The sequence below is a fragment of the Chelmon rostratus genome, chromosome 12, assembly GCF_017976325.1.
Source record: "Chelmon rostratus isolate fCheRos1 chromosome 12, fCheRos1.pri, whole genome shotgun sequence".
Classification (NCBI taxonomy): Eukaryota; Metazoa; Chordata; class Actinopteri; order Chaetodontiformes; family Chaetodontidae; genus Chelmon; species Chelmon rostratus.
Window position 1 is genome coordinate 16777049 of NC_055669.1, and position 142927 is coordinate 16919975.

The following is a 142927-nucleotide window of genomic DNA, read 5'->3' on the forward strand; positions in this document are numbered from 1 at the left end:
TGTCTTGAATGCATTTCCTTCCCCGTGGAACATCTGAAGCCTGCATTACTCACATGCATGTTTACTTGCTGAGAGGCTTCTTCTTTTCTGCCTTTGCTGGCACACTGCTGCATTTCCTGGTACCACCTGTAGATAAGTAAATAGTGGCAAGAATTTGAATGGCTCATGGACATGCATGTATGTCCTTGTGAAAACCAATCACATACAAACTTTGCTCTATAGCTCCACTAGTGGTGACGAGAGGTATTTTTAAGAAAGACACAGTCATAGCCCCTCGTCTAATAGAGACCCCCTTGCCCTTCTTTGATGTGAGCTTAGAAATGAAGATGTATATTTTCAGAGAGACTTCTAATGAAATGCTTTGACTCTCCAGCAAAAAATGTTAAAGTCACATCACACAGAAAGCCTGCCTTTGGGCCCCCCTGTGCTCTTGGGCTCCTGAACCTGTGTCCAGTGAGCCAAGTCATTCATTTGATGGGACCCGTCCTTTGCTCATGAAGTACAAACTCGGCACAAACAAAAACAAAACTGATTAATTTGTTTATGCCGCTTGTCATGTCAGAGATAGGAAACAGTTACATGTGGCCACCAAGACAATTAAATTTATAGTTATTGACTCATCTTTGGCAAAGTTGGCTGACATGTGTTTACTGAGGCTAGTCAAGGTCAAAAACATGCAGTGGCAAGCATCCGGCTTCTATAGCCGAGCATCTTCCAGGACGCACACCCCATGCCTTCACCCCTGACTGACTTCTCAGTTTTTACTCCAGCCACCCATTAGAGCACCCATCTGCTTCATTATCTCCATTAACGATGTTTCTTCCCGCTCTGTCACATCAGAGGTTTTCGCTTGCGGTTCTGGTGATACTGCCGGTCATTAGGAGAGCTCATAGTGTGGGATTCCATCTGGAGTGTCTCACGCAAAAGACTGTCAGGCCACAGAGGCGGATGAGGCTCCAGCAAACTTTCAACAGTTGTCTCAACCAGCTCCCCGCGTTGTGGAATACGGGGCTTAGAGAGACAGAAAGTCTGTGGGTTGGGTAATTCTCCATACGGATGGCTCGCTGAGTGCACAGGAAAAACTGGTCATATTATTTGGAAGAGCCTTGAAGGGGAAAACTAATGAATATTCACAGTGGATGTAGGGGACAGAGACAGGCGTAGAGAATTGATTTCGATGGAATGAGCTTCTCGTCTCATCAGAGAAAGAATTCCCAAAGCATGATAAAATTGTGCGTGCCCTTCCAGCTTTTCATCATTTAGACATCTCAAACTGAAATCACTTACAAAAAAAAAAGAAGGAAAAATCCAGTTGTTACTGATTAGCATAAATAAATGAGAAGTAAATGTTAGTATTAGAAGCCTTGACAGAGGTGGAGGGCTGCAAAATTTCCATTTGCAGTCACGCACAGTAATGTCATCAGTTAAAGGGAATTTTACCCCCCTGTAGATTAACAATCCCACAAAGCTTTGCAGAGCAGGTTCAGGCACCTGACGTCACGTGCCGGGGTGGGAGCAGGGTCTGCAATATCGAGTGGCAAGGGTGTGGCGCTCTGAGCTCGGAGACTATTAAACTGTCACCACTCTATTTCTGTGGTGGGACTACAGAGGGTTCGCTCTCGTCCCCTGAAGCACTGGTAATGATGAGATTTGAGGTCGGTCAGCCACTTTGCTGTGTGTGCAATCAAAAGTCGAGATTGCATTTGCAGCTACTGTTGAGCGTCAGCGAGTATGTGCACGTGGAGGTGTTGCAGGCACATGTTGTCCCTGTGTGTGCTGGATGAGGTCAAACGCACGGCGCATACAGTAATGCAAAAGAAAGAAAGTTCACCAGACCGAACTGTTCAAATGACTGATTGTAAATCCACAACTCTTTAATAAAGCAGAATTATAGCCCTTCACAAAGAACAATTAAAACAGATTGAGCATAATTGCCAGGTATGTCTGCACCATAACACAGACATCTCTGTTACACCGAGCGCTGATCGGTTACTATAGCAGCAAATGTTTTTGTGCTAATCACTGTCAACTCACAGTTTACAGCTTACTCAAATCAAGGGTTTCACTGCAAAGTGCAGTTTCGCTCTTATTACCGTCTTATTTTAAGACCGGGGCGTTGTTCACTAACCTTTAATTTTGTCGCATGGAAGGAAATATCAGTTTAATTATGAAATTGAAACATTTTCCATGCTATGCCTTTATGAGAGAAAGCTTTGCGGTGGGTAAAGATCAAGAGTGATTGAATCAGCCGTAGCTGGGAGTGCATTGCCCCACAGGCAGTGTAGTCAGAGTACAGGATGGCTTTCTTAATCGTTCCCCACTCACAGGAAGCCAATTCGGATGCTGAGATTATAAAACAGTCCTGACCCTAAACACACGGCCTTTACCCCGCTCGCCTGTTTGGCTGTGCTGCAGGCGGCATAGCAACAGAACAGGAAGATACAGTAGCACCACCTTGTGTTGTGGCACAGTCAAAGGTTAAAAGGTCTACAAAAATAACCTTTTTCAGATCCTTTTTTAATTTAACGGGGAAACTAAAACACCAACAATCTAACATTAAAGAATAAATAAAAAGCTCACCAGCGATGGAAGGAAAGACCAGAGATGCATCACATACTCTCATGATCACTCCTGAGGATCTTTTTGCATAAGGTGACTTTTGCTCCTGAGAATTTCTCACACAGCCGATGACGAAGCTGGGCGGTATGAGGGCATCCCCTTGGCCTTTATGTCTTACGCACAGAGAAGAGTAGAATGGCTTGTGTTGGCTATTCCTCTAGCCAAACGCAGCCAGACACTGAGTTGTTCTGGCATAATTAGAACCTGCTGCAGATGTCTGAGGTATTACCTCACTGCAAAGAACACGGCTTCCCCAGCTAACAGCCCCAGCTGGCTGGATCTGGATTCTGTTCCACTACTGATCAATGGGGAGCTCCCTGCACTTACAGCCGCCACTGGTGCTGTATATTGACCGAATCGAATGGGAGGAGGGGCGCCGGGGGTAAGATTTGCTCTTCCATCAAGCTCTTTGCTGAGTGGGAGCCAGTTTTCCCAGTATGAAACTGGCTGTCGTGCATCCATAAGGGCCTGATGGTCATCCAGAAGAAACTGTTTCCTCAACACAGATTGTTCACTGGGAGGACTGGACTAGCCTCTACTTTCTCCATTATGCTTGTGCTGAAAATGTGCTCCTATAGACGCCAGGGGAGCCAGAAAAGTGAGTGCATGCTCCGTAGTTTGAGAAATGAAAACTGTATTTTTCCACCGCTGTTCAGTAAGTACTCAGAATTCATTAAGAAAGGAATTATTACAGTACTTATATCATATACGGCCTTGTGCTGTCATTGCACAGTCTCAAAGTATAAGCATGTGAGGGACAGCCTGGGGATCGAGGCTGTCTCCAAGGTCTCCTAACTGCCCGAATCTAAACTTAAGGTCATTCCTCTGCTGCTCGACCAATTACTCTAGCACGCAGCTCTGCGGAGTCTCAGCCAGACGCTTTGGCTGAATTGTTCCAGGACATCCTCCTGTGGGTTTACATTGGAAGTATGGGCTGCCATTGACTGACATTTTTTCATCAACTAACCAATGCACAGAGGACGCGAGGGATTGATTTTGTTACTGCCAGTTGCAGTAAGTGGCTGGCAGACATAAATTTGCATTGTGGCAATGATTATTTCCTCATTTCTTTTCTTGCCTTTTTGTAATCACCGACGGGGCATTCAGTGACACATCACTGCTAGTACGTCTGAAACATATTTTAATAATTTTCATATCTCAAAGGAAATGTGTAATTACTCGCTGATATTTTCTCAGGGATGTGAATGCTTTTAGTGTCCGAGACATAGTGTCATTGACATCAGGCACATATTTCTAGACGCTGTTTGGTGGGGTGAGTCATGTCATGACTCGTCTGTATGTGTGTTCCATAACCCCTGGTCCCAGCAGAGAATCTCATTACAAGGAAAATGGTGGTAATTGTTTTTTGTGATGGGAGGAGGAATCTAGATATGTCAAAGCACAGACGAACGCCGTGCTGGAAAAGTCTGCGGAGTGGAAGTAATATTAACGGCCAGACGAAACCACAAGGCTTGCTGTGACTACTGGCCTGATAAAAAAAAATCCCCCAAGCTATACTATAATCAATATTTTTATTTTCACGGATGATCAATCAACTGTGTAGAGCAAAAGGTGTTGCTCGGAGTGACAAACCCACTCAGATTACAACAACTCTGCAGAGCTCTACAGAATGTTTTAGCATATTTTAGCCTATTGTTCTGGTTACATGGCCCACAAATGGAGTCTTGTTGCATTTTCGCTGCACTTTTCAGTATATTTCAGCAGAAAAAGCAAAAAAAAAAAAAAAAAAACATTGTACACTACTTACCCAGCACCAAACGGCAGACAAACAAAGTTAGCGACAAGCTAACAAGGTAAGACTCGAGTACAAATGAATGCTACTCTCTGCTGGATATGTAAATAGGTAGCTGCTTGCTAACATATTCCCTAACAGGTGAAAATACGTCATTGTGCAGGTTTGAGCAGCACTCTTTTTGTTAAACATTATGAGGACTTTTTAAACAGATTCTTGTTGTTCCACGCACTCTTACTCCCTATTCTACATGTTTGTTCTTTCCCAGAATCTCCCTACGGCTTTCTCTGGTGACTAAAGCTTTCAATGAAATATTTGACCATCGTCTTCTTTAAAAATAAGTAAAGTAAACACACGCTATATGCAAGCTATGGGTATGTGTCAGTCCAAATTCAGTGCAGCACATTAAAAGTTAATTTCAGCCTTTTTTCATTTTAAAAATGAACATGCTCTGTTCCTATTGAAAGCCCCCAGACAGAGCGTGTCCGTTTTGATTTATGGAGAGGAAATAGTTGCGTTCTGCTTGCGGGTGGGCCTGTAAAACCCATGTCCCCCCTCGCTCTGGTGCGGCGGCCTTGTGTAAGCTGCAGCGTAAGCCCAAATCACAAGAGGTCATCATCTCCAATAGTCAGTTGCAAGTCTTAAATTACGGCTTGGTCACTGTAGAGAAATATTCGCAGATGTAGCTTTAGTTTCAGGGGTGAACCAGAGAGATGATACTTGATCACCCCAAATGCTCTGCGGAGGAAGGGCTGTCCTTTTTGCTCCTTAGGAGCACAGAACGGAGTGAATCCCTCGGCCACTGAGGAGGCAAGAGAAGATGGCTCTGATTCAAGCAAGAAAATCCACTGGAAGAGGAAATGTGATGCATTGCAGTTACTTTGAATTATGTGCAAGACAATGAGCACAGAGTATTCACTTGTTATGAGGGAGTAATGTGTGAACTGACATATGAGGGTAATAATAAAACCAGACATGGTGTCATAGTTGAACACTCATTTACTGCTTCTCTGGTTCTCAGTACCTTTTCAATGGACTGTAAAAATGCAGGATGTGTCCCATGAATTCACATTATCGATGGTGGTTATTACCTCCCCAAAGACCTCAAGGAGAATGTATCGAGAGCAGGTGTGCACATATAAAAACCATAGCAAAATCGTGGCATATGACTTTGCAAAATGAAGAGATTAAATAGCTTTATTCAACACCTGGAAATTTTTAAAATAATACTGCGCAGTGGGCATATGAAACTAAAACAATCATCCAAGGAGGTTAATAGGAGTCTATAGCCGTGAAGGGAAATATTATCGTAAAGCAGTGCAAAACAGTTCAGATATCGTGCGGATCTACAACAAAGTAAGTCATTTTCTTGAGGATGGTCAGCTCCAATTTACTGCTTACGCAAAGCTGTGACATCTATGTTGGCCCACCGGTTGGGGAGACGTGATGTTATTGCGGTTAAGTGGTTGCTTTTGGTATCACCGCGGCGTGATGTTCCCATGTCGTCACTGAGTGACGTGTTTCTGTGCTCCGAGGATTGTAGACCCTGACGGCCCTGGCTGCTCCATAACTCTGCAGCTCATCTAACTAACGCAAAACTTACTTCTTCATCCTCTCTCAGAGGGCCATTATGTCTCTCCGGAAGACAATTTGGGAGCAAATAACTAATAAATTCCAGCTCTAATTCATCGTGAAATGTTAGACCACTATAAATCAAGTTAAGGATCTTGACAACAATGGGTGTGAGCAAGTGAGTGACCCACCGAACTTTCACTCACTGGAGTTTCATAAGGATGAATTAGAGCACAACATGCATTACATACAGTAGATGTTCTGCAATACGATGTCAACTAATTGGACTTTAAAGCTGATTTTTGCTGTTTCTTGCATTATGATGATAATCTCATCTGTCTGATCTTCTACTTAAAAAAAAAACAAACCTACAAATAATTTCGATTAATGAAATGGATTGAAATGAACCATTTACTGTAGCATGGTAAGATAAATCTTTTGTTATAATAGAAATGCCCAACTGAATTATTTTAGATTTCAAGAGACTCATTTTAAAGGCATGATAGTACAATTACTGATGCTGATGGGTTCATTCAGACTTTTACTTTGAAACTGAAAGTACCCGACTGCTTAATGAATGTCCTTCACATAATATGAGTTTATACCCAGATGTGCACTTTAAACAGATGTTTGTAACCAAAGAGCTGAATAAATGCCTTATACACACAGATAATGATGAGAGGCATTGTTTTTCCTGACTGTTCTTTGCAATAACGCGACTGTAAAAGTAATATGCTCATATCAGAATGGTCGTAAGTCATTTAGCAGCCAGCGCAACACGTGGGCCACATGTCAGCCAGCTGCTTTATTAAAAGGTAAGCTCTCATCAGATGTGTTCCTGTTTGCAGATGCAAGCGACATTTAATGATTTAGCTTCTAATTTGGAGATTAAAGCTCACCACTAATGACAGAACACTACAGTAGCTTATAGATCTCCTTCTAGTCTTGAAAACCACAGAGGAGGAGAGGAGGGCGGAGAGTGACGCACTTTGTTGTATATATAGACACGGTGATTCCACCTCTCTCTCTCACCAGAATGGAAGGAATGTCTTCATAGGTCTGCCCGCACGTACATACACGCATACCGAAGGACCTAAAATGAATGTGCAGCCATTCTTGTAAATATAATGCTTATTAAATACATGCACAGTTTTTAAGTGTGTATGTACAGAGCTGATATTTGCTGTCTCGACTCTGAAATTGTCCCTCCCTGCGAGCATAAAGCAACTCCAGCGTAGCAGAGATTGGGGAGAATAGAAAAATGTCCTCCTGGTGGTAGGTGTTAGATTATACCTTAAAAAAAACGAACAGCCAGCAGACAGCAAAATATTACCACTAGAAGATCTCTTACAGGAGAGCAATAAAACAGCCGGCAGCCACGCCACATTGCCAACCGTCAAAAGAGCCAAGACATCAACTGAATCATCTTATCTGATCAAGCAGAAAAGACTTCGGTAAAGTGAAGCAGTGATTCTCATCATTTCAGCAGAGTTGGCCAGGATTGTCATGATCCAAAGCTTTGACAGCGCAGACAGGAAAACTCCGGCTTCAAGCTTGTGGCGGACTGACAGCTTATATGACCAGAGTCTCCGAACGCTGGCAGGAGCTAGAGTGCAGACATGATGATTTCCCCCACAGAACCATCCCGAAGCAACATGACTGGGCTGATAGGCAGCAGCAAACAGGCAGCCTCACTGTGAATAGTGTGTTGGACGTAGGTTGCAGGGTATCGTGTGAGTGTAGCAGTGCAAATCACACAGACTTCACTCCATTAGTGCTATGACATAATACAGGATGTGTCAAAAAGGGTTGACGTGTGCTGCAAAAACAATGACATAATATATGTTAGCACTCAATTCTGACAGGATACGGTTGAATCAAAGTACAAGGCATCACTATTAACTATTACTACCACCGGTGCAAAACCACCAGTATGATCCTTTACATCTATTAAGAGCTGAATCAAAGAGTCTGGTATCAAAGTTTTCTTATGTTTGCTTTAGAAGCCGGTCTCTCGCAGCAAGTGAATGATTAAATGGTTTGTAAATGGCCACGATGAATGACAAATTGTTCTGCACTGTGAAGTCGAAGCTCGAAAAAAACATGTAAATGTATTGTTCCAGACAATCTTACACATCAGATCCAGTCTGGAATTGTTTTGGGGATAAAGTTGGCCTCCTTCTCACAAGAAAAGAACGCAAATATTCAGTGTTTCTGACACTCAAAACATTGGTCTACCACAGGTGCAAGTTTTCCATACCAATTAGCAAGTGCTCCACCCACAAATTTTCCATCAAAATAAACTGGGAACACATGAAAAAAAAAAGCACATTAAAATGGGAGTGATTGTCTTTGATATTCAATGCTTTAATTGAAACCAGGCAGCAGAATGACAGAGCCCTGTTTTGACGGCTCCATGGTTTCCATCAGTAAAAGGGGATTCCTGAGTGATATCCTGAGGAACACTAGATTTCCTTTTAGAGGAAAACCAAACAGGGTAGCACGTCATTGTTTTGCATTGGCTTCATGGTCAATTGGCATTACAGCTTTTTTTCTGTACCTGTAATGGACACTGGGTCAAAGGTTCACACTCCTTCTGTCTGCCACTCACACATTTTGCACATAAGTTCAGTAACCACCTCACATATGGCAGGGCTGGGTAAACATCTGGTAATCTTTGTTTCAGCTTCCCAACAGCTCACCAGGCTATGGTCTCTCTGTGTGTACTCAATCTTCTCCAATTACATAGTTGCTGGCTGCTCCCCTGAGGTTACGTGGACAACCGTTTGGGATTGCGGAAGGAGTTTCCACAAAATAGGTGTTGTCCAAAAATTCCTTGCAGTTATGGAAATAAACCCACAAAAAGGGAAAGTGATACAGAGACTGAGAAGAGTAGAGAAAATGAGCTTGTGGGCACGCTTCTGGGCACATTCAACCAGGACTTTCTGTCTTTTCATCTCCAAAATCTGCGATGAAGTGGAAGAATTTAAGAGGCAAAATCTTTCAACAGACGTTCAAGTAAAAACAGACAAATATTTTTATACTGTTTTCAGTTGCACTGAAGAAGAGAGGACATGCATGAATTGTTGGACCGAGAGCATTACAGAAGTTTCACTTTATTTCTAAATCAAACCCATTCTCAAGCCAAAGATGGTTACAATTATTCTTTCCGTTTGTGGTTCTATTGACTTCAAAAGCCGCAGCCCATGGTATTAGGCTGGCTGGCGGCTTCCTTTTGGAAGTTCTTCAAAGACCACGTCACAATAATTCCAACCTGAACTTAATGGTCCACACCCTCATCACAGGCCCAATCTAATGTCCTGGCGCGGCTTTATTTTGTCAAACATGCTCGGTGCCTCGTGCTGATGCAAAGATGCAGCGTAACCAACGCTCTCCATTCATTCGTTTGCATTCATAAACTGGTGCATCTGGACAATGACTTCACAGGTCCCACTGTCAAGGCTGTTCTTACCATGCTGGCCCCCTGCCAGACGAGGCTGCCGGCCCAGGCCCCTTTTCCCAAGTTCCACCCAGACGCTGCGTGCGCCGTCATCCTGCTGAAATGTAAACCCCCGATTCAGCTGTGTTTGTTATGGTTGCGCCGGCCCTCAGTGAACACACAACGCTGTCACAACGTAGCTATAACAGCGGGGCAATATTTCAACAACAATCTATTTGGTCAGCTGCAATTACATCACTAGGTGGTCAAACACTCTAGTTTGCTGGAATGATAATTAGGATTATTTCACGGGCAGCCTTAGCAAGGGTCCTAAATGCTGCTCTTATGTCCTAACGCTCCTCGACATTTAATACAGAAGTTTATGTCAAGTGCTTTTAAGTATGTTTTCACAGTGTCTGAACTTGACCCCACTGGACTGTGTTCACAGCAGCACCATCATTACTGTTTTTGCTGGGGATGCTCTATTTAACAGCAGGGCCTGCTATACCCTGTTGTCTCTTTTAATCATCCGGCCGCAGTATAAACAATAGTTTAGACTGAACGCTAGTGTTGCCCTCGAGATCACTGGCCTGCTGCACTGATGGCTATTTACTTTCCAGGGAAAATAAGTAACTAAGAAAGTCTATTTTTATCCTGAAATGACCCCAGTGTCAACCCCACTGAGGTGAGGGGGGGACACATCCTTAACTTTAATCAAACCGCCGGCCCTGCAGGCTGCACGCTAGTGCAACAGCCTTCGCGTGATTAATTTTTTTCCTGTCCTCTTGTCAGCTCATGTGACCCAAAGTCACTACAACGTAGCAGATTCCAAGAGGATTTAATGTTAAAATATAAATCCATAGTCTGTCTGCGGCTAGCTGGGGGTCTATGCAGTATGGCATAAGTCGGGTGGGTAATTTATTGTGGGAGCTAAGTGTTTCCATTTGCAGTAAGAGCCACTAAAAACAGACTCGCTGAAGGTTTCTGGGGGGCCCGCTTGTAAAAGTACTGATGCAGTGTGAGCTGGCTCAGGGCCTGACAACCTGTTTGCAGAGCTGTATAGATGGGGTTTTAATGAGTATATAATCCAGTCATCACAAAAAGGACTCGTCGCATATGCCAAAGTTGCAACTCTGGGCTGTTGTGTTCTTATTCACCTTGTGCAGAGAAGTGGGATGCAAAGGGGCTCCCAAAGAAAATAAACAAGACCTGCAAAGAAATGTCTGTTGTTGGTTACTGTTACTGTGCTTATGCACCCGCAAAGATTAAAATGCAGAGCAGCCATTAGTTTTAACCACTAAGATCAAATATATGACCAATGAATGAATCCAATGAAAGGGAGGAAATAAAGAAATATGCTTTTGGGAAAAAATGTTTTGGATGGTAGTCCCTCCAAATATGCTTAGAGACAAGTATTTGCATGTGTACAGCACAGTATCCCACCTGACCACACACAGTTACAGTACAGTAAAACTGTCCTCACATCAAGTGCAAAGGTCATAATGCATTGAATTTTTGTTGCTAATGAGTTGAAACTCAACATCAACAACTCACTGCTGCCCTCTACTGAATCCAGTGATGACACAGTCATTATTGTTGAAATAATCTCTTTTATAGAATATTTTAGCACCTCATGGCCAGCAGGATGGTTGAGTTAAATAAGTTAACCGTGTGTTTTGGTGGGTGGAGGTGATGGGCTGTCATTACAGAACAAGAGATCTGGTTTAAGTTAACGCCCCATATGCTACAATGTCAAGATGATTAGAGTTCAGTTTTCTGATAAACTGTTCCTTACACTTGCAGTTATAAAAATGATATCAATTAAATTATCATTTGTTAAAATAGCAAGACTGAACAAAGTAACAAGTAATACGGTGCGTACATGCTAGAAAGGCAAGCACTTCAACGGAGTTCAGGTTGTAATATGGGATTTCACCTGGAGTTGATTTGAGACTGATACTACTGTATAAAACCACAGCCAAGTTTGGTTTGGCTGCCTAGCTGTTAACTCTGTCGCACAGAAATGAGAAAAGTTTGTGAAACACAAACCAGAAAACCAAAGTGCGCCTCAAAGACCAAGGAAAATATAACAATAAGTGCAAGAGCACATGATATCATCATGCAGCTCAGCATCTGGGAAAGTACCATATGAGCAGCCATGCAGAATGCGTTTATGGTTTGACTAAACCAAAGACGGATCCGAATCCAAACAACGTATGTGCGAAGAATGCATATTCACAGGGAATAAGGTCAAATGTAAATCCAAAGGTTATCTTATTGCCTGTGTAATGTCTATCGAAAACAGAAGAGCAATGTTACCACGGTGATAGCCAGAGACGAGAGGATGATGTTGATGTTGAGTGTCAGATCGCTTTCTGCTGTAGACTACATATACACCCCCTGGTTGGACTCAAGCACCTTCTTTCCAGGAATGTTTTCTCCCAGTTCTAACATTAACCAACAGGCCCGACTTCCTGAAACCAGAGACTCCCTCAGCAAAAGGAAACCCAGCAACACCTGCATTAGTAAGAAGCCGGCCAGGACGTGAGTCAAAAATCAGGCCATTAGACTGAGACACAGTCTAATAGTGCGCTGGAAGTGAAACTTCTCTAATATTTTCTTAATATATTCTAGGTCTGCTCAATATCAACAGTTACTCATGATTGTAATTGATGACAGACACTGTGCATTGCTAAAATGCCTTATATAAATAAAAGCATGTGACTCCGAAAGAGAATTGCTGCATTATTCAAAGAAAAAATGAAATAAAACAAGAAATAGGAGCAAAGTGCTTTAATTTTACAAATCTGTTACAAACAGACACTGAAAAACATATTCCTGTGGACGATGACTCCAGTCTGTTTGTACTGCAGTCACACGGCTCCATATTTTGGAGCGCAGTGCAGCCCACATGTGCCCTCGTAGCCCACAATCTTGGTGCTGCTTTTTCCCAGCAAGAGTTGATTGATTGGCCATCAATGGAGACACGCTCCTCGAATGAGAGCGCTCGCCGCAGAACTATCGAGTAAACAGGCTTGGAAGTCAAGGCCAGCAAAATCCCTTGTGTCTCCATACCATCCGTTAGGAAGGCAAAGCCGGATCTCATGTATCTGTGGTCAGACAAGACCGCCACCACTTCCTCGTATTGCAAGGCTGCTGCAAAACCACGCCAGTGTGTGCTCTATTTCCCTAACCTTTTTTAAGGGTTGGAATTCACATAACCATGTGGTGTGCTTCTGGAGTTTGGGACCTCTAAAATCTCACTGTTTATCACTCAAATCAACAAAAATAAACAGTTCACAGTGAAAACATTTTCAACTGTGCTGGAAGGACTTTTCATGTCATAACTAGGCATCGCTTTAGTGTTAACATCGCTTGTGCTTTCAGTCTCACATCTTTCATGGTGGGCTTTGTTTAATGGAAGTGATGAGTTCATGCTAACTGGGACCAGACTGTTGAGTGAGGCTGTCGGTCTCCTTTCAAACCCTTTTGTGTCAGGCGTCTTCCTGATTCATAATTGAGCACTCAGCCACTTGCCAAATCAAATCTGGTCCACTGTTGACATGAAGTAGTCCCCCCGTTCAGCGAAAGCAGCCCGACGGAGGTGGTCAGCTGATGCCAACAGTCTCGCTGCCAACAGGATGTTATAATAGCAGAGCATATAAAGTGAGCCACTTCCACACGACAGCATGCACAGCGGCTGAAACCGTAATTAACATCCGTTTCTAGTTTGCACGTGTTTTGATATTCTCTGTTGCAATTTGTCACATGGGCGCCGACTATGAGGGGCGTCGCCTGTTGACTTTTTGTTAAGAATTGGAGCCTGGTTAAAATTCAGGAGACTCATTTCACTGCCTCTGAGTTCCTCCAAACTAACTCAACCTAAATTTGCTTCCCAGTTAATAAATTATGCTGTTTCTTTGGCTTTAATGGTCATTTCATGCCAGGATACTATTCACAAGTGTCCTGCTGGTTTCTGCTGCTGGTTGTTCAAAACCTTTGCCTTTAAAAATATATTTCCAAGGCACTGATATTGAAAGGAGATAAAACTCCACATTTCACGGTTTGCAAAAGCTAAAAATTCTCAACAAGCTCCATATATATAGTTCAGAATTATATTCTGTATGCATGTCTGATTATTTTATAATGGCCTGTAAATGGCCTGGTTGTTGAGCTTTGTTTCTTTATAGAGAGACTATAAGGATGCTTGCAGTGTTTCCCTCAGACTAAGGCCTGTTGATGCTATTTACCACTTACCCCTTAGATTCAGGGGATAAATATACACTTTAAAACACAGTTTGTGCATATTTTAGAGTGCATACTTACATAAGAATACTTACAAGACTTTTTTTCTGTCATTCTACACTGTTAATTTTGAGCCAAAAATCATATAGAGTTCAATAGTAGCTGTCCTTTTAGCTCTGTTTTAGACTCCTGATGGAAATACAGCTGGAAAATGCTCCACTATGTTCACCAGTTAGTCACAATGTGTGCCTGCTGTTCAGTGCTGTGCTGCTCGCGCACAGTGGACTCATCAGAGCTTTCTTGCGGAAAACAGCTGCATAGAAGCAAAACAATGAGCTCAAAGACGCTAAAAGGCTCTGCAGACATGAGGGGAACTGCAGTCGGGACACCTTTCAAATACATAATAATTTGACCCATTATTAATACTTTAAAAATTCCAATACCAGCTGTGTTGCTTCATTTATTAGTGTGTTCGGTATAAGAGAGATGCAGGTGTACTTTTTCCCTTTATATTTAGAGTGAACCGTTTACATATATCCAGTGTCCAGATAAATTTGGTATCATTGGCAAAAAGAACCCTCGATACAGCACTGAAGTCATCATTCTAAAAACACGGTCGATATTTCAAGTGAAACCGACAGCTAATTGTAAGTTCACCGTGATAACAGACCACAATAAAATCACAGAATAACAATACACAGTCAGTCATTCACAGATTATACAGATTTAGAATAGTATCAATCTTTAGCGAGACATATACAGTAGATGTGGACCTTAACATGGAGTATTTCATGTGTAATATTTCCAAACAAACACAGAGAGTGTGTGTTTTCTGTTGTTTTCAAGAGTCCAATGACTTCTTACAGTCTTCTGCTATATATTGATGGGACATTTTACTTGATGCAATACAAAGCAGTAATATTGAGACATGCAACATTAAGCCACAGGGAAACTGTGTCCGGGGAGGATAAGTGACAGCTATGACCTGAGAGTGACAAGTCAAACGGTTATAAAAAGGAAGAATGGTAGAAGATCAACAGAAACACAGATATTACTGTGATGACACTGGAAAACTTTACCTGTCAGTCGATTACTCGCCCATTATTTCATTTATTGGAAAACCTGTTCACCCAAGTTACGTAAAGAAGATTAAGTCAAGGTTATCCTTCGCTCTTACAAATTCTGTTATTTCACAACATCTGTCTTGCAAATAACAACAATGGAAACAACATGCAGTTTGTTTTAAATTTGTGCTGTGAGAATAAATAGACTAGTTGTTTTCTTTTTCAAATTGTCCATTTCGCCCTCCTCTGCAGTCATTGCCGTCTCCCACTGGGCCCGGGAAGGACGTGTCTCCTCTGATATTTACGGGGTCATCAACTCCTTTTTTCACCTGCCCGCCTCACTGGGAGGGCAGTGGGATGCAATGAGGATTCATGCTATTCCCCCAAATCCCACTCAGATGCCATGACCGACCAGTAGGAGTGCACAGATGAGGAAGTGATCCCTCACCGGCTTCCCACCACGAACACCTATGGAGTTCAATCGGCTAAGCCGAGCCGTAAGCACCACTACCAGGCACTGAATCAGGTGTCCATTTTGGTTATAAACCAAAACTACTGGTCAGTTTTTCTTTCTTTCTTTCCACAGGATTTGAACCAAGTGGTGTACAAGTATTTTGCTTCCTCATGGCAACTCCTGAAAGTAAGAACACTGAAAAATGTGTTTTCACCCAACCGACAAACCAAATGTAATGCTAACAAAGCTAGCTACAGCTGCAAAGTGCTGCAGGACGCACATTCACAGGGCTCCTTTATCTCAGTCACGCATGTCTGAATTGTTTGAAATAAAATGGTGACATAATAATAATTAAACATAAATATATTTAGAAATGCACTTCCCAGAAATCACTGACACTTGAACCCATGTGATTATATGATTACTCCATCAAAAGCAACAAAAATCTTATGAACCATTTAGACTACGTGCAAGACCCTCCTGCTGTATTCCAGTGTTCTCACACTGTACCGATCCCGTGAGGACAATGAGGAAGCTTACAGTGCGTTTCTCAGGAAGGACCTGGTGACTGCATTATGTCTGCTGGACTGTCAGAGCTACAGCAGTCTCTTCATGCGGCAGGTGTGCTTCTCTATGTGCATGGTGGCTCGGTCAGTGGAGCTGGTCAGGACGTCCAGAACTTCGTCCTGCCGTTCCAGCTCTGTCTCTGCCTCCAGGGCGAGATTCTTCAGCTGCATCAGCATCTGCAAACACACGATCCAACGCTTACACACACTCATTTGTTTGAGTAATTACAAACCAGCCCTCGGTGAACGCGGACAACCAAGGAGCTAGACACAAATAAAAGAAGATTAAATACCTACAGAAAATTGGTGAGCAGTTACACGGTGGAACATGTGGACCATATGTGGAGAGGTGTAAAGACGGGGTCAGGGAGTTAGAAAGCGAGTGTGTTCGAGAAAGAGGAGTAGATGAGAGTGAAACTTTCATTTAATTCAGTTAGTTTTTTCTTCCCTCTTCCCTTTGGCTACAAAGACAATCGCCTGCTGCTTAATGTCTGCGGATGAGAGAGAAACTTTACAATTCAACACCAGCCATGATTCAATAACAGCCACTCACATAGCAGATATGATAATAGTTCATATTATGCAGTATATGAAGTCTTGGCTTATCTCCTGGGATCGCTGATATCATACAATTCTGTTTTCTGCTCTCTGTGGGTTTAAGGAATACTGTGACTACATCTCCATAGTCCAACAACTGTGTATGTTATGGTTGATGGAACAACTTAAATATACGATGATGTGCCAAGCAAAACCTAATAAACACTCCTCCAAACCCCACCACCATGGTTTCTAAACTAATATTATGTTATGCTACACATACTACACACACCCACGGACATTATGTCAGTTTTCACTGGCGGGTACACGCGGACATTGCAACTGAGCACAGAAACAGCTCCAGACAGCAGTTTGAAAAACAGATAGTATGTCAATACGCGCCGTGGAACAACTGTATTCACTCACTCGGGTCTGTGACTTTATAGTTTCATCTGGGGGAGAAGGGGACTGAATCACACCTTGCAGTTAACATTCACGGGAGTTTTGGTGTGTCATAGGAAAACACAGAAAATGAGTATTTTTAGCTGCTGCTTATACGATGGTTGGAGGACTTAAGTCATGTAGAAACCCCTGAAATTAAACATTTAGGCTGGAGCTAATAGAAAAAAAATATACATGAGCTAAAATGCCTAGAGTGTGCATGCATGGGGTCATTTCTGGCCTGTGAATAAACAGAAAACACTGTGCGTGACGTCGAAAAAAATGCTTTGTCATCCTTCTGAGTTTGTGCTGTGAACAAGCAGGAATTTCCAGCCTCAAACAACAATACTCCTATAAAAATGCTGCCACAAAGGGCAATATTTGCTGAAGCACTTAAGGCAGGACGTGAAACTGAGTGACCCTCAGTGGAAGTTGCCCCACTGTAGATTCTAATCTGGACATGAATTACATTCGGAGCAGGGTGTGTACAGAAGCGTAGCATTAAGTCCAAATTGGCAGCTTTGAAGTTTCATTATCAGCTGCAGACAATACGCCATTTCTAAACACAAAAGACAAGCCAACCAAGTATGACTGGTCCAATGCTGTTCCTGTTATGATAAATGTGTTTGGAAAATGATTATATAGACAAAAAACAACTGTGAAACACTGTTATTATGTACAATAATTAACTAAACATTTGGTTTAAAGTGTTAAGAATGTCTTGTTAGAGATATATATCATATCTCAGTGGTAGACAAAACATTCTATTACGTTTTTAAAGTGACTAAGTGGCTGCAAGCAAGTGCTCAATATTTGTCAGCCACAATATATGGCGCTCCACGTCCACCATATCCTGACTGCTGTTCCTCTTTGTCAGTTTGGCAAACATAACCTTTATTTGTTAAAGGTTTAGTTCAGGTTGTCTGACGTGGGGTTGTATGAGGTTCTTATCCGCAGCCAGTGCACTACCTGGGGTTGATGACGGTCGTTACACCCCCAGTTTGGAGAAGCAGAGATTGGTGCTGGCAGGGAAGTAAAGCTACGTACTGCTGTAGACCGACCAACCTAAAAGGCTGATATATCAGCTCCCTTAATGCAAATAAACTGGTGTCTATGTTATGTGTCGGCTGATAAGCTACAAGAAATGGCATTACAGAGATGCCACAGATGGGTTTGAAGTTGTTTAGAAAATTCAAATATTGTGTCAAGCAGAGAGCAGTGGCAAGCTTATCTTTTTAACTGTAATTTGTCCCGCTCGGCACATATTTCGATTACAATTCTTTAAAAAATGAATTTGAGGGATGCTTATCGCAAGTAAAGTAAAAAAAGGTAAAAACAGATGATCAAGAAGAAGAGCAATATCCTTTTTTTTTTTTTTTACTTATTAATATTTATCTGTATTGGCCTCAGAACCCCACTGTCTGTGAAGCTATGGTTCTAACTGGCCTTCACCCTGATATGCCTCACCTGTGCAGCAGTGATTGCAATGATGGTTTTGTTACTTCTGGAATGGAGGTGTTTATTTATTTTGTCTGCCCTCTACATCAAGAAGTTTTAATATAATCTCTGCACCAGTTAGTGGAGCCATGGTGCCATCTCACAGAGTACACTCTCATTCATTATGCTAAAGACCATATATGATGTGTATCTATGTGATATAACAAAAACAAGTCGTTTCCTGAAAAGCTTGTACATGAAACACTGTATCTAATCCAAAGCTACTGAATTGTCTGAATCATAGGTTTGGATTTGTGTCACTGTGTAGGTCTTGCCACCACACACCATGTCGGCAGCATTTCTGAGTGTAGCGAGGTTCTGAATGGAAAGACGCTGTAAAGTCTGACCAAATGACTGAACAGGTTTCTTTCCCTCTCTTAAAACCAGGATGGATTTTGGTTTGTGGTCTCACTAAATAACATTTTAAACATACAGTATGAAAAATAAAAATCATTATGGTGAATTGTGGCTTTGAATGGAACTATCAAAATACATGTTACTAAAACCAAAGGGTTATTTATTATAATATATATGAATATATACACAAATCTGAAAAATATACATGTCACAATGGGGCAAGTCATATATTTACACAGGTCTCACCTGTTTGAGTTCCTGGGCCTCAGCCTGACTGACAGATGGCTGCAGGACATGCACCTGCAACTGGGACAGATCTCCTGCTGGGACCTCCAGCGGGAGCTCCGTCTCTTGGCACCTCTGCTGCAAACCTGACTCCATGGGTGGAGATGGTGAAAAAGTGCAAAGTGCATATATTGTTTATGAGGAAACCAGACAGTAAACTCAAAGTGCTGCAACTGAGGCAATCAGGATGAAGTGACTCATCAAAAGGAGAGACACCAATAATCGTGTCTAGAAGTCATGTGGATGAAATGTTTTTACATGTGGCTGCACACCTATAAATACACAGAGGTGGAAACATAGACCTTTACTGCCACTTAGTGGTCAATTTTAAATAAGACATGGAAACAGTGAAATAACTGAGCCTTAATATATATCATCCCTGCCTTACCTTCATTCCAGTTTGGCCCCTCTGTGTCACATGGAGATGAAACTGGAGTTGCCCTGAACGCAGCATATTCACCAGTGAACTCCACCTTCTTTTTGTACTGCATCTCCAATACTGACATTGCTTCTGGCATCTTGGCAGACAAGAACCTGTAGCATATATCTGGCTTTCCAATGAACCTCTGTCTAACAGTGATCTCATAAGGACTGTGCACCCTTATTTCATCGATTTCATTTCGTTCAAAGCGGTGAAGGAGTTGGCAGTTTGTGTCTCGCACCTCTAGTGAGGACACCAGCACCAACAAGCATCCGGGTTTCAAGTCCGAGTCCCCGCCTTTGGTCAGCACAGCTGGGATGCTTGTGATCACCTTATTTCTACCAGACCCTTTGCTAGCAGCAGCAGCAGCTGCGGCCCTTGCAGCGTCCTCAGCTTTGGCTTCCTGCTGAGTCTTCCAGGGGAGTTTACCAAAAGGCCACCAGGAGGGAGACTCCAGCTCTGACAAAAGTCTGCACAGAGGACAAAAGGAGAGGAAGAAATCATGAAAGTTGTTGCACTATTATATTAGGGCTGTTTTTGTATTGCAACTACTTAGTTGTAGCAGTCAACAGCATCAGAATAAAACATGAACAAGACCTTCAAATAAAAAAAAGTGTATAATATCAACCCGTTCTCATTCCCAACTCAGCACGAACAAATGCTTGGTCAGGACACCTTAGTGTTACTTTTAAGGCACTGGGTACCCCATTTTTTAACATGCAGGAAAGTTCAACAGACAGCCCATTCTCATTCCCAATGTGTCAAATGATGTAGTATAAAGAGCAAGAAAAGTCTGGTAGTGGGGTGGTTGGATGCGTCAAGACAAGGACTTTCACCCAGAGGACTGGGTATGATACCAAAACTAAAGGATATTTTAAAAGTAAATTGTTTTGAAAGTGAGGTAACGTACATAAGTTAATGTAGTCAACTAATGTACGTAACTAACATATTTATTTGGAAGCAGCTTATCGTTCTAAGGAAGCTTTATTTTGAGAGTGTAACTGGAGGTTGTGTATTTATTATTGCTAACTGGACCGCAGAGCCCTACACGTCTGACAGTGACACTAAAGAGATAGCTAGTGCCTAAAAATGTGACGCCAAGGGGGTCCTGACAAGGCGTCCAAGTGTGACAAGCTGGGATTGATCACTGAGGCAGGAGATATTTAGATCATTACTTGTCAGCCACGCCCAGATCGGAGTCAATCTTCTCCAGTCCCTGCATCATACTGTCAAACTGCTCTCCTTGGTGGCTGAGGACTCTGCCGGTGTCCTCCAGTCTTCTCTGGGCCCCGGCCACCAGGCTGATCAGCTCCCTGCCTTTAGAAGGTTGACATTCGGCCCCCCGGGCTTCCGAGCTGGGGGACAGAAGGCGTTCTCTCCAGAAATGCTCTAACACGTTGTAAACCACCACCCTGTTGGGCTTAAGGGAGCCAAACCAGTGTTTCACATTGCCCTCTTCAAGCACTGTGAGGGTGCTGAAGATGAAACTGGACGACTCCATCTTGATCTCCATGATCCTGGAGAGCCTGAAGCTGGCAAGGCTCTCCTTACTCTGGTTCGAGACGAAGCGCACCATGGTCCTGGTGAGGGACAGGGTGCCGTTTTCCCACCGCTTCTCGCTGTTGATGTAATAGGAACCAGGCCAGCTGTGGATAGGGACGTCCCGGCTCATTTTGGATGGAGTTGCACTGATTCACCTGGAGGGACAAATAAGCTCCAGTATTTCATATGTATCAGACACATACATACACTCTAGCTGTGTTAATCTACAATTACACCATAAAGACACTGTACTGAGTGATGTCTCTGTCGTGATAGTGAACATACTTCCTTCAGAGAGCCAAGCAGAGGATGAGCTGAGCTGAAGCGTTCGCACTGGCAGCTTCAGCTGTGGACGACCTTTCTATCCGACTGACCGCATTACGAATGCGTCATTATGATGTTATAAACCCTCTTAGCTTGTGTCACTTCCTCGTAGAAAAAATATATTCGTCCCACATCGCAGTAAACAATAACATTATCCTGCTGAGCTAGGCATTACGTTATCCCACTCTGGTGTCTGCATCGGCGATGTTTATTACGGAAGTGACGTCACACACTAGCACGGCCTTATTTACTGTCCGAGTCGAAAATTCTGCTGTGAGAAAGGGCAATCACGACTAGGTTTTTGGGGAACAAAATTATGTTTGCAAGGGATGCGGTTTCTAGATTAGCTAAAATACCGTGTAGTATGAGCATTAAATAAACTGAAACGTTAACACAGGCAGTGGTGACTATAAATAAGCAACGGTAGTATACGTGCGTCGTTCAGGACCTGCAATCGTCGGGATGGATCATATACAGGGACCTGTTGTCAAAATAGAAAAAAACACGTTTTAGCATAATGCTAATTATCAGTCTTAAGTTTGACAGCGACGGTGAAAAGATGTTCGCTGTATAATGTCAAACCAGTCGACCCGCTAGCTTTTCCTCACCGTTTCTTGCTGTCCAAAGGCTGACAGCTGGGCTCGCTAGCTGGCTAGCCGAGGTCTTGTTTACCATCATGGACAGGGAGGCGTACCGTAACTGCTGCAGCCTGGTCAAAATACCAAGACAGTCGTATGAACAGTTTTGGTCTTCACATTTTGTCGATTATATCGACAAGGAGCTGAGCTATTCGAAGTTTTTCAAGAAATACTTGCTTCCCAATCACCCATGCATGTTTTCAAGAAGGTTCACGGAGGACTGGAAGTGCAGAAAACAGTGGGTGTCTGAGGAGGGGAAACCTAATTTCCAGAAATTGCTGCAAGAGTTTGGTAAACAAGATTATTCCTAATGCGTTTATTAACTACCGTACATCATTATGCAACTGCTGCAATGACTGCTATCTTGTACTGTAATTTATCTGTTCTGTGTCACAGATGAGACTCCTGTGCCTGTTGCCAACTGCAATGCAAAGGAGTACAATGCTAACCCTAAGCAAGTTATGCCTTTCAAAGAATTTATACACTACTGGAAGGAATACATCCAGAATGGACACTCATCGCCTAAAGGATGTCTCTATCTTAAAGACTGGCACATGTCGAGGTATCAGTTAATTCTGAACACTTTGTTTCATACAGCACAGTGTGCAAAATATGTAACCATTCATGATGAGGTTTATATTACTGTTCTACAGGGACTTTCCAGAACACAATGTTTACACCACACCAGTCTTTTTTACTTCTGATTGGCTTAATGAATACTGGGATACACTTGAAGTGGATGACTACCGCTTTGTCTACATGGGACCCAAAGGCTCATGGTATGAAATATTTAAAAGACAGATTATAGCTTAATTTTTCATTTTTGTCAGATAAAGTAATTGTCTCCATATATATATATATATGTATATATTTATAATTTTTTTCTAATATAGTGCACTTTCTCGTCACCAGGACCCCGTTCCATGCTGATGTGTTCCGCTCCTACAGTTGGTCTGCAAACATCTGTGGCAGGAAGAAATGGCTCCTGTATCCTCCAGGTCAGGAGGAGTTTTTACGGGACACTCACGGAAACCTCCCTTATGATGTAACGTCAGCTGAACTTCAAGACAGAGGCCTTTTTCCACGCTCTGAAGAAGCCTGTCAACCTCTTGAAATTATTCAAGAGGCAGGGGAAATCATTTTCGTGCCCAGCGGCTGGCACCATCAAGTTTATAATCTGGTAAGAATTGCAAAGGTTAGAGTAAATCATCTTCCAAATGACATAAACCTTCTGGCCTGTTATCTAATTGTAACAATGGAATTCTGTCTAATATTTGTCTTACAGGAGGACACCATCTCTATTAATCATAACTGGTTGAATGGCTGCAACATAGACATCATGTGGCAGTTCCTTCAGAATGAGCTGTCGTCTGTTCAAAAAGAGATAAATGAGTGGAGAAACACGATGGACTCGTGGCATCAACACTGCCAGGTACTGCATGGATAAGACTGTTGCATTTAAGAAACATGCCATTACCGTGAATGTTTGCATAATCATGCGTAAAGTCATATTTGCTTGTTACTTTTCAGGTCATCATGAAGGCATGCTCTGGTATTGACTATGGAGAATTTGCCTCGTTTCTGAAAATCATTGCAAGCAACCGGATGACTTTCCTCAACGCTTGTTCCTCTGGGGATTCCTCCGATTACCCACGGCATCTCTCAGAGACCCTCACCACACTTGGACCTTACCACGCTGCCTTTGACCTGCAAAGAGTGGCCCACATAATTGAATGCCTTCTCTGCAATGAAGACTTTAAGCGACTCGATCATTCAACTTTGACTTTGCAGCCAGAAACCATGTTACAGCAAATTCGGGACACTATACAATCCACAAGGGGGCAGCATCTCCTTTATCAGGAGTGAGATGTTCAGTGGTGTCCCAGTAATGTAATGATCACCTGGAAATAGCTTGACCGCCAATTTGTACGGTGCGATAAAGGTGTCGCTATGCCTTTTGTTTGAGATGGACAGCAGTCTCAAGTGTTGCTTGTGGATGTTTGGAATTTTTTTTTGCACTGAAATAGGAAATGGATAAATACATTACAAAAATTACACAGGTTGTTTTGAGTTTTTGTTTGGATATTTTGCATATTTATTCAACAACCACCAATATCACATCACAGCTGGTACATCCTGTTGTGCAGTGCTGCAATAAATCTGTTAAATAGCATAATTCTGTGGTAAGTAATACTTAACAACTTGGGAAAATAATCACTCTAAAAGTAGGTTTTATTGCAAACAAAAATACTCACAGGTATGAATTAGTGCCACACAGCTGCTAAGCAATGACAGTGTAACATGCTGTCTATGAGAAGTCTGTCAGATGTGATGCATGTCACATTTGAGGGATCTCTGAAACGTCCTCTTCAATTGATTTTCACGTCTTTAGGCCACCACTCTGGCACAGAAGCCTCCAGTGTTACTGTAGTGTCGTCAGAAGATTTGAGTGTCAACACCTCTTTGGCATGAGCCATGCGGATTAGGCTCAGACCCAGCTCTCCCACCCCTGCTCGGTGCTTCCCAGCTGGCTTGCCCGACTGTGTTTGCAGCGCAACTCCTTCCTCGAGGTCTTGGACTGGAGCTGACAAGTGTACTGGCATCAGGCGTTTCCGAATCACCCCAGTGTGATGAGTCCTGGCTGTGAGCTCCTGGCCAATGTAGCAGCCCTTGCTGAAGCTAATACCCTGCATGTAAACAAGGTTTGACTCTAGTGGTAGCGCCACCCCAGGGGGAAGGTCCTTCACTCCCTCAGGAAGTCCTAGGCAGCAATGACAGCAGTAAAAAGAAACAAAACTTGTCAAACAGGTGCCCTGTTTGTCTTATAATACAAATACAAACTGTACTGCATGTATTCTCGTCTTACCTATTGCGTAACGATGTCTGTGATACTCCTCTGTGTCACCTTTCCGACATGACGCAATGATATCCAAAGGGTCCACTTCACTATCCAAGACCAATCTCCAGCCCATTTCCTGAGTTCGAGGATCAGTCTCCCATACCAGAGCTTTGTCAGGGCAGGACAGCTCTGGTTTACTGGCCTCTTGACCTGCATTCTTCTGCTTGGGAAGCACTGCCCATACAGAGAGCTCTGGACAGGGGTTTATGTTGACCTTTCTGCGAAGTTTGTACACCTTTAAATGTTTTAAAACTGAGTCCTTAATCGTGCAATCACACTCCAGGAAAACACCGTGTCCTTCATCAGCATCTTTCAGACTGAAAGGAAATAGAGCAAGTTTAGTGACTTGTTGAAAAAAAAAAGAAGAAAAAAAAAAGAAAACCAACTACAAAAACTCCATAATCAGGAGGGTTTTTTTTGATGGTATTACAACATCCTTTTAATGGAAGCATTTTTTCCTCAGTCTACCTCAGTTAATGGTTTTGATAAACCTTTGATTAGTATCAAAACATGTGCATATCGATCAGTAGCAAAATCTGGCATAATACTGTATGTCTTTCTGTAATTGCAGCATTTATTTACCAGGCACACAAGTGTTTTTCACTTATTTTGTCTGATTAGGTGATCTTGGGCAGAACTATGATGGGAAATACACGATGTCACTGAAGTCCAAATGATAAAGGCGCAACTTGTCCCGCCTTAACAGGTGCAGAAAAACCAACAGGAGGTTGAGGAGCTGTCAATCAAACAGTCTGTACACATATTTACCATGAATCTTAGATGGGCTTTATTATAACCAACTTGATATTACTTGCATCATGAAACCAGTGATATCTGTAAAGTGATTTTAGAATGAAGATGTTCTTTGATTCTGAGGAAATAACTAAAATCTCCTATTTTACAAACTTCAGCAGTCTGGTACAAATTGAATAACTACATAAATACACTGAATAAAAACATATCTATAACTGGATTAGAGGTGTAGCTTGCCAGGCAGAGTTCACACTAAACATTTGTACCAGTCGCATACTATTATCTATTGACTTGTTAATTAAAACATGTATTTGCTGAAACTGAGACAAGCTTGTGAGCAAACATAACGGCCAAATAAAATGTGTACATGTATCCTTCAAATGCTCATTTTTTGCGAGGCTGGGTTACAATATATAATGCTCTGTGTATTGCCATGTATCTATCAAAAGAGAGGTTTCACTGAATTACATAATAATTACACATTATCCTTTTTATCATATCACAGGTGCTCAAAAAACATCACTGTATTATGTTGGAAGCATCTCAATTTGTGATTACTTGAGTTTGGCCACTTTTCCTGCCAATAAGTAAATATACACCACCCATATGGGATGCTAGGTAAGTTTAATCACAAATAGCTAGCAATGACACTTTTTTTAAAGCTTCGATGGAATAGCATTTTTGACAGCATCTCACTTCCTTTTTTTTGGTGAAGGCTATTTCCTGTTGAAAAGTATGTCAGGTTGAAGGATAAGTGAGGGGTATAGAGCTGTTCGGCACAGGGACATCATTACTTACGAATCTGTTATCCCTGTGTTATCAGGGATCTAAAATGTAGGTTTGCAAGAAGAGGTAGAAATCGAGGGCATATTTCTCCAGAAGATTAAATTAAGTAAGACAAAACTATAAGATCTGACAGCTAATAGGAAGTGAATACAATTTTTGTATCTAATGTAAAACAGGTCCATGTTTTCAGAGTATAACACATTAGCTGGCAAAGTGAGACACTTTTTCAATTTGGCTTAGTTGAAAGACACTCAGCTCAAACAAAGCTTAAACTCTGGGGGGTTTGTATAGACTGTCTGAGCCAGACTGCACCTCCAGCAACTGCGTTACAAGATAAGCAGCCACACCCTGCTTACTGAAAACATGTACAAGTGTTTCAACGGTATAATGAAGCTTCACTGTACCTGTACAACATGATGTCATATAGTGTCCTTCCTTGTACATTTAGCATATGTGAGTACATGGCTGTGTGCCCTGGCTCATCCAGCAGCCCCATGTCGTTGGTTATAATCCCCTGAAGAAACGGGCTTGTGTCTTGTCCCTGGAGCTTCAGTAAAGTCCTGTGGGGAAGGTGATAGCACACAAATTGTCCAGGGGCATCTCTACCGTTACCCGTCTCCTGGCTGTACCTCCTGACAGGGATCCCTGCTGGTGCTGAACTACCAGAGAGAAATGTTACGCACAAATACCGACCGGTGTATTTTCTGGCATGAACACCGAGACAACCGGCGGACTTGAACGCTCCCCTGGCCAAACACAAAACCCCCATAGTTTATATTTTTATAAGACTGTATTACGCGTGCAAATTGAGTGACTACTCCGTCTATTACCGAGAGAAATTGGCTACATGACACAGGACATGGCAGTTGACTCCCGGAGGAAGGACTTCATTTTGAAACCCCACAATGCTTTGCTCGATAATATTGGCACACGTGTGTGTGACGCATTTATAGTGTTGGCCTATGAATAGCGTGTCAACTTCTTCTTTCTTCACTTCTAGCTATAAAGTTTCACCTAACTCCGTTGTCATTGAGTATGACATGCTTAAACAGAATAAATAATAATTCAGTGAAAATGCTGGAGAAATGTGACGTTTGCCAGACAATTACCGCACGTTGGCTCCCGCTAGCAAATGTTAACAGTTAATGCCAATCAATGAATGTCTTAATAGGTTGTTTGAAGTCACGTGACGCCGATGGAACGTTAAATTCAGCTGGCGGGCAGGAAGTGCAAACCATAATGGAGGAGATGGCGAAAAATTCTTACTGTGCTAGTTTTGATGAAATTACAAGAGAAAGGTATAATTATAAAATCAGAACATATGTTGGATGTGATCCTCCATGAGCTTCCCAAGAAGACATTGCATGGTAAAACTTAACACAAGTTATCACACACAGACAAGATTAACTTCATTGGGCTTTTATTAATCACAGCATATTGTATCGTGTTAGGTATGCATGTACAGAAAAGACAAACTGGTTTTACCTCATAGATGATAGCATGATTCTTATTGATCAGATTGAGTTACCACATGGATACAAGTCCTATTTCTAGATTCATGTACATTATTAGTAGTTGTTTTACTGAAATTTTTCCTGAAAGTTTAAGTAAGCAGTGACAAACCTGATAGAATAACAACTGTATTGCTATGTAACAAACCATGATGTCTCAACAAGCTAAAGGCTAATGTCTAAACTGAAATGCTCAACCATGGCAATATAGTTGTTAGGAATAAGATTTACTTCACTCAACGTATTATATGAAGAGTACAACTGTTATTGTTGGCTAATTATAATGACAAAATGCTGAACAGGCATCATATGCAATGTACCGTGCCTTGCACCAAGGCTTTATAAACATGAACTGCTCAGTAAAACTCCTTAGCAGATGGGAAAATATAAAAAAAAAAAAAAAAAAAAAAAACCTAGCATGTACACATCGTATGTGTTCCAGAGCAAAATGTGCAACTCATTACCAGGTAAAAGATTTGCAGATAGGGATGCTTGGCAAAAAAACTTGTAAATATGTAGAAAAATCCAAAAGGGAAAGGAAGCAACTCTCCAGATGCATTCTCAATACTTCATTTTAAAGAACAAGCTTAGCTAATTCAAGCTCAGTAATTTGTCATGGCGTCTTTCTCTAAAGCTTGGGCACAGATTGCTACCTATCTGTTAATGATTGCTTGATGCACCAGATGTCACTTGTTGCATATGAAGAAACCTAACCTACACTAGCATGTAGATTGTTGGAAATTGTGTTGACTTTAGATATACTACAGTATATTCATTGGTTACCTGTGACCATTGGAATGCAGTGATAATTTGTGATAAACTGATGAGGTTGTTGTAGTATAGGTACGATTCTTCTCAATACAGGTTCAGTGCCCCATTCATTTAAATATTCTTCTTAGAGAACACGCAGTTAAGACAAATTTACTATGGGCAGCAACAAAATAATCTCAACAAGTCTCATCCCATGCATGGAAACAGAGTTGAATCAGTTTGTATAATTTAGGCATTTACAATATGTCTAGTGGCATATGCTTCAACGTCTTTTATGCGTCAACTGGATCTTCTTCTTCTTACAACATATGAAATGTTCTTGCTATAACAACATACTTGTCTCTTAACGTCAGCTCCTGACTTCGAATCGGACTTCGATTAAAAACTTGTTATTTTGCAATTTCAAAAACATACCATTGCTATTAGTGTGATGAAGCAGAGAGGCAGATGTGTATTATAAAGCAAAAACATCAGAGGTTTCAAACAAGTTTATTTCTGCATGAATAAAATACTAGAACAGTCTTTAAAAGTTTGAGGCACTTTGAAGTGACAACAGTGAAGGCAGGATTAAATATTACTCTGAAACCAAATCTAGAAACATACTGCTTCAATGACAAACCTAACACGCCTAAACATAAGATCAAAGTAGAGCTAATTGAATAGCCAAGGATGGGGTTTCTACTGTAGCCTAAGTGTATACTGTATGTTCCCATTTAAAGCATGCATCATCTGCTCCAGATTGCTGAAAATCAGTATTTAGTTTAGAAAATAATCAGATTTTCTCTTCACTTACCTCTTCCCCTTCAGATGTGACTCTGCAAGGCTTTGGAAAATATAGAATAGATAAAGGCTTTGCACGCAATGACTGAAGATCATCACACTGAGCAGATGTTTACCAGAAAAGCCTACGGTGACACATCCCTGTTTCATTATCTTTATCAAAATATTTCACATTTAATCTGCTTCCAGCAGCACTCACGCATACTACATCCAAAAATACCTCCCCAAATACTAAACATGTATCTTTCCAACAACAATCAACGTTCTTCAGAAATGAGTCATTGTGCATTTGTACAGTGTTTTTCCACTGCATTCTCAAATTTGGATTGAGGGTACAATCACACACTTACAAAGTTAAATTTCTTTAAATGAATCCAGTTCAGCGGCAGTCAAGGGTATCAGATAAATAGCTTGAAGCAGTCTGTTTACACTTTGACACTTTAGCTGGAATTAGAGATGTTTAACTAAGTAAGCAAATGTTAATCATGTCCAAAAGATATGGCAAGCACAAAATCACACAACAGTAACAAAGAAGATTCATGATACTGGATTTGATCATTTCATCATGTGTGTTTTCTTTTTTATTCCCACAAACTATGTATTGTACTCCTTCAGCTCGTGTGATTGAAATTCTCAATTGTTATTGTCCGAAGTCGCATCTCTCACACACACATATCCTCCAGCTCTGTTACAGTCCAGTCCCGGAGTCGTAAAAGTTTTTACCGTTAATTTACAAAATTAGATTTATTTCTAGATCCAAACGGAGGTCTTTCCATTTTTTACAATAGTTGCAGCCTTCTCTGTGGCTGATTTCGGCCTTGCTCCTTGTTTCTCCTGGACTGTATTGACTCGATTTTGCTCTGCCATGGTGCCCCCAGATACAGGACTACTGGTTCTGGAGGTTTGCTGGTTGGTTTTGGTTTGATATGTTTGAAAGGCCATATCGAGCTGTTCCTGGGCGACACGTAGGTGCCGATGTAAGCTTGCTAAATCCGATGGGATGTTCTCATCTGGGCTGGTGCACTGCTGCTCCTGGGCCACGTTGGCCACGTTCTGCTCGTGGGCGATGAGACTGTTGGGGATCCTGCTTGGTTTATCTGTCTTCATCACAAGGTTGTACCCCGGAGGGGAGGCTGGGATGTTGCGAGAAAACGGATAGCCGTAGGACATCCGTCGGCCCCGGTTCCTCTTCATGCGAAGGGTGTCCCGAAAAGTGCCAATTCCCAAGTGAAGCATCTCACACACATTTAGCACGAGGCAAAGACAGCTTACCACATACATGATGAGGAGGAAGATTGTTTTCTCTGTGGGCCTGGAGATGAAACAGTCCACTCTGTGTGGGCAGGGGACCCTGTTGCATACATATGAAGGACTAACTCGAAAACCATAGAGGAGATACTGTCCTGCAAGGAAAGCGATTTCAAAAATGGCTCGTGACATCAGCTGAAGAACGTAGATTCTCATCAGGCCTTCTTGCATAATTTTTCGGCGACCATCATATTTTGGTGGGTCTTTGCCAGTGCTGCTCACTTGTTCAGGCTTGGCCTCCTGCACCTCTAGCGTATCCTCATAGATCATCGGTTCAGCATCGTCATCTTCATCCTCCTCTAAGACGTCCTCCAGATGGTGGCTCCCTCTCCATCTGGAGTGAGGAGGAGGCTTTTTGCGGAGCCTGTGGTGCCGCCTACGCTCATCGTCTGAACTACGGGCTATCTTGTGGATGGCGTAACCCATGTACATAATGGAAGGAGTGGAGATCATGATGATCTGGAAGACCCAGAAGCGGACGTGGGAGAGAGGGGCAAAGGCATCGTAGCATACGTTGTCACAACCTGGCTGCTTGGTGTTGCAGGTGAACTTGGTCTGCTCGTCCGAGTAGATGGACTCGCCGCCGACCGCCGTGAGCACGATGCGGAAGATGATGAGCACGGTCAGCCACACTTTCCCCACAAAGGTGGAGTGGTTGTGGATCTCTTCCAGGAGACGAGTGAGGAAGCTCCAGCTCATGTTGCTTTAACAAGCTTTTCAACTAGAATCTATAAAGACAAAAGAATTGATTAAGATCTAAGAAGGGATCTGTTGAAAGCTATCAGTTGCAGATTAAAGTTCTTGAGAATTGTGAAGAATCACTCTATTAATTTGTAGCATGATGTTGTGACTGTCTAGACTTCTTACAGTTATATTCCTTATACCAAATACCTGTGATGTTTGTGTGTAGTTGCCAAACCAAATCCCGACAAGAAGTGCAACTAATTATTTTCATTATTGACTAATCTGCCATTTATTGCCTATAAAATATCCCAGAGCCCAAGGTGACATCTTGAATTGTCTGATCTTATTCGACCACCACTCCAAAAATCCAAAGATATTCAATTTGCTATTATAGAAGGCTAATAAAACCAGCAAGTAATCACATTTGAGAAGGTGGAACTAGATCATTTTTGACAGTTTTCCCTCAAAAAGCGACTTCAACGATTAAGTCATTCTCAAAATAGTTGCCAATTTTCTTTCTGTAAATCAACTCTAATCCAGTGTGAATTTAAGAAATGTAAACAAACAAAGTAAATTAAATACACAATCTCTGTTACTCTCTCATTATTGGGTTAAATTTGAAATCAGTTAAATGACTCATATGCAAATATGTTTGTGAGGATGATGTTTTTTTCGTGAGGATGTTTTTGTTAGCAGAGCAATAAATCTTACTTTGCAAATGTCTCAAGCCTCAGCTATACTGCACAGTAGAACCTGATGTAAAGGAGACATTCATTTTCAACTGATTGCACAGCCAAACACAAGACAATGGCTTGTGTTGATTCATGTCAGTAAGCAGGGTGATGTCATTCAGCCACCCTGTCTAAACACACAGCATGCAGTATATTTAATATTACGGTCTGACGCATTGACATACTTTACGAAAGTGTTGAAAAAATAGCAAAAGGAAGATTAAAACAATCCACCAGCAACAACAATCACTTTGATTAGAGCTTTGACCCAAGAACACGCTGAACACTGCAAGGGGGCGACAGTCCAAAGACACAAAATGAACCTGACAAAGCTCTGAATGTATGAAAAGCCCATTCCGCGACAAGAGTGCGCTGCACTCAGAGCGCCACTTCAGAAACATACTGTACTCGGCATTTCTTCATGCCAAGGGACTCATACGCACGCAGGAAAACAGATGACATGAAACCTCACAGTGTCATCTCCTCACAGTCACGGTCACCACTGACCCTGTGAGGTGAATGAAGCTGCGATGAGGAGACAGCAGCGCGCGTCTGTGCCTTCATTCATGGGGCAGAGCTGCAGAGTACATGTTGATCTCATGACTGCGGCGCTGCGTTCCCTGACGTGGGATGTGTCGTCTCCCCTGCCATCTGAGGGAACAGGAGAGGCTCGTTGCTCTGCCACGAGGCCTCCCCTCCAGATCCAGCACTGCTGACGCATGGGGAGGGGTACAGTCACACGGACACAGATGGCACCTATGGTGGGCGGCTCATGTCTGCCGCAGGATGGCATGACAGGAGGGCCATGACACTGAGGATCTACACTGAAGTTTGAATGAATCTGCTGTGTATCATAGCAACATTACACCTTAACCTTTAATTATATTATATCATTATACTTTAAGTGAGATATCACATTTTTAAATTGATTTATATATATATATATATATATATATATATATATATATATATATATTTAAAATCTATGCAATGCAACGTACTCCAGGTAATAGACATTGTCATGTATTAAAAAAAACAAGAAAACAAAGGCCATGCTTTTCAGGATTTAAATGTTTCAGAAATACATCATATCTGATAATATTAGCTAAAGAGGTATTGCATTTACAGAAATTATTAAAATTTAATAAATATTTTCATTTACATTTTTTCTCACTACAAATTGATATACTGTAAATCAGAGCAACAATGTTTTAGCTGACTTTAGTACAGAAGTCAGCAGATAGTGTATAGTTAAAACACATTGTTCAGTTGTAGGATCTGGTATTTCATCATTAATAAACACAGGTGCAAGCCTGATATACTTTTCATTATTAAACGTGCATCATAATGTTGGATAAAAATATAACAACAGCTTCCTTTAACACTGATTCAGTTACTTTTAAGGCAGAATTTTCCTATTTGAAATGAAATTATCTTTCTACGGGTTCAATTCACACACAGGACCTCACAAACACTGTTTCATCGTAACAAAATGTGCATCTTCAATAATTTGACAAGATAATTGAACAGAAAGTGATTTGAGTTTTTTTTCTTTTTTTTTTAACTGAAACAACCCACCTGGAAAAGTTGCACACACATTTCCCATCCTGAAGGTCTCCTCTGCCCTCTCTAGACATCCCCTGCATAGTCTGATCCATGGAATAACCCTTCCATCCCAATGTCCTGGCCTTTTCTGTCTTATTGACAGCTTCCAGAATGGCAAAAACAAGAAACAATGAAGGAACTTGTTGGTCTAGAATTCCTATTTATCCTGTTTTCCCACTCTGTGAAGAAGTGAGGTCTCGCCGCTGTGAATGCCTCACATTCTGGCTTGTGTCTGGTTTCTATTACACCAGCCTTCTGCCCAAGAAGGAAGTATAAAAAACAGAGAGGCAGAAAAAAAATCCTCCTCTGGCAAGTGACCCTCATCCAAGGGTTCAGACTTGAGGATATCGTACTGCAGATTGAAATGAACACCCAGCTGAGGGAGCGTGTTAATCGCAACACGTTCAACCTCCCCCCAATGCTCATGTGCAACATTTGTGACACAGATGATGAGGGTCTCTCTCTCTCTCTCTCTCTCTGTCTCCCTCCCTCCCTCTCTCTTTCTCTCTGTACATCTCCATCTATGTATCGCAGCTTCCTACAGGTTAATGTCTTCATGCCCTCCAGACATTTACTAAGCATCAGCAATAGCTCACTGTGAGAGAAAGGGTGATGTATAGAGTTATGGCACAGGTCGCACGCATTTGTAAAAATGCAAAAGGTCAATAAAAAAGATAATTAAAATCATTTGCACCTCCTCTCTCTCTCTCTCTCTGTCTGTCTCTCTCACACACACTCACAGTGGTTTGTCCATCACTTTTGCTGACGTTACATAGACTAACAGTTATTTCTTGAAGACTTACCCAACCCATAACCAATACTTGCCTTGCCCTTACCTTAACCTTAACCCGAGTCTTCACCCTAAAATTGTATGATTTATGTTATGGGTACTTGTGTTTTGTCCCCATAAGGAATGCGAGTCCTCACAATGTGACTGTGTAAACAGATTTATGTCATCCACACACACCAACCACAGTAAATGCAGATTAGCAACCTCTACATTATCTGTCAATTACATAACAGTTTACAGTGGGCGACAGTTATGAAAACACAACTTTGGGGAGACAAAGACACAGAGTTTGAGGACAGAAGTGTCACCGAGACATAAGCCACCTTGCCTCAGTGCAGATCCGCTAGAATGTAACCAGCAGGTACGCTCAGTCATATCAAGTGTCATAATATTTAGATCCTCCATCCAGGCAGATGGCCAGATAGCAGAGCCGTGGACGGGTCGCACTCTGCACTCCCGCTACACATCTTTTCCGACTTGGTGTTTATTCTGAAAGCTTTCACCTCGGCCCGCGGAGCGCAGTAGCACACGTTGTTAGCGAAGGCACGTGATAGATTTTTTTTGTCATATGCGAGCAAGAACTGCTGTATGTGGACTCTCTCTCTCTCTGTCTCGCTCTCTTTTCATTACTCCATTACATTTTCTCTCCCGTCATTTCTCTGAAATGACACAACAGAAGTAGGCTACAGATGAGGAGGTGATTCATGCAGGATTTAAAATCGGAAAGGAATTCCTCCATTTCTTTCCACCCCGTGCCAGACCTTGCTGTCAAGTTCGTGAAGGGATCTAAACTGAACTACTTTTAATAGAGGACAGACAAACGGGTTTGCGCCTGGCTTGCATCAGTGAAATGTGTCTGGTCATTGTCACAGTGACCATATTATTATAATGTTACTTTCACAAGGCCCTCAATAACCCTTAGTTATGACCTGTATGCAGCTATAAAGCGAAGAATAACGTTCAACAACATCAGTGAGGCCCCCATAAATCAGATCACAGTTTTAACTTGATCCCGTAAATGATGATGAGGGATTCTTGATTTCCTGAGTCTTAATGTGTTGGAAGAATATTAGATTGTATTTAGTTAGTCAGAGAGCAAAGACAGCGAGACACGAGAATGAGATAATACAATACAAACACATGAGGGGGTCTCTGCATTTAGATCTTATTCTGTTTGAGTAGTTTGTGGTGTGAAGGAAGCTCTGAGAGCCCAGCCATCTGGGCCTGCAGGACCCATCCTCCGCAGGCCTCGCCTGCAAGGCTTTCCTCTCCGTCTGACTGAGGAGATGTGGCGTAGCGAGCACCCCTGGTGCAGCACTGAGGAAAAGGAGACGGGGGATGCTGCTGGAATGACTAGAGCATTTGGGGTTTGGACATGTGCTATCCCTAAGGGACGGATGAGCACGTGTTGTGAAACTGCAGCGCATTCCTCTCCATCCAAAATCTTCCCGTCATCCACAAGACACAGATGGTCCAGTGGAGACGGTTGGTAAGTGAGCATTCAGCCAAAAGTCAGTCAGAGTTTATGTTCCTAGACAGTTGGTAGAACTTGCTGCCCATGGTTGGGATTTATAATTAACACTCAGTGAGGTTTCATTATGCTCTTGAATGAGCTAACTTTGACATATATAGTACTGTATGTACAGTATATAAGATGTTTATCTTTATAAAGTTCTGTGTTTAATATTCATTTGGTTAAAGTTATGTTTGGATTTTACAGATTTTTTACAATTCATGTATTTTTTTTTCAACTGTGGGTAAAATGTATGACAGTACATGGTTAAAATACCCCTTCTAAGGCCATGTACAGTAGCCCAGTTCAAGGTTTACCTTGAAGCGTCTGTACAAATGAAACAAACTTACTTAATGACAGTCTATCCTTGTCTTTTATTTTAATCAGTGAAAAATAGTAAAGAATTATAAGTCAGGGATGGACATGGATAACCATTAAAACATGACTCAACTCTGGGCAGCTAATTTCATCGTTATTTGATGATACAGCAGGACGTATGTAATGATGGCAAGTGCTGCAATTTTGATAAGAAAAAGTTCCTTTTTCCACTAATTAATTTGTCTTCGACACTTTACTGAAGTATTTGAATTGCTCAAAAGAAAAGTGCACAAACGCAGAGAGTCAAACCAATGACTGGACGTGTTTTGAATGTGTCCTCCCTGTGTCCTCAAACAATTCAGGCTATTCTAGCTTTGGGAAACTGTGGTTCACGTTGATAAATATTGATTGGACTGCCCAGAGCCAGGAAAATGTTACAGTATTCCCCTGTAAGACACTGTTTGACATTGCTGTCACACAAGGACTGGCATCACGTGACAGCCAAACTAGAGTGTTTAATATTCATTAGGTTAAAGTTATTTTTAGTGTTCTATGGAAAATAGATCTGATATTTTCCTTGTTTTTTCTATTGTGGTAGCATCTGTGAGATGTGAACAGCTCTGAGAAAACCTAACATGACAGCTGACAAATAAACACAACAGCGAACTTATTTTTAAGTCAAAAATATTTTTGAAAAATAATCATCAAAATGGCTGTGGTGCACCTCTCGATTGAAGCATTTCTGAAATATTTAGCAGGTAATTTGACAGAACGATTGCTTTTATTCCCAGACGGTTTCACCTTTGAGAGGTCACTGGCAGCTGTGAGGGTTTGCAGCGTAGCCGAGCCTTGAAGTGATGCAACATGGAGGAGCGAACATCTCGACAACTCTCCTTGGCCGCCGCCAATGTCATAGCAAGAGTTTTAACCACATGTATCTACTGAACAAAGTTGATGCGAGCCGACTGGGGGCTGTGGAGGTCTGTGTTTATGTAACAGATCAAGCTCCACCATGTGACTTGGACGTGCCCCCGCCCTCAGAGGAAAGAGTGACACAAGACACCGGAGCAAAAACATGCAACTTGGTGCTTGGACGCCTCCTCTCTCCCATCTCTCCTACCACTATCATTAAACTGCTCTTACCAGGCTGCGGGGGGCTATCCCATAGGCAGCCTGAGAGTGGTGGCAGTCCCATCTCATTTGTTCATTTTTCTCCCACTTTCTCAGCCGAGCCTATCCTACCCCCGGGGTGAGTGCATCCCGTGCCAGTTTTACTAAGGCTGGACTCCACTGAAGCGACTGAGATGAAAAGCCTTGAGGTGGATGCCGACAACTTCCCTCAGCCAGGGCTCTGCGTCTCCCACATGTGAGCAAAGCAACTTGTGTTGAGTGTGCGTTACACTGTTTTAGCACTGTACTCACAACTCAATGGCAACTTCGTTTTCATTATTAATGTAGTTTAGTTGCTGGAAATTAGCCGCACCACTACTGTACGAATTAAGAAAACAAACACGATTTATGTGTATTTTTGCAGGTTTTAAATCACATCCCAAAAATATTTAGCATAACAAGTAAAGCCTGCATCTTCATTCCACGTTATACACCTGGAGTCACAAAGACATAATCCGTATGTGAAATTACATCAAGAACTGGGGCAAATGAAGATGTAGAGCAAAATTTGAATGGCCTTAAAGTATAAAAGTTGTTTCCTGTTCCTGAGGTTCATTTTACTGGCCTGATATACAGCACTTCAGTAATTCTGGTGGCAAAGCTACGTGACGCTCTTAATATTCACATCAGTGTAGGTGCTTTACATTAGGTATCGGGCTGGCCGATAGCTCTTGATATGTAGATATCAAGAGCTAAAAGTTCATGTCTAATTTAAATGTTTATATTTATGAGTAGACTTTCTGTACCAGTTATATCTTTCGTAGAAAAGTTGTTAACACTGGAAAAGAGTGCAGATCAGCAGTTTACAGATTCCTCTGTACATGACTGACTGTAGGCTACACAACACAGCGAGGTCAGGTCATCGTTGTCAGAACTAGCTTCACCTACAAAGTGTTTTAATTTTCCACTTTTATCTAGTTTTTGTTCATATTGCTGGCAAGCTATCACCAAATTGTAGCTCAGGTGAAAAAAAGTGAGTAGATGGAGCCAATGTCTTTATTCTGAATTGAAAGGACTGTAGTGGCAATTCTTGAGGAAAAAAAGCTGCATTTCCTGTGGAATGTTCCAAACAGGTGTTTTTGGACCGTTCCACAGTCTTTTGTTGCTCCTGTCCCAACTTGTTTGAAACATGTTGCTGCATCAAATTCAGAATAAGCAGATATCTACAAAAATCAATGAAGGTGAAGGGGTCAAACATTATTGTGTTTGTAGTGTTTTCAGTTGAGTATATGTCAAAAATGAGCAAATTATCTGTTTTATTTGAAGCTTTATGTTTTTTTTCTTCTTGGAATTCAGGGTGTATATGGCTCTGCATTTTGCAATCAGGGTTGTAGATAACACTTGACCAATTTTCTTTTGGATTTTTTTTATTTTTAGGGAAAGCAAGTAAATTTATGCTCTAAAAAAACTACAATGGCTAGTTTGTATAGCTGACATGATGTATTACAATTGAACACTCAAGAGAATCAATAAAACAGTCTTCAGTTCACATTATTTTTACTCACTTTTGTCCATCAGGGCAGTAAAATCCTACACACCACTACCCGTCCAAATAAAACAAAATAACAGTGCTTTGCTTGCAGAGCTGGAGGGCCTTAATCTTTGACATTATCTTGTCTTAACTGGCCATGTCATGGGCTGATCTGGGGCAAGCCCAAAGGAGCGGCAGACCTAGTCAGGGTCATTTGGACTACCAGAGATATGTTTATTGCAGCTCCTTCCTTCCAGATGCCTTTGTGCCGTCGCCCTTCTCCAACTCAGTGAACTCCAGCCACTGGTGGCAACGCTGCAGGACCACTGATAACAGCAATATATCCTCTCTCTCTTTGTTGTACACTTACGCAATGAAAGCTCAGATTAAAGTCTGCATGCGCGCATACTATATAGTGTGCTCATCCACACATGTGACATTTACAGCGTGGCTAATGAAGCTGCTAAAAAAAAGGCAATCTGCTGAGAGAAAGGCAGGAAGGAAGGAACAGACTGAGCAAAAATATTAACCTTTATGGTCATCGAGTGATTACAATGTATGCGGTGAATATTTTCTGTATTCACTACTAATAAATACACATTAATCAGAACAATTAACATGCATGGCTTTTGTCAGTGGATGTTTTTATCCACCAGATGCCAGTCATGTATTGAACTAACTCCTCATGAGCTTTCACTTGGACTCTCCGTCAGGGCTCCTTCACTGACCATGTTTCAGGATTACTCCCCTGATATTGGGAGAAATTACCCAGTTGACGCTGCAGGTAACATCAAATGGAAAACGTGTACATCTCAGTGGTCATTTCCCACAGTGCACTGCACACAAACTTTCACTGCGACTACAACTATCGTATCGACTGCAGGTCACATGCCGGCTATACCAACACGGGAAGTGCTGCAGTCTCATTGTTCCAGCCTTTTGGGACTGCTTTCCTGTTACACTGCTCACACCCCTGTTTTCTTTTTCTGATTAGAAAAATTGTCAAATCAAATGTACAGGACTTAAACCAATAACTGTTTTTGGTAGTCAGTGGTCTACTAGAACCACATATCAGTTTGACCCTCTATGGCAACAAAATCATGGAGCTTGTGGTAGGAAATGAACACATATGCACTTGTTTAACACACACATGTTTAACCCTTGTTAACCCTTGTTACAATTAACCATCATTTGAATACTCAAAATGGATTACATTTTTGGAGAATGTTCAGACTGTCGTACAAATTGAGGAACATTTTGGGGTGTCATGACAGGATGGCTCTCAAGAACCATACATGAACTCCTTGTGGTCTTGTTTTCTCCTATATCTAGACTAATGGGGGAAGGGATTATGAAGCTAAAACCAGAACCATGTGAGAGGACAGCGTAACACAATGGGAAACAATGGTCAGCTGCATTAAAAAGTAACCCCTGTAAGCCTGCTGTTAACCCCCTATTTGGGTCTCTTTAACCAAACTCTATTAAGACTGTATCGATTATGTTTAAGCAAAAATGCAATGAGCAGACCTACTTACAGTGTGTTATGCCACTAAACGTCAAGTTGTATGAACTTGTACATATCCAGTTCAATTCAGAGGCTGGTAAAAATAATTAAAGCATAAAAAAAAACAACAGTTGCATACAATGAGAGCGTTCAGAATAATCCACAGCACCACAGTGAAAAAACAAGAATGAAAGGCTGTGCCTACCTGTCCATGTGGATAAAGCAGGAGCTTTTTCTACTCTTTATGGTAACTCATCCTGGGCGGGCATCCAGAGGCATCGTTTCACTGCTCAGGCTCAGAAGCAGGATGAGAGAGACAATGGGTCATTTTTCTTCAAAACCCCTCACCACCAAGTACAGGCAGGACACTCAGGAGACCAGCATCCTGCCAAAGACCCCATTGTTCCCCCAGCCCGTCCGCCCGCTATGCCATGACCACTGACTGTTTATTTATTTAAATCAGGATGACTCTTACTACCATGCCTTTCATTCACACAGAAACGGACAGTGACGTAGCTCTGGACCTCCGAAACCTTGCATTTCCTGATTTAGCTGTGTGCATATTTATGTGTGCAAAAATTGAGATTATTATCCACATTATTTCCAACATAGACGTCCAGTGCATTTCTGGAAGTTTAAGACATATTCAGCTGTCTTCTGATGCCTGGTTTGAAGAAGACTTGTGTGAGAATTAACAGGTTTTCTTTGCCATTTTCAAAGGTTATTTTCAAGGCCAAGAAAGCTCGTGCAAGGCTTTTCCTCAGCTGGACGCAGAGGGCTGTTTGTTGTTTTTCGTCAAGTGATGGAAATATGGCTTGACAACTCCTTTTCCTGATGAGCCGTGGCATGCCAAAAACATCATGATCACAAAAGATATTCCTTTTTTGGCAAAGTGTTTGAGCTCTTGTCCTCTTTTGGTTTCACAAACTGTATGAAATTAAACTTAAAATGTATTTATACAAGAAATACAACAACTTTATACGGACATAGTCTGTACTATGTCTGAAAGCCAGCTATTTTTTCCGTTTAAACCGCAGTCAGATTTATATTCATAAAAAGACAATATTAAATGGCTTTTTGTCATGTTTATTGCTTTATTCTAACCACAAGTAAAAAGTCCAACCAATAAATCCATTTTTGAATAATTTCACCCCTTTTAAGAAATAAAATTGTTGCAGCACAATGAATATTTATTATCACCACAATCCACATCCACGAAAAGTACTTCCAAAAGAACTGAATATTCTTTTTAGTGAATCTTTTCCACATTGTTTATTCAGCTGCTGCTTCCATTTCAGGACATGCTGTGACTTTCTGCTCGCAACGGGATCGACAGTCGACACATGTGGTTGTGCTCCAAAGGTTTTTCCACTCCTGCCACTTTATACTCCTACTACACTACTATTAAAATTAGTGAGTGAATCATGGAAAGTCATGATTGAAAATATTGTACTTTTTACTCCATTTAGATACAAATTTAGATTATTGCACACAAAACATGGAAATGTGCAATTACATCTGAAACCAGTGGCCAATTAATCGATTGACAGATACAGAATTAGTTTGTTTCAGTCATTTTTCATTCAAAAATATTTCATGGTTCCAATTTCTCAAGATTTGAGATTTGAACTATTTGAAGGTGTAAAGGTGAAGGTGTCACTTTGGGCCTGTGACACAATGTCTCACTCTATTTTCAGTATTTTTACAAACCAAATAATTGGTTGATTAATGGAGAAAATAATCAGCATATTAATCAACAATGACAATGTCACCTACAAAATAGTTCCCCTCAACCAACTAAAACAGTAAAATCCTGTTTTTACATGAATGCACAAGTAATAATAATTGAATGATATAATATATAATACAATATGTCATCAAACAAGAACGGGCGGTCCCAAGTAATGGCCGTGGCCAGCACAAATAAATACAGGCCAGGAGAACAAATCAATGTTCATGCCGACTAAGCATAATGTGCATATCTATTGCTTTAATTTAATCGATTCAACAATGTAATCATACTATTTTCAGCACTTTGTCATTCTGGTTTACTCATCAGAAAGTATTGTCCTGCTTTCGTCCCTGTACTGATGCGCGTGTTAATATGTCAGCCATAGTGTATTTTGTAGTAACGTGCAAGTGCCACAAGATGGCAGAAGCAACATCTGAAATGAACTGCAAGTCACTGAATTTTTCACAACATTTTGCAGCAAATATTTCCTAATAAAAGCCCTATTAAGAAAAGAAGGGATTCTATCAGCTGGATCATTAGAGGGCTTTCAGTTTGAAGGAAGTGTTGTGTTTTTGCTTACAGCATAATATAGTAACAAAAACTTAGCACGACAAGCAGCTCTGAAACAGGGAGCTTTGTACTAAAATATGACTGAAACTATTTATTTAATAGACTGAACAGTAAAAGCACAGTCAGGCCCCATAAAAAATCAGCATGGGTGTCAACCATTAATATATCCTCCACTCATTACAGAAGGAAACGTTTGTGCCAGTTTACTCCTCCACCTGAAACCAACTAAAACATGTAGCAGCTCTACAGACCAGCATGTCTCAGCTTAATCCTGACCTGTTGACCTGCACAGATTTTCTGACACACTGATCACTGAAAATCACCATGCTGAAAGCTTCTATAGCAATGATCTATGTGGAAGAAATGAAGCTGTGAATTGCACAAGATAACTGCAGCAAAGAGTTAGTCACCTTTGCACCGCTTTGCTGAGGTGGGCAGCCAGGTGTCCCCAGGACAGGTGCTCGATGTTCTTTTTTATTGGAAAGGACAAAATTGACTTAACATTCGCCTAACATTAAGAGAATTCTCATCCTTATTTGGTTCCCACTTTCACTATGTTGAAATGACATATGGCAAAAGTTGCAGATGATTTAAACAACATGAATTCTTTATCTATGTCTTATCTGAAAGAAGCACACCACTACAACTGGAACTATGTATACATACATAAATCAGCTAAATCTGGTCAATTTTCAAAGCGCTGTATATCGGCATCGGTCAACATCTGCTGCAATACTGAATTAATAAGTAACTGGGCAAAATGTGCTTATCTAAAGTAAAGGATAAAGTGTTAGAGATCAATGTCTGACTCAGCTGGCAGGGAGCCAACGCTTTCAAAACAGCGGGATTCACTGTCATAAGACGAAAAATCACTAGGTGTTAGCTTGCATTAGTTATTAACTAGGGGTGTGTGGTTTGCCTTTGGTTTACGAGTGAAGAAGAAAACGGTGACGGCACGGACATCAGACTCGACTTGATAAAAATGCGAAAAAGCCTCTCTTGCAGTTCAGACAAACATTAAATTTCCAGCATGTCATTAAGATAAGCAAGGCCATCACCCACTGGATGATATCTTATCAAAAGGCATCAGCGTGGGCTCTGATCACGGCTGCAATATCAATAAACCCACACGAGGGACAGCGTGTCACAGGTGTGAGAGGATGACTGTGATTAGGTCAAAAATGAGCTGACGTTAAAGTGTCTTTCTTAAAATGCATCATCAAAGTGCCTGACAGAGGGGATGTTGTTTCAGCGCTTCATTCCTCCTACCTCGCCGAAAAAACTTTTTCGATTTGTTGGTACACAAAACCGTCTTTATTTTCATCCCCAGCCAGTCAATCCTGCCATATTTATGAAGTAAATAAATTTCAAAGTTTAAGGAATGACTGGCTGAACAAATGGCTGCCCATGCATCTACATTCTGAAAACTAATACGCAGTCTTTTTAAATAATGGATCTAGGTGACCTGTATAAAATTCAACACCAGTCAGCCAAGAAAGTCAGCAAATGGTTGCTCAACTGTTATTTGTTCCTTTTAGCAAAACATGGCATTTCAGTTCCAGGAAGAAAAAAAAAGAAAGTATAAAAAATCTATTTTGCCAGAACTCGTCAATTGATTGTTTTGGCTAATGTTTAATTTATATTCCAATTGTAATTTCATGTTTCAGATGATTTCACTTCAATGTAGCTCAGTTACAGTCATGGATAAATGAATTATATACTTCAAACTGAGAGGCCAAACCAATAAGCTATCTCTGAGCTACCGCACATGAACAAGACAACAGCAAGTGTGTACTCAAGTTGACAGGTGTCTCTAATATTTTGTCCCTCTGTTTTGCAAATGGAGATGACAGCAGGGTTCAAAAAGCACTGCTTTCAATCAGTCTCTTGGCAAAAGGTAGAACTCTATCACCAGGTTTTCCTGTTTCCTGGCCACTTGTGTAATTTGAGATTCAAAGAAACACTTCAGCATCTCCATGCTTGCATCGAGTGTAAGCTGGGGTCAAACAAAATGACCCACCAGACCGTTTATGTAATGTTTCCTTGATGTTTGCTGGAGATGACGCAGAAGTGCAGAAAATGGCTTTCATTACTACCAGATGTGTGACTTTCACCTAACATCAAAGCAGCTGTGCCAGTAAAACACAGTGTGACTGTGGCAGACCGGAGACTTGTTAACTTCTAGTAACAAATTCCCTTTTTCACACCATGCTTTAAGCCACTGCTGCCCAGCGGTGACAGAGGCCGGTTTTCGTTTGCTCTTTTATCTGTTTTTACTTTGCGTTACCTTTCTATATTCTACCATTTGGTAACAGATCGTTTGTTCATTGACCTGCGATGTTAATGTAATGTAATTGAAGCAAAGCCTGTGACAGAAAAATTGGCCGCCGAGCAGACAGACCAGACCAGTTTAATGAATCACAGCATATTTGGTAGAAATGTGATTCACAAGGTAGGTTGTGAAACATCCGTTGTACCGACTTACTGTTAAGTTAAATACAGAGTTAGAATATGAATCAAACTTAAATACCCCATTACCCCATTAATTTCACATCACACCTTACGTGAGAGGAGGAACAGATGATCATGTCACCAGTGGCCATAAACTTTCCACTTGTATAAGGGAAAAGATTCCTGTAAGGGGTCGAGGCATTGAGGGTAAGGAAGTGACAGCACCTTATTTCTTTATTTACTTCTGGATGTAGATGTGGCAGTATGCAACAGTCATGTTGTGTGAAAGCACACAGCGATGTGTTGTTGTTGTTGTTGTTGTTGCATAAAGCTGCAAAGAAATGCATTTGAAAAACTCAACAGCAACGTCTCTGTTTAGAACTCATGACCCAGGTACTCATCATAATCCACTTGTTTCACATACTGGACTACACCCACCAACCGTATCACTGTGCAGAAGGAAGCCATTATCTCCAGAGCTCAGCAACTCACACCAGAACAATCTAGACTAGGCATCTCAAACCGGTTCCATAAAGGGCCGCGTGGCTGTAGGTTTTCATTCCAACCCAGGAGGAGCACATCAGGCCAACCAATCAACATCAAGGGATCACTTAGTTATCAGCTGAAGACTGAGATCACCTGATTAATAAATTCCAGCCTGATGTGCTCCTCCTTGGTTGGAATGAAAACTTGCAGCCACGCGGCCCTTTATGGAATCGATTTGAGAGACGGATGAATAGCACACCCGGTAAGTTTTTGATTTTGAGGTGAACTGTCCCTTTAAGCTTAGGGTTAGGCAAGTAGTGGTTAGGGGTAGGGTTAGGGCAAGTCTCTAGGAAATCAATCTAGGTCAATGTTATTTTCCCATAAGTGATGTAAGTAGGTTTGTGTCTCTGTGTGTGGCAGCTAACCTACATATCACAGCAAATGTTTCAACACACATCAAAATAGCTGTCCCGGTAAACACTCTGACTGAGGGTGACTGAGGGGTGAAAATCTCTCCCGAGAATCTCAAAGGTGCAACATGTAAGAACAGGCCACCTGTGCAATTCATACTCAGTATAACTTATGATGCACCAAATCATTAACTGAAATCAATATGTTCTGGGCCTTCATGTCCCTGACATACATTTTGGATTTCAGAACTGCATTTCTCTTGATAAAGGACACAGATGAATCCTAAACAATACACTGCTCAGCTCTTCTGACAGAAAAATACCTGTTCCCGGGCTTGTTTCTCTAGATCATAACATTATATTTTGTGAAATTGTATGATTGCTGGGATGTAGCAATGAACACAATAACCCACTTCCTGCTACTACTACTACACTACCAACTTGTAGAAATAGTGTAATGTTTAAACAACTTAGGGATACACCCACAATACAGCATGCAGTATGTACGGACGATAACCAGAGCTGGTTTTTAGTTTTTAATCAGGAAGATACATGTAAGGCTTGAAAACCTCAGAGATGGTGACATATTATGTCACACGTTAACATGTTTGTATGTGTATGTGTGTGTGTGTGTGTGTATCATATCATTAGAGCCTAATTCAATTAGTTTTATACAAAACTGCGTAGTGAGCTCAGTAGGACGATATTGAGTACAGGAGACAACTGTTTATATTGTTTAATTGGTGAGAAATGTTTATTTATTGAAACTGGTGAGTTAACTTTCAGTTGCAACAACAGTCATAGGTTATTGAATAATTACATGGTAAAATAATAAAGCTCAGAGACCACAGTCTATCACAAGTTTATCCAGTCAAGGATAAACCTGTTCCAGCCTCATAAAGTCAATAGGCCCTGGCATCATAAAGCATGATCTTTTGTCATTGTTGGTACAATGAAATCTTTATTACAGGTTCAATTATTGCAAAACCATGTTAAGAAGTTTTAATTCTATTAGGGTCACAGGTAAGCCAAATAAAACCTAACCTTGAAACCAGTTCAATGACATTTCGCTCACGCACATGCCCTAAAAACTGAGGTTTATTTCTTGATTAGGATTAGGCATGCAGCATCACACAAACTCAATGTGACACCTGCCCTTTATTTAAAGGTTACACAAACAGAACTAGTTATTCAATCAAATTAATGAATACCTAACAAGCACCACGATAACCATTTAGCAGAAATGCATATCAATATTCCAAATATTCTTTTTTTTGCTGTTTAAAAATAACTTTCAACAAAAGCCTTTTCTAAGCAAAATATTAAATCTGTCAACACTAAATATATCAATGTAAATCATTATGAAATGCAGAACAAATTGCTTCAAGACAATCATCAGTTGTACTGAATCCATAACATTTTTCTTCTCATCTTCTCCAGCATTTGTTGCAGCTTTCTTTCATTCTCTATTAAAATTTCTCACTGGTCGTGTTGTGACCAGAGATGTGACAAGCAATATCAGCTACTTTCTTAGTCATGTTTCAATGTGGGATCTCATGTTTCCTAGAAACGTAATTATCAAATGAAAGCTGATGATCAAACTGTAAATGACATGTTTTATCAGATGATTAAAGGCGACTGACTGGTTTAATATCTGAGTCTGTATCGGAACTGAACATCTCTGTTGGGTTGCATTGTTCCAAAGCCCCATCGCCTGAAGTCGATTTCAGGTATTTTCTCATCAGGATCCTTCAACTCAAAATCAAAATAGACCAACATGAGGAAAACAAACTGTTTCAGCTCATTGGTGGCAAAAAAACGGCCAGGACACATGGAGACCCCGGCCCCCCAGGGCATGTTGTAGTACTTCACCTTGTTCCCAGCTTTGTAGAAATCTGTTTTCTTGCTCCCGTCTGGATTCAGAAAGCGGTTATATTTGAATGACTTTGGGTCAGGGTGGATCTCTGGGTCAATCTGAACGGCACTGTAAGGAAAGACTGCCATTCTGTCGCCCTGGCGGATGAAGTATTCACGTCCATCAGCCATCTTCAGGGTCATGTCCTTGAGCACAGCTCTGGTCAGCAGGGGCGCAGCAGTGAGTCGCAGGGTCTCCTCTACAGTGCTGTCCAGGATCGGTGTTTTCTTCAGCATTTCGAACGTCAGGTTGATTAGAGGGCCACCATCCTGGACTTGCTGCCCAGATTCCTTCACAACTCTGTCAACCTCTTCCTTCACTGCTGCCATGGCTTCGGGGTGCTTCATGAGGTAGAGGAGCAGCCAGAATGAAGACGGCCCTGTGTTGCCCTGAGATGCCCAAAGAAGCACAAACATGTACCTGTCTATCATTGGCTCTTGCATACCTTCGCCCTCTTTAGCCTGCTGCATGTCCCACACCCAGCGACTGACATTGTCCTTGTCTCTCAGGTTCTGCACTGACAGAGCTTTCCAGAAGTATTCCATTAGCCTGTCCGCTTCCCACTTTTTCTTTGGTGGCAGGACCCCATAAGCCAGTTTGGGGAAGAGCTGGTCATATTTGCGAAACTCGGAATATAAGGCATCTGATTCAGCTCTGTCTTTCTCTTTGGCTTTCTCCTCGCTTGCTTTAGACTTGTATGGTTCATTGCCATACAGGGACAAGTAGCCAGCCCTAAAAACAATATTGTAGCAGTATGAAAACACTCCGTCTTCCTTCCAGGTCCTTTGTTCTGCTGATCCAATGTTGTGCAGCATCAGGGTTTGCAAATTTGTCATCATGGCTTGTGTCATTACCTCCAGGCCATCCCCTTTCAGGTGCTTGTTGCTGGCCAGATGGAGAATTTGGTGGTCGGCCTCGATAGGTGTGTAGCCAAACACTCTCTGCACCAGATGTGCTGCAAACTTGTTGAAGTTCAGTTTTTCTCTGCTCTCCTTAACAATTGACCCAAACGACAGAGGGTCCTGAAGGAATGTAATATAAAATCCTCCCAGCTGAATTGTGAACACATTGCCGTGCTTTTGCCTCATCCTGTCAAGGAACTTTAATGTGTCCCTTCGAAACTCCAAGACATGACCCAACCAAGGGATAAGCCCCTTATCCAAAGGGGGTTCTCCTGGTCGGCGTTGTCGAAAAACTCCGAGTAGGTACAGCCCTCCAATGAGAGCGGCAAGAAAGCCAAGAAGGATCGGCAGCAGCAGCCCCATGACTGAGTCCTCTGACAGCCACACGCTCAGTTGGAGTTAAGGTCAACATCCTGCATAATATACACCTGTTTGCCCCTCCTTTTGCTTGTTGGGTAGGCTTCTGCATTCCAGGAACTCCATATCCAGTACTTTTCCATGTAAGCAGGAAACAATGAAATCAAACAGTAGTTGCAGTCATGTGCATGCATATGACATGTAAAACTATTCCCATTTTCTTTTTCTTAAAAAAAAAAACAAAACAGAAATAAGTCCTGTTTTCTGTGTGGATATCTTACATTGAAAACACAAGAGCCTTCATTCCTCTTGAGTTTTTGGGTTTGGAGATGTGTCTGTTTGTGTAATGTCTTCATAAGCTTTATTAAAACAAAGCTTATTATTTTCAGTGACCTACAAACCTAACACTAGTTTTGTAAGGACAGAGGTTATTCTTATGATTTCAGCTCTGAAACAACAGGCAGCATCATGAGAAACTAGGGAATATACTGCTAAAATGGTAAAAGACTGATCTGCGGTCGATTGCACAAACAGACTTGGTCATCTTACTAATCGCTTGAAGTTCAAGAGAAGAGAGGAAACATGACAGGACTTTAAGTGAGTAACATCAACCAACTAACATGAAACAAATAAATCACAAGTATTTTGCAAACATGTCCACCGCATTATATTATAGCTTGTTTCATTCATAGCTGTAGCATTCTAATATTGATGGCGAGAAGTAATATGATTTTTCCTCCCCTAAGTCGACAATTTTTAGCCTGATTTAATTGCTGCAAACACATATTGTATGTTTGTTGCAGATGTTGTAGCTGCCTGCAGACTGAGATGGCCAAAGGCAGCAGAGAGAAATCTTCAGGAAAACAAAAGCTATGTGGAAATATGAGGATTTCTTTTATGTATTGTTTTGTCACACATTTTCATATTTTCCTCTTACATGGTGGAATAATATCAGGCTATTTCAAGGTCAAAATACACAGTTTAATCTCCAACATTAAATATATATTTGGATTTTGTGGTAAAATGGCTCACACCACACGGAAATCTAATGTCTGCTCGGTGGAATTGCACATATTTGTGCAATTGTGCAGCAAAAGCTACAGAAGATAACATCTGCCATATTTCATTTTCACAAAATGTGTATGATCATAAATGTAAAGAGTCATTTATTTCCAAAGTCTGCTCAGCGGAGAGTCATCTGCCTTCTCTGTGTTGCTGCAAGACTGCACAAGTAGATGTGTGGCACCACCTGCTGGAATTTCAATATACAAAAAGTAGCAGCGGCGTGCGTGAAACCACACAGTCTTGCCCATTTGTGAGCTTTATTTATCCAAGATGTGTTTGATTTGTATTTAAGCACACTGCAAAAACTCAGCTCTCAAAAACAAGGAATAAAACGCAATAAAATGTAATAAAATGGGGGACATGTAACTCAAAATAAGCAAAAATTATCTGCCAACAGAACAGGAAAATGTCACTTACTTAAGATTTGTAAAATCAAGTAAAAACATCTATTATAGAACCCCACAATTAAAGTGGTGCGGACAGATTAAAAACAAGTACATTTGCTTGGATATAAAGAAATTCTGTCTTTGACAAAGCAGTTTTGTGATGTTAGTGTTGATCAAACAACTTCACAGTTTAGATTCAACATCACAAACCTACTTTTTTTACACTGCTGTTATTTATGCTAACATGTGCTCATTTCCATTACATCCTGGGCAATATGACATCATTTTTACTGTGTTGTATATTTTTTCTAATGTGCAATAGTACAAACATTGTATTTATCTTCCATATTCAACTCATGTACAGTTCAGTATCTTTTTAGGCAACAGTATTTTGCTCATGTGCAATTCAATATCGGCAACAGTATTCTTATAATTGTGTACAAAAAGGAACATATATATGGTTTCCTTTTTTATCTTGAGCTTTCTATGCCTCTCTTTGTCCCTCTCTTTTTATACTTTGCTGGCTGTAACAATTGAACTTCCCCAATGCGGGAATAAAAAAGTTTTATCTTATCTTAGTTTGAAGCATCAAGTTACTCAGAACCAGTAATACGATTTCAATTTCAGCAACAATTTATATTTAATGAAGACAATCAAGGACAAAAAGCCTGAAACAAGTTAAATGTTCCAACATAGAAACTGCCTGGTAAGAAGATGAATCTTGTCAGAAAACAAATAAGCATATATTGCCTTGATTTAAAGCATTTTATCTTACTTAGATTTAGGTTTTTGTAGCTCTTAAATGTAGCTCTTAAACATTAGGTTAAAAGCGTTGCAGTCGAGATTGTGCTTTATAACCAGAAGGGAGTAGGAGTTATATTGTAAGTAAACTCCTCCAGATATGGAATAATGTGCATTTTTGCAGTCTACAGTGTTTGGAGAATATTATTCTCACTCAGAAATGCAAAGAAAATATTGCATGGTCCACCAAATTTCATAGTGGTACCCATTAAATACTCATTTCCAAATATTTTTAGATTTTAATACACTTTCTGTGGATATATTAGATTAACTTTGTACCCTTAGCTCTGAAGAGCAATAAAGTGTCTGGCTGTCTGATGTAAATGAAGCTTCAAGACATCTTCTCATGGTCCTTTATCATGTGAATGCAACCTCTGTCACTCAACACAAAAGGCATTGATTCTAGTGATTTGCACTTTTTATGTATTCAGTTGTTCTTGTTTATCATATGAGACCAATTTTTCTACTTATCCAAATTAATTAGGTCATTGAAGCTACATTCATTTTGTCCTAATCGTGATATCACTGGTTTTGTAAAGGTGGAGAAAAAAGACAAAAGAGGGCCATGATGGAAAAGGTCAGATTGTCAAGAAAAGGGAAATTTGGTACTTGAAAATCAGGACTAATTAGTGAGGCGCAGAGGACGTCTGAGGAGCAGGGGCCAAAAATATGGCACCAGCTGCATTTGGTGGGGAATCAGTCTGCTGAAACACACTTATTCACACATGCACGGAGTATGTATTAATATGCATTAGTTCAAAAATAATATGCCAAAAGGAATATGTGTGACTAAACTGATATTACTGTGAAGATGACTATATGACTAATTTTAATATCTACCTTCATTCTGCAGTCTGCTTTGGCATCGTTGCAGTAAGTTGGAAAACTCAACAACTACCATGCTTTAGGGCATTCAATCGTTCGCAACTGGACCTCGTCAGTTTGTCTTAGAAGACGTTTCGCCTCTCATCCGAGCAGGCTTCATCAGTTCGTACGCAACCAGACTAGATAGGACAGCTCTAGTCCAATGCAATGGTGTTAGGTTCAAGTATTTATCCCCTGAGTGAGACCAACTTAACTTGTTGTTAAACAAATAGCAAAGCCATTCACACATGGCTCCAGGAGCCTCCCAATGACAACAATGGGACACTAACAAGGCTAACGACTGTCGTTGACACCAAAGGGTTGCACCCCACCCCGCCTTAATGGGGGGATCGTTTGCCTCACAATAGAGTGATACCATTCTTGTTTTTTGTGGGTTGGTCTCACTCAGGGGATAAATACTTGAACCTAACACCATTGCATTGGACTAGAGCTGTCCTATCTAGTCTGGTTGCGTACAAACTGATGAAGCCTGCTCGGATGAGAGGCGAAACGTCTTCTAAGACAAACTGACGAGGTCCAGTTGCGAACGATTGAATGCCCTAAAGCTTACAATGACCTGGATGAATGAGAATATTCACAGGTATGTTTTCAACAACTACCATCTCAACTCACTCCTGATTCACAGACTGACCACTGGGTGGAGATGTTTTCTTTCCTCACAACGTGCCTGCAGCGCTTTGACTTACTGTGTGAAACATACAGGTTGGATCAGCAGAGAGAACAGTATAACAGTATATGACACCACATAACACTACACAACAAAATGGACATAAATATAAAATGTGTATACTGAATGATGTTCTTAAAGGGTGGCTAGAAGATAAGTGGTGGCTGTTTGCAGAACTTCTTCTTTTATCTCTCTGCTTTAATCTGCAGTGTACAGCAGGGCCTGGTGCATGGTAAGTGGCAACTAATTGCATAGAGGAAAAGCCACAGGATCATTAGGGCTTCAAAGCTGTCTTTGATTTCTGTTCACAAGAAGGCTGAACACAGTGCAGACACTCTCGCAAAAACATGGAAAGTTGCTATAGTAAAGACACCAAAAAATGCATCCTGCAGCTTAAGCTTGTTAGAGATGTGATTTTATGTCATGAACAATATAAACAAATAGGCCTACAGAATGTTTAAGTTTATTTTAAGCAGCCACATTGCTTTCAGTTGACTCTGTCACACCAGGATTAGGAAACAATTATGTATTTATTATCATTCGTGTTAATAATAATAATAATAATAATAATAATAATAATAATAATAATAATAATAATAATAATGTAAAGTCAGCAGTTGCTAATGGAACTATTAAACAAATGTATTAGTCAAAGTCAAAGTTGAAAGTGGGTCATATACCGAAAGATCTGTGAGAAGTTTGTTTGACACACTGTTCCGTGCCGGATCCAGCACGTTGCAGAAACGTGCAGCCACGAGCCCCCATGACATGGTCCCACTGTTACATCATCCCAGGGAGCAACATGTGAGGCAAGATGATTCAGTTCCACCCACCGCCACTTTCGTTTACTGTAAATCATACTGTGACACTTTTACCGTAAGATTATAAAATACTGAGGCGGAGAATAGTGTAGGGATGGGTATTTAAAAAAGATGAACTATCGTGTTAATACTTCGGACCAGAGAATGAGTGATCCAGTCCTTCATGGGAGGAACCAGGACTATTAAAGCGGTGTTAGTTGCCCTTGTCTCTCCGACAGGAAACGCAATCCGACATTTACAGCTAAAATTTTAATAGTATGAAATAAAAAGCAGTCGATAGTGTGAAAAAACCTTTTTTGTTCTCATTGCGAAACAGACTAATCGCTCATTGGGCCGGATGTAATATCTCACGTTCGTTTCGCCATCTTTGATTTTGCAAGGGGATTGTACAACTGATGCTGCGTTCAAGACACGTCGGCAGAGTCACACGAAGGCACGAACCTGTTGCACTTTGACATCAGCCACATCCGAGGCCGACGATAACATAATCAGCTGTACTGACTCAGGTTTTGAATTGCTCTCAGTGTTACACACAGTCCCAAGAACAACTTACAGGACGATTGAAATATATCACTAAAGACAAGGACAACAAAGCTGAACAAAGATGGTAAAAGATCGATAAATGACCCACAACATATAATGTTTACAAGCCAAGTGTTTCTGTAATTTCTTAACAAATAGTACAAACATACATGAAGTGGCTGGTCATGTACAGTCAGTGTATGCATGCATGCATGTCTATATAGACAGCGTGTAGGACTGTATTTGTCAGCGATGGATGATATGTGTATGTTAAAGCACTGTAAATATATCGTTTATAAATTGCAAATAAGTAAATGTTTTACTGTTGCAGAGTTACTGACATGATTTAACTGTTCATCATAGTGATGGCCTATGGATAGAACGTGTTACAGCAATGGCACGTGATGACTTTATTGTTTGATGTGCTGACTAGGGTGACATTATTTAATGTTATGTGACGTTTAGCCAACTTGAGAAAATCATAGTTATCAGTTATCACTGAGAACACCCAAAAGTGTTATTAACTTGTTTCTAACATGGGGGTTGCAATGAAAATTTCATTGATATGTCAGGCTCAATGATAATAAAGAATCTCGAATCTTGAAAGTTATGAAGCTGAAAACGTCTCCAAGCGCGTCCTGTGTTTCCCATTTTGTCCTGCGTCATGAACGCAGCACAGGCCTGATATCCTGGTGACGTCGGACCTGCGTGCGGGGGTTGTTACATCACGTAGCCGGCTCCTGACTTCCTCCACACGGTACGTGCGACCTAGGTTTGAAAGATTCACAAAACGTCTCCGGATAGTTTCACTACAGGCGATTCAAACAGCCCCAGACACACCTCAAACAGGTAAGAATTCAGTCCAGACTTTTATGGCGTAATTGGGGTCTTATGTGTTGGTAAAACTGCAATCCTCGCTCTCGATTGTTTTATTTCATTCCCTTGGGGCGGTTTGTGCTATGTGGCCTTTGACCAAAATGAAAGCCACTTCAAAAGATTCTAACTTGGCATTGGACGATGGTTGATGTGTCTCACGCTGTGCAGTATAGTTTTATTTAGGCCCATAAACTGATGCGTCTTCCTGCTGCCCTTCATGTATAACCTCTGAGCAGGTCATGTGTCATTCTGCTCTGACCAGCGAGGTCCAAACCAGCTCGGGGTACGAATTTAATCAGCATTGATCAGCATTTCGTTGGCTAAAACTTCAAGCTTATCCACAAGTGTCTCTTTCCCCCTCTTCCTTTTAGTTTTTTAGTAAGTAATTAACGTGAAATATGGATCCCACCTGAGATGAATGAGCTGGCTTGCTATATAACTTGCTCTAAGATCTAATTTCCCTTTTCTTTCCTATTTAGACAAGATGTCTACTTATGATGAGAGTGAGTCCAAGTTCCTGCGAAAAGCAAAGGAGAATCCATTTGTCCCAGTGGGTGAGTACATCTTGCTTACATCATGACACAAAGACAATTAAATGACCTTGCACTGAATTAAACACTAAAAAGTTGACAGAGTTGTTTGTGTGTGAAACTGTTTAGACGCTTTCTGGCTAAACAGTTATTACACCTACTATATTGTAGCAACCATCTATGTAAATTGACCTGCCTTTTTGCTGATTGCAGGAATGGCTGGATTCTTTGCCATCGTTGGATACAGACTGCTGAAGATGAAAAGTCGGGGAGATACAAAAATGTCGGTTCACCTGATCCACATGCGTGTAGCTGCCCAAGGCTTTGTGGTTGGAGCCATGACTGTCGGTATGTAGCTGGAAGTGTCGCATTTCTGATTAGAATTCAACACATGATGACCATTTTTACTTGTCAGCGATAAAGTCTGCTCTTTTCTTTCATTCTAGCTGTCATTTTTAAGTAGGTATAAAGGCCGTCATGTAACGTATGCCTCTGTTTCTTTGTTTTTAGGGGTCCTATATTCAATGTACAAAGACTACATTGTAAAACCCAGAGAGGAACAGAAAGCAATGCAACAGAAGTGAACATGGACTCTTACACTGATGTTTTATGTCCCTTAATATTACCTCATATTAAGGTGTGTAGAACGTTTATTTTTAGAGATGTGTCATCATTTTTGTATGCACGCATCACTTCTGCACCTCACCTCCACTGTAAATAGTCGTAAGTTATTGATCATGCTTCCTGTCCTCTAAATAGTATACCTGAGAGTCAGGCTGTCACTTCTGGATTGAGAAGGAGATGTATTGATCTCAGCTGTCTTAACACTGGTGTGTTTGCAGTTTTAAATCCAGCTGGTTTGATATCTGTGTGAACATTACTGACAGAGTTTTGAATGATGTGTGAGTGAATTATCAAAAACTAGAAGATTTAGCAAATCAGTTAAAAACAGTATGACTAGGCTAAGCCTAGATTTTAAAAATAACCACCAATGGCAGGTACCCTGTCCTTTTTGTTGTTGTTGTTGTTGTTGTTTTATTGTCTCATACAGTTGTATTCTTTCATGTACAAATGTACACTTGCCAAATTGAAAATGCTTGCACCTTAGCCCAGTTTTTTGTAAAATGGGCATCCCAGTGCATTAGGGCATGTTATGGAAGGCTTTGACACCTGGTCTACAGACAAGGCCCGTGCTTTCAAAATATTTACCAACAAGGAGACAAATGGTTTTGACTCAACACAGTATCAGATTATCCTAAAAAAGAAATGTATAAATCATTCACACGTAAATCAGAAAAGGCACAAAAACCATAAAAGTCTCTTCGCTCAGCGGCCCCATACGGATTGATTTAAAGGGTTTTTTCCCCCCATATTTTTAGCGTTCGGTTATAAAACACAGGTGTCCAATATTTCACTTTAGCAGCTTCATGAGACACACGAGCTAAATTAGCTGAGGTACACCTACAGACTTTGCAGTAACTTGTAAAATATATTCGTATAGCCAATTTGGTGATATGCATAAATAGATGCCTTTTAAGTTATTCACAAAGTTGTGTTTGATGTTGTGTACAAATACAATGTACAAATACAAAAAGTTATTTTTTTGGTAATCTGCAAATAAAAATGACCAGTCTTGTTATGTTATGTTGTTGTGTTTTGAAGACCCCCAGTGTCACTGAAAATGTGTTTTTACTGTTTTACTTATTTGTAACAGAAGCGAACATATACTCAGTTTATCATGTACACCAAGCTAAAACTAATGCAGTCTTTGTATGTTTTAATAGTCAGCTGTTTAGTCTGTGATGGAGAGACAGCTCAGAATAAAACAATACTATTTAAGCTTCCAAAGTGGCCCTTAAGTAAGTCTCTCAAACAGTTGTAACAAAAAAGTGAACACTAAAACATTCATGATGATAGGATTCACTGAGGACTGCATTATCATACTGGCAATTAAGCGTGCAGTTTATTACAAATTATGTCATTCTATGTTTGGTCGGACTTTCTTACTTGTAACTCCTGTTGTCGAGTGCTCACTTGATCGTGCACCAGTTGATTTTTGAACATTACCCTACCCCTCCCATCAAACAACCCTGCTGTGTGCTGCCGCACCCTGTGATCCAATCTGAACAGGAAATGCATTACATTAAATTAGCAAGATGCTCTAAAATGCGACGTCATTGTGACTTTGGAACTACCGCAATGGTGAGTATTACTCACACTAAAGAGAACAATGAGTCTACCTGATATCCAGTAAATGTTATGCAACTGCATCAGGCCACTCTGTGCACTATGCTAACCCTGTAGCCTTCATCACTTTCGTGCACAGTTTTTTCAGCATCATTGAAGTTGTCCCTTACCTCCAAACCTGTGTCGAGGCATGACAGAGGTACCTGTTAAGCCTGTGGGATTTGCTTTTGGATAAGAAATAGTATTTAACTTTTCTGTTTCTGTAGTGCGTCATAACTAAGAACATATATGGATGAGTGTTATGAACATGGAGTAGACGTTCCTAGAGCCACTATCGTCCAACCTCACATAATAAAATAAATGTGCTATTGTGTATGTGCTCATTTGGTTTGGAGACTAAGCATCATATGCTGAGCACTCCCCTCACTGATAACCTTTGGCAGTTCTACAAAGCTGCTTTATAGCGTATCTCACCCCCTTGTGGTCATGAAGGATATAACACAATGACTATAGTTTTCTAATTTCCTTAGGATTAATACTATTACTCACAATTTACCACTGGGTCTTAGCAAGTATTTGAACACTTGTTTTGCCGTGTAGTGACCTGCTCACCTGCTAAACAAATGTCTCCTTCGCTGAGATTTTTGTGATAAAATTTTTTCCACTGCAATGTCAAGATTTCTCGAAACTACTAATAAAACAAGAGCAGACCCGAAGGTGTCAGCACGTGGGAACAACTGGGCAACATTGATTTATTCAAATAATAAGGAATAATTCCTGTCTTCTTCTTCTTCAGTCCAGAGATTCTCTTACAGTTAACCATTCTAATTTATCTCCTTACCACTCTTCATTCGCCAAGTCCCGCCCTACTCTGCTTCTGATTGGTTGTCGTCTTTGGTTGGGTTGGCTTCGTTGAGATATGAGGAGTACGATTGGTTAAAATTAGAGTAAAATATCATGGTAAGCCAATCAACGGCAAAGTATGGCGGGTCTTGCCAAGAAAAGCTCTTGAACCATCAAGCAGTTAGCGACCTCGCGTTCCCGTGATGACTCCATTCTTGCTCCCGCGAGACCTTGTCATGTCTCGAGTGCCGTTGCTATGGATACAGATTCTTCACTTACCATACAAAATGCTGTTGCCTGCAAGTGCAAAACAGCCTGTGACTTGTTTAGAAGTGAGGCACTTGAATAAATGACAGGTGAGCTATTGTCTTTTCATTCAACTTTTATCGTGCAGCCACTTAGTGAGGATTTGGAAGACAAAGGTTAAAGTTTTAGCATTTGCGTTCGCTTAAACTACCATAAACATCATGTTATCTCGTTACGTTACCTAGCTAACGCTGCTTTTTTTTTGCTAACAAGACCGGATTAGTCAGTTTCAGGGTGTTTGAGGGACTCTTGTTTTGCTGCTACTTTCACAGGATGAACACAAATTTAGGGCGTTTATTTAGGCAAGTGATTGCAGATAACAACCAAGTGCTACAAACTTTGCTGCGTTGCAACCTTCAAGTCCAAATGAAGGAAATGTATATCCAAGTTCTAAGATATTGATACAGTATAATCGAATTCCCTCACAGTTTTTAGTCACAATATTGATTTCCACGATCATTTCCTGTCTTTATAAATTGATTATTTTCTCCATCATAGGTCATGGAGCATGATGATGAACTGAACGATCTGCGCCTTCAGTTCGAAGCGCTACAAAAACAGCAGGAGAAAAGAAAACTGGATAGAAAAAAGGAGAAAGAACCGGATAAGCTTAACGTCTGTGTTGCCCAGGATGATTTGGATCTATCTAAGCAAGGTATTCAGGCAGACAATCTCGAAGGCAGGTGAGTCTTGCAGAGGCTGAAATAAATGTTAAACGTTAACCAAGGTTGTTTTCCTCAGTGCCAATAGTTTTGAAAGAAAAAACACACATTATAATTTTTAATTTTTTTAATCGATATGAAGAAGCATGTTCATAACTTGTAATTGCTCTCTTTCATATATTTATTGTTTATTTCAATAACCTCCCCATAGACTGCCACAGGATGAGAACTTGCTGGACCAGCTGAGGGAGCTTAAGGATGAAAATGGTCGCCTTTTCAAACTTCTGAGTGAAAAGGATTTTGAGATTAAACACCTGAAGAGAAAGAGAGAAGAAGAGCGACTGGTTTTAGCAGGTGCCACAATTTCCACTTATTTTGCTTTATTTGCTACAGATACAAAACAGCTTCCTCATGACTCATGCATGTTTAGGCACATCAGGCTTGGCAGGGGATGTAGCAGCCACCAAGATCGTCGAGCTGTCCAAGAAGAATAGAGAGCTAACTGCTGAAATTGAGCGAGAAAAGATTAAATCCAAGCAAAACAGCAACAGAATCAAAGAGCTTGAGAAAGAGGTAACAAAGTTTTTTGTTTGTTGTATCATTTCATTTGATTTGTTGGCTGGATACAGCTGTTTACAATTTGTTTGAACTAAACAAAGAAATGTTGTCTTTAATGTTATTTGTGCAACAATTTAGGGAGTAAATAAATAATTGTAATGTTATGCTCCTTGCTATAGCTGCAGGCTGCTTTGGTGCACTCTCCACCTGGGCAAAAGATAGATACAAAGTCACAGGATAAGAGGTCATCTGAAGGCTGTGAGGTATTCACCATGAGGGAATTTTTAGGTCATTCTAACTTTGATGATTGCAACCCATTTTGAATCATCTATCATTTGTTCACAAAAAACAGGAAAATCCAATGGTGAAATCACTGCAGGAAAAATTAGCTGCTGCCCAGCTGAAAGTGACAGAGTATCGCAACCAGGTTCAATCTGTCAAACAGGAGTTGAAAGTAGCTCAGAAGGTAATATTGTTTTTTTTTTAAATTTATCTTACCTGAAGTCTATCTGCTCAAGAAGAAGTCACATATTCCTATGATTAAATAAATAGGTTCTGATCAGTGAGGTTGGAGAGGAGGTCAACCTTCAGCAGTTGCTAAGCTGCCCAGGCAGCTTTAGAGGTCGGTCTCAGCAGATACTGGTTCTTCAGACAAGGGTAAGCCAAAAACGACATTACAATTTGAGTCATAATGCCATTCTCACATTAAACTTAGAAAGTTCTTTACAGAGTTAAAAACGGAATTGTAAAATCGTAAAATGGTCTGGCTGATAAGTTAACAGCTTAACCCAGCATCGATTTGAAACAACGTTGACTTCCTTCTGGATCGAGGTTTTTAGTCCCAAGGTGTAGAACAAAGTGGTATAAGAATAGCTTTGTCCCAGCAGCAATTATTCAGATGAACAGCAACATTGCACCGATGCTACAGAAGCAATGTTTATTTATTTATTTGTCTTTACCTCTTTTTTACCTTGTTTATTCTAGCGTTTATCTGTTTTAGTTTTTCTTATTGATATTTTATGAGTCCTGATTATTGCAGCATGCAGGACCTTGAGCGGCAACTGAACCAGCATAGACAGCAGAGTGTCCTGAGTGTAGAGGAAGAGTTTCTGGGTGTGGGGGTCCTTCAGAGAACCCCTCCTCAAGAAAGGAACCTCAGCTACATCCGCTCCATCGAGAAGGAGAAGAGGGAGGCATTTGAGGTGCGTATGCTGTAAGGTAACTGTAAATGAATTGAAATATAACTGCTAGTGTTCCAAGGCCCTTCTCTCCCTCCACACTCACAAAGAGGATCTTAGTGGACTACGAGGCCCTGCTGAAAGACCACGAGGATATGAAGAAAAAGTTGGAAGCCTCTAAGGCCAGGAACAAATCTCTGTCTGCCGAAATGAAAACTCTAAAGGTTCAGATCTCCACCCTCCTGGAGAAGGGTAAACATGATGATGAGCTTGTGGACGCTCTGCTGGTAAGGATTAGATCAGGGAAAATATCTGATTATATTTATATACTTGGTGTTTGTTCTTTCATTGTCTGTGTATAGTCAGGTTGTAGTGGCATGAGATTTTCATGGTACGATAAATGTCTAGCAGTTTCACAGTATATGGCATTACACAGTTAATATCAGTTACAATGACCCTTGAAAGAATGAAAAGAGAAGGGATTTTTTTTGTTTGCGCAAACACTATTAAATTTTTTTTTTATAACACTAACTTGGTGGAATTCAATACTGTAGATCAACAAATGTACATGATATATGATCTGATAACTGTCATTTTTCATACCACGCTGTGCCCCTAGTGTACACACACACACAACGTGTTTTTATCAGTTTTACAGTAGGTATTGGGAGATGCTATAGAGCATGTTTGACTACATTTTCAGTTATAATGTGGAAAATTTCTTTCAGCAAGGATAGCTATGAACTGGAGTTTTTTTTTTTGTGACAGCAGGAATACATTTAATGTTGTAGCTCTGTTCGTGAGTTAAGTATGGTTGAGTGTGTCACATTAGCAAAGCCCATATGTCGAGTTGTGGTTTTAGCAGCAAATTCTCCACAAAATAAACAATCAGGGAGTTAAAATAAGGCACAGGCTGCAGACAGAGGACTCCTCTGTGATAGGACCATACTTTACTACATAATCATCCCTTCTACCTCTGGCAGAAGCAGCAGACGCAGATGCAGGAGGTGCTTCGACAGCTCAGTCAACAGCAGAAGGCACAGAGCAAGGAGACGCAGCAGAGCCTGAGACAACAGCTGAGCAGTGAGACTTCCGAGCACAGCACTCTCATCCAGAAGCTTAAGGCCAAGATCAAAGAACTGGAAGAGCAAATCCAGCAGCTCTCTGTCAAGGTAATCAAAACAGAGACAGCAAAATCATGGAAACGACATCTAAACTCACCTCAGAAAAAAACAATTTCGTGCTTGGCTGACAGCACAAAATTGAGTCAAAACATTTTTTCAAATGCTTGGTTATTCACATTTAATGCTTGGCCATCTTTACATGTATACATCTGTTGCAGGAAGAAGACGTAGAAAGACAGTCCAACCTCATTACAACAGTGTGCAGTTCAAAATCTCCCCCTGAAGAGGGAGACATTAACAAGAGAATAGCATCTTCAGGGTATGTGTGCTAATAGTAATCATGCTGAATGATCAATGGAGAATGGTAGAGTCAGTTTACTTTAATGGAATTTGTTGCTGACTGTCATTAAGACTGTTGATGTTGTATGTGCATCTCCTCTGCTGTTACAGACATTTGGTTTAGCAATATATGGGTTCATAATTCACTGTGGCTAATGTTAGACTTCTCTAATCAGGCTATTGATTTTGTTTGATGCCTTACACCTTTGTCAGTGTATTCTGTTGGGACTTTCAGTCAATATGCCTGTCTGTCAACTGCTTTTTCCCAGCTCTGTTTCTAAATTTGGTCACAAACTGGTGCTGCCTGCTGTGGGAAGTAGTATAGAATTCAAGTAAGTGGACATACTGTGATGTTACTTGTCAATTTATGTACAGTAGCACTGTGACGCAAATTAACAGCAAAAGTGATGTTTTAATGTTCTATACTTTTTGTTGTCAGCAGTCCAAATTCTTCAAAATGTCCACAGTGTTCAGCTGATGTAAGCACACTGATGACCCGCTCTAATGAATACAGAATACTCCGCGTGGAGAAGGACAGACTGCTTGAGCCGGTGAACGTCTTACAGACAAAGTAATATATACTGTAGACAGGTTTTTTTTCACTTTATTGCTCTTCAAATCAGCGGTACATGATGTTTGTAAAAATACATATCTTGGAGAAACATAGATCTAAAAATCAATAGTCAGTCAATACCAGTGCTAGCCTGTCTAACTCAAAGATTAATATGATAATAATTGCAATAAAGGGTAATATAATGAAATGTCAGACACAGCGCATAACAGCATGCTAGCCCCAGAGGTGGCAGTATCCTGAGAGTTTGTATGCAGTTCTGCATCAGTTCAATGATTCACTTAAAATCTCTGAAATGTTATTTTTCAGATTTTATTTTTAATTTGCAATATTGATATTTTCGTGCACAAGAATAAAAAATAATGTTTTCTATTAAGGGGTGAGGGAATGTTGCAACACTACACCACTGCAATAGTCTATTAATTAGTAGACCATAGTGAGTGCCCATTTAAAGGCCATGGCACTTATTGCTTTCTGAGCACTGCAAAGCATTACAGTTTCCATGACGTCTTCTGGAGTTCATTTTATTTATTGAATCTTTTGGCTCTGAAACCAAAAGTTTTACAGTTTCTTGGACAACCTTCAGGCTAAAGTCAGTATTAGAATATTTTGCTAAAAGTGTCACATGTAGCACAGGTCGAACCAAAGCAGCTTAACTTTTTACCTTTTCATTCATTAGAATCACATTACATTGCATTACTAAACCTTAAAATGTGTTCTGTCATTAATAAATAATTATAAAAAATCATATAGTCGATTCAATATTTACCAACTTTACTAATAAATCAATAAGTAAATGTATCTATGTCTGCCTGAAGATTCATAGTTCCATGTTTACTGTCACCACCAAGAGGAATGGCATTATGTTTAACACATTTGCTTAAATCTTCCAGAGAGAAAGAGATGAATCAGAAATTTTTGGAGGCAGAACAGAAGTACTGGGAGGAACGCCACAGGGTGGCAACCCTGAAACAACAGCTGGAGAAGACAAACTTGGGTTCACAGTGAGGAGTGTAAAAGTAGCAAGGCTACAACTTGTATACTAAGACTGAGTGACAGCATGATGCAACAACGTCAATCAGATTTTCATTTATTTAATGCTCTGACTCATCAAATCCTCCCTTGTCTGTCTCACTCGTGGCTATCACGACTCTGTCCCTCAGGAGAAGCGTCCCTCTGCTCCAGGGTGGCAGAAGTCTCTAAATGACAGGAACTGTCCACAGGCAAGCTGAATAGACTGTCCAACAAGTCTACTGGCATTTGTAAACATTTCATTTCTAACTGTTACAACACTGTAGATGTCGAGAGAGACAGTGATGCATGGCAATTGACGCGCTTCCTGTGGACCGCGGTCATTGTAACCCTCATGTTTGGGCTGCAGAGATGTTCATATTGCTCTCATATGTTTTCTCCTGGCTGGTCATCCAGCTGGAGGAAGCAGAGGCGCTGAGGGCATCGCTAAAGAGCACTCTCCACCGTGACCTGCAGCTCTGCAGTGACGTGATGAGACAAGTCAAGCATGTTTTCCTGCAGGCTCTGTGACAGCCCAGACAAGACACTAACCAGGGGAAGTGGCTGGTCCCTGCTCAACCTCACATCCAGCTGAGCCCTACCTTCTCCTGTCACATGTGACAAACAGCAGCCTGCAGAAAACAGGCTCTCCTCTTCTGCCACACAGACATCATACGGATCTCCTTTTTCCTCATTGAACCCTCAAAGACGGTTGGTGATGGTTCCTTTGTGCAGGTGACCTCAGTTTAACCACTTGAGTACCTTGAGGAGCGGGGCTTTCAACTTATTCCTGATGGCACCCGACAAGTGTTCTTAGTGGTTGCAGAAATGGTTGACGCTGATAGGATGTCTCCCCATGGTTTCATGTCTTGTGTGCTTGCTGTTTTAGAAATGTCACTGTCACGTTTTATTAAATCTACGTATGTCTTTTCCTCCATTGTGCATTACAGCTATTAAGAGCAGCAGTGTCTGTCGTTAAAGCATTTTTGTAATCTGATAAGACATCCAATTTAATCATTAAAAAAGGGAGCTAAATTTTCACCACACTTTTAGAAAATGTTGTTTTCCTTCCTGGTTGTGACATTTGTACCATTTTTTTAAGGGTTTTTTTTTTTTTTTGGCTCAGACAGTTTTAGAAAATATACTAAACACCCCAGTTAAGTTCCAAAAAACTTCAATATTCCTTTTAATTTTACTGCTAATCATTTCTGACTTGAAACTAGCTGTGTGGGAATAGTGGTTGAAAATTAATGCAGACTCAAGCTGCACAAACTCCCACTGTAGTCCCCCATACAGTCCCCAGAGCATGTCACACATATGTACAGCATGTGATCTTAAGCTTCTTAATCGAAAGGTTGTCTGGAGTCGCCGGGAGTGGCCTCTACATTCACACTAACGTGCGAGTTATTTTCTTCCGATGTAGCCAAAAGGATTTCAGCAGAAGCCCCCTCCTCCTTCTCCTCTCCCTCCACATCACGCTTAATTTAAAACCATGGCTGAGTTAGTGTGCTGCTTCAAATACCGCACTATTTCTTCCAGGACCCTGTGGGAGATTGGCAGGTCCCCATTGGACTGAGCGAGAAAGTGCCACAAGACAAAAATATCAGAGTTTGGATGTGATGAAGAAAGCCTTTATGCTCAGAGTAACAAAAAACAGCTTGTGTTGAATACCTCCTGGATAGACGGTGAGGCACCCTTTAATGTTGAAGAGTGAGATGTGTCACTGGAGGAACAGATGAGATACCGTAAGCTTTACAACTACAGGCCCTGCAGCATTGCCAAGTATGTATCAAATGTAGCAATGTGCGTCAGAAAGGGTGTTGATGGAGCAAATACTTGTCATGGTCCCTAACTGCATCCGATTCCAGGGAAAATGTTGAACTTTATAAATTCTTGTTTGGTTGTTTTTTGTTAAAAAAAAAAAAAATGCATTAACACAAGTCAGTGTTCGTGAGCCTGGTAGAATATTTTCCCAACATGTAATCTAAAGCTGTTATTTTGAACATGTGGTAGTTGATAGGAAGAAGGCCAATCTTACCAGCTTTTTGTTTTTACGCTTATTGCTGCTCAATGCTCATTTTACTGTTTTATTTCAGTGAAAAAACAAATATTGTCATAGATTAATATGACTACTCTTGTTGACTTCAGTCATTAAGAGTGTCATCACTTTCAAATAAATTACACTTCACCAAACAATTTTAATATTGTTTTATGTAGCTGTATTACGCAGAAAGGTGTAGATTTATTCCAAAATGCCCAATAACCCACCAAACCAAACACAAACTTATGTAAACACAGCATACGTAAACAGCCTCACCTATTTGTCATTCCAGGTTTGAATGACTCCTTTCTCCATCCTTCTCCTCAGAGGTATTCCCTCGTTCTGGACCAATGCTTCCTGCAGACCATTGACTGCATCCAGAAACTAAAGTAAATAGTGGAGCTGTGAACGCAGAGGTTAAAGTTAGCCATCAGTATATGAGGGATCTGTGAACTTTACTCAGGCCAGAAAACGGTTTGTGCCTCTATGAGTCCATTCATCTCCCAGTGCCTCTCATTTACATGTAATGGAAAGAAAATAAACAGCAGAGACCTAATGTGCTCATTTACAGTAAGTAGAAATAAAGTAATGAGCTGTTATCTTTACTAAGACAGTGGTGAGGCAGTCATAAGCACTTTTTAAAAAAAAATTTACAAGTGAGATGTTGATCAAAACCTGCATGATGAGTGAAATTGTTGCTGACACTGATATCCAGAAGTGTTGACGAGATGAGTTCTGTCAGTAGATTATCTGATTGTTAACTTTTCTTTAGAGTTTTAGTTTGGCTTTGCTTGCAGATCTCCAAAAGACAGATACTGGTGCAGCAATGTCAATACGGCACTCTCCTATTTTAGTAATTTTTGTTTATTTAATGGAAAAGTGAGCTTCCTGCTTCTGGAAGTAGTGTGAATGAATCTGATAAACAGAATACTGACAGGAAGCTCTGTGCTTGTTTGCGACTGTATTGTCAAATTTAAATTGGACAGGCAGAAATAAAAACACATTGTTCAGTATAGCAAAAATACAGCAATGTATCTCAGTGGTGACATTAATGGAGAATATACCAGCTGTATTTTTGCTGCTGAGAGACTTTGTCGGACAACTGTGCAAAGGCATGGAGAGCAAACTGACGCTAAAACGCAGCGACTCGGAAATGGTGACAGCATTGCAACTATAGGATCTTTTGACAAACTGTAGCTTGTCATATTTTGCGCCGTGCAAGCTCTGCTGCTGAGGGCTGCTTTCCTCTCCCTAAAGCCACCTAGCTGTCACTGTTGCAACCCCCCAACACACACACACACACTCATCCACATTCTGTCAAATGCAGAAATAATCAGTCTATTCACTCCACCTCACATCTGATGACACATGGCCAAAAAACGAAAGAAAAGGTTAAAAAGCTGCTTTCTTTTAATTCAACATCAAGCACTATCAATATTATTACATTTAATATACCCCAAAAAAACACTGTCAAAGAAGAAGGACATACAGTGTGTGCATTTAGGTAGTATTTATTTATAGCCAGAATGAGAAGGAAGGATGTTTGAATCACTGGCTGTGTCATGTGAGTCCATCATCACTGATGCAGATATCCGTAATGCCTCCAGAAGGCCAAGTCGCTAACTGAAAAGTTGTTTAGCAGGTCCCTTAAAGCTTCAGTAGGTAATTATAGGCTTTTTTTTGTTGTATTTGTTTAAATTCACTGGATGGACCCTCATCCTGTGCACTCAATGAGCATGACTGGAGTCAAGGCGATGCAGACATATTGCTAAATTGTGTGTGTGTTCACGTGTTTTTGCACCGTGGCTTTGAAAGTAGGGGAAGGGATTTTTTTGGGAGCCTACTTTCAAAAAAGCGTTGGTGATGGCATTGGTATTTTGCTCAAAAGCGTGATCACGAGATCCTGATTATACTTTTATCTGATAGTTCACAGCAGAGAGACACAGAAATAATTGGGAGAGACAAAAGGGGACGACATGCCAGCTGAGCCACCTCGACGCCCCAGGTGGCTGCTTACTGTTCAGTGAGATACTGCCTGTGTATGCTTTATGAATATAAATGTGTGAAGCTTTGTTTTGACACCACAATCACATTCACTCATTAACACTTAATGGGTCCTCATTGTGTCTGCACAGGCTCACATGCAGTCGCTCTTCATGTCGTGCACCATGTAAAGGTGGTATGCAATCAAGTATCATTGCAGCAGCAGAGAAAAAAGAAGCTGTGTGATATTTCAAGATGTTGATGATGTTTTGAGGTTTCCCTACATGACTTGCATTATGAAAATAGAACTACTCACTTTAAAAATGTGCATATTTTCTGTTAATTCTGTTGGCTGCTGCATGTTTTGCCTCTTTTTTTCATGTAAAGGTAGTTTGTGATTTTGTTAAAAAAGACATATTTCCAGGCCTTACTTGTCCTCTACCCCTTCATACCAGGCATTAATAGCTCCAAGCATGCTCAGCGTCTGCTGAGCTAGATTCTATCACATAGAATCTAGCTCAGCAGACAGCCATAGGATGAAAATGTCGAACACTCAGAATTTGTCCCACTGGAGGAGGATTTTTGACCTCTATTGCAGTCCGTGCAGTAAAATCCTTTAGTCTTTTGTTGCTCCTGTCCTAACTTGTTTGACACAGGTTGATGCATCAAATTCACAATAGGTAGATATTTAAACATTAAATATATTGTCTTTGTACTGTTTTCAATTGAGTATATGTCAGATAGGATTAGCAAATTGTAACATTCTGTTTCATTTACGTTTTAAACAGCGTCCCAACTATTTTGGAAACAGTTCATTTAGCCTAGAATTACAGTATACATCCATTTTTCCGTATGTGAAGCATGAGTGCATCTACCAAATAGAATATTTATGGGGGAGTACCCTGGTACCTCACCTGGTGGAGCGTGCACCACATATCAAGGTTGAGTCCCCGCTGCACGGGCCCTGGCTTGACCCCAGCCCAGGCCCCTCACTGCATGCCACCCTGTCCTCAGGCCTGCCGTCCATTTCATAATAATGCAAATGTGCCCAAACAATCTTAAATCTTAAAAAACAAAACAGAATATGCATGGTCACCGTTAGAATAAGGGCTTCAGAGATACTAATAGACAACTAATGCTATTTTAGGCAATTCTTGTGAATAAAATTCATGAAATTGAAATGTTGTTACTAAAAAGAGGAACAACTTTTTGGAGATCATTGTTTTATGTTTGTTTGATTTTTCAGATAATGCTGATATGTTGACAAAGTTGAATCGATTATTGGTGAATTGTTTTTTAGCATTCTTTGTGTTTTATCATTTCATGTTTTTGAGCATTTTCTCTTCAAGCAGACACCCAGACCGCACAGTGGGAATCATAAGTGCTGCGTTATAACGGCAATGATAATGAATTAAACAAGGTGGTGTACTCATTTATGCATTTGAATGAGGGAGTGGGTTCATGATGTGCTTCACATCTGAAATACTGCATTTAGCCAAGCTTCTGCATCATTTTGAATACTTTGACCTTGGTTAAAAGTGGATGATAAATTTAATAATGTGATGTAATAACAATTATCAGTGGGATAAAGTGGCTGTTTCCTGTCCTCAAATTTACACTGATTACAAATGAAATGTCAGAACAAAACATGCTCACCACATGGTGTTTCCTGACACCCCTCTTTATTGCGCTGCTAACTATAACTAAAACACAAAAAATTTAACACAGCAGGCTTTTTTAATCTGCCACCAGTTGGACTTGATGTGGCTGATTTGATTGCATTCAACACCTCTGACAAAAGCCAATCACTGGGAGGGATTTCTGATGAAGGCTGAGGACAAGAGCTGTCATTATCCCCAAACCCCCTCAGGATGGGGCCATAGGCTGCTGGCATGCATTTCCTATTAATCATCATCAGGGACATCAGATTCAAGTGTGCTACAAACTGCAAGTATCCGTCTCGATCGATACACATATTGCGTGGTGCTCCAGCTTCTATGGTGATTAATGGGTGAGTCATAGTGTATTTTACTGCAAAGAAAGTCTTTGAAAATAGGCTTTTTCATCTCTGTTAATTAGTTAGTTAGTCTGTTAAGACAAGGTTGTGCAAATGGACTGCAATGACAAAGAATGTATTTCGAGTAATGGCGTTTCTTGTTAAAAAGCCTTTTTGAACTGTCATGAGACATGAGGATGATCTTTGAATCCATATGAAAGCATCTCTCTGCAGGATGATTCAGTCAGTCTCTTCAGTCAACAACCTGCCATTTATCTGACACCTTAACCGCTGGCTGTTATAGCAGAAGGTGTAAAAGTGGGTATTATATTCGCAGTAGAGATGAGATGAGATAAGATGAGATTGAATATCTGACCCAAAAAGAAATGCTGGCAATTTGCTCTGAACAAATAAAATTATGGGCCTACAATGAAAAACTGATACCGGAAACATCTGGAGGTGGACAGCACAGACACTTAAACCTGCTCTAATCACTATAATAACCAAAAAAAAAAAAAAAAACGAGATTTAGTTGCTTCCTTGCTGAGAGTTTTAAAGAGAGGATTGGTACCACACTCATATCTGTCTGTTAAATATAAGGCTACAGCCAGGACTTGGTTAGCTTAGCTTTGCATCAAAACAGGAAACAGAGGAAAGCAGCTAGCCAGGCTAACCAAAGGTAACAAACTGCACATAAGCTATGAAATGTAATTGGATTAATCTTTACAAAAAAATATTGTCTAAAAAAGACAACTCACTGTTTTACAATTTTTTACATGCATTTGGCTATTTCTCAGCTCTGAGCAGTTGCCAGGCAACCGCCAAACACTGTGGCCACATAACATAACCACATAACCCCTGTAACATTTCGTTTTTACACTTTGGTTTTTGCTCTGATTAAACAAAGAAGATATAATGTGAGCTTTAGAGGTGCTGGTAGACAGTTTTTTTAAAAACTGAAATAGTCTAATTTCTTCCTGTTCCAGTCTCTGTGCTAAGCTAAACAGCTGCTTGCTATCCTTATATTTAACGAGGAGTGGTATCAATCTACTCATCAAACTCTCCTCCAAAAAGTCAATGAGTGTGGAGATCTGCAGTCCCTCCTCCGTCTCTCCCTTAACCGGGGAACAGGTGGGCCAGCCTCTCCTCTGATTGAGCACAGGTGTGCTCAATCACACAATCAGGCCCACATGGCCACACAGTATAAAAACCCCAGACAAACAACCACTATTTTTTGAATTGACTGCTACTCCTGGTCTGTCTAGAAGAGTTAAGTGCTCAGTTTCCTGACCTGTTCATGTTTTTATGTTCAGGTAATTCCAGTTATCCTCTCTCGAATGTGCTCTGCCTTTCTGCTCTCCTTGGGAGATTTAATTGGGAAACCTATCACTCCAGCCCTCATCTGGATCTTGTCTGTTTGGACTTTTCATGGAGGCATTGGATCATCCTGCTCCAGAGAATTTTCGCCAGGTGGCCTTGAAGGCAGCTTTAAATGAATGCTAATGTTGCTACGTACTATATATGTTGGATGTACAGTATATGAAGCAACTGCATTGGACAAGTGCGAACACATTGGACATATCAAATGAATGAGTTGATATGTAAAAAGTAAAACATAAAGAAAGCTGTTAGAAAATGATGCACTGCTATAGTTTAAACCACTGACTGCATATCCTGGACCATCTGTAACATTTATACACATTTAAGATTTAACAGACTGAAAGTGACAATTTCTTTGGTTGCACTATTATTTGTCGTATCTAAGGATATTTTGATGCCGTTTCTTTATTTATGCACATGAGGTATGAATGAAGCACTTTTATGTTCGAGTGATTACTTTTTACATTGTCGTATGGCTTCTTGTACTAAAACAGGACTTCTGCCATCACTGGAAAGGTCGCAGAAAGGGATCCTACAGATTTAGAACATACCATACAAACCCAAAAACACTGAAAAAAAACATTCATTTCACCTCTGAGTTCAACACAAATGACAGCAGCCAAAGCGATTTGCCTCAAACTTTTCTGCTCTTTCTTTAGGCGGGTGCATGCTGAAAGCGCTGGGTTCCGCAGGACCTTGGCTCTTCACATTGTGCCGCACCGAGAGGACGAGGCAGGGGGGATTTTTACACTCCAGATTCTGAGGCCGTAAACGTGATGACGCCCACAGTCTTTTGCCTCACTGTCCTGCGCAGGCCAACCTCATGGTTAACTGTACTGCCCATCCCCCCACCACACTGTGTGAACTGGCTGTCCCCTGCAGAATGATATGGCTGTAAACCACACCAGGTCTATTAATTAATTAATGTACCCTAACAGCAGGGTTGGCTCCCTCCATTGTGGTGGAGCAGTTTTGAGCTGCCTGCAGTGGTGGCTGTCGGTGTGTCTTTTGGGTTCCTGCATGTGTTATGGGAGAAGGGCAAGAGATAGAGGAGCGGAGCAGCAGACGAATGTGGATGGGAGGAAACCGTCAGCACCATAGTAACCATTAATCACCCAGGGCCATTGTGGTCCTGTCCTGTACACGGCGCCAGTGCAGGCAGACAGCGAGAAAGAAGAAGAGAGGAAGAGGCAGAGGAAGAGGGAGAGAGGGGGCAGGGTGGCCGCAGGGAGAACCAGGGGGAGAGAATGGTTGGGGATCAGCCTGTATGTCCACCTCAGCTCCTGCTGCGGGGCTGGGGAGCAGTGCTGCTGTCTCAGTGCTTGTCCTCGGTGTTCTCCCAGATCCCGGATCCTGAGGTAAGACCCTGACAAATCACCATGTCCTCCACAGGTCTCTCTCAGGAATATTCTCTGTGACGGGTTGCAGGTGCTCTGCTCTTTCAACGGTAGCTGTGTGTGATGCATACTTGTTGTTTGGTCTCCAGAATTGTTGCTTGCCTCACTTGATGAGGAGCGAGCGAACATATGTTGTAACCTGATACATTACATGGTCTTACATGAACAGCCAAGCCTGTGTTTAAATGGACGCAAGCGGGAAGATCAATATGACGAGTCCTAGTACGACAGGTTGTTTTTGTGCTGTCGGGATGAAGAGAAGAGGATTATATTGCAGAGAATATGACTACTACAATGATCTGACGGCAAAAAGCAGCTGAAATCCATTGTGTTTTCTAAAAACCAAGGTAATAACTTCATTTTGCTTCTGAAAAATAGTCAATTTACTGTTTGTGCAGTACAATGTTGAAACACATCTCATAATATCGCTAAACATAAGAATCATTAGTTGTATAATATAGATGTTAGAAATAAAGTTAGTTATATAAACAAACTAGTCACAACATTACAACAAACTGCATAATGAATACTGATTTTAAAAATTGGGCCATGAGTAATCCCGTAGATTACATTTCTGCATCCAGTTTTATACAGTTAAGAGGCCACAGATGATAGATCCTCGTTATATATATTAACATGTATTCAAATACAACCCGGTCTACACATGTGACATCCACTGAACTTTGCTCTGCAGCAAACAGACACTTGGTCTTGTTATAGCACGTCAGAAAAAGCTCAAGAATCTTCTGGAAACAGGCTTCATGCGGCTGCTCGTGTGACGCGTTCACACCTTTCAGAAAGTGGAAAAAGAGAAGCTCTGGTTGGAGTTAGAAGATGCTTAATGAATACTGAAGGCCACATGAATGGTCTCAGTCTCTGCAGGTGTCAGACAGTGAAGGTCTTTCAGGAAAAAGACACAATACAATAAGTACAAATTTAAAAACTTAGCTCAGGAAATGGGATCTTAACACTTCAGGCATGGCACACGTTTGAACACATCCTTTATACAGGATTTCCTTTCTGAGTCATTATGTAGTAATTTGTCCTTTGCCTCCTTTCCCACTGCTGATTTTTCTATTTTTAGATGTTAATCCTCTTTTCAGTTATACTAATCTTCCTTGATTAGTCCCTAAAGATTTTTTTTTAAAAGAAAAAACTAAACACATATTGAGGAAGAATATCCAAACATGCCACTTAATATATAATAAGCAAACCAACCATCCAACAAACTGCATTGATGCAATAAGTTTGGGTATGCAATGATTAACATAAGGAAACTTAAGGTCAATATGCTTCTTTGAGTTTGTGTTGTTTGTTCCACCAAAAGAAAACTTGAGGCTTACAGCCACTAATCCTGCCACATGGAACGCCCCGCCAGGGAAAAGGACTTAGCATGACATAATCACTCTTGAAGCGAAAATTTTCTTTTTAAAGAGCAGCGCTAAATATCCCCATCAAGGCTAATCCTGCAATGGGAGGTGTTAAACTTGTTCAGATCACTTTCTGTGCAGCTTCTTTGTTTGAGTTCGGCAGCCCCTCTGGTGTCCTCCTCAGCAGACAAACGGTACAGAGCCCCAAGAGAGCTTGTACTGTCAAATTTTGACACGTTGGCTTGACGAAGCCTTTCAGGTCTGTCAAAAAGCATGTGATGATGCAAGTGATGCTTTCCATCCTTCATTGTGATCAAATGCCTATGGAAGTGTTTTGGTTCATTTCCACCACAGCAAACTTATGCCACTTTGTTTTTTCATCCTCTGCAGAGCCTCAGTCGGTTGGTATTTGCAGTATCACTGTCTTGGAGCATTTTTCTGTTTCACCACATGACGGTGTTATCAGCAAAGAAAACCAATGTAATACGTATCCATTTTCTGATCCATCGCTTGTTGGTTTACGGACTTAAGTGTAGAGTTTCCAAAACAACCTTGTATCATCCAAGTGATCGATATACTGTATACAAGGAGAAATCCTCCCGATGATTCTGTGAGGGGACTGATGCTCCGCTGGCAAGGCGGTGATCCAAGCTATTGATCTAACGCATGAACATACACTTGTTTTTATTTAATTATTCCCCAATCCCCGGCTCTGGAAAGAGATGCTTCGAAATGTGAAAAGGGTTTGTTTTTGGACGCTATCGACCGCACTTTGTGCAGCGGAGGATTACAACATCTAAGAGCATTGTGAGAAGAGAAGAGAAAATGAAGAGACAGTGGCAGGTTATGTGGCTGCTAGAAATGCTGAAGACCTTTTCGCATGTTTAGTAACAAGTTGCCGATGCTTTGAAAAGAGTCAGCTCTGTGGTTTTCTGTCAGGAACTGTTAGGTAATTGGAAATTCTTCCATCAGTCATGCCAATCCTGTGTGTACACAAGTTTGACACCTCAGAGTTCCCACTGAAAGGTGAGGATGTATAAAGACGTTAGACGCTGTGGGACACTGGTGTGATTAAGGATCCATGTTCAAAGTTTATCATCAATTCAAGTCAGACCTTGACCTAATTACTTTACTGACACACTCCATTACCTAAAGATCAATGCATGACACATAAAACTGATCAGAGTCCTTAGATGATGCTCTTGTTCACTCCTTCAAGTAAAATCCATCAGTGGAAGTGTATTGGTGGTGGTGTGCTAATCAATTAAAAAAACATCAATGTCGTCTCTTTTTTTCCGCAGCTTTTACCCACAGATCCCCCAAAGAAGCCGGACCCCGTCAACTCAGAGACCGTTGTTTTCTGGGGGCTGCGGTTATGGCAGGTCATCGGCATCTTCTCGGTGTTTGTTTTAGCAGTTGGTCTGTATATCTCGTGAAATTCTTTCGTTAACACCATCGCAAACCAAATAGGCAGCTATTTCTAGAAATAACTTCAGGCCGAAGATGTCCCTGCAGTCAATTATGCGTTCACTGTGTGATTAGCGGTAATGTCACGGATTTGATCCTGTCAGGAAAGAGGCGTTTCCAGAAGTGAGTCATCCAAGTAATAACAGCAATTGTAGATGGTGAAGCAGAAACTGCCACTCAGCTTTTTATCCTAATGGCTCTAATGTTGGTTTAGACAAAATGGGTCAAAATGCAGATGTTGTTTCTAAATTTGAACCAACAAACTGTGCAATTACGTAAGCATATGGTATTACTGAGAGATTTGATAGGATCAGGATCTCTGGCCTAGTTCACCCAAATTAGGAAATTACTATCTCACTTGTCTCTCGTGATATCCAGCCATGCAGAATTTTGAGAGATACATCTGTGAGTTTTCTGGCTCAACCTCAATAGAGGTGAATCCTTTTTTTTTTTTTTTTTGGCTCTCAAAGGACTTAAAAAGTGCATTTTAATGAGACAACTCTGAAGCCATGCAGCTACGTGTGTCTGCGCAGCCGTGCTTTGAGCTACCTGCTAACGTTAGCATGCTAACATAGTGACAGTGCTAGCATGCTGATGTATAATGTTTACCATGCACTTAATCTTAGTTTATCTTTTAGCAAGCTAACATTTGCAAATTAGCAGCACACACAAAGTATTGCTGCGGATGATGGGAATGTCATTTGTTTTGCGGGTCTCAGAGTTGAAGAAATTCAGATAAAAAGTCCAATCAAGTCATCAAGATGAATCATTGGGGGAACACCCCATGGTGGTGTTAAAGGAAAAGTCAGTCAATCCATCCAGCAGTTGTAGACTGACTGACTGGCCGACCAAGGCTGAAAAAATCAACGGGGACATCTCTTCCACGAACAACATCTTCGTTACTGTGGATAATCCACAGCCCTCACTGTCAGCAAGTGCGGCTCCAAAAAGCACTGTCCACAGTGACGTGTGTGGATTATCCAGAGTAACAGGAACATTGTTTCTGTAAAGAAGTGGTGCTGTTCATTTCAGTTTGTCAGTGACATTCCTCAATGATGCAAGCACCGCAAGCGGGTAGAAATCTCAGACACAAGCCAGACAATCTCAAAAATTTGCCAAGTATATAAATCATAGTTTGAGTATGTGACACTTGAAAACACTTGGATCCATCCTAACTGCGATGCAAGACGATGAAGATAAAAAATGTTGCTGTTGTTGGTCCACTCAAACAGACTCACAGTGTCCATGTTTTTTCCCCGTCTCACTCAGTTATCACTCTGTGCTGCATATTCAAATGTCGAATCCCGAGGACCAAAAAGGAAATCGAGGCACGGCACATGCAAAGACAGGCCGCCAAGAAATACGCCAACACATTAGAGACGGTGCCACCCCTGAATGAGCTGACTGAGATCCCAGGATGTAAGTACCTCTAATGTCTTTCTAAAGTTAATACGACTATATTAAAACTGGTAATATTAACAAGCTGAGATACACAAGCTCTGATGCCCGATGTCGACTGTGGCGCTTTCCATTTCTTTTGATGCTCCGTTCGAAGCTGCGCAGGGATCCTTCTAATTCTGGTGGTTCTAGACAGATAAATTTGACATTGAAGTCCTGTAAGATCAATAAACTGCACAGAGAACATGATGCCACCCAATCTGCGATTACTTTGCAAAAAAGCACATCCTGGAGATCCGAACAGCAGGAGAGATAACTATGTGTCTGTGGATGGATGGAGAGCTACATTTGGATTTGGGTCTCCACATGTGTATTAAATACCAGAATTACGGTTTTTGCAAATCGGACTTACAAGACTCTTCGCTGTTGCAGTCCTACTTTATGATCAGGACTAAGAGGACAGCTGTCATTTTACATAACATCTTTTCTAGGGCAGCTTTAATTTCCCAAATTTTTACTGTCTCTTCTTTTCATCTCACAAAGTGTGCAGCACTCGTTTCAGTTATTCTGCTCTGTTTTCTGCCCTGTTACACTAAATGTCCTCTTCTCTTCTCTTCTCTTCTCTTCTCTTCTCTTCTCTTCTCTTCTCTTCTCTTCTCTTCTCTTCTCTTCTCTTCTCTTCTCTTCTCTTCTCTTCTCTTCTCTTCTCTTCTCTTCTCTTCTCTTCCTCCAGCTACCCCAGATGCGTCTGCAGTACAGACAGTCTCTGAGCAGGTCCAAAGTCAAAGTGCTAACAATAGCCAGCTCTCAGTAGTTAGGGTCAGCGAGGAGCACCCCAGCTCCCTCACTTTGTCAGAGACGGGATGACTTTTCTTCTTCCTGACCTTTCCTGTTCTTTCTCGTTGTGAATTTATAAGAATAGTGTATACATTGGTAGCCACTCTAAAAGTCCTCTAATGCCTACATATCTATCCTACAGTCAGTCTTTCTTGCCTGCCTGAAAAAATCCAAGCAGATAAAAACACATCTCTTATTCAAATGCTTTCCACATCCCTTTTGAAATGTATAGCCAGAAAATAAAGTACCATTTGAATTTTTAGATGTAAAAACATTTCAAATCTTGCCCGGTGATGGGTTTGTAGTGCAGCTGTAACTATGTGCAGTAAACAGTGAACCTTTTAGCGTGGCTACAAAATGCAGATTGTGCTGCTTCTGCAAGTATGGTTTCTTTAGAGCAGCAGGACTTTTGTAGTTTCCACTTTTGTATTTTTTTGAGGCTCTTTCTCAGCGGCTAGATCTTTTTAGTGTAAATTTGCCTCATGCATATGTGCATGAAAATGTCAAGAGCATATCGTTTTGAAAATGTTGAGGAAAACATGAGACAGAGAATTGCTATCATTGTAAGCAGTGAAAATGGTAATGCATGCAGAATGCCTGCTTGTACTCTGTTTGTATCTGTCTGCTCTCCTACGATTACCTTTGAATAACGCCAATCATACACACTGTCTCCTGCTAGTGCAAATTAAATATGATCACTGATGTCAACGACGCTGGTCTCATCTGTGATTAAATGTTCTCGTTTTTAGTCATTCTAACTGCCTTGTGTGTATCTAAGCCACTTTAGCTGCGTAGCTGTGGCTTTTTCAGGTTAAAAAATATGACAAATAGGGACTGACATCTGTCTTCTCCTGTTCATCTCGATGATGTGCACAAATACAGTCATTGCTTATTGTGTAATTAATTATTGGAGAAAAAAAGCATTGAGCTGTCAATAAGCTTTTCTTGCATGATTACTGTGTCAAATAAGATCACATGGTTAACCTACTGTGGTGAGAGCATCCATATCCCTTCAGTCTCTAGTGTCATCACACAGAGTTGATCTCATGTGCACTGGGGTAAATGCTCTTCTGTGACTACGAAACTAATCGACCATGTGGCTGGAGAGGGGCTGAAGGAGAACCGTCAGAGAGAGCGAGGTCAGCTGCTCTCAACCATGACCTGAAAACAAACCATACTGTAATGTTTGCTTCTGGATTAACTAATTGTTCAAGCAAATATGCAAATTGCTGCTTCTGTCCAGTCGCGCTTAGCATATGCTGAGATGAAACATGCATTGGACAAACCAAACGACCGCATAGAGAATGTGGAGTGAATGTAGTGTCGTTGAACGTTGAGGAGTAAAAATCAGAATTTCACAATCAGAACTTCCTTATTTCAAAATGCGGGCCTTCCACGGCAGCCAGTAAAATCAGCACCGAGCACAACTTAGCAGTCAGTTAAATGTTGCAAATGGAGCTCAAGAAATGCCTGCTCTTATCTTTTGAATGAGAGCATGAATATGTTTCCCACACATAACAGAAGCTTTCAAAATATATTCATGTGCTTGCAGAAAAACATTCTTTGGTGCTTATTAACATGCATATAAGCAGTCTATTGGTTCTGTATTAGTCTTTATAAGGCACTTATTAATGCCTTATTCTGCATGACTGTATTCTACAACTACAAGGCCATTAATAAAGTCAGTAACCTCCCAATTACTGCTTATTGCTAATAAATAAGAAAGTTGTTGTACATGAATTAAATCTTAATAACCCAACCCTTAATAATCCATCCATTTACACATATGCACTGCACTGCATATATACCAAGCTGTTAAAAACATCTGCGACAAATATGAGAAAAGAAAGCAGAGAGCCTTTCTAGCAGAAAGAGAAGGAGGCTCCTGTCATCCCTCTCCGTCCATCTAACACCCACATAACCCTTGAATACGAGACCGAAGACACCTTTGAAAATGAAGAACGTCTCAGTGTCACCAAACAGTTGCAGCTGTTGTTTTAACAACTCCAACACATTTCTCACACATCTGTCCCCAGTAGCTCTGAAAGGGCAGCGAGGAAAAGGTCATTTGAGGTTCACAGCACGCCGGCTGATGAGTGACGGACTTGCGGAAAGGAATTTGCTCTGGTTACAAGTTCCGTTCTGTTCTTCGAGAGGCATTCTTTGTGATGTCAGTGAAACACTTTCTTTCTAAAAGAAGCATCACTTCTGACATTATTTTAAATTCTGACAATAATACTGACAAACTAAACTGTCATTTTATTAAATGCCACATTACTGAAATGCCGTCAAAGTTTTACTAAAAATAACATTTCTTCGTGGTGTGAAGGTGAAGACGTTGTGTAGAAGGTGATGTTAACCTTTAATTAACCACCACCGTACACAGTATGTAAACGACAGGAGCAAAAAGGCACCATGTTTGAACAAAAACATGTCTGAGTCAGAGACACAAAATCTGACATTTAACCACCAGCCCAAACTTTAAGCCATTATAATGAGGCCGTTCGTCCAAGTTTTGTCAAAATGTGACAGGTAATAAAGAAACAAGAAGAAAGGTGCAGCACACAAGAGTAGAGTATAAAGGAAGGAGACATGGATGAGGGTGGACCACGGTTTCGGAATTCAGTCAAAACACAAAGAAATCTATTCACAAACCTCTGATGGTTGGTTGATTATTTTAAGTAAGCTGGATTCAGCCAGCACAGTATGACACAGGCCTAAAATAATTGGTTTCTTGGCCTTTGTTTGTGTATCCAGTGTCTCTGCAGCATGTGCTACTGGGAAAACCAATACCAAAAAAAAAAAAAGAAAAAATCAATGAATCTCTGTTTGACCTGAAGTGGAATCTGAGACATTTTCACCGCTTTTAAGTGATTGTTGCTGAAGTGTAAAATCACATCAATGTTTCTCGCTGATTTATAGGTGGAATTTAGAGTCAGCTTTGATTTAGGCGTGTATCAGACATGCAAGGCTGTCTGTCAAATCTGACACCTAAAAGAAAATGCTGTGGGGTGAAATGTCCACGAAGAGAAGGACATCAATTAAAAGAATGCACAAAAAAAAAAAAAAATGAAATGAGGCATGCTTAAATGTATAAAAGCAAAAGGCTGCAGGGTTTAATCTGCATCTGCTGTAAAGGTTAACAGCTTTTGAACATTTACTGCTTCAAAATCTCTGCATGCAGGTGGTCCCTGTTTAAAGATTATCTGCGTATGTATAATTTTAGCCATTAAGGTCAATACTTAAACATGTACAGCCAGCAGCAAGTCATCTTGGATAAGCAGACTGGAAACGGGGGGGAAACAGCTAGCAGCTAGCTTGGTAAACAAACCCACCTACTAATGCCTCTTTCACACTAGACACAAAACCCACAAACACACACTAACATCTGGCTTTTGTTTTCAGTGGGAAAAGGTTCATTAATTCCCAGGTCAAGTGAGTCTGCAGTATTCACGGCTCCACCTTATCGGCAGTGACAGAACATGACAGGTGGACACGCTGATGTCCAGCACGATGATGCTGAGCGTTGAAGTTCTGGACGTTGACGTGTAAATATTGATATAGACAGAACTGTCAACTCTTTACAGTAACTTTCCATCCCATTATCATCATCATCATGTCACGAAAGGCGCCTGTAACACCAAATTTCCCCAGCTCTGGATTAATAAAGCTGATCTTATCTTATAAAAAAGTAGCCGCCATAAGTTTGTCAATGGCCGCCATGCTGCTTTCTGTTGTTCGCTGTTTTCTGGCACATGTGTGGCATCAAATTTTGTATTTGCTGATTAGATATACCTAAAGGGAGATTCTTCCTCGTAACCTCTGTTAGCTGTGTACAGCCTCACGGTGTCACCTCCCAATTAATAATGACAAAGACATCTCATGTCTCTGTCAACACACACTGTAAACTTTTGTTCTCCATTTCTCACCCAGAGAGCACTTCAAACAACTCCATTAAAATAATAAATAGACCATGCTTATTAGAACAGATAGAAACAGATGTTCCTTTCTTATGCAACCTACTTAATCTGGCATTCTGTTGGATTACATTCTCCCTTCCAATTAGCATTAGACGCAGGACCCTGATGATGCCAGATGCTGCCATGAAGCTGTTAACCTTTTTCTTATTTTCTTGTTTTCCTGCAGCTGCAAAGGCAGAAGAAAATGAGGAGGTGACAACAGTCTCTGGGAAAGTGGACGCCGATAAAGGAGAGAAGAAGAGCAAGGAGGGCAAGAAAGAGGGCAAGGGTGCCAAAGAGGGGAAAGGAGATGAAAAGAATGCATCAACAAAGAAGAAGGGCGAAAAGGGTGAAAAGGAAGCGACCAAGAAAGAAGCTGGTGAAGGGAAAGGGAAGAGATCTGGAGAGAAGGGAGACAAAGGAGAAAAGGGAGAAAAAGGAGGCAAATCAGGGGCAAAAGGGGGAGGCAGAAAAGCTCAAAAGTGAACTCTGCCTTTCATGGACAAACTGCATGCTTTCGTATTTTTCCAATGCGAGCATTTTGTGCACTTTTCTATTCTAAGATGAAATTTGTATCATATTTAAAATAAACAAAAACACTCATATATGAGAACATGCGTCGTTTCTCTCGCTCAGAATCAGGAAAGTTGCAAGAATATCAGTACAGTAAAATTATAAATTTATTGTCTTATTCACAATTCACTGATGAACATTAGAGACCAGAACACGTCATCTGATTTTACTCCAAGCTTACACAGATATCTACAGCTGGCCTGCATCACCATGGAGCGACGAGAAGGTGAAGACGTGTCTTCGGCAAACACTGCCCACAAACCATATCGAAAGCATGAATGTTGACTCCACTGAGCACATTTCGGCACGAGATAAATAAAAGACAACGACACACATTTTATACTTCTATGAGAGGTATTTGAAAACAAAGAAATACAACATTAGCTCTATGATTATTGGCCTTACTGTACACTTGATTCCAAAACACAATCATTTTACATGATACAATCAGAACAAAATACTGTATTATAGCATATTAAAGTGCTCAAAATATAATTTTCCAAGTGTTTTATTTTGATAAAAGGTTTTTTTTTAATACCAGCCGCCATTTTCAATGAAAAACTATCTGGATTATACAACAGCAATGTTTACTTGCCCAGTTGAAAATTTTGGAAATTGAACACGAAGAGCAACCACCTCCATCAGCTGCATTTTTAAATATTGTACGAACTGCAGCTGTACTCCTGAATGGGGTACAAATTCATGATAAAGTTTCCAGAGAATGCTGAGAAATGCACTAAATACCAGCTTAAAGAAGCCGGTTACATATAAAAAAAACTCTTACGTGACAGTAAGATACTGTGTTATCAAGCGACAGAAGTTTCCTCAACCTCGCTCATTTCTTTTTTCTATCGCTGTGGGCTGAAGCCACCTGTAATCAGTGTTGTAGCCAATCCGCTTCAACCTCGTGTTGCAATAAAGACCGATCCCCTTGGAAATGTTAAAGTCGGGTCCAATTGCTGTGAACATTTATTTATTATTGCAAGGTTGGATTTTTTTTTTCTTATTGCCAAGCAATGCCATGAAAACACCAAAACCATCAGTGTGTTTGTCCAACTCTCAGTACTTTCCTACCATGTTTTTTTTCTCTCTCTCTCGCTTCTCCAAATCCAATTTTTCCAAATCTTTTAAAAACAAGTCACATATATTTTATTTCATAAAAAAAGGATACATAATTTCCAAAAACAGCAGGTTCACTGTAGTTATTAGCAAACGTTACTCAAACATGAGTAAATGGCGCTTTTGTTGGGGACTATTTTCAGATGCGGATTATCACACATTTGGTATCAATGCCAAATAAGCTACAGTGCCCACATTCATCGTGATGAAGAAACATTTCACCCAGTTAAGAGTGTGCCTTCTTGATTGTGTTTTTAATATTTTTTGACAACAATGGAGGCCTATGACAAAGAGGAAGATCTATTTGATAATATAATTAAGACTTTTAAGTCAGTTCATTGTTGGCTTAAGGGATTTGTTGACAATGAGAAAAACACAGAAAACCAGATGTATCCCTTAGACATCTGCCTCATGGGAAACAAGTGCCGACGGTTTGTACAGTTGTCTGATTTATTCAAACGCAATGTGAAGTATAAATCTGCTGGATGCAGGCAGCACAAGCTGGAACAGACCAGGCTTTAACCTTTCAAGACCGAGTCAAAGCACACACCTTAAACAGTCCAGCATCAGGTGCATTCAGCCGGAGTGTGAAGTCACCCAAAGAACACAAGAGGCTCAGCAAGAGGGCTGAAAGAGCTTGCCATCAAATGGTTGCCACTAGAAAATATGGGATGACAGATGAGCATAAGGGCGAATAATAGCTGAAATGAATGTGAGGTAAAACTCCATTCAGTTGATTTAAATCACAACTCCAGCAGACATATTAGTCCAAACCAAATAACGACTAATTTAGCTCTTGAGACCAAGATAAGTCAAAAATCCAAGTGGAGTATTAAGAGCAACAAAACTGCCTTTAATATTAATGGCCTCAGCTCATTGTTACTTAGCTGCTGAGTGTTGTGAATGGTTTTCTCATTAGCTTCACGTCTGTTTACATCAGACTGGGTGCTCTATTTCATACTTTTATCATGACACTTTCCAACACTGACTACCAGTAGCAATTACTCTTTTTTTGAGGGTGATTTTACTGCAATTTTAAGACTTTTTGGTCACTGTAAACACGATGACGAGTGAAAATACAAAGGAATACTGCAAAATAACCTTTTCTCTCACAGCATTCCATGCCTTTTCTCTTTGGTATAGTACATGATGTGACCTAACCTGCAACCCACGCGGCGTAACCGTGGTAAATAAAAAATTGTTTAAGTTTAAAACATATTGTGGAACACTTCATTAAATGCTAGTCTGAATGCCCTCTGTCACCTGTAAATACTGTATATTCACCACTTTTGTTTAAGACTATATACATAATCAATATCGCAAACATTCCGTAAACAAACACATGAAATATATGTATATATGCACATTGAGACATAACTTTATAACATATCCATACACATGAACACTATTAGCTCACAATTAGAATGTATTTCTGATCTTTGTAAACATTGTGACTTGTATATATACACATCAAAAAGCAGCATAACACTGGACTGTCTGTAAAAATTACTGTGTGTTATTCACGTCTGGGTTTTCCTTCATGTCCACCACAAATGTCACTCTTTGGAATTCCAGCGGAATTTGAGATTTTCTTGGATTCCACATTTAATTAACATTCCGCTGGAATATATGAGCGTTTCCTGCACCCTGTGTTTTCAAATGGGGTCTCTTGCTTCGAAAAATGTGTGCGAGTGTGTCAGATTTTCGTAAAGTTCTGAACCCAAAGAGAGAGAGAGTGAGAGAAAGAGAGAGAGAGAGAGAGAGACAGTCTTCAAAGACATATTCTTACTTTGGCATCATATTGTGTTTGTGTGTGTGTATGTGTGTGTGTCAGGGTATGTTTGGAGAAAATCTGAATACGCAACATTCATTTGAACTCTTCGACTGCTGTTGTAATTAAGAGAGATGAATACTGGGTTCTTCTAAACAGCAAGAACTGTACAACATCTTGGTAAAAAAAACGATTTAACACAGCCTTATATAACACACCAACATCCTCGGAGAAATGCTGACCATGCTAAAACACCACTTTAAAAGTATAAAAAAAAAGGTGTGCAACAACAGAGGACTTCAATTACCTGAGTACCTTCCCTCCCTTTTACACTGAAGTGGATTTAAGTCAATGCAGAGCAAATGAGATACCATGCCGTGAAAGCATGAACAGACGCCTCGAAATAGTAGCATGAATGCTTTTTTAAGCCGAGCCTACATTTAGTCTACTCACACTGACTTAATCTGAAACCTTGCTGATGGCTCAAAAGCCATGTGGCTTTTCCATCGGTGGTTAAGGCTGTTCCTGGGAACTACTGGAACAAAGTCCGGTTTGTATGCACAAAAGCTGAGCACAAGACATTTGCTAAAAAAAAAAGCAACAAGATAACAACACTTATGGCAGTGGAAAAGAAAGAGGAAACGGCAGTCTGTTTTCATCCTTTTACACATTCATTGTGGCAGGTGTTTGGTGAAAGAGTTGAGAGTGTTTGCCACGACTGTGAGGGTCACCATCCCTCAAACGAAGGCGGCCCAGCTCGCGGGAGCGACGCCCCCTTTTTGCCTCGAGCCACATCACTCAGCAACGTTCTGGCTCAATTCACAGGAGAAAAAACTGGCAGTGTTGATGCATGCAGCCATCCCCTTCAGACCATCCTGAGACTGTTTCATGGTTTGTCCCCCACCGCCCCTTCACCCCCTGGCTTTCATCCCTGTACGCAGCCGACCTGGAGGTCACATGACTGTCTCCCTCTCCTCCTCCACCACAGGTGAGGGCTTCTCGTCCTCGCAGGGCCGAGTGTGAGCCGAATGCTCCTCGTCAGGGATGTGGAGCTCCTGTCCCGATGAAGGTATGGAGTTCTCAGACACAGAGCCGTTCTTCACGTACCCGGGGAGGTTCCGGTGGCCGTTGACCGGCACCGGCCCCAGCCTCGTGGTGAGGTGGAGGGCCAGCGGTCCTCTGGCCGTGACGTTGGTGACGCTGGTGTGTGACACCATCGGTCCATAGCTGTAAGTGTTACTGCCGCTCCGAGCTTTTCTTTTGAAGTCCAGGGCAAGATTCCTCCTGCTCCAGGACTTCTTGATCTCAGCTTGCACCTTTGGAGAGAAGAAGTTATTTAATCGGAAAAGAGCTTAAATATCATAGAGTTTTTGGTTAAAATGCAAAACTTTCAGAGTTCTTACCTCTCCGTTGCAAAAACAGTATATAATTGCCACTAAGAATCCCTGGAAAAGAAAAGAGAATGATTTGACTCACATCATCCATGAATTTACAGGCTGGCTATCTTTAGTGTGCAAAATGACAGTTCATCTGCATAATTTCATATGATCAGCCACCCGCCTCTTCCTCTCTATCCTAAGATCTAACCACAACCAAATATCTCAACAAGAAGCTGATTTTAAGTGTTTTCCTGAGACGTTGGCAGTGTTTACGCTGATGAAGACAAAGCCCCGAGGACATCTAAAATCCTGATAAGGCCAATCAGATTTGTTCAAATTGAAAGGGTATATTTCTATTCATTGAGACTGTGAGAGCATGTTCTGGAATTTTCCACCACAGCAGCCTTACCTGGAAGGAGTTGAACAGCATCTCATAGTGCATCTGGATCAGCCAGGGAACTCCAGACACCTCTGTGTACGGCATGGCGTTGAAAATGATGTAGTGGACGCCGAAGAGCGGCATCAGCACCAGCGTGGACTTCAGCAGTTTTCTGTAACAGCAACAGAGCGGAACGTTTCATTATTGTGGCAAAATAATACACATTACTTTGCCAAACCCTTTGCATGTTACAGTGCAAAAACATTCACTGAAAAGAACAAATCTGAGTCATTTAAGCCATTTATCAAAAAAAGTACAAAACTTTCTCTGTTTCCAGCTCGTCACATGTGAGGATTTGCTGCGTTTATCTGTTTTATATCAGTCTAAACTGAATATCTTAGAGTTTTAGTTGTTACGATGGCCATTTTTCACCATCTTCCAACAGTTTAGTTTGCTTGGCAGGTGTATGTATCTACAAATTGACAAAATGTGCTACTAAATTCTTCTAATTCAAAAATTTGTGTATATGCTCAACGTTTGTGGAGCATGAAGGGGACAACTTTCATGGCATTGTGTTGCAAGACAACAATAAATGAACGTTAATGCATTCATTTATGGTCTTTTTATTAGCTTTGTACCCAGGCAATATCGTTTCAGTCTAGTTTTAGTTCAGGGCATTGTTTTAGTTTCAGTTTCAGTTTATGATAATAACCCTGCTAATTAATCAGTAATAACAATAATGATGAAAATTGCAGCCTTGCTTTGGTTCATGCCAGTTGAGGGATTATGTACCATTTACAATCCCAATTTTAGAACCTGCCTCATGATGCAAATGTAATCAGAGTAAATTCATGGTTTATCACGCAGGCTGTGATGCAGGTTACAAGTCTGTCGTGTGATGATTGAATCAGGAGGAGCAGCTGGTCTTGTGGGCTTCAGAAATGAAAATGATAATTCTGCACAAAGCTCAGTACCTGTACTGTTGTCTTGTGTCGCACCTTCCAGCATTTGTTTCTCGTAGTTTAGTTGCCAAGACTCTGATGATGTTCAGAAATAACACAAAATTAACCTGAGGAGGAGAAAATAGAAACGCAATGGTAAAATAAATTGCAAAGATAATAAGGGGTTTTATCCAGGAGCTTTAATGTCACAGGTGCTGTAAAACACTGTCCTTTCCTGCACAGCAGGGGAAAGGTGCAAGCATGTACTCACCACTACAGCTGCCAGAATAGGCACTTGATATATCCATTTCAAATTGCCTGCACTTAAGTCCCAGCACCTGCAGTAGATAAACAACAACAAAATGGATCAGCAGGAGACAAATAAGGATCAAGCTCCTAGATGTGACAACCCAGGATCCCTCTGCTTCACTAAGAGGTCTGTAATAATTGATTCTTTCTGTATCTATAGATCAATCCATCGTTTTCAGACACAAATATATGAAACCGTTCAGAAATGAATTCAATTTATCAAAATACTGTAAATATTTATAAGATGTTTCCAGCCTTAATTCCTCGTGAAAGGATTCATCCCTCCTCCGGGATCCAGGGCTTTCGCAGCTCTGAGGACTTTTCTGGTTTGCATCAACATCAAGGAATAACAAAATCTGTGCTTTTTTTTTTACATGGTATCAAAACAGTTCTCTCAGCACAAACTGTCACATGTCATTAACTACGACTGTGGCTACCAGTGAGGACACTCAGGACATCTTCTCTGTTTTTTTCCACCCTCTATTATTGTGGTCTTTTGCAATAAGATTCACAGATCTGTGGACAAAAATAGCATTGATAGTGTGTTGATATTAACCAGTGGGGCATCCATCGTACATAGATTTGATTTTTAGCCACATGCCACCACTACCTCCAATAAGCTGCGCTTATTATCATATTTGGTTTGTTTTCCTGTGCAAAGAAAGAAGATGCGAGGGTAGCACAGAACTATTCTCCTTTCCTACTGACTGAGAAGTGAAATATGTGGTTTAGTTCCACTGGACAGCTGCTGGATACCAGCTGAGCTGTAAGCTCTCAGCTCCAGAGTCCTCAGTGTTGAACCATGGTGCAGGACCAGTGTGGTGATGCAGATAGTGCCCGTAAGAGGGGGTTCAGGGTCCCTCTGCAAAATGTACTTTACCGTTAACTCTGTTTGCAACTGCCTTTTTTGCTCTACTGAACTCCGGCATTACAGCATAACAGGGATATAATAATGTGTGTATGATTTATACAGATCACTTACTCTGTGTCTGCAAACGTGGCTCTCACAGTTGCCCAAACTGTCACAAACATAGCAGGCACTCCTGTAAAAAAATATAAAAACTTTTAATAAGTACGGCTATGAAAAAACACTCAATGATTCCATAAGAATTCCGTAATTTTCTCATATGGGTAGAACCTGGGTAGCACAGCATCCACATTGTATGCGCTGTGCTTTCATAATTTATACGCACAGTGTGTACAATGCAGGAACTGTAAAGCCCACTTTCATGCAAGACATTTTTACTCACTTTATTAATAATACAATCAGCAAGGTATCAGCAAAAGTTTTTGCATACTAATCGTCCCATCAAAAATTAATTACCTTACATACGATTTCATTTGCATGGTGTTAAGTCTACTAATCATATTGTAATCACATGCATGGCAGCAGAATGTAAACGAAGCAGAACTCACCCCATCCAATCAGAGTAAATCCCCACAGATACTTTCTGTCTGAGAAGAAGGTCATGAAGATGAGGCTGTGGAGGTACAGACCCTCCACGAGGATCCAGTAGTAATTGGTTGCCAGGAAGTACATGAACAAGGTCACTACCACCTTGCAGCCAATCTATACACAAACACAGATAAGGAAAACAAAAATGTCACAATTTTTTAATAATAATGTTTTATATCTTCTTAATTTCTCAGCTCCGCTGCAGATTACTGAAGACGACCAGACAGCTGCAGCTGATTCTGTTGCTAGAGACCCACTAGGTCGAGAAAGAACAAGAAAGTGGATCAGGTCCCTCTAGTTTTCAGATGTCTGCTCTGGCTTCCTGCATGTCAAAAGGGGTGATTTCAAAACACTATTGGTTTAAAAATAACTGAATGGCACTGAGCATTTTCTGACCTGCTGCTACATTATGAATGCTGCATCTGGGACAGGTTTGCTCTTTGTCCCCAGGGGTCATGCCATTGACTTTTATTCAATTTTTCACCATTCAGTCATTGCTTTGTGTGTCCTTTACATCTGGTCTTAATGCCTGTTATGTGCTATAAAGCACTTTGAATTGCCTTGTTGTTAAAAGGTGTTGCCTTGCCTTATATTACTCAAGGTCAATGTAACATTAACTAATTACGATTAATCACTGTTTAACAACAACCTGCTAATTCTGCAAAGCCCCTCATAAGGTTCAACATTTTCAGCCACACAAGCATAAACGGTCTAAGGACAGCAATGTCAGTCTGTTGGTGTGTTGATCCACCACTTTTAATGGACTGACATGAAATTTTGTACAGACATTCTCGGTCCCCAGAGGACTTTGTCAATCCATTGACTTTTCTGCTGCTTTTCCTTCTGCTTTTCTGAAAAACATCAGATGAAAGGCCATATCTGAAGAGGATCTGCAGCTTCCAGGGAGACTGAACTGAGGTCAACCAATTCCCTCCACCTGGTTGTGACACCACCCTTCAGCGTGCTGCTTGTATTGATGTATCAATCCATGTCAATTACCTTACTACTTCACCACTAAACACCTCCGTCTTTTCCGGCTTCAACCTCCTCTCTAGTTCTGCCATATATGACACTGTGTGTGCAGGAGACGTCACGACAGAACGAGAGAAGCATCTTTTTAATGTGATATTACATTGCTGCAAATAAATATAGAGAGCGTTCTGATTTGTAAAGATGCAAAACAGAACGCTGATTTGCAGAGTACTGACTATTGTACTGGCCTGCATGTAAGCATGCAAGTCATATTGATTTGCAACATTTGTACTGATATGTGAGACGTATATGCAACATGTGTTAACATTTGTATGCGGAAACAGGAATACTTTTTTTTATTTTATTTAGAATATGAAAACAATTATTTCTGTGCCTGTTCTCCCTTTAAACAAAGTCGTATAACCAATCTGTTAAATTCCAACGTTTTTTAATTAGGCCTGTAACACTAATTATGAAAAATTTTTGTAGCCTAGTTATTTGTTTCAAACTAGGAAGTAATCAAGAGCTCGATGAGAGAGGCATTTTGGGGAGGTGGCCGTAAATCACAACATTAGCTTTAGCTTAACAGAGCAGCTGGAGATTAAAGGAGAGTTTGCATGCAGTCTTAGAGGCATGCTGACACTGGGCTGATCCAGAACCAGCAAAGACCTGTCATACTGCCGGTTCAGGAATGAATTTTAACTGTAACACATCGGACAAGCTGTCACACAGGCAGGTATTTCTTCCTAGCCGTTCAAAACTCAAAGCATTTGTTTGAGAACGGGACACACGTTTCTTGTGTGTGAGAATCATCCTGCAGTACACTCACACAGCTGAAAAGGCGTTTGTGTCTGTGTAATTGGCAGCCCGTTAGCTCTCTCTAATGAGGTGTCTTGATTCATTATCTACACTTGTGGAAGCCCGAGTGTTTTCTAAATGTTTTAGTTTCATTTTTACACAAGTGAAACTGAAAGTATGCTGTTAATGTATGATGCAGCCCTTGTTTGATGCTTCAAAAGAAAGAAAGAAAGAAAACAAATAGAATTGAAGGTTGACGCGGATGTTTTGTTCAAGCCGACTGGCTTCAAAAAGGGAAAAGACGTCAACACTTCATCTGAGTACAGAAACCTTCGACAAGCCAAGTATGTCATGATTGTTAAGACAATAAGTAGAACCAACAATATATATAATGAACTCAGGAATCAGAGAATATTGTCTTAATTGGTTTCTGGACCATGTAGATTTCCCCTGGGTCCCGCTGGCTTGTATTGGACTGCGGTGAAAATCGATAGATGCATCAGTGAATCAAAGTCAGTGATTGGGTTAATTGAAAATAAATTCATGAATCAATTGAGTAATAAATGTCCAGGTTCAAAATGAGCGTGCTTTAAGAAAAAAATAAAAATAAAAGTGACATTTATTGTACTATGAATTATTTCTGTTTGGACATAACGCAGTTAGTATTATTGCTGTGGTATTGACAGTATTGTGCAAGTCACAGAAGGTCACACTAATTTTGCCGGCCATTGATTTAGTCAGCCTCCAGCTGCAGCTGCTGCATTGTTGTGCCGTGATTATTGTTATTTTTCTTGTCAGTTTGTGTTCTAACAAGCGTTGAGCTACAGCAGGGTTTTTGCCATGGGGCATTTTTTAATTTGAGTTTTGCACCTTTAACGCAGGCGCAGGTCTGTGATTTTATTTTTTTTTCTACGAACATTATCTTTTCTTCATTCGGGAAGAAAATTGAAGCCATTGAAGCTTTGCTGCAAATCCTGTGCAGTGTAACTTCCCAGAATAGACAAACTACAATAGGCCGAGACTTAAAAGAAAAAGGTGTAGGAGTCCGACGAGGTTGATCAAATATAATGAATAAGAATGAGTCAACAAGTGAAACATGTGAATAAAACGTCAAAAATGAAAACCTAATTTTAGCAGCCTGGTTATATAATGTCATTTTCGTCTAGATTTACAAAGACTTCACATTTTTATTGGCACAGGGCAAAGCCCAAAAACTCCTGAAAAAGTCCTACTTTTACGAACACAGTGTACAGCATGCACAGACACAAACACCTATCTTCCTTCATACTTTAACAAAGCAGTTTAAATCCAGTATGTCTCAATCTGGAGGAGCCCAGGATAAAAGTGTCAGCATAGCATATTGCGCAAACTGTTTGTTTGCGTATTAAAGCATGCATGAAAAGTACTCAGTCTTTACCCATGTTTTAAACCCGACTCTGAAAGGGAAAGCCAAGCGCTGGCCTAGTAAAAGCTTGGCATGGTGACAAAAAGTACAGTTTATTTGCTCCAGCGCTGGAAAAGCAGGTGAGACTTCTGCAAAATACCACTTCCTCTTTGGAAGCAAAACGTTTAACACCCAACTACACATCGGGTCAAATTAGCTGCACATGTAATGCAATCAAGCAAGGACGATTTCTAGTATATTTTGTTTGGAGATAAACAAAACAATCCATGATTGGCCATATCCTACCGTGCACAAATACCGTATGTTACATGAAAGCAGCAACTTATATGTGTCTTGTTCCTTGTTATTGCATGTAGTGTTGAAATTGAAATTCCCCTTAAAGAAGATGCTCAGTGAGTGTTTTTCCATCCCTTTGTATATCTTCAAGGACAGAATCCTTTATGCTGAGCCCACCTATGGCTGTTTATTTAGCTGTGCTGTTGTACTTACAAACTGTGTTTTGTTGGCTGGCGGCGCTTCAGTGATGGACTTGAGATCTTCCACTGTGACTCTTTCCATGTTCTCTAAGGCTGATCCAGAGTAGAGGACAACATCTTTCACGAAAATACTTATTGCCCTCAGCATGTAAGACACGAATAGGTGCATGTGGATGTAGTTCCTGGTGCAGTGCAGTCGTCTAGGGAGAAAACAAACAAGAGTGACAAGGTCAAAAGGTGGATCTGTTGAAAACGGTGTCTGTGTGTGTTTGTGTGGGCTGCCACACCTTCATGTGAGCGCTTTCACACACACACAAACAATACTCATCCTAATTAGAGCCAGCTGAATTCCACGCTGACTATAACACATTCTTGAGATTTAGGGGCTCGAAACGCACAAATATTGAATTGCTCGGCTCAAAGCGAGCTGTAAAAGCGAAATTGCAAGCATGTGTCGAGAAGAGTGTGCAAATTTCCTCCCAGACGAGCACAAGTTTATCTGTCAAAATTTCTTCCAAAACATCCTGTTTGAGCGTGCACTGAGGAGTGGGCCTTTGAGGTCATGCTCCAGTATTGGCATCAGGCTGCTAGATCAATTGCCATAAAGATTACATCATTACAAACTCAAGTCAAAAAAGTTGATATTTATGAATATTCTTAGCGTTTTAATGAATCCTAAAAGCCAACTTGAACTCGAATATTCTTCTAAATCTTCCACAACAACTGGACACTGAAATTACCAGGCTGTTATGCATTAACTCTTTCTTTCTATATAGCCTTGTTAATGTGCTGAACGTTTCACAAGCTAGCCTCAGAGAACCATTGATTTAGGAGTGGTGGGCAAAAACTAATCTATGTGTACATTTCCCAGGTGAAAAAGACTGAACACAACTGCTGATGTGAAATATCCCTTTTCTCCCCCTGGAAAACATTTATGAGCTCTCCCGTCTACAAGCTGACATGCTGAAGGGGAGACATGGCTGGAGTGCTCCGAAGCACGGAGCCAGAATGTCAGATGGGCCCCTGGGATAACTTATTAAACTCATTTGGCCCATAGATTTCCTGGTGCCAGTTGGGAGCGTTCCTGAAGCCTTCTGACTGACTGCCTGTATGGTAAGTCACGCTGGTGGGAACATTGGTAAACAGCGCCTTCACATTGATTCCTGATACTCCCTATGCTAAACAAAATAAGCAAATAATGACACATCTGCCCTGCATTAATCAGCCGTGAAAAAAATAATCAGACCGCTGCACAAAAAAATGAATTCAACCTTGTTTTAGGGTGGGTTGCACTTTAAGCGCTGCTGCCAACAAGGCAAGCAGGGCAAGATAAGACGGGTGTAAAGAGCATCTGTAGCAAATCCTTTTATTCCTTACATTTCTACAGTAGGCGAAGCAACACTGTTCAAACGCTCTCATCTTTGTTTTACTGGAGGGAAAAAGGGAAAGAAGCACACACTTTTTTTGTCTTAACAGCGATAATCTTTGTAAGAATTACAAAATCAATGCCCAAGCTTTGGTTGTTTAACCTAAAATCAGCATGAAAATAACAAGGAACCTAAATGTCGGACAATGAAGAATGCATTGCTGTTAGCCTGGAGGCAGACTCCTCTTCAAAGGTAGACATATCACATTCACGTTAAAAGTCAAAGTCAAACTGACACAGTTTGCATGCTTCATGTTGCTGCCGTGATAGAAGATAAACTGCTTTGCATGGCTCTGCAGCTGTGGCGAATTGCATGATTTCATGATAAAGCGTCTTTTTTTTTCCCATGGAGTCATCATGAAATGAATACGCTCTTTGCTTCACCGTACGCGCGGTGAGAAACTGTGCCATCATACAATTCAGCATTTAAACTCTCTGTTTTGATCCCTTTTGCAGTTGCTCTAACCTTGATTTCTGACCCCACATCAAAATCCCTCTCTTGGGAGCATCTGTGGTCGATTGAAAATGTTGTATTGATGGCGTCCACTCACCGGAAATATCCCAAGATGACGACGGCCACCATGAGTGACCCCAGAGAGATGGAGTATCCCACAGTGTAGATGAGATACAGACGGTGAAAGACCTCCTGTTGAAAGAAGATAACTAGAATGTTAGAGCAGCAGAAAATGGATAAAAACACTCAGACTGAAAGCACTACAGCATATCCTCCCTTCACTGGAGTGTAAGTTTTAGTTGCATTACTGCCATTTTTTGTGTTAAAAAATATATTTTCTTCTCTTTTCAGCCACCATGACAGTAAAAAAATAATCTTATCAGCAACTATTGATTTGTATCTACAGTTGCAGAAAAACGATAAAATGTAGTAACAATGGCATCAGTAAGCAGTAAAAAATGTCATTTTGTATGTTTGTACATAACTACAAATAATCAAAAATACCTCTGATTTATACAGAAAGCATATGCAGTATAGGTACACTTCATTTTTTTTTTTAAGTTTGGCAGTTTGTTGATGTATTTCCTTATTTATGAAGAAACTGTGGGTAATATCATATCATAGGACAGCAGTGAGCACCAAACTTTGGAAAGACTCATACTTATTATTTTGAATGTACATAATAACCTGTATTTGTATGCTCATGCACAATAGAAAGCCTCAGGCAAAAAGAAAACATTCACATAGCATCTTTTTCAGCAGAAATTCATAAAATGTACATTTATTTCAACATGGAAAATCACCTGTATATTGCAGGTTTTTATTCAGTGTTAGAGATGAAATGATGGTTTACTAAGCTCAGTGATCTTATTACAGAAAGCATGTTTCTGAAAATGAATATACAGGCAAAGGGGAATGTTCTCAAATATTCACACTCTATTGGCGTTTCCCTCCCAAAACTTAGCTTCAAAATGTGTTAACTTCAGTCTGTTTGAACATGCGTTGCCACTTGGTGACAGGAATGTCTCAAGCACCCGGAGATTGCTGACGGAAACGCTGTTTGACACGGGTGGCGAGGCCGAGAAAGGCTGGGCGGGGCAGTCAGATCTTCCGGCAGCGAGCTGGCAGCCAGAGGACACTGTAAGGGGAGCCGCTAACCAGACCCTGTGTGAGCCAACATGCTGAAGGGGCCAACAGCCCCGTGTGACGCAACCAGATACTCCACTGCTGTTATCATTTAGCATGGCGATCCTTTGCCAAAAAATGGGTGTCTAAGTTGTGGTGGTGGTCCGCGGTATGGCAGTTGTGCTGTGTGGGGCATATGTATTTGTCATTAACTGCTGCATCCGCCCATAAGCACAAACATCTAAAGTGAGAAAGAAATTGAAGGGCGCCATGATGCCCACATCCTCTGCACCACACTGAAGCATGGGAGGGGGAAATGTGGGTGGGACGGCCCTTGTTTGTGTCGTTTCATGGCAAGAATGGGTCAAAATCAAACTATGACAGCTTCCTGAGTGAGCTTTGAATGTTTTTATCAATGAGTGACCCATCGCTCTATCACTCTATGCTCCCTTTTAACTGGCAAAGGCCAAAACAGAGCCACTTAACACTAAACTCTAATAAAACAACACACCTCAGCCATTTAATGGCTATGGATGTTTATATATGAGATCGTTGAAATGCTTCATAAGCCATGCCAGTATCATCACTGTGCGTAATGCAGACTTGTTCATATATACGCAATAATAGCTGAGTAAGTGCTACGTTTCCATTTATAGCCAGGTTACAGCTGTTTTCCACCCTTCTTACAATACCCAGTGGTCCTACTCGCTGGCAGCATTATGTTCTGACTTTCAACCATCGCACAAGAGAGATAAAGAGAGAGAGCAGTGCAGGAGTAGCTGCGGTCAGGGTCACATCCAGGCTAGCTTTGTTGGTCACACGGGGATGATGGTAGTAAAAGCTGCCGTCGTTCTCATGCGCTGTGGTGTGATGGTGATGTCAGTGCTTGTGGTATTTATGGTGCCAGGTTTGACTCTCACATGCTGATGTCTAGATTTTATTTTATGGATGGTTCAGCTTAATTGTATTGTTTAGGTTGTGTTAGAAATGTGTGGTTTTATGCTAAAAAAATGTGACAGGTAGAGATATTAAAACTGCAAGGGTCTAATGGTTGTTAAGAGTAGGGATGTGGGAGAAAGGTTACACACTGACAAGCATGTGACCCTCATTATACAGTATTTTTCACAGGAGTCTCTCCCACAATGATGCTGCTGTGTTTAGGTTGTGTGTGCAGCAAATGTCTGCTTGTCTTAAATATACAGCTGGTGTACAGCATAATGTACAACAACTACAGATGGCACACGTATGATTTGTTCATCCCCATGCTGGCTCTGTATCTGTGCAATAGCTGCTTTATTCAGTAATAAAAACAGCAAATGACAAAAATTAACAAAAACTTAACAAACCACATAAAACACAATTTGGTCAAAAATGCTTGCATATTTATCCTGTAGCTGCTTTTCAAGGTTTTGTTCCAAGTGATATTACAGTGACAATAGTGCACTTCCATCACTGTGGCCTTCCTTTCCTGCTTCAATGTAACAATGCCCCCGGTGGTCAAAGCGAGGTCCACAAAGAAACAGCTGTCTGAGTTTAGAGGACCTCGATCGGCCTGAGCAAATCTCATCAAACACCTTGAGGACACTCAACACTCGCCAGTCATCTGTGACCACATTCAGTGATGCTCTTGTTTCTGAATGGAAGCAGATTTTCTGCACTAGAATGGCCTCTGCCTCACTAGCTGCCGGCTACCATTCACTTATCACCGCCACGCTACTGAACATACACTCGAATGCACTATTTATGCTCTCTCATACCAATACATAGTGTACCACTGTCTATACTGTACGTACCTGCACCTATAGTGTATACACCGTATTCATGTCCAGGTGTTTATTCAGTATATGTCTACTAGCGTTACTCTGTACTGTATTGTATATTGTATATATCTTTGCATATTCACAATATACCCCCCGCTGTTATTTATGTATCTCTATATACGTGCATTAGCTGCCGTTTTGCTCTTGCGGTTAGATGCTAAACTGCATTTTGTTGTCTCAGTGCTTGTACTCTTGTGTTCTTGGAAGATGTTCAAGAGCAATGTTCAAGCGTCCAGACATTTCTGGCCACGTAGTGCACATTTACAAATAAGCTCAACAATACAAAAAATATGCATATTTAAAGGTGTGTTACGCGACGTTGCACAGCCTAAAATAGCAGTGAGACGCTACCTAACGTAGCTCGATCGCATCCTAACCAGGAAAGCACGACATGAGTCCAAAATGTCTTCTTATCACTGTCCAGTGGATGTGAAGGCGGCTTTCAGGTTTATTAATGAGTGGCGAGTTTTCCCTTAATGGAACACTTTTGCAATTTGCAATTAAGACTAATGTGACACTGTCTCCAGTTTACATTTGAACACAAGACATTTAGCTAATTGCAACCTCATATAATCACAAAGCAACCACATTGCCATCCTGTCATTATCTCCCGCTTCCATCATTCGACATTTCATTAAACATGATTTAAGATTCACTCAGAATCACTGTGCATTACTGAGAAGACATGTTGAAAATGTGTCAGAAAAAGGGATTGTAATTGCGGGGCACAGTGGTCAAATAGTTGCCTAAAAAGCTGCGATCTAAAGAGTGACAACTTTTCTCTCTGCCGATGCATTCACGATGGCTGCCGCTCTTAATCATTGTGGAGGAAAACGCTGTAGCATGTAGATGAGATGAGACGGATCTCACCTTTTCATGGCTGTGGTTGTAATGGTAGAGGAATTTTGCACATTCGTTATAATTGGCCCAGGTCTTGTTGGTTGTGGCCTGCTCCCACGTTCCGTTGTTGTCACACCGACGGTATGCTAGTCCTACACACCAAGCAGAAAAGTCTATTTATAATGACAGATTTAACCAGTTGATCACCAACACAGTCAATTACTCATCCTCAGCTTGTGTCTTAATTAAACCTGGAGAATTGTATGAATTGCAGTAGAGGTTTCAGATGGAGCTCGAGCTATGACTGTACGGTGTGCAGCCTGGTGCTCTTTTATCAACTGAGAACAAGCTGCCTTCATCCAGGGCCAGTCTCACCTTTATGGTTGAAATCGTAGATGTACTCTGGGCAGGCGGTGGATATGAGCTTTCCTGGAGGCCCTTCGGGCCAACAAACAATGCCGTCCCATTCTGGTGAGCAGAAACCATCTGTGGAGACAAAAACAGTGCTGACTTTTAAAAATAGAGCCAAAGAGTGCGGCTCTCCCTTGGTTCAAGCATTACATGGCTGTAGGCGTTCACAACAGCGGCAGCGCTGAATGTTTTCAAGGATTCAGCTGTCCTTTTAAAAGTAGGCCAGATGCACGAACTTTACCCAGTATGCAAAATAGCACCGTGAAACAGCCTTGTGATTTCTAACAAACCTGACCATAAATCATACCTTTCTTTGTTATGTTTAAGGAAAACACGGGTCACCCAGAGAACAAACTCCTCATCTATTGTAATATTATAATTAAGACTCACAATCGTGGAATTCCCAGCATGCTGAAAACAACTTGCCCATTGAATCTAGCGTGTTCATTAAGGCTTGTTTGTGAGCTTCAGCAGATTTCCATAACCGCTTCATTGTTGATAGCATCATACCGTTATTATGTTGTATGGAATCGGTGTCGGTATGGATCTAATTTAAAGATTTCCTGCAGCGCTGGCTGCATTGTAGCAACCTACGAAGCCAATTATGGCAAAATAAAACTGTGATGTTATAAAGCTTGTTTTCCTGTCTGTGTCATATGTTTGTTTTTGACCTGCATCAAATTCAACTCAATTATCAATTGTATTATTGATCAATTGTTAAAAGTCTCATCTTGTGTTATTGTTGCATTTCTTAATCAATAAACTGTGGAGATCTGCAGTTCCTCCCCCGGCTCTCCCTTTTTGTATTCCTGTGTTTTCCCTTCCTTGTGTCTCTTGTCTGTCTCTCCCCCGTCTGTCCACTGTGTGACATCACTCCAGGGCGGGGTTGACAGGTGGGCCAGCAACAGGTGTGCTCAATCAAACAATAAAGACCACATGATCACACAGTATAAAAACCCCGCACAAGCAACCAGTATTCGTCGAATCGTCAGTCTACCAGTGTGGGAGTAACAAAGACCTTCATGTGCCCAGCCTGTATCAGTCCTGTATCTATTGTCTGCAGAACTCTGGCCTGTCCCTGTGTTTTTGTGCTCAGGTGATGCCAGTCACCTTCTCTGGTCTGTGCCCTGCCTGTCTACTCCCCCTGTAAGACTTGTGTAGAAAAACCTACCACTCCAACTCTCGTCTGTCTGACTCCTCACGGGGCTTTGGTTCTTCCTGCTCCACCCATGGACCTCATCTGGACCTGTTCTGTCTGCTAACCCCGAAGACTCGTATCAGGAGCTAGTGGGACTGTTCACCGTTGAACTCTGTTCATCTTGGGATCTCTGTTTGATTTGGTTGCTCAACATTCATTAAAACATTGCTTTGCTCACGTCTGTCTCCTGCCTCCTCTGTCAGAAGCTGGTTACGGTCTGTTAAACCTTGTAATTTATAACAAACATTACAAGGCAATCCAATTTTTCTTAAAAACAACTATTACAACACCCTGTTTTTACACTTCACTTGTTTAAAGCATTTTAGAGGTGAAGAACATCCAACATGCATAACGTCCGGGAATCATTGTGAAATGTGGTATTTTCTTCACTTTCTTGAACTTCCTGCAGCTTTGTTTTAGGTGAAGAACGCGCTGCATGAGACTTTGTAATAATACAGTACATCTATACTTAGTGCAGACAAAGAGCTGCAGGTTCAAAGGGGGAAAAATGCCATTTCAAAGCATGGAGGCCCTTGATTGTCAGCTAAACCGTGGACCTCAGCCCTCTGATAGTGGGAGCAAAGTCCCTTTCCCCACAGATTCCTGGCAAAAGCCTCCCTTATGGCTTGGCATCTATGTTGCATTATTGAAAACATCTGCCCCACTTTGACCACTAATAAGTAGCTGAGGATAAAACTAAAACTATCCTCTCTTTGCAGTAGATCCATTATTTTCTCGTTCCTGTAATCAAACTTACAAAGAAACATCTGAAGCGATGACGACATGCTTTTTATTTGCCTGTCACTTGGAGCGCAAAATTAAAGAGCAGACTGAGTGGAGCTGACGGATTCCTACAGATCTCTGGTGGGAGAAAAACAGCGTTTAGCTCTGAAAATCACACTGACCACACATCCTGGGAGTAAAAGTAGAATTGCTGTTCACTTTTGCCATAGATTTTATTGCCATAAGACCACCTACTGACTGGCTTAAATTAAACACCAAACACACACACACATATAATTTCCCGTATATTTCTTGACCACGATTTAAATATAAACGTGGCTATGGGGGGACTTTGGTATTAGTGATGTCACTGGGGTTTTTAATAAGGTTTTCTTTCCCTCCCCCAACTCATTTGATTCTGACCTGCAGATGTCAAAACACATATTGCATTTTCTCATGATACATGCAACCTTTTATAATGATTGCTGGTGTTATTCTACACCCAGACCACAAGCTTGAAGGCTGAGCTATTTTCACACTGCAAGGTCTGGGGCATTGAACCCACATCCCTCTACTGTACTCTCCAGGCAAACCTCAGTGTTTCCCTCAATGAAAACCTTGTCTCAGTCTTGTAATGGAGACTTTTGTGTATTTAAAGCACAAATGAGAAATAAAAACAAATGGATCAAATGTTGAAACACAACAAAAACCCGAGGTTTTAGCCTTAGACCTGATCGATGAAGGAGAGCCGCATCAGTTCGCTACTCAGAACAAAACACACATTTCACACTAGTGTTCTAAAATAGCCATCACTTCACATCTCTTTAAATAGCTCAGAAAACCACAAGTTTACAGTGCCAGAAAAAGACTCTGGGGGTGGTCAGGCAGGACACAGGCAGGACAAATACAGATGCAAAGCCAGCGTCCAAAAAAATGCACACTGGCTGCTATTCTCTGAGTTAACCTCAACCCGCAGACTCAAGGTCACGCCACAATACAGAACATGCTAAAAGAATTACAAGGGTGAATTCTGTCCAAATCCTAATGACCGCTTCAAAGAAAACACTTAGAGGGGTCATCAGAGAGCTCAACTAATGCTTTCCTAGAACTTTATCTCAAGTCTTGACAGTCTCTTTAATTGTAGCCAAACACAAACTACTACAAACTAATCATTTCCACATTACGAACAACCATATGAGGCACTTAAGTTCAAATCAAGTTCAAATGAAGCGAAGTTAAAGCAAATCACGTGCCATTAGGTAAAAGAAAAAAAATCTCAAATCAAGCATGTTAAATGAGCACATATGTGCTTATCCAGGCATTAAGTGCAACCACACCGGGGACTCTTTTTTCCCCTCTTTATTAAGGTAATATGTTTATCTTAATTCCTTCAGCTGCTATTGAACACACATGTGCAACCTTCCGAAAGAGGTCAGAAAACAGCCACCACATGCAGGATGAGTCGCATCGAGGTATGCAGGTCAGCTCCATGCAGGTGTGCTGACGTACCCCGAATGCAGCATCTCAAGCACTTAACAGAGTGTCAGTTAGTTTTTTTATTCATTCATTTTTTTGTCTTTTTTTTAATCACTTTCTTACAAACAGTTAGATTGACACCACTGTCATCTCTGTACAGTGAATATGAAACTACCGCCAGCAGATGGTTAGCATAGCGTAGCACAAAGGCTGGAAACAGCGAGCCAGGAAGTTTGCGCCTGGTCAAGAAATATTCCAGCACATGTCTGTCTGTAAAAATGTTGTTGTTTGCACAGAACAAATGCTGGGTAATGTGTTAATTAGTGAGGTTTAGAGGCGCCGCTAAATGGATTTTTGTTATCTTCAGGCTCCAGGCTACCTCTTTTCTGTCTTGCTGCAAAGCTAACTGGCTGCTAGCCGTTGCGCCATATTTCCCACACAGACGTGTGGGCGGTATCACTCGTCTCGTCCGACTCTCCGCAAGAAACTAAGCAATTTGGTTTGATGCCAAAACATTTTAAAATAATTCTGACCCTCAAATTCAGTCTATAAACATTATGTAAATGGAAACACAGCTGCTGGAGGTGGCTGCTGAAGTGTGACACCAGGCTTGCCAGTTAATACAACGTGTCAGGATGGATTAGGCATGATGGTGGTCAGATGAGCGGCACAGACCCTAATGTTTGACTGCCTGCTCTGCATCAGCATCTATGACCATCCTGTTAAATGGGCTCTGAGGAAAAGCACAGCGTTGTTACATAAACCCTGGACATCTTACGCAAGCTGCTGTTTGGCGCCTGCAGTTCTCAATAGCAGCAATTCTGTCATATTTTTTTTTAATCCGATTTGAGATTTGTGGACGTTCATCGAAACCATGAAAAGTGGGGAAATACCTTGTGGGGCCACTGGAACCATTGGGAACGGTTAACAAAAGCTTTTGTGTTCTTAGCCTGGAAGTAAACATTTTTAATTATGTGTTTCATTTACAAGGGGGTATCGTTTGGAGGGTCGAAGAATCCAATGCGACCACAATGCACTGGGGTTAAAGAGAAAATAATACGATTGGTTTGGCTGCGGGATCCAAAAGTCTCCTCAGGACAATCAACTCAGAAAATGACTGGAACCACAACGGGATACAGTAGATGCTGGGGTCTGCTGGAAAATGGCGCTCTACAGACACCCATAAATACACAAATGCACCCCAGGGTCAGCTTCGCCTTCCATCCCAGCCTCTGAAAAGCCACGAGGAGGACAAAGGAAACAGAGCAGCATTTTGGAAAGCAACCACCAACTTACGGTACATGTTCGGCTACCTGGCAACTGCTCCGAAAAAAAAAAAAAGGCATCTGATTTGTATCGGCAAAGAGTTTGCAAAAACTGCCTCCCAACATCAGCTGATTAGTATGAGCTCTTATAATCAACAATCACATTCAATCAGGACGACAAGGCGGTCTTCGCAGTGTGGCGCACTCTCACTTTCACTCTTGTGATCATGGTGGTTCTGCTGCTGGTTATGCTGTTTACTCCCACAGTTCCTGCTAAACGTTGCTGTTTGTGTTGACTGATTTCTTCCTCCATCACTCAGATTTGCGTCTGATGGCTTGTGCATTATGTGTATTTCAAAATCCAATACAATAGCCCATGAGGTTCTCTTCAGTGTGGCCCCTGGGGGACTTGTTACGCTCTCCACTGAAGCTTTCCCTCCGGCTGGAATTCACCAGGGAGCTCCCTCGATAACTGAGCCTATTCCGACAAATGAATCCATTTTGCTGCGATAAATGGCTCGGCCTGCTTTGACATAAGTGTGTTTGACAGAAACCTTTTCAAAGGAACTCACCGCAGGTCCAGCAAAATCATATTATTAGAAAGCAAATCAGGCCCAAGGAAGCGGGACAATGTCATCAATTGCTCCACTCAAGATCTCACACATTGGACGCAGTTAGTTTCCTCCGGTGTCGCTAATACAAGGCTTTATGGTGAATACACGCAAATGGGTGGGTTTATGGATTTTATCCATTAGCTGTCCAATGCACTCATTTAATTAGGTGATTTGCATGACAAACATCAACACTGTAATCCCTTTTTCATCCTATTCTCATACCATGGCATGACAGAAAGTACATTCTGGTTAAAGGAGAAAACAATGGGCCAAAAGCTGAGTGAGTGAATACAGATGTCCTCACAGCAAAATATTTTGATCAGTGGCAAAAAGGCATCCTACAAAAGATATTTTCTAAAGAATAAAAGAATTTATATAAAATCCTAGCCCATGCTTTGCCACTCAGACCAACTTATGATGATTTGTGATGTGCTGGTTATTATCTAAAGTAGCCTCAAAGCACAAGCTAAGATAGTCACAGAGCTCGCTGAAGCTTGCAGTGCTGCATCCTTCAAAACTCCAAAAACAAGTTTGGTGAACATCACACCTGCCAAATCAGCATGTTAGCACTGTCACTGTGAACATGTTGGCGTGCAGCATTTAGCTCAAAGCACCACTGTGCCTCACAGCACTGCCAGCATGGCCGTGGACTCTTACTGTTGCTGCTTTACTCACCAGGAATCTTGTGCTTTGTCTTGATGTTCCCCTCACACTTCCGCTTGGCTCTGAACAACAGGCCAATCTGTTCCTCTTTTGTCAGCACATCATCTGCATAAACCTGCAAAAATAGACAAACGACATGGGGTAAACAGGAAAAATTTACATGTAAATGGAAGTGATACGCTAAATACATGTTGTAAATGCCAAGCCATCAGCAAGCAGTATCATTAAGCAATATGACAAGTTTTGATGCGTCCAAAGAGGCTAAAGTTTTTGAACTTTCAGCATTTGTAGGCCCATCTGGTCCTGAAGCAAAGATTTGAGTAAACATTATCATGAAATGCACCATTTGGCTTCCAGAAAGCAAAATATCATTTAATCAACAGTGAAATGTTGTCAGGCAGACGTATTGAATCCATGCTGATGTCCGACACTGAAGCCAAATTGAAAACACTCATGTTTAGTGTTGAATAAACATCAGATTTTCTATCATGACTGACACTGAATCAACTCTGATTCCTCTCTAACTCTAATATAATATCCATGTAAATGGGTGGCTGGGATTGAATTTTAGTTGTTTTTGAAAAACTGATGCAATATTACAGCAAATAACTGCAAAAAACAGACATTTTCATTCCAACTTCTTTATTTATGCAACGTGATGTTACACAACATGCAAATAACTTTTGTTTGATTGAAACGAAAAATAAAACTCATAAACACTTCCAAAAAGCAAATGACAGTGGGATCAATTTAAAATTTACATGTTGTTTCATAACAACATGATACATACATATCAAACATCGAGACACAGCGTTTTCTACAGCCTCAGGGTGTGCTCATGCACAGGGTCCAGAATTTGGTGCAAAACACCTGCTGGAAGTGAGAGAGAATTAAAAGCATCTCTTGACACATAAAAGCATAAAAAAGCACAGCTTACTGCAGTTTCTAATGTAGTAAAAACTGCTAGCATAAAAATACATTTAAAATTTGCATTACTTGATCTTACTTAAGCAGCAGCCTGGTGTTTGCTGCCATCATTGAGATTGAAAATTGTTGTACTTCATCACCACACATGCTAATGGATAATTAGCCTAATGCTAGCTGGCGTGACTGAGTTAAAAGATTGAAACTTACCTGCACAGGTGGGTGAGAGATGATGGAAATGAACTTTTTTTTCCAGTCTGGCATTTCCCTCCAAAAAGGACCTTTAGATGTCTTCCTCATCACATATAAATTATTCATTTTTATTTCTTATCTTTTATTTGTCATTTAAAATTAAACAAGTTGCATGTATTACAAAGAAGAAGTACTTTTTAAAAAAATAAAGGGGTCCAACTCTCCCCTAAAAATGCTTGTTCCTCATTTAACTTAAAATATTTTGGCGGGAAAGTTGGTAGCAGGTATATTAGGACAATACTGATTAAATTTCAGTATAAACAATATTTCTTCATGGCAATTTTTCAACATTTAAACGGGGTCTGCTGTAGACTGTTGATTTAAAGTGGATTTTTCAACCTTTTTTTGCTATTTCCAGACATGATTTCCTCTTCACAGCTGCTTCACAGCCCTCTAACCACTGCTGTCTGCATCCCCTGCCGTACTGCTGTGGACAGCACGTTCTAAATCCAGTTTCCTTCTGTGAAATAATCCTCCAAATGTACTACGAACATTTTCTCAAATGGGATACGAGTGAAAGCAACGGGGTGGCCTGGATGCTGGACACCCTGTTCTGTATCTGGAAGGTCAGATTAAATTGGATTTTAATCGCAAGAGTCCAGTGTTCATGAGCAAATATATATTTATTTCTGTATTAACAGCCATGAAGAAAAAAAAACAAACAAAAAAAGTTGTAAAACACTGGTTTTCCTTGGCTGAACAGTATCGGTTTCATTTGTTCCTTACAGTCCCTGCTTGTATTCCTGTGGTTACATCCTCGATGTGGCCACTAATCGGACATGACAAAGTTCTAACATGGACGAAAAGGACGTTTTAGTCCCAACATTTTCTTGCACCTTATATTTTTTCAGCTTTCAAACATTGTGTTTGAGAGCGGCGTGGAGCCTCAGGTGTGGTTTTCCAGTCAAGGAAACATTTTCCATTCTAATAGGTCACACTGACTGGCTCGCTGTTTGCCCGTGGATCACTTTTGGGCAATGACAAATGCGACTCTATTGAAAATGACCACATTTATTTTTAACAGAGCGTGACGAGAAAAGTGGAAATGAAAACACATTCAAAGCCAGTGCTACAAGTAAAGCACAGATCAGCGCACAAATCAGCAGGATTTTCTACTCTGTCATGCAGAGCTTTTCATGGTGCTTTGAGCCACACTGCAATGCGATATGTGTCCGCACAATGAAAAACAAACTAGCATGTATGCCGTACAGTGTGCCTGGAGGTGCAGCTAAAAAAACTCCCTCTCTTGTTTTTTTGGTCCAGTGATGCAGAGCAAACAGCACAAATTAAAGACAGACGTTTGCTCAGAGCAGCTGACTCCCTGGCTGCAGTTGTACTGTATTTGTCAGTTTCAGACCCAAATTACATGTCTGGGTGTAAAGAAATCAAATTCTTCTGCTCATACTTCTATCTCAACCAGAAGAAATGAATTAGCCGAGAGGCGTTTTAGTCACAGCGTGCAGGGAAGGAAGAAGCGAAGGGAGAGACGAGAGAGAGAGAGAGGACACGGTTACAGTAAATGCACACACAGACACAAATAATGATAGAAAATGTATCACATCCACCAAATTACATTTCTAAATTTGATTTATAAAACAATTTAAAACAGAAGATTTAACCACAGGCTCTGCTCCAGCTGGAAAAAAAAAGCAAAGGCGGTGTGGAGATATTCTAATTAAGATAATTATTATGTTCTGTCCTGTCCCTAACTGCAATCTGATCGCACTGATTTGTCCACGTCTGCCTTGTCGATGAGATTTGAATCTGGCCGACGTGGTTCATTCATTCAATGAGCACATGTCAGATGTTGCTTGTTAGGGACACACTAGAATTTGAGAGTGACAATTAACTGAGAAAGCTCCCTAAAAAGCATTCAAATAAAGTAGCAGAAAATATTCGGGTACTTTAGATTTGTACTTGCAGTAAATACAATCCTTGCTGCAACAAATGACATGCGTAGCGACAGCAAGGCAAAGTTTTGATTTCCTCCAGACTTTGAAGTGCATGTTTCTAATCTGAAATAAGCAGCTGAGGAACTTCTAAATCTGCGTGCCGAGTTATTTGGGTACAAAGACGTGCAAACGTTGTCTCCGACGCAAGTGCGTAATTTCGTGAGCTTAAAATTAAACTGCAAATACCGAGCCGCCGTGGATTTGCTCCACACAAAAACCATAATACCTCAATCCATCAATATTTTCACTACTCTCGGGCCTGAAATAAGGTTGTCCAGTCTGAGAGCTGAATAAGGTTACAGAATGAAGACGTTTATGGCTTTGCACAGCAAACAACCACAGATGGAACAACATTTGACCGCAGGCGAACAAGGATAGATACTACCTGTTTACTGTACTAACTATGCCAATATAGAATATTCCACTGAACGCTCTTGAGACGTTCACACTATTTTCATCTCAATAACTGGCTGGTGTGACTCTGGGCGAGAGCTCAGCCAACAGGAAACCAGAAACAGTGAATGTGGATGGTAACTGCTCTGAAAGGTCATTATCATTAAAATATGGTTCAGCGTAGTATCAGTGCTTCTTTTGTAATCGTGTATTTTCACAGTTTGAATGGAACTTAATAAGCTCTTTATATACATGCTGCATTTTTTCAGTCATTGAGGTCATTTTAACTTAAAACAGTGCAAAGTGGAGCGAAAATGTTATCCAGTTTACAACGCCTTCAAATCACAGCGTGCACACGAGTTACAGTTTGCTTTTTTCAGCTTTTTTTTCTACAAATCTGGTAACAGAAGCTGCTGTTCCAACACATTAAGAACAAATATCTTAACCTTTACGGCAGAGTTTGAGTCCCTGTGAAACATTAAACTAAAACGAGGCACGGAGTTTCGGGGTTTATTTTCTTTCTCAAAAACTGGGGAAATTTCTCCTTCGCCTGCAGACGCCCGCTCGCAGGGACGCGGAGGCGTATCATTTACCATTTTAAGAAGAGAATCCTGGGTAATAAGTGTGCCCCCTGATTATTTCTGAAAACTATTCCTCCTCCACTGGCCAGAGTCCAAACCTCCAAAGTAAACACAACTCTCACAGGGAGAAACATGGACATTCTTATTTACTGCATTTCATTCTAAACACAGTAATCTTTCTGTTAAATGCTTTTGAGTGGATGCCAAAAACGAAACGAAAATTAGAAAAATACACACTGTATAAACATGAATGTTTTCATCACTGCTCGCTAGAATACAAACTCCACTTGAATAAACCACAAGTTTCTATTTGTCATTGCAAACTGCGGCTTGATGACTGAAACTGCTGCTCTCTGCAAGGATATAAGACCAATATTGAGAGAACTGTATTTAGGCTGCTGTGTCAAGACAGTGTTGAACCACTACGACTACATACTGACACTATTTAGGATGAGAGTGAAGGTACGTTTACAGTTCTTTAATTTCAGCGTTTGGTTGCTGAATTATTTTTGTAACTTAATACAGAGGCACATTTATTTATAAAATTTCAGCTTGTCTGGGAGCACAGATGAATATCTTCAGTGTTCATTTGTTGATTTTTGAATATTTTGTTGCAAAGGGATAAAAAGGGAGATTTTTAAAAAAAATAATATTGCATCAAAAAATGACTCATGTGGATAGACGGCATGCATACATTGAGTGGAGACACTGGGTTTCCGGTACATTACCGACAGTCTTGATTGTGGACAGCCCCGTGCTTTTTCTTTTTTTTCAAGAAAGTTGTGGTAGACCAAAGTCATTTCCTGAAATGCCCTACAGTGAATAACATAGTGAGAGTCAAATGCTGGAGCTTGTGAGGTAGACTTTCATTAGAAAGCACAAAGCAAAAAACCTGAGTATCCAAAAAGTTTAAATGAACCACAGAAACACGAGTGAGTTCAATGGAGTGCAATTATCTCTAATAAATCAACAATGGATTGTGAGTCACAATGATCTCATGAGTAATATCTCTCCATACAAAAAAGTACCAGACTGACATACACTGTATAAAAGAAGCGGATGTAGCCGTCGTGACGTTGCAGACCACCGTTCTAAGCCTCAGGTTTGGCACTTTGGTCGTTGCCATCTTGGTTTTTTGGAGCCAGACGTGGAGCCTGACCTTGCTCTATCGTCTATTTGCTCTAAATGGAAACCATAATTTACTAAATAAACATGGAACATTTAAAAGTAGTGATTAGACCATAAACTCATTAGGAAACTGTTTGCTGAGGTAATAAAACGAGGGAGAAGTAGGGTCATTTTCTCATAAGTTTACATACACTCTGACTTCTTTTTGCAACCGGTGGAGTCGCCCCCTGCTGGCCAACAGAAATAACACAGATTTGAGGCCATTCTGTATCATCTTAACTTTTCTGATCTAGAGGCTATGTTCACTTCTTTTATGGGAGTGCACAGTAGTCCAGGGAATCAAACCTGTGTTAAACCAGATGTTCAAACAACCATGACAGCAGAGAGGCGCGTATCTCCTGTGTTCTCCACCAGGATTACCACAAGTTTACCACATTGATAAACAAATACATAGTGTATTTTGTGTAAGCATATTACTAATAGTTGATTAATAAACAAAGATGAATAAATTAATTTAAGAACTGGACTTAAAAAACTAATCAAGACATTCGGACTGGAAAAATTAGATCGCTAAAAGACCGACAAATGACGAAGCTCTGACAGAAAACAAAATCATAAGCTGCTCAAGTGATCGATGGACAGAGCGCGGCCTAATGGCAGCTCTTCGAGAATGGTTGCAGGGCTGGGAGGTGTGTTCATTTGAAAACTGAAAGGCAAGCTTCACGGTGGCACCAGATGACCACTGAGAGTGCAGACGCTGACTCTGCTCAGTCGGCCGCTGGCTGAGAGCCAAAACAACAGTATGGATTTCAACAGCCTTTACATCTCCATCGCCAGCCTGAACAAAACGCTGCATACAAACGCAGGCCGGCAGCAAACAGCAGAGCGTCTGAGGTGTGGAAAATGTTGCTGAACGGTAATAAAGATAACACGACATTTCATTTGTCTCAATAGTGAAGACAGATTTTGATGTTTTAGTACATTCCCCTTAATGAATAACCTGTAACACTTGAGGGAAAGACCGAGGTTTGCATCATGGTAGATTTCTTTGCTAACGTGAACCAAATGTGAGCTTGAACATTTTACATACATTACATATTTTCTCCATCTTGATAGATGCTTTCGACTGAGGTACGCTGAGTTAAAGCATCTTGGAGTGTGTTTGTAGACGTTGCTGTAAATTAGATTAGTATTAAACCAACTATTAAATTGCTTATCCATATATAGATACACACAGTCTGTGTTATACCTCAGTGTTTCGCCATGTTTGGATTGTCAACATGAAACCTCTGATCACAACCCCGTTACTATTTTCCCTGGAAAAACAAACCGCATTAATTCTCTCTATCACTTCAGAGTCTTCCAATAATGCCTCTCTGTGCTGGCTGATCCCTCAGTGAGGATGAGATTTTTAGCTAAATGGTCGCATAAAGTGAGACTTTCCTCTCCAGATCACACTTCATCACATGGATGATAAATAATATACAGATAATATTTACTCTGGTCTCTGTAAAGCGCCTCTATTATGGGAATACAGTTGAATGTTTGTTTTATGTACTTGTTTTGGTCATTTGCCATTCTTTACACCATAGGCTAACATTCACTTCCTTGTTGTTGGCATATAGTCAAAATTGGATCCCAGGGGCTTTTGGACTTTCCTGCACGATTTTTTTTTTCTCCACAAAATAGGGGGGTCTAGAAAATTATAACTCCGCTGAATCTTGTTTTTAATGGCCTGTCCTCTATCTGGAAAAAACGTGAATATGTTACTTTTGACATATTGCACCGCATGAATGTTTTAGCGGATGAGGTTCCTGGATATTATAAACTCTATGAGTCAGTGCCACTCCTCTTCAACTGTGCAATTTGCATTTGATGATAAAAACCACAAACCACAAGACTGGTTGTCCTTTGGAAATGCTTGCAGACCACATTCTGACTTAAAGCAGCATTTAGTTCCTAATTATACCCTGCTCTGGTCGTAAGCCTGAAGAACAGCACTTTTGTCCTTGATGGAAACATTGTGTGTGCTCTGAGAGGCGGCATACATCTCTTGGAGGTTGTGATTGTGTTGTTCTCTCAAATTAACAAGGACCATTCTTGCGTTATATAAGTGATTTAATACACAAAGTATGAGCCGTCCCTCTCATAAAGCAACGCAAATGCGGCATTTTAATTTTCATCAAAAGCTTAAAAAGTCACAGTTACGCAACAGTCAAATGCACCAGACATTTCACAATATCTTAATGCATGTCACAAAAGTATCAACTAATAATACTCGTGGCAGACTGCGGGCGGGAAAATGGGTTACAATGGATGTAAATATAGTCATTTTTATACGCAGATTATGGGGATTATAGGTTAAAATATATATATTTTAAAGTGGATTTATAATCCACAGGAGCTTTTTCCAGATGTAACAGATCGTGCAGTTTTACTACACACACTGTAGCATTAATGGCCTATGATACCCTCGCAGTCATAGCTTGGCAGCTTCTGCAGTAATCCTCTAGATCAGAGCGGTTGAGGATAAAACGCGAGTTAATGTCAGCGATCATATTAGCATCCAAAAGGCATCATTCATTCATGCCCATTTTGATCATGACAGAGAGCCACCTTAGCAGCAATACATTCACACATTACATGCTGAGAAACCGACCAGCGATTCAAAATTGTCACTTTTTGGGTTAATTTAATTACATACCTGCAAATCCGCTTGACCTACAGTAACTGAGAAAACAACATAAGTGAGGTGGCAGAAAGTAGGGCACTACAATATTTATTAGGATTGACGGCAGGTACGTTACTAATGGACTCATCCATTTTTAAATGACACTTCCACCAAAATACACGCTGCTGCAAGAAAAGCCTTAAAATATCTGAAAGCTTTCCGCAGGTGATTCATTTTTACACAAAAGGTTTCATGAATGAGTGATGACAGTGGATTGGCTGTCAGCTCATGTGGCCTGAGTCAGTGGTTCAGTAGGAGCATCCAGTGCGTGAAAGGTTTTGTTTCTGTTCAATCGCATCAGCGTCGCCACCCCTGCCACGAATGCTTTCCTGTTTCCGGATTAACAGCAAACCCACTTAACGTGCAGAGCAATAAATTGCCTGCAGGGAGTTTTTTCCAATTTAAATTCCACTTTGTTTGACATGGCAAAGCCTTAGTGTCGTTACAGGCTTGTTCCTGTATTCCTTATAGAGATACAGAGACAGTGTCAACAGTGTTTCACCCTCATTTTCATACACAGAGGGGCAAAATAACAAAGGTGTTACATTACATTGCACAGGTGTGTCAGTGCTTTTTGTCACCTGGTGTGATAAATTCATTTTATTCATCAATTGTAATTAATTGTAATGCTCTATTAGACCATTGAGGGCAGTGTTGTATTGTACAGACTTTTATCACCAATTTAAAAATCTACCTTGATCATTCATGCATGTGACAAGCAGCAACCTCCGGGGCAGAAACATTAATTTCAAATTATCTTAAACGCTTATGCATGATGATGGGCATGGATGCTTTGAGTGACAGCTGGCGGTTTGTGCACCGCCAGAATGATGTCACAGAGACGACGCCCATGTTTTATACAGTCACACTGTATATAAATACATACAAATACATATGATTGTGATATAAATGACACAAAATAATGTGTGTCAAGGTGTTCTCTCGAGCTTTAGGAAATAGTGAAGAGCATTCTTCACTGCTTCGGCATTTTACACACTCAATGCTTAATTGATTAATTGAGAAAACTATCAACAGATTGATCAGTAATTAAAATATATATGTTAGTCAGAGCACTACATATGGTATATTTTCTTATCTTACTGATCACTAAAAGCGCCTTACAACACTACAACACAAGCCAGCATTTACACACACGCACAGTGGCAGAGGCTACCACCTGCTCATCAGGCGTGATAACCCCTCACCAACTCCTACACCAAATGCACAGCATCGGGGGGGGGGGGGGGGGGTCTCAGGGTTTAGTAATTTGCTGAAGGACACGTAGATTGCAGGAGCCAAAGATCGAACCAACAACCTTCTGATTTGTGGACGACCCGCTCTCTAGCCACCACACGCAGCGTTGCCTAAAAAGCCCGGCGTATGATTTTGACCACATAATGTAACCAAAGAAAACCAACAGACATAGACACACACAACATAATTTAGGCGTAAAAGGTCACACAGCGATGCCAATACCAGTAATAGCAGAGCGCAACACAGCAATCAGCGCTGTGGACGTTGTTTAACATTTGAGTGAAGAAGCAGCTGAGGACAAAAAGGTGAAACACGAAGAGGGCAACAGTCCACGCAATCAGCCACTTTCCCACTGATAACCAAAGCAGCCTGCTGGCTGCTAAGAACTAAGACAAGGACACTGTTTGTATAAGACTTCTAATTGTAACTGCCTTCCCAATAAAGCCTCCAAATTGCAGACAAATTAGACACATCTTAATCACCCAAGGTGTCTCTCATTGCCTGCTAATATTCGCCCCTTTTGATTTGCTTATTGAAGTGGCTGCTGAGAGTGAACCTCGTGCAGATGGTCACCTTGATTGAGCTGCTTTTTAAAGGAGCCTTTCTGGCACAAACAGCATTTTAAATCATGAATGAAAGGCAAAGTCAAGACGGGGCTCCCTAATTCAGAAAACAAACAGAATACAAATAGGCATTACACTCTAATTAACATCATCCCAATCATTATGAAGTATGTATCAGCTTCAAAGTGCAATTAATTATGTGGACGCGTGGCCAAATTAGTTTTATTTAGATTTATCTTTTTGATATTTTTACTGACCCACAGATTTTCCTGCTGCGTAGAGATTAATAAGGCATGATAGCAACATTAATATGACCTTCAGAATGATATTTAAAATTTGCATATGTTGTGTCTTTCCCTAAAGCACCGCTGTGAGGGTTAACATAAATAACATGTACCATAAACCTCGGCGTGACTTCCAGGAAAATTCACTCACACGACACAAGAAAAACACCACAGCCATTAAAGACGACTGAATAAAAATCACTTCGGCCAAGCTGTAATTAAAACAGAGGCTGCTGTGCATTCTACAGTTAAACAGTTAAACCCTATAACATTTGCTTGTCTGAGACCAATATATTTTATGTCATTCTTTTTATATTACTTTTCAAATGCTGCTCACAGGCCTGCTGACTCTATTAAAAGCTGCTCCACAAATCTGATTCTATAAAGCCACTAAATGATGTACTGAGCCATTAATGGATTAACTACAGAAATAGACAGAAGCAACACATTATAACTGCATTTAAAGGATTTAATACATATCCAAGACACAAATGTTAATGCACGCAGTAGAGGATGAAGATGCGGAGACTGTCTAGCGAGTGGAGAAAATGGAAAGCCCACATGGACTACACTGATCACGGTGTGTTCCAACTGAGAGGCCTGCAAGCAGCCTGTCAGCATGAGCTTTCCACTTTCCCCTTACTACAAGGTCACCGACGCTGAGGTCTTTGAACCGTGTTTTTATTTGACTGAACTCATGGGTAAAAGGCAGAGTGTGTAGCAAAAGGCAAACAGTGTGCACGGACGAGAACAAGTCGATATCGTGCGTGCATTTAGCTCACAGTAAACACGACGGTGCCACAGTTTAAGTGTAGCTGATTTGCGCATTGGTCAGTAAGAAGGAGAACGCAAAAGCATCTTTAAGGACTAAAATTGAAAAATGCTGAAGTAGAATCGACACTTGGCATATTAAAGGATGACACAGCACCAGGGTTTCTGATTAGGGAAGTCAGTTTCTGACAATTGTGCTATCAATAGCCCGACATCTATTTTCCATGCATTAACCAGTATCAAACTGGTTAATTTTGAGCTGAGGAACAAACTGGCCGCATCTCCCAGTCAGCACTGATGAAGTGACAGGTAGCTGTGATGTAGTTTTTGTCGGCGCTCTGAGCTCACTTATCTGCCCCGGTTATCTTGACATTTAGCTCGTCCCTCTTCTCCTCAAAGACTTTTTTTCTAGCTCTTTGAATTCCTCGCTCTCTACAACACTGATTGGCAGCATATCAGTCATAAACCAGCTGGCCTTGGATCAGTGCACGTCACACTGCGTCCCCCCGGCTAGCAGCGACGTGATCAGCATTGTACAATTTGCATGTGGCTTCGATGCCTTTTTGGTGGAAATGTTCCTACACTGAGCTCCATTTAGCGCCCTTCATTTTTAATCTCACGTGCTTTTCAAACTGTATTTAGCCACAGGATAAGGGAGCTGTTAGCCCCAAGCTAAGCAAAGCCGTAAGAGGCGTGTGTGTGTGTGTGTGTGTGTGTGTGTGTATGCAAATTAACCTACAGACCAACATGTGTAACAGGTCAAAAATATTCTGTGATTAACAGATGAATGGCTAACTGTTGACATCCCTGTTTCAGACCTTTTCCTCAATTGTTAGCAATCCCTTTCAATTTCAAAAAGTTGCATTCTTTTGAAAACAAGCTACTTTACCTTGCAACTCAAAAGAAGCATCATTACACCTAAATTTTAATTATTTAAAGGAGAACTCAACAAATTTAACATTATACTGGTTGGACTCGTAAGGTTTATTCAACACATTCTTCTTCCTTGTCAAAACCTGATGCCTACATTACCCACAATGCAACTCGACTGTTGACAGTTCAGTCGCAGATGCTGGTGCAATTAATCATATAGCAACTAATGTAGCCTCGAGCTGCTGGCCTGAAGCAGAGAAGAGGAGTGGGCTGGAGAGGTTCTGGTAAATCCCACATCTCCAGATTTTTTTCATATTCAAGCTTGGAGTCTTCAGCCCCAACCAACAGTGACTCAGGTGACATCACCTGAGGCCACATTCACTGTATTTTTCGTGGCCAGGACTAAAGACGGTTTGTGTAATAAGTTATTCTAGGACTTTGTGGGAATAAAAGGATGAAAATCTTCCAAGTTGATGCCGCAGCCTCCAGACTGCATTACAGCAGATGCTGAATGGAGACTCTTGATTGGCTTTTACCGTCCTTCACTGTGGCCCTTATGATGCAAATTATCCTTGAAAAAAACCTCACCAATAATAACACATCAAATAAAGTTATTCCACATAGAAGTCTGCTTCTTCCAAAAATTACCATGCCGCATTACATCACCAATAAAAATAACTGCAGAAATAAGCCGCAAACCTTAACGGATGTTCCAGCTTGAGCGTCGCGTGGTAAGTTTGAGAAATTGAAACTCAGTGTTAAAATGCTGCTAGGTTACCATACAGTACATACAGCGGCAAATCCGTTTCAAACAATGCCTCTATTTAGTGCACATTTTTACCCACATGAACGCAGACGTAGTACGACTTGCAGTATAACTGAGTGACTAACACCAGCGCTGTGTAATTGATGCAGTGCACTAATTCACTAACATGCTTTTGTTCGTTTGTCAAACTTTAAAACTTTTTTTTTTAAGAACATAAACCTGCAGCAACATTTACACAGATATAATCTGTGTTTTGATGTTGTTAATGAACCTATTTGCTCGCTCACCCTTTCATTTCTTACTATCCACTGAACATACAGGGCCACGGGGTCAGCTGGAGCACGGCCCAGCACACACGTCACCAGTCTACCAGAGAGAGACACAGTGACCTTCGACCGATGAGCAATATCCTCAGACGCTGGAGGAAGAACTCATGCAAAAAAATGTGCAATAACTCTTGGAATTAATCATTAATCTGACCTTCAATACACAATTAACATCACTTCCAAATGTCAGCCCCAAACATTAAATCCCTCCAGAACTATACAAGTTTACTCATATGGAGCAGTTTAACTGCAGATATGTGATGACTTGAACTCCGCAACCGCATTCAGAGTATGTGCTCTCATTGGCTCGCATGTGAAACGCCATGGAGCCAAAGCAGGAACGTCCAGCCAAACTTTGCACTGTTATCTGAATTCAAACTGGCTGAAATTTCCCCTATACTGCAGTGTGAGGGTTTCTTACTTATTGCTGGAAAATCTGGAGCTGTGAACTGCATACTTACAAACCCATAAGCCCCAGAGTTTTGCAATGAAACTAATAAAGGTCCTTTTAAGAAATCCAGCCTCCTCTCAGCCATAAGCCATGTGCCAGGGGAGTATTCCTGCCCCAGATTTGAGCTGCTTCCAAATCACGTAAACAACTGGATCAGACGTGTGAAATCCTGCTCTTCCCGCTCCAGATAATTAGGGGAACTGACTCGGAACTATCTACAAATTCAATTCTTGGTGCACGTAGGGGAGCAGAAAGAGTGTGAAGCCCTTGTATACTTGAAACTCAATCCCCTCACCAACAGTGGGGGTAGGGCTGAGCTGAACTGTCGGTCAATGGCAAAGGCATCTACATAGCTGAGAATTTTCACATCTCAACTCAACGGAGGTGCTCTGGGATTCCAAGCATATTGCCTGCAAGGAAGTCTGCACCACAATATTGATACAGCAGGTAACTGATGAAAAAGGACCACGAACTCATCATAGCGCTGGCAATCAATCAGTGTGTGCCTGACTTTCTGAACCGTTGAGTTACAATACACTACTATGCTTCTCTTCAATAATTTCTTAGTGCAACGCTTGAGTGAAAACTATGTCTGCGCTGGACGTTCTCAACAGTGAATGAATAGAAGATAGAAGCCAGACCACCTTGCAAAGACTGACAGGGGAGAGGCAGCTTATCACTCTGAAATGTGTCAAACGTTTGACACATGGCTTTAACTTGTCTGAGATAACCGTCAGCAAGCACAGTGTGTCTCGGGTGTTCAGAAAAATCACCCCATTTACGACATGCCCCTCAAAAAAGGAAAGAGAAGGAGACGTGTGTGAGTCCAACTGTCAGCTGTGGTTCGCTAAAGCATCTTCTGCGTCATTAAATATTGCCTCCTTTGCCTCCGCTCATCTCTGTCAAACTGCTGCTCATCAGCTTTTGAAGATCCCCGGGCACAAACGAGCCAATTTGAATGCATCACTATGTTGTCAAGGTAAAAAAAAAAATTGCCATTGAAAAAAAAGAAAGGAAAACTGATTTTGCTGCCAACTCAGACTCACGGCCAAACGGCAGATCTTCATGAATGCTGAAGTTCACAGGGCAGAGGCACATCATTAAAGTATCTACTGGAGGTGTAACTTTTTCAGTGAGGTGTAAAAGTGGCATTGAGTTACACATACTCCAGCATTCTTCTAGTGGAAAAGTTAAGAGGAGAAAAAAAAGCAGAGGTCACGGTAAGTCAAAAAAACAAGCCCTTTCCTGAGTCAAACACTGCCATGGTATAACCTTACCATGCTGGTGAAACTGAAGACTCTCCTATTAACACACATGTTATGAGTCTGACTCGCAGGCCCTCTGAAAACGGAGCAATGTGTCAGTCAATGCAAAAAATAAAAAAAAGACAAGAGTTATTCATCTCTGAGAGAAAATTCAAGAAATTAGATTATTCTGCAGATATCTCAGGAATCCTCCCAACTACTGTAAAGCTCTGCAGCGAAACAGAGCATAATGATATGCGTGTGAAGGGTATTTTCCCACTACAAGTTGCCTCTGTGAGCTGAATCCCGCGCTGATCCCGGGAAAATTCAGGCAAACATGTTAACCGACCGGTGACGACAGCGAGTTACTCACAATCTACAGCGACAAGCCATGAGCAGCAGCTCCAGTTTACACCTCCGTGCGGCCTAAATCCACATTAGGTGCCGTAAAACAAAATGACAAAACAGGATGTCTCAAATGTGCCATTTGGATGGAGAAATCACAGCTCACCAAGGTGGGTATAAATACCGACTGTGCACTGGAATACGCCCTCTCAAATCCTTTATATACTACTGCTGATTTCCATTTCGCCACAGTCCATCAGGCACAATTACACGATGCTCTCCGCGCTGAGAGTGTAAACATGTTATTTTTGGTTTGTTTCAGTGCCTGGATGATGTGACATTTCACTCGAGAAGTGAGCGCAGTGGCTGTGCACCGTCTCCGCAGAGCTGCAAATTCCTGTGGTTTAAAGCACTATCCATAACTACACCTCAAACACAACTTTAAAAGCTTTCCTGGCCTATTGTCACCCCTTCAAACTGTTGATTCACATCGAGCCTCGTGCCTTGCTCTGCAGGGTTGAGTTTCTGGGTAGTTTTCCACCCCGAGTATGACAATAGAGTAGAAGAAACTAAAAAAAAAATCTCACTCCAGTTATGATAATTTCAAACATATGCAGTGGCCTAAAAGTAGTATTGTAATGACTGTCAGCATTTTAATGAGGGGTGTGATTTGAAGCGCTTGCTTGATGTGACGCTATTCCCAGCATCCAACCTTCCTTCTAGCAGCTTTTTAAGAAAAGATCATAACACTCTACAATCATTAAATTGCCGCTACCTCACATAACAATCCGTTTTAGTCATTTTCTGAAAATTTAAACAGTAAAAATGCATAAAAGATGGCAGCCTGCAGTGATTACATGCAGCCCAGGTCAAAAAAATATATATACTTTAGTGTTTTAGAAAAATAACTCTGAGTACAAAAAGGTAATTACAAGTACACTTTTACTTTTTGTGCTTAATTTAAAGTATGTTTGACACACAATTTTAAAAGTGTACTTCTAAATAGATAAGCTCTACTTGCGTGTATTAAAAAAGAATACTACTACTGCAATGGTATTAAAAAGTACTTATAAAAAATGCACTTTATTGTACGTGTATGGGAAATTGTACTTAAAACTGTAGTTTTAAAAAGTGTACTACATTACAAATACTTTTCATAGAAATAAAACGCACTTAGTGTAGCTATGTTCAAGTCCCTTGTAATACACACCGTGCTTAATTACTTTAATTAAGTACTTTAATTACACTTCATTTTAAGTATATTTAGCAAATTGGTGATATAATGCAATTGTGCTGCAAGTGTGTTCTGAATGCCCCTGAATCAGGATTTTCACTGGTGGACTTCAGTACACATAGTTTGTAAAAAGTTGTGCCAGTTTAGCAACTATTTACACTTCAATTATACTCAAGTATAGTCAAGGACTACTTGAGTAGCACTTAAGTTTACTTGAAGGTGACGAAAATAGCACAAAGTGTGCTTAGTACATTCTTCAAAAAGTATAATTTCAGTATATTTTAGCACCTGGGAGTCCAAACTGGAATTAGCATGAGACACTGGCGCGCTGTCTACTGTAGCATGAGAGTGGAAATGAGTACTGGCATCACTATCATCAGGCGTTTATGGTACCTGACTTAAAGGAATAGTTTCACTTTTTTTTAAATTTTAGTCATTATTTCTCCATATTATATTATATTATCAACAGCATTATAGTGTAGTTGTGGAAGTTATAACAAACAGTTAAAGAAAACATTCTCAAAGTTTCAGTGGGAACACAAGCAATGCTGATAGGTCAGTGCGTACACAGACATGCACTAATGTTCACCAACTGAAGGCAGTATGATGAAAAGATGTGTCAAATGTATGCAAAATCAAACGGGTGATTTTAGTGTCAGAAAACCGCTGATTAAGACAACAGGAATTTGCAGAATGATAATATGAAAACATCATATCATCACAAACCGTCTGATTTGGCTAAAGGTCGTTAAACAATAATACTGAATTATTGCCAAACCCTACAAGCTGGCTATATTATATTATATTGCTATACCGGTGAAAAGGAGTAATTCTATATGTGTCTTTCCTGTCAAAACAAACATTATTCTGTGAAATGTATGAAACTTGAAGTAACTGTAGAGTAGCACGCTGAGACAAACTGGGCACAGTGAGCTGGTTAATGACAGGCTCTGCTTTCAGAAATGAGTGAGACATAGTGGCCAACGTTGGGTGATTTCACGGCCACGGGGACGCACGGCACACTTGAAAACGGGGTGAAACAAGAAATGATCATCAGTGATGTCCAATCAAACTGCCTCTTTGTATTCCCTTTAAATGCCGTCCTCTTCTGTACAAATGAACGGCCATTACTGCGCATTACATTTAATTTGCTTGGAGGAGATGACACATTCAAATACTGCGCTGCTCTCATCCTACAGAAGAAAGGTTTGATGTTGTCAGGTGATGACGCAAAGAGATTGATATGACATATAGCTGCTTCTACCTGCCCCACAGTTTGTTCAGATGATGTCAAACCTTCACTGAGGCAGACTAATGGCTATGCAACATTTTGACCGTCTGCGCTGTGGAAAGACAGCAGGACTTTGATGAAAACCATGAACCTTGATGAAAAGTGTGAATGCACAATTAGGCACCATAAAAAAATTGTCACAGCTACCTTGGGGCTAGTTTCAAGCTCACGGCCTGTTTGGCGTTAGGCAAGAGGGAAAATTCCAGTAGAAATAATAGCAAGCAAATATAATCACAATCTACACGAAATCACTAATACTATCACTAATCCAGTTTTTAATACATTTTTACTTGAATCCACAATATGGCACTAATAGCTTTGAAGTGCATTCACCCCAATATTGCCTTTTACAAATAATGCTCATTGTGAACCCACATGCTAGATTATCACTGAGTCTGTCTGTGTGATGTTTTCCTCATGCAGATTTTGGTGGATTCAATGGCCTGATGACCCTTTGCCTGGTCTGCAGCTTTCTGCCGTCTGAGAGATCCACAGATCCTCAGCTGCTTGAGTTGAACTAAGTGGATAAAAGAAAGGAAACAAACCGCGTTAAGCCTGGGGGCTTCCTCACAGTCATTTCATTGTCTTTCATTTGCTTTGATTGGCAATTGCTGACAAGTGACCAATGTCAACACTGTAAAAGCCTTTGTGATGCTCACAAATGTCAGTGGAGATCGGCTAAGCTGAGCATAAAGCACACCACTAATGTGTTTCTGTAAAAGACACTTTTCCTCGAAGTAAAATCTGTTCATAGCGTGGGAAAAAAGCAGACAGCAAAATCCTTGTAATTCTTCACACCAAAATTGCTCCGTGCTACTTAATCATTCCTGACACACCTCCCACCACTTCTTCCTGCGTGAGGGTCACGGTATAAAGTCTAGCTGTCACACAAAAACCGAACAAAAACTGAGCCCTGCATCATAGAATTACCCTGCACGCTGATGATACCTGAGTAAGTCCATCTGCCAGTAGGTTTTACCTTTAATGAAAGGAATGAGAAAGGACAGCCAGTTGACAGATATGTATACTGAGATGAGCAAATTGCTCGTGGCAGGTCTTTCTTGCCCCTGTGTGTCTTAATGGGGCCTGATGAGACAGGGAAGCAAGATCAAGGCCCTGTCCGAGCCGTTTCAACTCCCTGAGTAAACACAGCATGAAATACTGGTCGTGTTTGCCGTCTGCATCACTCGGCTGCTCTTTTCAAGTACATTTCAGATTGATTTACTTATAATAGAGACTGCAGTCGTGATTTCACATGAGACCATTGGGCTGTCGACGAAGAGAAAACATGATCACAGCTTGATAAAGAGAAATCTGATCTGAACAAATGGCCCATTTTCACCAGTCAGAGGTGACATATCTTGCAACCAAAGAGGCCATTATGAGGAAAGTTTCACTTTCATGTCACCTGTAATTTTCGTGAGGAGGAGTGATTTGATTTTTAAATGGAAATGAATCAGTGTTGCACATTAAAACTGGAAAACAACTCCGCTTTTGTTTGTGTGCTTGAAAGATAATGAGGCGCTGCAGCTGGGGGAGTGGGCAATGTGGACTCAATTAAAGTTGCTATAAATATTGCACCACTATCACAGCAATAATTTTACAGTATGAGTGTCCCGTGGATCCCATGCTTTAAAAAGACATCATTTTGGTATTTGAGTCTAAAATGTATTAAATTATAATGAGAGTGTTGCCACAACGTGTTTATATGGAGAGACAATGAAGAATAATATTTAATATAATAAACTTCAGATCACTCAGGCTTGCATAGCAGGGTCAACACTATCATCTCTAATTAAGGAAGTAATAATAAGTCTCTGTATGAAGCTGCAGAGTAAGTGTGATTAAAAGAGGCAAATCTAATAGTCTGCAATTTCCCCCAAGTTCACACTCCACCCAACACACAAGCGGGAACAAAATTATCACAAGTCATCCTTGAGGTCAGCTAAAATGGCATGCAAAAATGAATTTCAGTATTAAAGCCTGCCTCACAAACGCACCAGCAGTTCACATGAATTAGTGAGAAGTAATCCGCTGCCCCTAATTACCAGAGACAGATTGGGATGAGATTATCCAGCACTCTAATCTGTATTATAAAGTTCCATTGAGGGTAATTTGCCAGAGATGGATACAGCTACTCTGAAGGGGCGGGCAGTGTGTGTTTATTAGGACCACAGACACTTCTAAATGATAAAATAAGGGCTTATGTGAGGCACTAATTTATTATAAAAAAGTTGTCTTTTGTGTGCATTTCATGGCAAATTTCTCTCCTGTTACAGGCAATTGATTAGTCATGTCTAGAACATCAACTAAGTGGTGTCCTACTGAGAAAATAGACATAAATCTTTCATATATGGGTATTTTAACAGTCATTTCAGTTTAGTTTTACTTATTATATCATGTGTGAAGCTGATGGTGTAAAGTATTCAGTATAATCTCCAATTTTCTGCCACATTGAGGAACCAAACAACAAAACAAGTTGGATTAAAGGGGTCAGGAGCAGTTATTTTCCGCATGTAGTCAAACTCAAGTCAACAGTGCCTTGTGCAATGCAGAACATGACAGTCCCCTCGGCCGTGTTTTGTGCAGACATAATGCAGGGCTATGGCAGGCTGATAGCGCTCTGGTCCTTCCTGTGAGGACCGAGACACATGCAAGTCATCACGGAGGAAAACACAGTCATGAGGCAGAAATTAAATGCTCGGGGAGGTTCCTGAAAGCAGTGCTTCCGCTTAATAAATGTGATAACTGAGTAAGTGAGGCAGCCAGTCACACTGAACAAAGGCTCTGTGAGGTCGCGCTTTGTCTGTGTGCTGTCGCTGCAGAGGGCCTGCTGAGGTGCACAGCGCCATGGAGAGATTCCTTGTCTGTTCTCATATCAGCCAGTTTCCTCCAAAACGCTGCATGACACATCTGGATCCAGCCAGTTCCCAGTGCTGCACCAGTGACTGTTTGCATCCATGATACCAGGACACCATCATTTATGAACTGAGCCTGTGGGAAGCGGCACAGTCCAGCAGTTTGACAAACCGTATGTCTCAAATTAAAAAGTTTTGTATTCTCTCTTTAAACAGAGACACAGACTTTCCACTCTTAACTTTGGCTTTCAGTGAAATCTACGTACCGTTTGGTCACGGTTTGGAAACAAATTACCTTTTTGTGGAGAGGAAGACTAAGCAAACACCAAACTTAAAAACGGGTAAACATCACTCACAGACAGAGCCTTTTAACGAGTGAATGTTGAATCAGCTATAAATACACGGCTATGTTATAATTGTTTTCCTCTGCCATCTAAACCAATGAGCCTGCAGGTCCACTGCGGTACAGTGACGGACCACATCACTGGGAAAATGCACTGTACCTCAGAGCCTGGGCGAACTGCCTGTTGAATGCACAAGGAGCCTCAGCCAAAACACACACAGAACTAACTTGGTGCGCTGCTCTGCCTGCACAGTGTGTGTGTGTGTGTGTGTGTGTGTGTGTGTGTGTGTGTGTGTGTGTGTGTGTGTGTGTGTGTGTCTGCAGCAGGCTCTGGATACAGCTATGGCAATATTTGAGGGCGCAATTATAAATCACAATGACGGGCAAGATGTAAATCATTACAGCTGTGAAACAGAGAGGTCAAATTGTTCAGGTGCCGCTGGAGTTATGAATGAAATCTTTACTCCCATTCTATCTGCGAGAATTGCCTCAGTCGAAGCAGGTGAGAGCTTTGCAGAGCCATGAAACAATCCATAGTAAACACAATGCCCTGCCTATTACAGGAACTAGGTTACCAGGCGCTGCTTTGCACAAACACTGTGTTATTGTGTTGTAACTGTGGGACAATGCATTTAATGGAACAAGAGCGTAATGACTAATCACAGCAGCTTGTTTTTTTAGGAGCTCTGTCTACCTTTTCAGTCCAGTTAAAAGTTGCAATGCCGTGTTCCAGTATAAAACTGCGTCTCCAGCAATTTAAGCTCACGCACAGTTTACTTGCAATGCAGCCACTGGTAACACAGATGTCAGAGGAAGCGTGTGATGTGCAGCGCAGAAGCAATTAAAGGTGCGGAGAGCACAAAGCTTCCTCCTGCCTTTTCACTCTAGAGGCCAGCATCTTTCCTTCGCCTCGAACACGCGCTGCCTTGATGGTGAGATGCAGTGAGCAGATTTAGTAGAAGTCAAGAGCTGATGGGATTTTTTGCAGGTATGATCAAGGTGCACCTTTTGCCTGATTACAAATTCAGGTGGCCTTGCAGTCTCCTCAACGCTTCCTCATGCAAAACACACAGCTGCTCCTCTGCATGCCCCCTGCACGCTGTCAGTGATCTGTGCACAGAGGAGGGCACCACAGGACCTCCACAGTGCACCATCACATCAGCATTCCGCTTATTACATGGGATGCATGGTTGCATGTGAGTACACTGGTTATGTAAAATGAAAAAAAAAGAGACTTACCAGGCATAAACTGCTGAGTAGTGAGATGAGAAGAAAGTCCAGATTGTGGAGCAGCAGAGCGGATCCCATCCCTGACCTGAGGCAACTCTACCTCAGAGAGTCCTTGCGGGGCTCAAACAGACGCTGATGATGCTCAGATGAAATGATTTCAGCTACTTAACACTCTTCAAAGCGGAGCGAGTTGGGTTTTTTCACTCCATCTGGCCTCTCGGTGCTCACGGCTGCTTGTGAAATCATAACTCTGTAATCGCCCCGCTCTGCCCTCGATTTAATTTCCTATAATCTACTATATGGCCAGGCTCAGCCCGCTCCCTTTATTTCTCTGCATCTGTCTTTTTTCCTCTTCTGAAATTACATCCACATGTCAGAACTATTTATGTCGCTCTCGCTCTGCGGTGGGAAGTTCAAATGATTCTTTGTAGGGAAGAAACCAACGCTGTATTTTTAGGTCTTTTAAATTTCCCCCTCAGACTAACTTAAACACTTCAGTATGGAGCTGTGCGCCTTATGGCTTACTCCAGGCTTCTCCTCCAAACGCTAGATCAGTGCTGGACAAAAATGAAAAACAAAAAAATAAGCCCGAGATGTGTCACTCCATCACCAGTCGCTGTTGGATTTCACAATTTGATTCCCTCTGACTCATGTCACCATCAACGCAGCCATCTATGGACGCAGCAGGCTCTCAGACAGGGTTTTCCTTCCAGCGTTTACCAACAAAAACAATCTGGTGACACAGCAGAGGGAGAGATTAAACTTTTCATAGATTGGTCTGCTTGGTCTGCGTGAATCAGCTCAATCAGCGCGCCGCTGCGCGTCACTTCGCTTGGTTTTCTTTGACGCACGATGGAGACATAACGTGGAAATGTGGCGTTTTGTGCTGTTTTCCAGAAATCGCGTTCAGCTGTAACAGAGTCTAGCGCGGCAGCTGTGCGGCAACTGAATGTATGAAAGTAAGTCCCGAGCGGGCTCTGATGATGTTAAAAAAAAAAAGGCTGAGAGACAGAGAGAGCTAACTTCACTTCAACAATCTCTACTTACTATCGGGAGAAAGCCTGGCGGACAGACACATCGCAAAACGCCTGAGTGTTTCTGCACAGCGGACGCGAAAGTTGAAGTTTCTCGTGTTGGGCAGCGGCTCCAGATGTGGCAGGCGGCAGGTCGTGTTCAGCAGTGAGTATGTGGATGGAAAAGGGGGGGCGGGGGCGGGGAGGAGGCAGGTAGGGTGGAGCGTAACGGCCTCTGATTGGTGCGCGCTCTCTTACGTCGGAATAAACCACGACTCTGAAATGACATATTTTCTCACCCCTCAAACAAACTCCACATTCAACAGATCGCGGGGCCTTTGCCAAGCCGCTTTTTTCCCCCTGCAGTCTCTCAAAAGTTGCATCTAGTAGGATTGGATTACCGAGACATAATGCAGGAGATGTCCGTTTTTATCTCAGGCGCCCATCGGCTGAGATTTACTTTAGGGCATCAGATCTTCTGGTTAACAGTTTCCTCGAATTTATGTTCGGAAATTAAACACTGGATGATTTTGTCCTACAGCGTTGAATCTATGAACAGTAAAGATCTACAAGTTTTTTTTATCCTGATATATATTTTCTGACATTTCTGATCCCAGCATGTTTTATTTAATTCATGTTTTGTTGGCATTAGTTTTGCTTCCTTATTGAGGTCCTACAGGTTCCTCTGCTGCATGCTTAATGCCAATAATAATAATAATAATAATAAGAAGAAGAAGAAGAAGAAGAAGAAGAAGAATTGCAAAAGCAACCCATTTTCAAATCAGATTTAAAGGACTCGTGTGGAGGATTTAGTGGTATCTAGTGGTGAGGTTGCAGATTGCAATCAACTGAATACCCCTCCCCTCATCCCTCCCTTTTGAAGCAGAATGAATGGTGGCTGCGAAAAACACCGAAGATACCAGTGTTTGGTTTGTTCTTTCTGGGCTCCTGTAGAAACATGGTGGGCTCTGTGGCAGAGGACCCCCTGTAGACAAGACAAACACAACAATTGTTATTTTCAGGCAGTTCAACACTAATTAAAACTATAACCAACATAAGTATTAGATTATATTCATTTTCTGCCATACTCATTTTGTTGACCAAAAAGTCATTCACAAAGTATGTCATTGTACACAGTAACATTACTTATGTTTGAGGGCAGTTATACCTCAGAGAATTTCCTCTTAGACCTCATATGCATCTGTGTGCGTGTGTGTGTGTGTGTGTGTTGGTACACACTTGTTTGAGATTTGAGATGAGTGGTGCATCAATTGGTAACTTAGTAAATTTACTTTTTTTTTTTCATTTACTAAGTACATTTTTCAGATCCTTGTAGTACAGCCTGTTTTCTTTTACTTTATACTTTTACTTGTACATATTTAAAGGAGAGGAAAATACTTTCACATATGAGCTGCTAGCAGTTCCAACAAATGTAATTTCCTCTCTAAAACCTCTTAGGTTAGTGGAGCTGATTCTCTTCCACAGAGTCCACCATGTTGCATTGCCATGTTTCTACAGTAGCCCAGAAGGGACAAACCAAACACTGGCTCAAGAAAGCACCTTTTGAGTTTTTCTCAAATTTCGCAGCCACTTTTATGTCCCCCACAGGTTTGAAGAAGGAGGGCTGAGGCGAGGGGTAATCAGTTCATTGTAATCTACAACCTCAACTCTGGATGCTACTACACACTTGCACTGAATACTTTTCTAACAACGGATGCGGCATAAAAAGCACTGTCCACACCAATCGCAGAACATGTGGAAATCAGTTTTTCACAGCTGGGGCCTCTTCTGCATCAGAAAACTGCCTTTTCTCAAAGAGAACACTGAAATATGCTCTTATCTGCTCGTTCTACTAGCTACTATACTCCAACAGCTGACGGTGCAAAAGACTTTTTGCATGTGTGGTCTCAATAGTGAACAAACACTTAACTGTGAGTGAAATGTTCCACCTATTAAACCTTGCAGGGCCACAGCCACAATAGTGCAATAACTGTGTAATTCAGTAGTCACCTCACTCCACTGTTTCACTGTTTGCAACACCGAGCAGCAAACAAACACTGAAAATAGATTTTCTGTCGAAGCTTTCACCGCTGACACCAAGTGATGTACTGCCGTTGTGGACGGAGACAACATTATGCATTATCCAACAGACGGAATAATGTTTCAGCAGCAGGGTCATTCGTTGCCATATGTTACTGCCACACAAAGAGCGGAGATTTGGCACAAAGGCGAGCACACTTAAGTGCCATTTATCCTCTTGTGGAATCTCAAGTTGTTGACAGCATCATCACATGACAACACATCAAATTTTGATTTGCCTGCACTCATTACATGTGCAGCTATATTATGTATGCACACTCCCTCTTCTGCTAGTCCTCCTGAGGTTTTTTTTTCCCTTTTTCTCCCTTTTAAAGCTTTTTTGGGGAGCTTTTCCTTATACGAGGTGAGGCTCTAAGCACAGAGGGTGTTGGGTGCTGTACAGATTGCAAAACCTCTTGAGAAAAATTGTGATTTCTGATACTGCAGGATATATGAATAAATAACTTGACATGTGGACCATAAGTACTACATAAACACTGAAAAATGGTTTATAACACACTATAATGTACTTGTAAGCAGATTAAAGTGTTTATTAATATATTCGTCAACAACTAGAACTCCTCCTGGGGTCACCCAATTAGAGGCTGGTGTATATGCAGATTAAACACATCTGTAATAGTATAAAATATGTCTTAATATGAGTAGTTAAAACTTTAAAACATTTATTCAAAGTTTATGCACTACTTAAAAATGCTGAATAAATGTAGGCAGTATTGCCTAATCTTGAGGACCCATTGTGTAGATGGACCCCTGAGTTGAAATCTATTTTTAAGGTATATATTTATTTTATGAAATAAATTGTTCTAGAATTATTGTTGAGAAACATGAAGTGGGAGTAATAGAGGTCCTTGATCTGCCTCTGGGCTGAAATTGAAGTTAAACATGACCTTTGATCAAATGCAATTTGAAAGCAAGCATAGAGAGATACAGGAAATCATTTGTCAGTCAAATTTATAGTATTTCTTTATATTATTACTTATATTTTGAAGCATGTGCTTGATGAAGCAATAAAAAGAACAACACTGAGATGGTTTTTTTATTTGTCTTTACCTCATTCAGTACCAACAGCACCTGCTTCTCAAACCGCCTGAGCACGTGTGAAACATGCAGGTGTCTGTGCAGCATGAGGATATTAGTATATATTTTCTTTTAGGCTTGATTCCCCTCATGAATAGGTTATTTCTGGGGTGAGACGCATTGAACACTATGAAAGCTGTCATAAACAAACAGCCAGCAGTGGGACATGCGACCATACATTTACTCATCTGCCATGCACATGATTGCACCCTGCTGCGTCTCCATGGGAAACTGAAAATACTGTAAACTGCTGGAGATTAGCAGGGGAGGCTGTGTTCATGAGATATTCATAATCTCCACTCCACTTCCAATCCGCCAAGGTCTCTTTTTTTTATCTGTCCTCTCTCTTAAAAAAAAAGAAAAGAAAAGAAAAAACAGGACAAGCTTTTCTTTGTTGAAACGCTCTCTCTGAAAGGTTAAATGTGCCTTTAAGCCAGTTAGTATAGCTCCATGTCACTTTCCATGGTTATGGTACTCATCCCTGGCGATGGAAATCTTCTGATCCTTGACATCCATCTGGAATGATTAATATCCACCTTCTGTAAGTATCCCAAGTGCCTGGCAAAAATGTCATCCGTTGCAGGCAACAAAACAGACGAGCACTTATCAACAGAGAAACATTAAGCATCTTTCGGGGTGTAAGCGGTGTTCATTCCCTGAGCCATTTGCAGCAGCTTAGTGTATAGAATGATGGTGTAATTTTCTTAGAAAGTGCTTGGCAGGCTGCCACTTTAGCCTGAGTCTCACTCAATAGCGAGTCCATTTGCAGATGCTTCTTTTCATGCTTTTATATCATTTGAACGATATGAGTCGGATGTCAGTGTTAATGAAAACGCTCACAGGAAAGTGAGAAAATTGCATTCCATCCAGGAAGTTGGACACACGTTGGTGCCATAGATACAGAGTCTGCACGAAATCTACAGAATATTGCATTAAAATTGTATTTTTTTTAAAACCCACATCTTATCATCACATGTTGATTTTTAACTACAGATGTTGGATTACTTTCCAAATCCTGAACTGGCTTTTCATTGGATGCTGTGGTCCACCCCGGCCAATGGGCTTTCTCTGATGAATTTTTTATTTTTTTTTGACACCAGCACTCATACATCACATTTATTATTTAGTTTATTCATGATTACATTTATGTTATTCACTAAAAAGATTGAAGCAATATAATGTATCCTAAATATCTACAAGAATGGCGGAATGGGGAAACTGAAACCTTATATCTGCGTGACGCATTTCCCAGAAGTCATGTAAAAAAACCACATACAAACTCAAAGCACATGTATGTTTTGGCCACATGATGGCTTTCATGTGTGAGCATTTCTTTTCTTTTCTTTTTTTTCACTTATGGTTTCATGTAGCTCGCATGACTTCACAAGTGAAGATTTCTATTTAAACTTTCAGTTTGATCGTTTCCATATGTACGTTTTCACATTTTCACCTCTTCACACAACCCTAAAAACTGTGTTTGCATATTTAATCTGCATGTGAATGCTTTACATGCAAAAATACAACTCATGGGTGAAAAATATGATCGTGTTCATGGGAACTGGGAATTTCCATCAACCATGCTCCATTCCTTGTAAAAGCACTTGGGACTAAAAGTGGAATGACTTCTTCTTCTTCTTCTTCTTTGCTCCGTTTTTAATCATTTCCATTTTCTGAACTCATGATTTCAAGTCAATAAACGTCATGTACAATACATCCAATAATACTCTTACTTTGGTGAAATCCCCCTGAAGAATCTATTTCCAGCCAGGGTCAGCTCATCTTCGCTGGAGCGACCCTTGTCTTGACAGCTCACCCACTCAGGTCTCCCATGGGAGTATCAGAGAAACAGAGTAAAGGAACAATTCAGGGGGAGGAAACTTCGTCCCTGACATCATGAGCACCGGTTAGACATACACACTGCTGAGGAGGCTTATGATTGTGTTTACAAAGCTCGTTCTTCCACGTCAGTGTCCATAGAGGCCATTTTGGTCAAATGTATGGCTCAGGAGCCAGCGTGACTTTCACTGACCCCCAGATACAACTGAGAAATTGCTATAGCATCAACAGGTCTCTGACACATTGTCCTGTGACCTGGAATTAATGCAAATACCAGTAGTATTTTTTTCCACAAGGGGGTTGAAAACCAGAAATTTTGCCATCTGGTGAAGTATACATTTAGTCATTAAATGTCACATGTTGTTATTGTCAACCTTTAAAAACCCAAACAAGGGTCCTCGCGAAGGATGTTCAGTAAGGACTCCGCACGAGATTCCCTAGATGACACCGAACAAATTGTTCCAAAACGTATCACGATCACTATAAAACACAAGTAGAGGAAATGCAACAACACGCAGCAGCAGCACACTCACATAAAGTACAAAATGTGTTGTAATGTTTGGCAGTCAGTGATGTCCAACAGTGTCAACAGATTCCTAAGTAACCAAAGTGTTTTGCAATATGACTGTTGGAAAATAAAAAAAAAAGCACACACCAAACCATAGCTGGGGGAGAGTGGAACTAATGTCAAAGTCCAGCAACTTGGAAAAGAGTCTGCACACCCAGATCTAACAGAATGTCCATTTAGTAGCTGTTCTTGAGCTTTCAGGCATGTCACACAGTTGACAAAAGTCTCACGACGAGGTCCGTTTAGGAGCTCTCTAAGTCTTTTTTTTTTTTTTTTTTTTGTATTTCGCTTGATTTTGACAAGACAGAGAGAGACAGGAAAGGCAGAGAGAGGAGAGGGGATGGTATGCAGCAAAGGGACCAAGCTGGACTCAAACCCAGGCCGCTGTGGTAAGGACTCAGCGGGGTCACGTGGGACGAGGTCCCACTGAGCTACCAGAACACCCGAGCTTTAGGAGTTTTACTAGGAAAAATCTAATTAAAAGCTTGAAAGCAGGGCAGAATGAGCTTTTTTAAAAACAGAAAACTTGTTTAAAGGACCAGTGTGTAAGATTTAGAGGGATCTATTAGCAGAACTCAGCAGAAGTAGAACATGGAAATGGATATTTAATGTTTAACAGACATGCGTTTAGTGACTGTCGCAGCCACCGTGCGTTCTCTTTCAAAGGCAGGTGAGAGGGTTGCAATCTGCAACCTCACCACTAGGTGCCTCTAAATCTTACACACTGGTCTTTTCATTCTATTTTTCAATTTTATTATTACGCTTCTCAACTAACTTCTCAAGTAACTTCAAAAATGCATCAAAGGAACATGCTAACAAGGTGTGCTGAGGTGCTTTTAAACAACAAAACGGTGGTGCAATTACACAAAAACAAACAAACAAAGGGTTCTGTGGTGTGACTATTTCAGTTGAAGTAAATCAAAATGTACACAAATCAAAAAATAGAAAAAGTAAAACATGAAATAACTGATAAAGAAAATTACACAAAACAGGTCCGTGTTGTGCAGTGCTGCCTCTGCACTGTGCGGAGATCACGACCCGGCGAGTCTTTTCAGAATAAACGAGCGCTTGCCAACAGGGACTTAGACTTGTTAGCGCTGTCGCCTCGCAGCAAGGGCTTTCTGGTGGTCGCTGTGTGCTGGAGAGGGGCTGCCTACTGCCCTGCTAAGCTAAACTCAGGAGCTGAATGTCCCCACGGGGACGGATCTTCTTTCCTCATCGACTCATGATTGTAACAGAGCTGTTCGTGGCAGATAATAACACAGAGAACAGGGAGAATGAGCTCTTAATCAAATAAACGTGATGTGTCATCTATCGTACGTGAGGATACTTTTACACAGGGTTATCTCGGATGTGAGTGATTCAGTGATGCTGCTCAGCATCCGACTGTCCAAATGACCTCGAAGTTTCTGCATGTAAACACATGTTAACTGAGATTTAAAAAAGGAACAAAAACAACATCCAAGGTGAAAAATGTAGGAAAAAGTGAGACAAGGAAAAAAAAAAGACAAATCAACTAAATTTAAAGGAAGGTTTGTTTGTAGTGATAGCATTCAGTCCCTGTGGCCAAAGGAGGGCGCTGTGGCTCAGCTGGTGTTTGACACCACAGATGTTGACAACTTAGAACTTGGGCCTGCAGACCGACACCCAGCCCCTGAGCACATAATACTTCCCCCTAATTACCATTCAGCGTGTAATCCTGGATGCATGAACTTTCCGGCCTGTGCACACTGAGGGATGCATCGATGGCACCAAACATTTGTTGAAGCGTCACAAAATCACATGTTGTCTCAGTCACACGAATGCACACGCAAACAGGAAAAGCGTAAATGTTGTTTATTGAGGGTAAGCTGTTTGGTATAAAAATGTTTTCACGGAAATCCTGCTGTGAGTCGCCCCGAAAAACAGTGTTTATATTATCTTTACTAAATAAAAGTTTCAGCCAAACAACATGGCAGCAGTCTGTGTTGGAGTGAAGCCTGCTCAGACTGGCACTTTCACCGCTTCTACACACTAAACTGGATACCACCTGAGGACCGACTTGGACGGGGCACAGTATAATTACATGCTTGCACAGTTCACTGACCGCCTTGTGGATTTGATAATGAACATGTCGCTTGGACACACTATATCCCGAATGCTGGTAAATGATCATGGTGTGGCCCCAGCTCCGGAGCCACGGGGGAGTTTCTGTTTATTAATGCAGTCATAGAGCACTGCAGGCACGTAACGCTGCAGTTTAGAGTAATCTAAACGTGCATACAGAGACGGGAACCACTTCCAAACTGATTGGCAGGTCGCTAAACTGGTGTTTGAAAGCCAGATAACAACAGCCTCTGTGACATTAAAGCTACAAGACAGATAGATACAAGCTGAGTTTAAATCCATAATTCAACCTTTTTAATCACGTATGTCAACATATGTCAGGTTTTATAAGAGTAATTGGACATTTTCTGTATGAAACCCATTGCAAGATATCACATCTAATTGGTATTCAAATGATGAATGCTAATTCAACCAGATCAATTGGCATTTTTGGCAATGTTTATACTCACACAGTGTGACACTTGATTAATTCCAATGAACCAGGCTGAACTAAGGAGTATTTTTATTTCTTATTATTAATCTTTACTGGCAAAATGTGTTAAATAATGTCAATTATATAATGTATAAGGTACCCCTTATTAAATACTCATGAGCAACTAATTTTAGAAGCGTGCCGTGGCTGCAGTTAGCCCACATGCTCAAAAAGCTGTGGAAATAAGCAATTAACGTCATTTTCATATGAATAATTCAAGCGTTGGAGACAGCCCAGAGGTAATCACCGTCGAGATTTGTGGGTGTTTGTCCTTTTCACCTCCCACCTCTTTCCTCTGAAAGTAGCGTTCATTGTGTCTTCCCTCGCTGGATTTCATATTGGCCACTCACTACAGCACACACAGCCAGGTGACACATATTGACTCAGAATTGAACTGCTGAATGGCACTGACACTTCGTCCTCTTGATTAATGATTTTAATTTCTTGCTTTTGTGTCTTTCAGCTGGTTAAATAACAACTGAATTGCACTAATTTCTTTTCTCTTAGCAGTTTTATGCCAGCCCTGCTTTTATCAGGCTATAATAGCACCACAGAGCAAAGGCTACAGCTGCACTGAAGGTCATCTGATGGGTCCAAGTAACAATTGGCATTGTACACAGATTGGAGGCTTTCCAAGGCACATACCAGCCAGACAAGGGACTGACTCCAAAATAGCAAACTGCACAGGTCTTGGATGTTTTAAGAGCTTGATTCTATGCGGTTGGTCATGCTGTGAATTGCTGCTGCAGCCTGTCAATGGCAATCACCTGGTGGGATCTGGAAGGGGGTTGGCGCAGAGCTATGCAGTGCTGAATCCATTTATACTCAGACTGACACACACAGTTCCCGTCTGCGTCTCTTTGTAGGTTAGCTCTGGCCAAACACTGACTATTCCGGTCATGTGCTGTTTGAAAATAATGAGGAGCAAACTGCTGCCATGACTTATCATTCCTCCAGCACGCACTAATCTGGTGATTATTTTATGTTCTCATGTCCGATCTCTGCCACAGCAGACCAGGTCCCAGTGAACCAGAGCGAAAGAAGCAGAGCGAGCAAATTATTTTTCTGTGTGTGTTCAAAGGGGAGATTCTCTTGATCTTAGATTAAGGTTCGGTGTCGTCTCCCGCATCGATGAACAATATCAACCTGCCATGTCAAAAAGTCTGCAAAAATCACAAAACAATCTCTTCAAATCCTTTTAACAAATTGACACTGACAAGTCGTGATGATATGAACTGCTATCTTGGTCCAAAGCTCATATCACGTCTGACGTCAGTCCCCAGAATGTTGATTCAGTCCTCCAGTTGGCCAATAAAGATCTGTGTTTGACTGACATGGATAGATTTGGTTTTAATCATGCATTTAAACTGGGTGATCATCACTGCAGAGACGTTTTCCTGTCCGGGCTCCAGTGGCTGTTTTTTCCAACCTGTCGTGACAGAGCAGAGGAGATCTCACAGCTCATTCAGTATTCATTTTGACTTGAAGCTTAGGAACAGTGGTGCACCCAGACTTTTTGACCCTGGTGGAGCACTGACTTATGCAGGGGTGGCATGAAGTACACACACACACACATGCACATGCCACAGGTAGGTCCATGTAGGCTCCACGCTACAACCATGTAGGCTACACAGGCTGAACAGAGGACCTCCTCTCACAGGACAGACAACCAATCATGTGTTAGGACAATGGGATGGCACTTGGGGTGGACAATCAGATTTCAGGGGTAGCCAGTGCTGCCGCAGGCCAACCCCTGGACACAGGTAGAAATGAGTAGACATGCGTAGAAAATGACCCAACCGAGGGGTCATTTTGATCCAGTAATCCAACATCAATACAAAAAATAGCACCAACACTGGGTCAGCACACCCCACGGGCACTGTGTAAAGTTAGCCTAGTGTTGCTTTGGTGCTCTTTTGACCCCATCCTGGGTCAGTTTTAGCCCAGTGTTTTTTAGCCTTAAAAAGTCAGTGTTTTTTTTTTTTTTTAAAGGAAATAAATTAGATTTGAGATTTGCTACTCAGGGGCGTTCCCACATGTCTCTGGTCACATAAGTGTTGACAAATGTATGTGGAATTGCCACTACTGAGTTGCTTGGCTGTCACTTTGTCTCATGAGATGGGTGGGAGCTCATGCTTTGAATACAAGACCAGAGCAGCTGTCCAGTAACATCTGTCAGTGCAAAGACAAAAGGATATTCTGGATGATGGATCTATCAAGGGGGCGAAAAATGTACTGGACACGTTGAAGCAAGATGAAAGTTTCATAAAACATCAAGAATAAGAAAGATCAAGAACAAAATTTGTGTGAGTGTATTGTTAATGGCTGTTCAAAGTGAGACACTCACGTCAGCTCCATCAAGCCTTCGAGGTTGAAGGAGGAAAATTGTTTTCTTTTTTTAGCTTTCACTCTCATTTATTCATGGATGGATCATATTTCATCCATATGTCAGGAGACACAAAATCGAAATAGATTGCTGCACACAAAAAAGCCCTTTTCAGTTCAGACTGTACCTACTTCACCCAAACTGTGAGCCTGTAGCTACAGTAAACAATGTTTCACTGACTCATATAAGCCATGTTTAGTCTTCCAAGACTGTGGGCTGTCAACTAAGTGACTCAGTCCTCATAATTGCAGTTATTATAATTATTACCTATGACTTCAGTCTTACCTGCTGTCATGAAATCTAAATGAGCTTTCTGTGACCTAAAGAGACGGAGCACATCATGTTTGGTGACACTTTGATTTAGTGGCTTTTTGTCACTTTTACACACTATTTGTTTTTAACACACACTGCATATACAGTAACATGTCAGTATCATTCTAAGCACTTATTATGCCAGGATTTTCTTTGATTAATTGCAATAATAGCAAGGCATCATACAGAAAATGTCATAGAGAAGCAGTTTATGATGCAGGAAACATACATAAATACACACCAACAGCAAGTTGATGTCAGATAATGTGTTTTTATCGTTTTAGGCATTTGTAAATTCTAAAAACCAAACCAACTGTGATTCTAAAGCGAGTCTCAAGGATGACCTTTGGAGGCTCCTCTGCTCGCAATTCATTTGCAAATAAATTAAATGTATGCTTGAGTTAGTCGCGCTCTTGCGATCGTTATTTCATAACAATACGAACACCAAAAGCATCACCCTGGCTCCCACAACCTCCGTCTCCACTCAAGTGTGAATGGCAGCCTCATAAAGTGGCACTTAGTGTCATCCCAGATTACTTTCTTGAGTTCACGAGAGGCTCGTTCACATGTAGCCACGCTCGAAAGTGCGAGATCAGACAGAAACAACATTCTGTGGATCCTATTTTGGGGGGATTTGAATTTAATGCCCTGCAAATCCCTCTGATCAGACCAGATAAATGGTCGTCACTAAGGATGTTCCTGGCACAGCAGTCAATAATACGCTCTCTCTGGTTGCACATATGAATAATAATCAGTGTTTGGGACATGCAGTTCATTATCGTTGTGATTTAAACAACTTCACCTCCCTCTTGTCCAGCAATCATCATTTTCTTTCTCCCCTCCTCACTAATAACCACTACACTTCACTGTACAAGGTCAACAGTGCAAGATAAGGGACGTTACATGAGGTCTCACTTGTGCTGATGGAGATATCTCGGCCTGGGATTTCAGCTGATATAGTTTTGCATCATCCATATCCTGATGATGTACACACACACAACAACAGCCTTTGTCTTAAATAGAAGCACAAAGGCATATCCTTTTATAGTCTTCCCCCTATTGTTGGCAGTGTGGCTGGACATGGAGGGGGGGGGGGTGGAGATGACACCTCTGGACAGTGGATAAAGGGACCAAGCCCCAAATGGGCCCCCTCCATCCGCAGTGTGCTGGATCCCTCTGCCGTGTCAGTCCTCCCCATTGTCTCCTGAGAGCCTCAAACAATGGCCCCTAAGAAGAAGGAAGAGCCGAAACCCGCAGCAGCAGCCCCCCCCAAGCCCCCAGAGCCCGAGCGCCCCAAGACCCCGGAGTTTGACCCCACATCAGTGACGGTAAAGCAAAACAAACACAGCAATGTTAAGAAATGTAGAGAAACTGCTGTAGATTGATCAAGTTTTTAGAGCTTTTTAAGGACCAGTGATGACTCACCCTGGAAGTCAAACTGAAAATGTTTCATTAAAATTGTTCATTTCTATGTGCTGTTACTTATAAGCTCAATGGTTAGCAGCCAAGCTGGTGTTCAAAGAGCATCAGAGACCCCCTGTGACCTAAAGTTGGCAGTGCAAGCAAGGCAGGACTGCGCAGCCGTTTGAATGGGCCGTGCTTATGGTGGCAATTTTTATAATATCTAGAGTTCGTTCAGCTCTTCGTCAAACATCAGACATGCATGAACAAAGTGTGCCGTGCAGTCAGGCAGAGGTTCAGAGTGGAGCTAGCTGATACCAGACATCATGGAAAGATCTTCTGCTGACTTGGCCCCTTTTCAATGGGTAAATGTTTTCCTGGTTGAGCGAGCCGCCATGTTACAATGGAGCGCGGTTAAAGCCACAAAATATGATTTTCATTATGTCTGCGAATAGCAGACCACCCGCACCATTCCTCTGAGGGCAAAAGGGTGGAAAAACCGGGAGGAAGAAAAATAGAGATAATTATACCCATCGCCATCCATCTTTAAACATGCTTAGATAAGTGTTTGGATAATATTTTTACAGAGCTCCATGGAGGGGCTGGGGTTTGTAGATATCCACACATCAGACAGAAACTGGGGGCACTATCTGACCGGAGTCCAAAATACACATGGACTATAAATAGTCAACATTTGTGGATGGATGGACAATTTAGCAAAGATTTATTCTTAGATTTAGAATAACACATTAAACTGGAGGGCAGTGCAGGTTGTAAAACTGACTTGGCATATCGTACATCTGCAGCTGTTAGAAAAAATAAAATCAAATATATATATTTCGAAAAACTGTGTTGATCTTGTAAAGCGTTTGTCACACTGTAAAGTAAAGAAGTTCTCAGCAGGGTCCCCATTAAACTTTTGATCCACCTTAATGCTTCACTCAACAAGTGGCTGATAAATTAGCAGCACATGTTGAGCTGTTCTACATAAAACTGAGCAGAACTTCATTCAGTCTTCTTTGCAAATATCCAGTGTGTTCACTGGCTTGTGAATTATCAACCCGATCGAGATTGTTTGTTACATCCCTCTGGTGTTTACAGCTACCAACAAATGTTTGGCACATATTGCGTCTAAAAATAACCCCAAATGCAGCTTGACGGTAGCAGACAATACACATACTGTAAGGAGGGGGTGTTAGACCCAAGGTCAGTGATAAACAATGCACTGTGATGGGAACAGATGCAAACCGTAACTTGATCTGTAGGAATGGCGCGATAATGGTGGAGGCAGAGTCAGGGGTCATGCGTACCGGCTTGATCTTTAGTTTCTTTGAACTTGTTACCTCTGCTGTCCGCCCATTCACTTGCCTTGTGAACTGTTTTTACTCCTGAATGATGAGCGGCGTCTAACCGCCTTGTTTGCTTTGTACGTTTCAGCTGGAATTCACCCCTGAGCAACTCGAGGGTAAGGTTGTTGTTACAGTTGTCATTTGTGTTGCGTGGACTGCCAGCTATTTATAGAGGGAATGGGTGGTTTGTGTGATCAGGCTCTCCATTAGTGTGGAAGAAATGTTCAGCAACAGCTGATGATGCAGCAGTATGCTTTTATGCTTTACCGTTAACACGTCCATCTAAGTCTATGCCTTTGAAAGGAGGAAGACACGTGTCAGTTAAGACATTAAAGTTTGACTCTTCAGCACAGAGATGCCATTATGTATCATCGCTGCTCAGCATCTTCAAGGCCTTTCTTCATAGGCTGCATGCACATCTGCATTACAGTGATGTGAGTAGAAATCAAAATGCTGTTTTTCTCTCTGTTCACAGACTTCAAAGATGCTTTTCAGCTGTTTGACAGGACTCCAGCCAACGAGATGAAGATCACCTACGGCCAGTGTGGCGATCTAATCAGGGCTTTGGGCCAGAATCCTACCCAGGCAG

General features: G+C 41.1%; 10 protein-coding genes across 11 annotated transcripts in view; 5 read left to right on the plus strand and 5 right to left on the minus strand.

Annotated features, from left to right (window-relative positions):
• Window positions 1-14087: 14087 nt before the first annotated feature.
• On the minus strand, window positions 14088-21308 carry snap47 (synaptosome associated protein 47). Its single transcript, XM_041949554.1, has 5 exons — window positions 21078-21308; window positions 20426-20947; window positions 19218-19720; window positions 18791-18915; window positions 14088-15889 (listed from the first exon to the last, which is right to left on the minus strand). The coding sequence occupies exons 2-5, from the start codon at window positions 20920-20922 to the stop codon at window positions 15743-15745; spliced, it is 1272 nt and encodes a 423-aa protein (XP_041805488.1). The 5' UTR covers window positions 20923-20947; window positions 21078-21308; the 3' UTR covers window positions 14088-15742.
• An 81-nt stretch (window positions 21309-21389) lies between these two features.
• jmjd4 (jumonji domain containing 4) lies at window positions 21390-23794 on the plus strand. Of its 2 annotated transcripts, none has more exons than XM_041949051.1 (6): window positions 21390-22045; window positions 22151-22316; window positions 22408-22533; window positions 22667-22934; window positions 23040-23186; window positions 23261-23794. In XM_041949051.1, the coding sequence occupies exons 1-6, from the start codon at window positions 21793-21795 to the stop codon at window positions 23618-23620; spliced, it is 1320 nt and encodes a 439-aa protein (XP_041804985.1). In that variant the 5' UTR covers window positions 21390-21792; the 3' UTR covers window positions 23621-23794. The 2 variants fall into 2 exon arrangements, with proteins under 2 accessions (XP_041804985.1, XP_041804986.1); XM_041949052.1 differs by having other exon boundaries at window positions 23285-23793.
• A 43-nt stretch (window positions 23795-23837) lies between these two features.
• Window positions 23838-27072, minus strand: iba57 (iron-sulfur cluster assembly factor IBA57). The gene is made up of 3 exons (XM_041949054.1): window positions 26597-27072; window positions 24621-24970; window positions 23838-24515 (listed from the first exon to the last, which is right to left on the minus strand). The coding sequence occupies exons 1-3, from the start codon at window positions 26959-26961 to the stop codon at window positions 24124-24126; spliced, it is 1107 nt and encodes a 368-aa protein (XP_041804988.1). The 5' UTR covers window positions 26962-27072; the 3' UTR covers window positions 23838-24123.
• A 2930-nt stretch (window positions 27073-30002) lies between these two features.
• Window positions 30003-33575, minus strand: gjc2 (gap junction protein gamma 2). Its single transcript, XM_041949053.1, has 2 exons — window positions 33556-33575; window positions 30003-31290 (listed from the first exon to the last, which is right to left on the minus strand). Exon 2 carries the CDS (start codon window positions 31259-31261, stop codon window positions 30005-30007), a length of 1257 nt encoding a protein of 418 aa, XP_041804987.1. The 5' UTR covers window positions 31262-31290; window positions 33556-33575; the 3' UTR covers window positions 30003-30004.
• Window positions 33576-46729: 13154 nt separating this feature from the next.
• Window positions 46730-49191, minus strand: LOC121615036 (7-alpha-hydroxycholest-4-en-3-one 12-alpha-hydroxylase-like). Its single transcript, XM_041949170.1, has one exon. The coding sequence runs from the start codon at window positions 49175-49177 to the stop codon at window positions 47645-47647; it is 1533 nt and encodes a 510-aa protein (XP_041805104.1). The 5' UTR covers window positions 49178-49191; the 3' UTR covers window positions 46730-47644.
• A 5835-nt stretch (window positions 49192-55026) lies between these two features.
• higd1a (HIG1 hypoxia inducible domain family, member 1A) lies at window positions 55027-57368 on the plus strand. The gene is made up of 4 exons (XM_041949497.1): window positions 55027-55167; window positions 55674-55748; window positions 55938-56072; window positions 56235-57368. Exons 2-4 carry the CDS (start codon window positions 55679-55681, stop codon window positions 56306-56308), a joined length of 279 nt encoding a protein of 92 aa, XP_041805431.1. The 5' UTR covers window positions 55027-55167; window positions 55674-55678; the 3' UTR covers window positions 56309-57368.
• A 2193-nt stretch (window positions 57369-59561) lies between these two features.
• Window positions 59562-64500, plus strand: ccdc13 (coiled-coil domain containing 13). The gene is made up of 13 exons (XM_041949879.1): window positions 59562-59743; window positions 59934-60076; window positions 60153-60295; window positions 60460-60543; window positions 60633-60746; window positions 60833-60942; window positions 61326-61482; window positions 61569-61745; window positions 62442-62630; window positions 62801-62901; window positions 63191-63253; window positions 63361-63492; window positions 64386-64500. Exons 1-13 carry the CDS (start codon window positions 59562-59564, stop codon window positions 64498-64500), a joined length of 1710 nt encoding a protein of 569 aa, XP_041805813.1.
• An 8648-nt stretch (window positions 64501-73148) lies between these two features.
• On the plus strand, window positions 73149-82817 carry tmie (transmembrane inner ear). Its single transcript, XM_041948996.1, has 4 exons — window positions 73149-73261; window positions 75972-76089; window positions 77407-77556; window positions 82519-82817. The coding sequence occupies exons 1-4, from the start codon at window positions 73151-73153 to the stop codon at window positions 82815-82817; spliced, it is 678 nt and encodes a 225-aa protein (XP_041804930.1). The 5' UTR covers window positions 73149-73150.
• A 3930-nt stretch (window positions 82818-86747) lies between these two features.
• On the minus strand, window positions 86748-127796 carry pth1r (parathyroid hormone 1 receptor). The gene is made up of 13 exons (XM_041948998.1): window positions 127728-127796; window positions 105937-106039; window positions 99950-100060; window positions 99605-99726; window positions 95887-95981; window positions 93923-94109; window positions 90219-90372; window positions 89785-89845; window positions 88765-88831; window positions 88527-88621; window positions 87583-87724; window positions 87198-87239; window positions 86748-87110 (listed from the first exon to the last, which is right to left on the minus strand). The coding sequence occupies exons 1-13, from the start codon at window positions 127794-127796 to the stop codon at window positions 86748-86750; spliced, it is 1611 nt and encodes a 536-aa protein (XP_041804932.1).
• A 12961-nt stretch (window positions 127797-140757) lies between these two features.
• Window positions 140758-142927, plus strand: part of myl13 (myosin, light chain 13) — a 2969-nt gene continuing 799 nt past the window's right edge. Inside the window, exons 1-3 of the mRNA XM_041948316.1 lie at window positions 140758-140916; window positions 142427-142454; window positions 142814-142927. The exon at window positions 142814-142927 is cut by the window's right edge and continues 36 nt beyond it. Of these exons, the coding sequence (XP_041804250.1) occupies window positions 140809-140916; window positions 142427-142454; window positions 142814-142927 (250 nt within the window). The 5' untranslated portion in view covers window positions 140758-140808. The remainder of the gene's footprint in view (window positions 140917-142426; window positions 142455-142813) is intronic.

What these genes read in the sequence shown, in the direction of transcription:
- LOC121615036 (XM_041949170.1), bottom strand. Translation starts at nt 49,177, where the DNA reads ATGGGGCTGCTGCTGCCGATCCTTCTTGGCTTTCTTGCCGCTCTCATT.
- snap47 (XM_041949554.1), bottom strand. Translation starts at nt 20,922, where the DNA reads ATGAGCCGGGACGTCCCTATCCACAGCTGGCCTGGTTCCTATTACATC. An exon ending in GGGGCCAAACTGGAATGAAG is followed by an intron (nt 18,916 to 19,217) that starts GTAAGGCAGGGA and finishes CCATGGAGTCAG; the next exon opens with GTTTGCAGCAGAGGTGCCAA. An exon ending in AGGCCCAGGAACTCAAACAG is followed by an intron (nt 15,890 to 18,790) that starts GTGAGACCTGTG and finishes GTGTGTTTGCAG; the next exon opens with ATGCTGATGCAGCTGAAGAA.
- ccdc13 (XM_041949879.1), top strand. Translation starts at nt 59,562, where the DNA reads ATGGAGCATGATGATGAACTGAACGATCTGCGCCTTCAGTTCGAAGCG. An exon ending in AGAGCGACTGGTTTTAGCAG is followed by an intron (nt 60,077 to 60,152) that starts GTGCCACAATTT and finishes ATGCATGTTTAG; the next exon opens with GCACATCAGGCTTGGCAGGG. An exon ending in GGAAGTAGTATAGAATTCAA is followed by an intron (nt 63,254 to 63,360) that starts GTAAGTGGACAT and finishes TTTTGTTGTCAG; the next exon opens with CAGTCCAAATTCTTCAAAAT.
- pth1r (XM_041948998.1), bottom strand. Translation starts at nt 127,796, where the DNA reads ATGGGATCCGCTCTGCTGCTCCACAATCTGGACTTTCTTCTCATCTCA. An exon ending in GACAAAGCACAAGATTCCTG is followed by an intron (nt 100,061 to 105,936) that starts GTGAGTAAAGCA and finishes TTGTCTCCACAG; the next exon opens with ATGGTTTCTGCTCACCAGAA. An exon ending in CTATTCTGGCAGCTGTAGTG is followed by an intron (nt 88,622 to 88,764) that starts GTGAGTACATGC and finishes TCTCCTCCTCAG; the next exon opens with GTTAATTTTGTGTTATTTCT.
- jmjd4 (XM_041949051.1), top strand. Translation starts at nt 21,793, where the DNA reads ATGGACAGGGAGGCGTACCGTAACTGCTGCAGCCTGGTCAAAATACCA. An exon ending in ATGGGACCCAAAGGCTCATG is followed by an intron (nt 22,534 to 22,666) that starts GTATGAAATATT and finishes TCTCGTCACCAG; the next exon opens with GACCCCGTTCCATGCTGATG. An exon ending in ACCATCAAGTTTATAATCTG is followed by an intron (nt 22,935 to 23,039) that starts GTAAGAATTGCA and finishes TTTGTCTTACAG; the next exon opens with GAGGACACCATCTCTATTAA.
- gjc2 (XM_041949053.1), bottom strand. Translation starts at nt 31,261, where the DNA reads ATGAGCTGGAGCTTCCTCACTCGTCTCCTGGAAGAGATCCACAACCAC.
- higd1a (XM_041949497.1), top strand. Translation starts at nt 55,679, where the DNA reads ATGTCTACTTATGATGAGAGTGAGTCCAAGTTCCTGCGAAAAGCAAAG. An exon ending in GAATCCATTTGTCCCAGTGG is followed by an intron (nt 55,749 to 55,937) that starts GTGAGTACATCT and finishes TGCTGATTGCAG; the next exon opens with GAATGGCTGGATTCTTTGCC. An exon ending in GGTTGGAGCCATGACTGTCG is followed by an intron (nt 56,073 to 56,234) that starts GTATGTAGCTGG and finishes CTTTGTTTTTAG; the next exon opens with GGGTCCTATATTCAATGTAC.
- tmie (XM_041948996.1), top strand. Translation starts at nt 73,151, where the DNA reads ATGGTTGGGGATCAGCCTGTATGTCCACCTCAGCTCCTGCTGCGGGGC. An exon ending in CCCAGATCCCGGATCCTGAG is followed by an intron (nt 73,262 to 75,971) that starts GTAAGACCCTGA and finishes TTTTTTCCGCAG; the next exon opens with CTTTTACCCACAGATCCCCC. An exon ending in GCTGACTGAGATCCCAGGAT is followed by an intron (nt 77,557 to 82,518) that starts GTAAGTACCTCT and finishes GTTTTCCTGCAG; the next exon opens with CTGCAAAGGCAGAAGAAAAT.
- iba57 (XM_041949054.1), bottom strand. Translation starts at nt 26,961, where the DNA reads ATGGGGGTTTTGTGTTTGGCCAGGGGAGCGTTCAAGTCCGCCGGTTGT. An exon ending in TATGACATCATGTTGTACAG is followed by an intron (nt 24,971 to 26,596) that starts GTACAGTGAAGC and finishes ATTTCCTTTCAG; the next exon opens with TCTGAAAGATGCTGATGAAG. An exon ending in CAGACATCGTTACGCAATAG is followed by an intron (nt 24,516 to 24,620) that starts GTAAGACGAGAA and finishes ATTGCTGCCTAG; the next exon opens with GACTTCCTGAGGGAGTGAAG.